Here is a 110795-nt window from a genome sequence, read left to right as displayed (position 1 = left end):
CCATTCGTTGACCCTCCCTCCAAGACTGGTATTTTATCCCGGACCCCTGGTGACGCGAGGCTGAGACCTGGGATCCCATGAGTTCAGGCTGGTGGCTCTTAAGGGCACAGGGGGTTGTGTCATCAAACCTGAGTCTCTGGGCCCTCGGGTGCTGGTGATCCCCCTGGAGACCCGCAGGAGGACCAGGATGAGGGCTGTGTTCTAGTGGGGGAAGCCCCTCTCCCGCACAACGCACTACGGTTTCTCAGATGGAGGTCAGCCTTGACCCTGGAAAGGTTAGGCTGGGTGTCTGGGGGCGGCTGAAGGTGGCAGCTCTGCTGGGCCTGTTATTTATATCCCAGTGGAAGCTTTTCTGTCAACCTTATGAATTCTTCATTCATTCAAAATCTATTCAACAAGCATCTGCTGTTTGCTGGCAAAATCTCTAACCTTGGTTTCTCTCTAGGGACATAGCAAGTAAAGAGACCTAGATCACTGGATCAGTAGGGGTGTGGAGTGTGGGGTGAGTGACAAGGAGGCCTGACCATGCCCATCTCAGAGCGCAGTGCCCCTTCCCCTCTCCTACTCCGCAGGGTCTGACTTAGGCGTGGGCAGAATGGAGTAGAGCCTCTGTACACCACAGCCCCCTGGTAAAGCAGCAGAAAGGCCACGTGCCTCAGAGAGGGATGATCAAATGCTGAACTGGTACTTCTCTGCTCTGAACCTTTCTGGGTCTCTTCTCTCCTCTGTGAAATGGGCATCATAATTGTGCCCGCCTCACCGAGTTTACGCCTGGCTTCCGTGAGACTCTCTGTGGTGCAGGGCCTGGCATGTACTGCGTGCTCAGTAAGCATTGCCTGTTGTTGGACAGCCTCCCCGGGCTCTCCTCCAGCCACTACTGTGTAACGAGCCCCTCATCCTGCCTTCTACCAGGGGGCAGAGACCCTCTCAGGCGCAGAGGTCAGATGTGCGAGGAAGGTAGGGAAGACGGTCCAGGAACTCTCAGAGGATATCCTGCTGGTCTCAGCTGCCTGAAACCGACCCAGGAGGAGGCTCCGACCCAGACGGGGAGCGAGGGCCCGTCTTTCCCATGCAGACCAACAGCTCTGGGCAACACCAGTCCTGCCAGACTCATGCTTCATTCCCAGTAGGAATAAGCAGCTGCAGGGCCTTGGCAGGCACTCAGCGAACTCTGTGGTCTTCTGCACCTTTCCCTGCAGCCCTGGAGGGCGGAGTGTCAGGCTGGGGCAGCTGGAGCTCCAGCTGGCCAACGGGACTGTCAGTGGGAGCCACCGTTCTCCACCAAATCAGCGTCCTGCCTCGTCTCCCCCAGCCCGATGGCGGTGAGTGAGGGCCACGAGCCAGCACACACCAGACACCTGCCCCACCTCCGCTCATTTGCCCTTGACAGTGGGCTAACAGTCAGTACTGTGGTTACCATCACTTTATCGTCAAGGAAACTGAGGCACAGGGAAATAAAGGAACTTGCCTGGGTCCCAGAGCCATTAAGTGGGGAAGACAAGGTTTGGGCCCAGACAGGTGACCTCCAGAGCCTGGGTTCTCACGCAGCCACTGTCGTGGCTCTCACCCCACCTGCTCTTGAGAGTCACCCTGGAGGCTGGAAACCAGCAAGGCATAGTCTCCATGCTTTGAGGGTCTGTCTGGACATTGGGGTGTTGCATGGGGCTGCTGGGGGATTCAGACATGCAGCCAGGGTCGAGCATCCGAGACCCGAGCCATATGGCCTTCCTGAGCCTCTCTGCGCCCCCCCAACCTGGCATTCTGCTCTGCCTCGAGAATCCACAAGTTTGGGGCCCCTGGGATCCCATGCCACCCGGGTGGCGGGGTCATTTCCAACAGACAGTTGCGGCTATGTGCGAGTTTTCTTGTAAGGCCAGTGGTTCTTAGGGTGCACACAAGATTCCCTGGGAAGGTCACTGAAAATACCCAATGTCTGGGCACCCCCGCCCGTCCCACCAGGCCTCCTGAGCCAACTCCCTGGGCCCAGCTGTCTGGATGCTGTAAAGCTTCCCTGATGGTTCTCACGGTTCTCCTGGATCTGAGTTAAAATTCTGACTGTTTCCTGTTCATCATGGCAACACCTAGACCCAGCGTGAACGTTTACCAAGAGGCTGTCTTTGAATTCTGGCGTGGTTCACACCTTGGACCATTATACTGCCGTTGAACAAAAATAAATGGCAACGATCCCAAACGGACTCGGAGGGATTTCCACAGGCACTCGAGTGCGAGCTGGCTGTGTGTGTTCTAGAACCCGGCCCAAGGCCTCCAGGTGGGAATGGAGGGAGCGAGCTACCGTCGGAGGGGGTGCTGGGAGAGATGGCAGGGCCCCACCTCTGCCACAGGGATGAGCTTGGCTGTGGCTCTGAGGTGGGGTGGGGGGAGCTCTTGCAGCTGGGTGTGACGTGATTTGGTCTACATTCTTGGAGAGAATGTTCTAGATGGGGAATGGGTTTTGGGGTAAGAAACGTGGTGGGGAGCAAAGACACAGGTCGGAAGGCTGCACGTTCTCAGCTAGAGAGAGCAAGGCCTGCTCTGGGTTCACCATTTGTGTGGCAACCAGAAGAACAAGATTGTTGATGGGAACAGCGCTGGGAATGGAGTGAGGCAGGTCACGAGTGACTGCAGATTTCCAGGCTTCCTGCTTACTGATCTACGATGCAGCAGAGCTCAGGTACAACAGAGTCTTTAAATCTCTGTAGGATTTAAAGCATGGGCTACGAAGTGAAAACCTGTGTAGTCAGCACCATTTTCTAAAAGGAGGGCATTCCAAACCCCCTGGCGTCCTGTGGGGTGACCCTTCCCACCGCTCTTCCGCACCCAGGACGTCTCACCAACCTGAAACTTGGGTTTATCATCACTTTCCCCTCCTTGTAATCATGCCTCGTACAGCAGCATCTCTGGATGGCCTCCTGGTTAGTGCCGCCTGTTTCTAGAGTTGATAGCACACGACCCTATCCCCGGCATTATTCTGTGACGTGCTCTTTTCTTCCAACACCGTGTTGGCGAGATGGGCTCTGGCTGTGTGTCCCCGGCGTGCATTCCTTTCCGCAGCTGTGTAGGATTCCACTTCGTGGACGGAATTGACGTTTTTCTGTGGGTGGGTGTCGGATGCTTCCCAGGCTCTGCTGTCATAAACAGTGGTGCTTCCACCATTCCTGCAGGTGTCTCCTGGGGTGTGCATTCATGTGTCTCTCTAGAATATATATCTAGAAGATTTCTAGCCTCATTTACTGGGGGAATGGTGATGCCATGGAGGAGAAAGGGAAAGGACCAGTCTGCGGGGGAAGCATTTGCTCAGGGAGGCTCGCTGTCCCAGTGAATGGGATCCTGCACACAGGCACTCAGGGACCCAGGCTGCCGGAGGCTCTGCCCTCTTGCACCTGTGGTTTCCAAGGTCACCCTGGACACTGGCCTTGAGCAAGCAGAAAAGAGGAGAGAGAGGCAGGAGAAATGACATCAGGGACCCCTATCACCGTGGAAACGTAGCGCCTGCATGTGAGTGCTACGGACTCTGGGGACACGGTCCTTGGCTGGGGCAGCTGCCTGCCAAGTCATGACTGCATGACGGAAGGAATTCCTTGCTGTTTGCTAGCCTCCTCAGAGCCAGAGGAGGAAGGGAGTAGGCGGGGAGAAAAATCTTTCCCCGAAGAGACCTCCTCGGTCCCAGCAGTGAGCTTCAAGCCCCTTCCTCCCACCCCCCGGGGCCAGCTGTGCTATGGCTCCGGATCTCACCCACTGAGGGAGAGAACAGTCAGCAGCTTCCCAGACAGAGATTAGTGAGTCAAAGTTTCCTTTGGTGCAAGCAGATAAAAGCCCCGCACCGAGGACCTGGTGACAGATGAAGATGTGTGGGACAGTGCCTCTTTCTGTCCTTCCTGGTTCCCTCTTTGTTGAAGTAACTGGTGTGCCAAAACAGAAGTGGGCGAGGTGTCCCTACCAACCTCTCCCTGCCCGTCGCTCAGGGGTGAGAGTTCCGTGGATGGACACTTTCCTTGAACCTGTTAGGTGTTTATTGAGCACATACTATGTCCCCAGGCAATAAGCAGCAGTGGTGGTCATACAGCTAAGAGTGGGGACTGGGGAGGCAGACTGCCAGGGTGTGCTTCCTGTGACCTTGGGCAGGTGTCTTAACCTCTCTGAACCTGACTTTCCTCATTGGTAAGAGAGGGACAGTCCTTCTCCCTCAGGCTGGTGGTGTGGGTGACATAAGAGATTGTCTAAAGTACTTGGCAACGTGCCTAGCCCTCAGTAAACAGCAGCTCTGTGATGGGGACCCATAACTTGGAAGAACTTAAAACACAGATGGATTTTGGCTCTAAAGCCTAGAATTTTCTGCGCTGCCCCTAAGGAGTCCCTTTGCCAACCTTTTTCTAATAATCATGTTTTTTTTTTTTTTTAAGATTAAAGATGGGCATGTAAGAATTCTGGCTACAGCAAAGCTTTGATGAACACGGCAGATCCTAGCACCCTCCGCCCACTGGGGGCGGCAGGTGGGCTGTGGTGTCTCCTCTTTGCCCCCTACGATATGCCAGCAGCCACCCCCCGAATGACTTGAGGCTGAATAAGCAGTGGGCAAGTTTTCATGAGGTCGGGGCGGGGGCTGGGGGGCTGGCTCCCTGTTCTTCCAAGTGTACCGCCCCCGCTTGGGCACGGAACCAGGGCCTCCTGCTTCTCAGCATTTTCTTGCTATGTTGGTGGGAAGGATTTGAGATGGTTTTTGATGGCCTATCAGGGGGTAGGAGTCACCCTTGGAGTTCCTAGAAAGGAATGCAGACTTGAAAAATCCAGGGTGAGTGGTGTTGGTATGAGGGCTCAACAGACGTGTGTGTGTGTGTGTGTGTGTGTGTGTGTGTGTGTGATCATTTCCAGCAGATGAAAAGAAACCACCGTTACGCCGGCTCTCTGAAGCAATGCTGTCTTTGAAGAGTTTAAGACCAGCTTTAAAGTTCACTCCGTAATTTCGTTTTTGAACTCTCCTTGGGTCTGTCCGTGTCTCAGCCTCCTGAGAAACTGCATCTCAGTGTTAATTATCTTAACCTGAAACATCTCAATCGCACAAATTACAGCCGCCCCAGGGACTTCCCAGGGCTCCGGCAAGCAGGAACCTGAGCGGCGCTGGGCGGGGCGTGATTCACAAATGAGTTTTTATGTGAGTGACACTACCCAAGAGGGTACTGGACAGCTCATTTGTGATTGTTACTTCTTTTCCTTTTTGGATTTTATTCCCTTGATGGGAATTATTCCTCAAGGGATTTGAGGCCGTTTATTATAAGGAAGGAGTCAGCAAACTGATGGTTAAAAAATAGAGAAAAATGGAGACACCAAAGCAGGAAGATTTTAAGAAATAAAGGCCATGGAAAGGACAAACACACATATGACAATGGGGACCAAGCTTGTGTGCATGGTTAAGCTCAGAGTTGGGATCTGAGCTTCCCAGCAGCCTATGCAAGAAGGGAAGCAGAGCCAGCCAGGTCCTTCTCAAGGTAGGCAGCATGCCAAGTGATTCCCCCCTCATGCGGGCCTTTATGAGAGGATGTGGAGTGGCCAAAGCCCTCAAGCCCCTGCAGCAGTGAACCTGATGAGAGCTCTCCTAAATCCGAGCCTCCATTTCCCATCAGTAAAATGCCAACATAATGCTTATCTTCCCAGACCGTCTGAGGACTAGCGCCGCGCCTGGCAAACCAGGAGCACCCTGCAAATGTTCATTTCTTTGCTTTCCATTCTCCACCCCCTGCACGATTCATGCCTTATTCATCCTCCCAACAGCGGCTACTTGATCCTTGCCCCTGTTTTATAGGGACAGGATCATCCCGGCTGCGTGTCCAGCTCGGTGGCAGACTCTGAAGGAGCTGGTGAGGACCCCACCTTCTTGAAGCTTGAGGATTAGTAGTGAAGCGAGGCAGACGGACAAGGCACCGTGGCATAAATACGATGATCCGGGCAGAATAATAACGTCCGCATTTTCGCCCTTAATCTGAGCACGATACCGCACTTGACGAGGACGGCAGGAGAAAGGACACCTGTAGACAGAGCCACGCGTTCATAGATACAAAGATTATAAGCAAAACCTTAGCAAGCAAAATTCAAAAGGAATACCCTATTGGATCAAATGAAATGGATCCCAGGAATGCCAAGTTTCACCTTAGAAAATCAATTCAACAGGGGCATCTGGGTGGCTCCGTCAGTTAGGCGGCTGCCTTCGGCTCAGGTCATGATCCCAGGGTCCTGGGATTGAGCCCCGTGTCAGTCTCTCTGCTCCCTGGGGAACCTGCTTCTCCTTCTCTCTCTGCCTGCTGTTCTGCTTACTGGTACTCTCTATCTCTCTGTCAAAAAAATAAATAAAATTTTCTGGGGCGCCTGGGTGGCTCAGTGGGTTAAAGCCTCTGCCTCCGGCTCAGGTCATGATCCCAGTATCCTGCGATCGAGCCCCGCATCGGGCTCTCTACTCAGGGGGGAGCCTGCTTCCTCCTCTCTCTCTGCCTGCCTCTCTGCCTACTTGTGATCTTTGTCAAATAAATAAATAAAATCTTTAAAAATAAATAAATAAAATCTTTTTTAAAAAGAAAATTAATTCAATAGATTAATAAATCAGGAACAATTTATACAATGATCTCAATAAATCAGGCAAAAATGGTTGACAAAATTTCCATCCATGACTTTAAAATAAAATTAAAGCATCAGAAGGAACTCCTTTAACCTGATAAACATCTACAACAGCGCGTCTCACAGCGTCGTCCCCAGAGCATCAGCAGCCAGGAAACTGGTCCAAAATGAAGGCCTCAGGCCTCTCCCAGACCTGCTGAATCTGGAACTCTGGGGTCAGGGCGTGGAGGGGGGCAGCAGGCTGCACTTTAATGAGCCCTCTGGGTAACCCCAGTGCAGCTGGACTTCGAGAACCACTGTTCCGCAGGAAACCCACATCAACAATTACACTTAATGAGGGAGTGTTGAAACTACCCTCGTAGGATCAGAGGACCAGGGCAAGACAAGAACACTATTGTCATCACTTCTATTCAGCCTGGAACCAAAAGCTCATGCAGTACAGTAGGCAAGAGAAAAACGCAAGTTTAAAAAGGGGGGGGGGCGCCTGGGTGGCTCAGTGGGTTAAAGGCTCTGCCTTCCGCTCAGGTCATGATCCCAGGGTCCTGGGATCGAGCCCCGTATTGGGCGCTCTGCTCGGTGGGGAGCCTGCCTGCCCACCCCCGCCTGCCTCTCTGCCTACGTGAGATCTCTGTCAAATAAATAAATAGATAAATATCTTTAAAAAGAAAGAAAGAAAGAAAGAAATGCAAGTTTTAAGGACTGGAAAGGAATGATTATATGCACAGAAAATCCAATAGAATCTATAGACTATAAAAACTGATAAGAGGTTTAGACAGACTATTGCTATAAAACAAATACACAGAGATAAATTGTATTTCTGTATACCAATGGCAAATAGAAAATTTAAAAGTTAAAGTTGCCAGTTATAATAGCAATAAAAAAGTAAAAAATAAAACCCCCAAAACCAGATCTAACCAAAGATGTGCAAAAACCTCTATGGGGTATGCTACAGGACTGAACTACAAACATTGGAGAAGATCTGAATGAATGCAGAGATATGCCATGCTCATGGATGGAAGGCTCCATATTGAAAAGACAGTACATGGGGTGCCTGGGTGGCTCAGTGGGTTAAGCACCTGCCTTCAGCTCAGGTCATGATCCCAGGGTCCTGGGATCGAGCCCTGCTTCAGTCTCCTTGGTAAGCGGGGAGCCTGCTTCTCCCTGTCCCTCTGCCGTTCCTCCTGCTTGTGCATTCACACTCTCTCTCAAATAAATGAATAAAATCTTAAAAAAAAAAAGTTACTCCTCCCCAGATCTATAAGTTAATGCAAACCCAATCAAAACCATTGCAGGGTGTGTGTGTGTGTGTGTGTAGAACTTAAAGGCTGATTCTAAAATTTATGTAGAAGTGCAAAGAGCCAAGAATAGCTAAGTGAGTCATTAAGATGACAAGAGGAGAGAATGAACTCTCCCAGGTATTCAGACTCGTTAAAAAGCTATAGTCATGAGGGCGATGTGTAATTCATGTGCAACTGGACAGATAGTCCAGCTACCCAGATCAGAGGGTCAGACGTCTTATTATCACATGGCAGCGATTGCGTATAAACTCCGTATTCTGGTCTGTCACCATTTGCCTGTATTACAGATCTACTTTCTCCCAGTTTGTGGTTTATTTTTTTATTCACTTAATCTGTCTTTCACAAATAGAAGTTCTCCATTTTAATATAGTTAATCATTCCTTTCCTTTATTATTTTGTTCTTTGCGGACCATTATTCTAGAATATATAAAGAAGTCCTACCATTCAACAAAAATAAGAAAAAGAGAAACAAGCCCACAGAAAAAAAGGATAAAGCGGCGGATAGGCCCTTCACAAAACAGAAAGCACAGGTCTCCAATGAAGAGATGGAAAGGTATTCAGCTTTGTTCTTAGTCGGGGAAACTCAGAAGCAAACCCCGATGACAGACTACCACATGCTCACCAGATAGACCAAAATAAATAAGCATATAAAGGAGAACTGTTAGGGGTTCCTGGGGGGCTCAGTTGGTTGAGCGTCTGCCTTCGGTTCAGGTCATGATCCCTGGGTCCTGAGATTGAGCCCTGAATCAGGCTCCCTGCTCTGCGGGAAGCCTGCTTCTCTCTCTCCCTCTTATCCTGCTTGTGTTCCCTCTCTCGCTGTGTCTCTCTCTGTCCAATCAATAAAAAATATCTTTTAAAAAAGGGGAGGGGCTGTGAGCAAGGATGTGGAACAATTGGAGCACTCACAAATTGCTGATGGGAATGAAACTGGCACAACCACTTGGAAAACAACAGTTGGTCACTACCCAGTGAATTAAAAATGCCGCCCTCTGCCAGAAATTCAACTCCGAAGTACATGCCTGCAGAGTAATGGTCCGCAAAGAACATGTACTCTCGCACTGCGCCCCGAGAGACACAAATATTCATGGCAGTCATGGTCGGATTATCCCCAGACTGGAAAGGATGCCCGTCACCGGTGCGATGGCTAGCTAAATGGTCGGACATCCATATGACGGAACACTGGAAAGCAATGAGGAAGAGCCCTTTAGGGCTCACACGGCCACGTGGATGCATTTCACCCAAGGTCATTTACTCAAGGTCATGTTGAGTGAAGGGAGCAAGTCGCAGAGGAATGGCAGGCACGTGCTTCCGTTGACACCAAGGCCAACCAGACAGAACTAACCAATCCAGTAAAAACTGTAAAGAAAAGCAAAGGGATGATGACCAAAAAGTTCGTCTAATTGTTAGTTCAGGGTTGGAAGGGGGCTGTAGTGAGGAGGGGTCCGCAAGTAGCTCCCAAGGTATGGAGGAGTTTCTATTTCTTAAACTAAGTGGTGTTTCCACGGTGTTCACTTTATTATTCCTTAAAATGATTGAGTGTTTGCCCTCCTCCATATGCACGGTATGTTACACAGTTTGAAGAAATGCACACAGACGGAAAGGCAGCCTCAGAACGCCTGCGTGAGTGAGTCCAGCTCAACAATGCAGCTCCCACTGGCTGGAAAGAGAGCAGATCCTGGCCTCCAGCAGGCAGCTAGCAGAGGATTTGCCGTCCCTGGAAGAGGGGCCCCCGGGGGCGCCTGCCAGGGAGCCAGCTGCCCTGACGTCCCAAAGGTCAGAGAAGCAGAGGGCGCCTGCACCCTGGTGACCGGAACCACAGTGCCGTCACTGAGCCGCCTCCCTCCGGAAGAGTCCCTGAGTGGACGTGGGAGGGGGGCAGCTGTGTCTGGAAAGCCTTGACCATCTCCTGCTGGGGGCACGTAAGTGGGCGTGGGGGAAAGAGAAAGGATGAGTCACAGGAGGTAGAGGTCTTAAATCGCATCTCCACGTGGGGGCTCCAGGGGTCCAAGAACCCATCCAACTATATGCAACATGTTCCATGTGCATTTTTCAGGGAGGATGTGTCCCCAGGTGTCTCCTGCTCCTTGAAGGGATTGCAATGCCCCTGCCTTCCTGTGGCAGAGGCTATCAGTGCCCTCCCCACCCACGCCATCCCCTCCCTCTTCAATTCACAGAACCTGGCCTCCAAACACCTGCGCTAGCACCCTGTCTGAGCCTTCTCTGCCCGTCAGAGCCTGCTGACCAGAGGCTGGGGCACTGACGCCCCCAGGAGCAGCCCCCACCCAGCAAGTGATGGGATGCGTGTATGTGTGCCCCAGCTGCCTGCTGCGGGGGCGGGCTAACTGTGGGGCATGGGCTCCACACTTCCCAGCACTCCCCAGTGGCTTAAGCTCCACCACCCTCAGGTGGTAAGCAGCTCGCTAACACACCTTCCCTGGCTCGCCTTCCCTGTCCGCTTTACCATTTCCATCCCAGTGTATCCTGCTCCTCCAAGATCAACAACTTGCTCTCAGATCCTTGTCCCGGAATACACATATTCTGAGAAAGAGAGAAAGCGCGCGAGCTCTTCTTTGTTCATGTTCCTTGAAGGCAAGGACCCTTCTACCTTAAGGTCCCTAATACCAGGCCCAACACCTGGCACAGAGGGGTGTTTAGCAGATGTCTGTGAATAAACGTAGATTGGAAGACGGCAGAGGCTGGGAGTTTTGTTCCTCCCACCACTGACCGGTAAACCTGGTGGTTAAGGCTTTGCAATCCTCTCGATCTGGATTCAAATCCTGACTTCTCTTACTACCGGGTATGTGATGTTGTTCTAGCCATTCACGTTCTTTGAGCCTCAATTTCCTTGCCTGCAAATTCCCTTCCTCCTGGGCCTGCTCTGAGGATCCCATGAGGTGCTGCATGTCAGGGACTTTTAGCCCGGAGTCTGCCCAGAGCTCAGTCCCCTGTCATCTATGTTGGTGGCTGGAGACACGGTGAGCAGGACAGTAAGATTCTTTGCGCTGAGATACTTAAGGAGGCTCTGTGTTGGGATAGCATCCTGGCAATCAGAACATCCCAGAATAATCCAGGCCAGGATTCCTTAAGACCTGGGAAAAGAGCCTGGTACACAGTGAGTGTGCAAGAAACTGAGTGGAGAGATGGCGTACAAATAGTATGCTGCAGCCTTCCGAGGCCCCAAGCAACGAGAAACAGGCGGAGAGCTCTAAAATATGGGGACGAGGGCATGTGACAACCGCCTGCCTCACCCTGTTCCATGATGGCTGCTGGGCTCTGGACGCAATAGGACGAGAGGCATGCCACAGAGCCCTTGAGTGACAGCTGAGGACACCTGGGCAGCCCTCCTTAGGGAGAGGGACGCCTCAGAGGTCAGGAACACCAGGAAGAAGAGCACCAGAAGGGTCGGCCACCAAGCAGTCAGGCCCTGCAGAACCCTCTGAGGCAGAGCCACCCAGCCCCGCCTTTTGGCTTCCTGGTTGGGTGTGAATCCACTGAGCAAACAAATTCCGTCGTCACCCAGGCCTGGCTGAGAAGAATGTGAGGTGTCAGTGTTATTTTATACCAGTGCTAGGTTCAAGTTTATACAGCAATGTTATTTTAATGTAGCTCCAGGTTCAACCTCCAAGTCTCCACTGGAGGAGACGCAATCATGGTCCAACCGGAAAAAAGCAAAGCGACAAATCTGTGGGGACACACGCTGCCCGCAGGGCTCCGGCGCCAAGCTCTGGCTCATTCCTTCCCTAACATCTCTCTCGATCAGAATTGCTCAGCACCATCAGCTACTGGTCGGCAAAATTCTGGAATGTGTATCGACCCCACAAGGAGCTAAATAAACCCAAAACACCACCATCAGAACAGCAGGAAAAAAAATCCCCCTAAAAGATTGTTGGGAAGGTGAGTGAGGTGAGGAATTAAATCCATGCAGATTGTGTGAGTGCTCATACAGGTGGGATGTGATCACACAATCCCCTAGAAAGCAGTTTCAAGTATTGGGAATTCTTTTTTAAAAAAATATTTTATTTATTTACTTGACAGAATAATAACAGCCTGGATAGTGATTTGCAGAGGACTGACACCCCGCTACACTGTGTTTGCCAACCCATGAACACAGCACCCCCAACGTATCTTGAGTTTCCAGCATACATTCCAACCCTTGTACACGTTTTGTTAGATTTCTACCTAAGTGTTTCATTTTAGCGGAGGGACTGTAGATGGTCTTGTATTTTTATTTATTTTTCAGTTTTATTTATTTACTTTAGAGAGACAGAGAGAGAGAGTGCACCCATGTGGTGGGGAGGGGCAGAGGGAGAGGGAGAGAGAGAATCTTAAGCAGGCCCCCCCTCCCCTGTGCTGAGGACGGAGCCCAGCACAGGGCTCAGTCTGATCACCTGAGATCACGACCTGAGCCAAAGGCAAGAGTTGGACTCTTAACCAACGGGAGCCACCCAGTTGCCTCAGTCTTGTTTTTGTTTGTTTGTTTGTTTCTTTGTTTTTGAGATTTTATTTATTTATTTGACAGACAGAGATCCCAAGTAGGCAGAGAGGCAGGCAGAGAGAGAGGGGGAAACAGGTTCCCCGCTGAGCAGAAACCCCGATGCGGGGCTCAATCCCAGGACCCTGAGATCATGACCTGAGCTGAAGGCAGAGGCTTAACCCACTGAACCACCCAGGTGCCCCTGGTCTTGTATTTTTAATTTCAGTATCCACATTTTCATTGCTAGTATATTAAAATATGAGTCATTTTTATGTATTGGTCTTCTATTCTGTGACCTTGCTGAACTCAATTACTAGTACTAGGAAGGTTTTTTTGGTAGATTCCTTGGGATTTTCTACATAGATAATTATGGCATCTGCTGTTAGAGGCCGTTTCATTCCCTCCTTCCTTGTTTGTACATCTTTTATTTCTTTTCTTGCTTTATCACACAGGCAGAACTTCTGGCGCTAGGTTGGATAACAGTGGTGAGAATGGTCATTCTTGTCTTGTTCTCAATCTTGTGAGTCTTTCACAATTAAGTATGTTGTTAGCTGTAGATTTCTTCTGTAGATGCTCTTATTGGGCTGGAAAAGTGCCTCCCTATTTCTAATTTGCATATTTAAAAAAAGATTTTATTTATTTATTCAGCAGACAGAGATTACAAGCAGGCAGAGAGAGATGGGGAAGCAGACTCCCCACTGAGCAGAAAGCCCAGTTCAGGGCTCAATCCCAGGACCTTGGGAGCATGACCTGAGCCGAAGGCAGAGGCTTAACCCACTGAGCCACCCAAGCACCCCTTAAAACTGAGACACCCAGGGGCCCTTTCATTTGCAGAGAGTTTTAATCATGAATGACTGTTGGAATTTATTTTCAAATTCTCTTTTGGCTTCCACTGATATGAGGGTATGATTTTTCTTCTTTAGTCTATTACATGGTGGATTACATTGGTTTTGGTTGAGCAGCACACCTGACACCAATAATCAATGCTGGAGGACGATGTCCCCTACACAGAGGAGAGAACAAGATCATCAACACCAGCCTCCAAGAATAGAAGTCTGAACCCTTCCGCCCATGCATCTTGGGATGGGAATTACGAAGGGAAACACATACAGTCAAGCACCTTTTTTCACGTTCGAGGTCTCAGACAACTTTCTCTCCTGTATGTATATATCTGATTTTCTTCTTCCGTTCATACACTTAAATTGTAAGAGACATATGCAAAGCAAATCATGCTTCATTTAACTCCTTTCCATGGGCAATGATCACCTTGACCACCCGCATTTATTAATTTTGCCATTTCACAGATCACGTCCTTTGGTAGCAGATTTTTTTTTCTTTGCTTAATACAAGAGGTATTTGTCACATGATCATAAAATCCTTTGACATGGCATCAAATGGAGGTATCTTCATTTTCCTATCCGTTCCCAAATGCTTTCACATTTTGATCAACCACGACTCTCATTTTTGGCTAGTATGAATCCCGAGTAAGCATTTGTCTTTGAGTAAGACTACTTTCTCATTTATTTTCCTAGAGGTAGAATTCCTAATACTTCGGCGCCAGGGCGGCTCAGTGGGTTAAGCCTCTGCCTTCGGCTCAGGTCATGATCCCAGGGTCCTGGGATCAAGCCCCATATTGGGCTCTCTGTTCAGCAGGAATCCTGCTTCCCCATGCCCCTCTGCCTGTCTCTCTGCCTACTTGTGATATCTGTCTGTCAAATAAATAAATAAAATCTTTTTAAAAAATAAATAAAAATAAAATTATGTGGGAAGACAAAAAAACTGTCACAGACAAAATGCTTTTGAAAAAAATAAAGTGGGAGCAATTAGCTCACCCAATTTCAAGATGCGACCACGATAATCAAGACTGTGCTTGGTTGGGGGATAGACACCTAGATCAAGAGCGCAGAAGTGAGAACCCAGAAACAGCTCACCCAAGTATGGCCGACTGATGTTTTGACGAAGCTGCAAAGGCAATCAAAGCAGGAAGGAAAGTCCTTTCAACAAATGGTTGATGGACCAAAGGACGTATCTTAAAATAAACAGTTTTCAATTCAATATAGTATTTCCTATGCCTGTTCTCTGCCCCAGACATTAGTTCTAGTACTAGGGGCATAGCAGGGAACACAAAGGAAAGTCCCTGCTTTGGGGGTGCTGACATTTTCATGGTCCCCAAGAGAAATTCTGTGTGCTGGAGAAGCAATGTGGGCACCTGGGATCAAAGACGGGGTAGAAGCCAGCTCCAGAAAAGGAATTAGGATGCCCTGACCTTCATCTGGCTGGATCCCCTTCCTTTCCTGAAAGATGGCATCGTGGACGTTTGCAGGTGATCTATGTGGACAAACCTGTGTCCCACCTCCCGTCTCTGTCCCCTGGCATAGCGCTCAACCATCCACGACTAGCAGGTGTCTTCCCTTCATCAAGCTGCTGTGGGGTCCGCCTGAATGGGCACAGTAACAATGGTACAGGGTGGGGCCTGGCACACGCCAGTCATGACGTTGCCTTGTGTGTCCATGAATCTTTCCAGAGCCTACTAGGGTTCTATGAAGGAAAGCAGAGAAGTACTGGGCCAGACAGAGCTGGGGGAGCAAAGAGAGAGGGAGCAAGGACCCACCCCACCCCACCACTACCTGCACGGTGTACTTAGACAAACCTTAGTAGGAGGGGAAGATTTGCCAGTTTCTCCCAATCTGGATGATCTAGACACATGCCCACTTTTCTGCTTAAAGTTATGGAGAAGTTGGGGGGGGGGCAGTTTTGTGCTGGAAGGGGTTTCAGAACTCATCAGCCAAGGGACCTGACCAGGAGGCAGCTGTGTGGCAGGCAGAGTGGGACAAGGGCCAAAGTTAGACCCAAGTGTCGCCACTTCTGGTCTGCGTAACCTTGGGCAAGTTATGTAATCCTTTAAGACTCGATTTCCTCACCTGGAAAGTGGGGAGAGCATAATTCAGACATCCACGTTGCTGCAAGGATCAGAGCAGGTTAGGGAAAGCTGGGTTTGAAACCTGTTCAGGAGCCCGGTGACCTTGAACATGGTGCCTTACTCCTCTTTAGAAACGAGATCATAAGTCCTGCCCACTGGGTTATCTTGATAACTGGAAATAATATCGCCAAGGACCTGGTGACAAGTCTGGCACGTACTAATAGACTATGGTCTCTGTTATCATCCTGGGTCCTTGTGAATCTATTTTAAATAAAGCCCAACCTAGCTTCTAAGAGAGTGCCTGGCACTTAGGAGGCTCTGGTAAGTATTTCTTGAGTGAAGAGCTACGTAAATGATCTGAACGCTGTCCGTGGAAGAACAGCTCAGCCATCCACTCCAAACACCGTGCAGCCCTACACCCAGTCTCGGGGGCTCAGGGAGAGTCCCCGATGCCAGTGTCTCTTCCCAAAATGATGTCATCACAATCTCCTGGAGGAAGGGCATACATCCAGGCCAGTGGCTGGGGCATCCGCTCAGGTGCTGGAGGGCAGTTGGGCAACCCCAACACAGCCTCGCTTCCTCCACTGAGCAGCCCCACCAGTGCTTCTGCCTTTCCGGGGGGGAGAGGGGCCCCTTCCTGCAGTGTTTCTGGCCTGGGCCTTGGGCCAGCTGCTCTTGTACCAGACAGTTTGCTTCCCAAATTACCCAAGTTCAATGCCTTCCAACAAGTAACAACCAGGCTGGGTTCTGAGGGATCCTTGTGGGGAGCTGTCCTCAGGGAACCCGCCCTGGGGTTCAGGGCCCGGCTGGGTGCCAGAGAACACTCTGGTCTTCAGTCATAGTGTTTAGTGAGCACCTATTAGGAGTCAGGAGCTATTCTAAGGCACCGGAAACACAGCTGAAACCTGTGGAAGTCCTGCCATTATGGGTGTTAAACACGCACACACACACCTAATGATAAGCTGTAACAAATTTCAGGAAAAAACCCAAAATGCCCTATAAGGGAATAAAGAGCAAAGATCAACCAGTGAAGTTCCTGCAAAATAGCCACAGTCATGGACAATTTGTTGTCGTTGTTGTTGTTGTTGTTGTTTTTCAAAAATATTCATTTATTTATTTAAGGGAGAGAGAGAGAGAGAGAGAGAGAGAGCAGGGGGAGGGGCAGAGGGAGGCGGAGAAAGAATCCCAGGCAGACACTGTGCTGAGCATGGAGCCCAACACGGGGTTCGATCCCACGACCCTGAGATCATGACCTGAGCTGAAACCAAGAGTCAGACGCCCAACAGACTGAGCCACCAGGGGGCCCGGACTTGGATGCAATTTGTGCATCACAATGTGGTTTCTATCTCAGAACCATGCAAACAGCTTTTGCATCCAACAGTGCTGCATACTGAATCATGCTCCCCCCAAATTCCCAAGTTGATGCCCTGACCCCTCCCATGTGGTTTTTGGAGAGGGGGCCATAGGCATTCTGTCGTGATGGTGGACTCCCCTAAAGAAAAACCAGAGAACTAACTCTGTTTCTCTCTCTCCTCTCCGCCCCACGCCCACCATGCAAGGCATAGACGGCCATCTGCAAGCCAGGGGGACGGTCCCCCCAGAATTCCACTGTACCGGCACCATGATCTAGGACTCCCAGCCTGCAGAACTGTGAGAAAATACATTTCTGATGTTGAAGGCCACAGCCTAGGCTGTTTTATTATGCAGCCGATCCAAGACAGGGAGCGGGGCCAGTGATGCAGCTGGAGATGCTGGTGCAGGTACCCAGGCTCCCCACAGGTCTGTCTGCCCTCGGCTCCCTGCCCACCGCAGAGCCTTTCTTCTCTGCCCTGCCACGCCAAAGCATGTGAGTCTGCAAAAAGGCTTTGCTTCCTGTGTGTGGGCGTAGACACGACCCTATGAAATGTTCCCTTCCTGCCGGTGGCTCTTCTCAGTCTCTGGTCGAAGGCCCCGGGGCTTCTCCATCCGCCCAGGGGAGCTCTAGATGTTGACAGCCCACAGACTTATCATTCCCAGCCTGATCCTCTCCAACTCCAGAACCATGTGTCCAACCAATGGCCTATAGGGTGTCCCCAACAGACTCTCATAGACAGCCACACCGCTGCCTGCAGCCATTCCCTCCTCAACTCTCCCCCACACCTGTAGCCAGCTCCATCCCTCCTCAGGCTCAGACCTTGGAGAACTTGATTCCTCACTTTTGCTGATGCCCCCCCCCCCGCCCCAGTCAGGTCCCTCTGCAAATCCTATTGGCTATATTGTCAGGGAATGTCCAGAATCTGACTGCTTCTCACCTCCTCCACACTAGCACTGTGTGCCTGGCCCCATCACCTACCACCCGCCAGAGAGCAGCAACCTCCTCACTGGTTTCCCTGTGGCTGATTCTCCCACAGCGGCCAAAGAGATCAGACCGTGGTCCTCCTCTGCCCAAAATGTCCCTGTGTCTCTCCTTCTCACTTGGGGTAGATGCCAAAGTCCTCATTGTGGGAGGCCACGTTAAGGCTTGAGACGAGGACCAAAGCAGGCCCTGACTTATGTCTCCTTTAAAGGCTAAATAGCCGAACAAAAGGCTAAGGTCAATAAAGCTGAGTAGCACTGAGAAAGGGTCTGTGCTACGTGTTGTGCGCGCGCCTACGTGACTTCCCACAGGTTTGCTAGTCAGATAGAGACGATTTGGTCGGGGTCAGAAATTCTTGGCTGGTCCTTGCTGTCCTTGCGCGGGCTCTAGACGGCACCACTGTAAGACTGTGCTGTGCTTACACAAACTATGTCTTGAGTGGCCTTGAAGTCAGTACATCTGGCGCTAGAAGGTCTGCTATTGGTGCTTGGGAAACAGATAATGGGAAAGCTTGAAGGATTTTTCTGTGCATGTTGCAAACTCTTTAGTAATCAGCTAAAAATAGATACTTTCTTATGATTGTTTGTGTTAGCCATATAATGCCTCACAGCCTTGAATAAAATTGGCACTATTGGACATCCTCCCTGGTGCTCCTCCTGCCCCCATCTCTTTGTCTCTCAATTTCTTTTCACCATCCTCTTACCCTCTCGACCTTGTCGCACCGGCCGCAACATCTCATAACACCTGCAAGGCCCTTTGTGACTGGCTCCGCACCCTCTAGCTTTGCCCTCCCTCCCCACTCCCTCCTGTATGGATTCCAGTCATGCTCCAGGCATGTCTCTGCCTCAGGGCCTTTGCATAAGTTGTGCTCTTTCCTCAACCTGGAATATTGTCTCCCCAAAATCCACATTGTCACCTCCCTCAAGTCTGCTCAGATGTCCTCTTTTCTGACCACCCTATTTGAAATGGCAATCTACCCCACATCCTCTTGTTTCGTTTTTCCGCAATGCTAATATACTATGTAATTCACTTATTATATTTATCGCCCATTTGTTGTCTCTTTCTATTAAAGGAAAAAACATTCCACGAAGACAGAATTATTTGTCTGCTTTATTCGCTTTGCATCCTCAGTGCCCCAAACAGGGCCTGGCAAACAGTAGGCAATCAAGAAATATTTGTTGAATTAATAAAACTGCTTTGGGCTTGTTCTCTCTGTGGCTTATTCATAGACAGTGTAAACCCCAAAATGCTGAAGAAAAATGGGGGGAAAAGGAAAAACAGAAAATCACACCAGGAGACCTCAGGCTTGAGGTAGAGCCCGGCCCTGCAGCTGATTTGCCGTGTGACAGCGGGCACACCACTGCCCCCTGGGCCTCACCCTCCCATCCCCAGGATGACTGGATCTGGTGGTGAGGGTCTTCTCAAGTCTGGCAGTGGACAGCCCCCTCCCCAGCTTCCATCCGAAGCTCAGAGGAGTCCTAACCCTGGGCCCAGCTGGAGAAAGTGGGCTTATTAAGGCCAGCTGTGTGGACACACCAGAGGGTCACGTGGCCACATCACCTGCCGGCACAGCAGATGGACTTTGAGCCTTGAGAAGGCGGTCTGGGGCCCGGACGCCCACTCTACGCATTGTGGAATCTTGGAAGTATTACTTGGCTTCTCTGTGCCTCAGTTTCTTCTGTACTATGGGAATCATGGTGATTCCGACCTCCAAGAGCTGCCTCGAGGACCAGGTAGGGAAGAGTGATAGTGTTTACCCCACAGGCCTGCTTCGGTGGGTGAGTCCACGTGAGGGGCAGAGAGAGCTGCCTGGTGCACAGAACAGACCCAAGAAGGTGCGCTGTCACGTGGGTGGGCCAGCCTGTGGAGACTGGTCCCAAGCCAGCTCGGTCCTCGAGTGCATAGCCTAGGGGTGACCTCCTTGCCACGATCCCCTGAGCTCCTTGCTTTTCTCGCCTCTTCCTCTCTGACACCCATGTTGGATGGACCCCGGTGTTCAGGGCCCCAGGCATGCAGGGGGCTGTGACGTGAGGACCCAGACCTGCACTCGAGGCTTCCTGAGCCCCTGATCCTTCCCAGGAGACTAAGAGAGCCAGCTTGGCGTGATTCTGACATTGACATTCATGCGAGTCGGAGGGGCAGCTCCTGGGCAGGAAGAGCAGCGGGAGTACACGCCCTGGGATCTGAGTGGGGAGGGGCTAAGGAGCCTGTAAACCACAGGTGCTGACTCATGGCTCTGCTGGGCCCTATAAAGGAACCAGCCAAGGGGCTTCCTGCAGCTGGAGGGACGGGCTGGCGGGATTATGGCTCAGGGTGCGGTGATCCACGTGACCCCGGAGCAGCCCACCCATGCCGTGTGTGTGCTGGGCACCGAGACTCAGCTGGATGTCTACGGGTGAGCAGGGACATTCTGGGGGCGGGGGACAGGCCCACTGATGCGGATGAGCAGGTTCTGCAGACGTAGGACGTGGGGTTGGCTCAGGCTTTAGGCTGCAGCCTTTGTAGCTGCTGCCAGGGGAGATGCTGGAGGGGTGAGGCTCGCATGGTCCTAGGATGTGCTGGATTCCAGGCGAGGGCTCCCCAAGGCCTCACCACAGGTGAATTATCACAGGGCAAGCAGGACCTTTGCCTTTCACCATCGAGGCAGGGGAGCTCAGAGAGGGTGTGTGACTTGCCAAAGGTCACACAGCAGGTGTGCCCTGGAAGGAAGGCAGGGCCCTGGACTTCGTGACCCACACCTGGTTCATGGTGCAGTTCGTTACCCGCCCCCACACACACACCTCTCAGCCAAGCCTCCCTCCACGGGTGCGGAATAACCTATGTGTGGTGGGAGAGGCTGGGGCGGGAAACCTGTCCCTGCTGTTGGCCAGCTGGCTGGCCTTGGCCAACTGAGCCTCAGGTCCCTCATCTGTGAAATGGGGACGATACCGACTCCGTAGGGCGGTCAGAGGGATTGAATGGGAAAGGCCGTGGGCGTGCGGAAGTACTTAGCGCAGAGCCGGACGTATTGCTGGTGGATTTTCATCCACCCATGCATCCATTTACCCAACAAATACCAGCTGCACACCTACTATGCACCCGGCCTGCGCCAGGCTCCAGTGATGCAAAATAGTCTATGGACGCTCAGCAAGTGTGCGTGGTCAGTGTCGTTAACGATCATCGTAGTGGCCGCCCCGGGCTTCCTCCCACCCCAGGCTGGACGTCTGTGGTCCTAATATGTGGCCACAGGAGTGTGTGGGACATTTCCTCCAAGTGTCACTGAGTGCCTGACCCCCGGGCCATGGTGGAGCAGCAGTAAAGTTCTGGGGTGCTGTCTGGAGCTGTGGCGAGGAGGCAGGAGACAGAGAGGTCAAGTGGTGAAGGATAAAGAGAGACCCATGTCACCTGAGGCCACTGAGTCTTCCAGGAGTGAGCTCCTACCTCCGGGAGACGGTCCACGCCCTGCCCATCCCCTACGACAATGGCTGCCGGCTCCACCCCACTGCCTACACAGGACTCCATCATCAGCCTTAGGAGGCAGGCAGTGCTGTTATTCCCATTTTACAGAAGGGGAAGCTGAGGCTCTGAGAGGTCCAGTAACCATGTAAAGCCACACGGTTCGTAGGTGAGGGAGCCAGGATTCAAACCGGGCTCTGGGGCCCCACCCCCTCACTTCCCGTCCACTCTTAACAGCAGCCCGGGGCCAGCCACCACCCTGACTGTGGCCTGAATTCCCTTCTGGAAACACAGATGGGGTTGGTACTGCCTCCTCTCCAGCTCTGTTCCCCTGACCTCCTCCCAGCACACGCGTGCTCCACGCCCCTGCCGGAGCCCTGTCCTCTACCGCTGGGCTCAGAGCCCCCGGGGTGTAGAAAGACAGCGCTGCAGAGGCAGGAGAAGACCCAGGGGTGTAGGAATCTCTTCCAGAGCTGCCGCTTGTGATTTTCATTCTGCATTTGGGAAGTACTTTTCCTATAATGAGAAGCATGTTGATTATACTTGGACAAAATCCCACCGGCCTGAGACAAATATTGAAACCCGTCGAGGGCTTTCTGTGATGCTCGTGGCTGGAGTCAGGGAGGTAGCGTGACCCTGGCTACTATGTGCCAGGTCCTTCGGTCGGTGATGTCTAATGAGCCTGTTTTAGAGATGAGTAAACTGAGGTTTCAAGGTCATGCAAATTCAAGGTGACCAAGCCAGGAAATTCAAATCCAGGACTGCCTGACCCCAAATTCACTTGCTTCCCTAGCACACTTGGCCTCTAAGTGCTGTGGCACTGGCCTTGTTGGGCCCTGCTGCCTGGTTGGTGGAGCTCACGCAGCTTCCAGAGGGCTTGGAAGGCCCAGAATGTTGTGGGTGGGGAGGGTCTGGAGTCGCCAACCATGGAAGATGGTGGGCGTCCTGATGCTGCTGTCAGGGGGCTTGTCCTCTTCCTCCCAGTGTCTCCTTCTCAGCAAATAGTGTGACAGTGGGGAGCCCGGATGTCTCTAAGCCTCAGTTTACCCACCTGTAAAATGGGAACATTAACATCCGTGCTCTTGGGTTGTGGTGAGGATGAAACCACATAAGGCATGCTGAGTGTCCTCAGAGCAGTCCCCCTTCCTGTAAGGATTGTGTGAGCCACTGAATGCGAGCGTCTCAGATGCTAAGTGCTGTCCAGCCTGGGGTCATAGGGAAGGAGATGCTGGATTCATGAGTTGGAGGGATGATGTCACTTGTCTGGGGCTCAAGCTCTCAGTGCTGGCTCTGCAGAGACTAGTAGAAATCACTGGAAGACCAGCTCTGGATTGTCTCACAACAGCACACATGGCTGCTCCCCACCACTCACAGTGAAAACCCCCTTATGTTTTTGAAAGTCCCTTGTTTGGAGACCTGAGAGGGTCTAGAAAACAGCCAAAGGAAAGAACAGACATTCCAGGTCCAATCCCAGTGGCAGGGACACCCACTAGTGGAGTTCAGTAGATGTAGCATGGTGACCTTGTCAAGGAAGACTTGGGGGAGCCCACAACGGGACAGCAGATCCTCTGGCTGAGGAAATCGCCCTTCTCCTAGCCAGGACCCCTTGGGACCACAGAGCTTGCCCCCACCCCATCTTCTGTTCCCCCAGCTCAAGGTCTGGCACACAGCACGGACACGTACATCTGGGGAGGTGACGGGTGGCACGAGGAGCTCAGTGTGACTGCAGTATGGAGAGAAGGTAGAGGTGGGACGCGTGAAGGAAGGGCACTGGCACCATCCCGACCCATTGCGCAGAGACGCACAATGCCTAAAGCTGACCTTGGCGAGGTGTCTGCAGCCCTCTGCCTCAGTCCGGCACCTGTGAGATGGAGAGAAGGTTGGTGGTGAAAAGTCAACGAGCTGATGTGTGGAAAGAACATGTGCGGGGCCTGGAGCAGAGTGAATGCTCTGTAAATGCTCGCTGTCCTTGAAGGCTAAGAACCTGAGCTTGACTTTGTGTGGATGGCGCCAGGGCCAGGGGTGGGGGCAGGGGACTGGGTAACACATGAAAGGAAATCTGGGAGCAGAGACTCGGAGAGTGTTAGGGGAAATATGTTTCTTTTTTCATCTACTTCTTGATCCTTCAAAACAGACTTAAAAAATTTGTCCCCTGAAAGAAAATAATCAAAATGTCCATCAATGATGGTCCCTAAGTGGGAATATTCCATTTTCTTCTAGGCAGTTCTTCCCTCCTCCTCATTCCCTCCCTCTCTCCCTCTCTCCATTTCCTCTTTTCCTTCCTTCCTCCCTGTCTGCCTCTCTCCTCCTGTCTTCCTTGTTAGACCTCTATTAGCTAAAGATCACCACGGGACAAATAGTCCACAAACCCAGTGGCTTGAAACAGTAGTGGCTATTATCTTACTGTTTCTGTGGGGCAGGACTCCTCCGTGGCTTAGCTGGGTCCTCTGCCTCGGGCCTCAGCGGTCAGGGTCAAGGTGCCCTTGTGGTTATAACCATGTTGAGGCTTGGCTGAGGCAGGGTCTGCTTCGAGGCCCCCCTCTTACGGTTGTTGGTGGCTTGCTCCATCAAAGTGAGGAAGCCAAGGTTGGGGGGAGAGGAAGAGAAATGGGGGGACAGAGAAAGGGTCTTTTGTAACCTTATCACAGACATGACAACCCATCCCTTTGGTTTTTCCCTTTGGCCAGTAGGCCCTCGAGAGGCCCTTTCCACCCTCCCTGAGGAGGGATTTACACAAGGGTATGAGCACCAGAGGTGGGTATTACTGGAGACCATCTTTGAGGTCTCCTTCTCACAGACTTTTCCTGTGTTTTCCTAATTCTCTAGAAGGAATACATGTAGCTTTTGATACAGAGATTAAGAACTTTATGGCAAGAATAAAAACAGAAAACACAATCCTAACACACATCTTTGCGTCCTTGGGGAGTGAGCTCTGCCTTTCCGGGGAGCCTCCATCATGGTCTAAATCTGCTACGATGCTCTAGTCCTTCCACTGTCTGTGGGTCACTCACTGTTACAGAAAGTGCTGCTCCGAACGATCCCGGACATGTCTCCTGGTGGACACGTGCCAGGGATGCTTGGGGTGTCTGCCTTGCGGTGGATTGCTGGGTTTGGGGCGGGCCGATGTTTGACTTCAAACAGAACACCAAGTTGTTTTACAGAGTGATAAAGTTCACATTCCTCTGAGAAGTGTGTTAGGGTTGCCTTTGAACTGTCCACAGTGTTATTTTTCACCAGTCCAGTAAGGATAGTATCCCTGTCCCGCTATGGCCTGGATATTTTTGTTTCCTTACTCATGAGTGGGACGGAGTGACTCTTCACATGTTTGTCATCCTTTTCTGTTGCAGCCTCTCTGAATACCTGTTCATATTGTTAGCTATTTTTTTTTCTATCGAGTTATCTTTTTCATATCGATTCCCCCATGTTCTTCACATATTCTAGGTGCTAAACCTTTTTGGTTTGATGTCAAGAATATCTTCTCTGTAGATGATGCTAAGTCTTTTCTCTTTATAGTGTCTTTTGATGAACAGAAGTTATTTATTCTCCTCTAGTTGAACTTAAAATCTTTTCTTTAATGTTTATTGGTTTTATGTCTTGTTTAAGAAAGGACATAAAGATGCTTGTGTCATCTTCTTTTAAAAGATGCAAACACCTGTTTATGATAAAACTCTCAGTAAATTTAGAGGGGAATTTCCTTGACCTGATAGTCTACCAACAAAAAACCCTACAGATAACATCAACCTAATGGTGAGAAACTTGCAGCTTTCCCGCTAAAATGAGGAGAAAGGCAAAGATGTCTCCACTCACTACTGCTTTTCAACATCATACTAAAATTTCTAGCAAATGCAATGAGACTAGAAAAGGAAATAAGAGAGATACTAATTTTGGAAAGAAAGAAATAAACCTATCTTTCTTCGCAGATGACAAGGTCATCTATGTAGAAACTCCAAATGAATTAATAACAACAACAACAACAAAAACCCTAACCCTCCCTCCAAAAAACACTAAAAAGCAATTATGGCAAAGCTATAGAATACAGTGTTAATGTAGAAAAGTCCATCATTTTCCTACCTACCAGCAACAAACAAGTGGAGTTTGAAAATTAAAAACACAGTACCATTTACATTTGTACTCCCCAAATTAAATACTTAGGTATTTAGGTATTAGGTATACATACTTAGGTATGTATAATATCTATATGAGGAAATGGCAAGACCCTGATGAAAGAAATCAAAGAAGTAAATAATTGAAGAGATATTCCATGTTCATGGATAGGAAGATTCAACATTGCCAGGATGTTCTTCCCAGCTTGATCTATAGATTCAGTGCAATCCCATTTTCTGGATGTCGACAAACTGATTCTAAAGTTTCTATGGAGAGGGAAAAAATTCAGAATAGCTAACAGTTTTGAAGGAGAAGAATAAAGTTGGAGGGCTGAAACTATATTATAAAGACTTATTATAAATCTATAATCAAGAGAGTGTGGTATTGGCAAAGGAATAGAGAAGTAAATAAATAGAACAGAATAGAGAACCAAAAATGGATCCATGTAAATATAATCAACTGACCCTTGTCAAAAAGCAAAGACAATACAATGGGAAAAAAGTTTTTTCAACAAATGGTGCTGGAACAACTGGACATTTACATTCAAAAAAGGAATCTAGACACAGATCTTACATCCTTCACAGAAATTAACTCAGAATAGGCCATAGACCTAAATGTAAAACAGAAAACTATAAAATTCTCAAGGTAGTATAGGAGAAACTCTAGATGACCTTGACAATGACTCTTTAGGTAAAATACAAAAGGCATAATCCAGAAAAGAATAGAAAGAATTGATAAGTTGGACTTCATTAAAATTTTAAAGTTCTGCTCTAAAAAAGTCTGTCAAGTGAATAAGGAAGACAAACCACAGACTGGGAGAAAAAAATATATATATTTTTAAAGATTTTATTTATTTATTTGACAGAGAGAGATCACAAGTAGGCAGAGAGGCAGGCAGAGAGAGAGGAGGAAGCAGGCTCCCTGCTGAGCAGAGAGCCCAATGTGGGACTCGATTCCAGGACCCTGAGATCATGGCCTGAGCCGAAGGCAGCGGCTTAACCCACTGAGCCACCCAGGCGCCCCAGACTGGGAGAAAATATTAACAAAAGATATATCTAATAAAGGATCGTTTTCAAAAACTTACAAAGAACTTTAAAACAACAATAACAAACCACCTGGTTGAAAAATGGGCTAAAGATCTTAACAGACACCTCACCAAAGAAGATACACAGATGGAAGGTAGGCATGTGGGAAAGATGCTCCCCATGATATGTCATCCAGGAAATGCAAATTAAGACAACCATAAGATGCCACTTCACACCTATTAGAATGGCCAAGATCCAGAACACTGAGAGCACCAAATGCTGGAGAGGATGTGGAAGAATACGAATTCTCATTTCACCATTGGTGATCATGCAAGATGGTACAGCCACTTTGGAAGACGATTTGGTGGCTTCCTACAAAATTAAACATACTCTTACCATACAGTCCAGTAATTGCACTCCTTGGTATTTACCCAAAGAGGTTGAAAACCTATGTCCACACAAAATTTGCACACTGATATTTATAGCAGCTTTGTTCATAATTGCCAAAACTTGGAAGCAACCAAGAAGTCTCTCAGTAGGTGAATGGATAAAGAAACTGCAGTCCATTCAGACAATGGAATGTTATTCAGTGCTAAAAAGAAATGAGCTATCAAGCCATAAAAAGGCATGGAGGAAACTTAAAATGGATATTAGTAAGAAAGAAGCCAATCTGAAAAGACTACATAGCTACCCTATGACCCAACGATTGGCACTACTGGGTATTTATCCCAAAGATACAGATGTAGTAAAAGGAAGGGCCATATGCACCCCAATGTTCATAGCAGCAATGTCCACAATAACCAAACTGTGGAAAGAGCTGAGATGCCCTTCAACAGATGGGTGGATAAAGAAGTTGCGGTCCATATATACAATGGAATATTACTCAGTCATCAGAAAGGATGAACAACTTTTACATCAACGTGGATGGGACTGGAGGAGATTATGCTGAGTGAAATAAGTCAAGCAGAGAAAGTCAATTATCATATGGTTTCACTTATTTGTGGAACATAAGGAATAACATGGAGGACATTAGGAGAAGGAAGGGAAAATGAAAGAGGGGAAATCAGAGGGGGATATGAACCATAAGAGACTATGGACTCTGGGAAACAACTGGGAGTTTTAGAAGGGAGCAGTGGGGGTGAGCCCAGTGACGGGTGTTAAGGAAGACACAGATTGCATGGAGCACTGGGTTTATATGCAAAAAAATGAATCATGGGGGTGCCTGAGTGGCTCTGTGGGTTAAAGCCTCTGCCTTCAGTTTGGGTCATGATCTCAGGGTCCTGGGATCGAGCCCCACATTGGGCTCTCTGCTCAGCGGGGAGCCTGCTTCCTCCTCTCTCTCTGCCTGCCTCTCTGCCTACTTGTGATCTCTGTCTGTCAAATAAATAAAATCTTTAAAAAAAAATGAATCATGGAACACTACATAAAAAACTAATGATGTACTGTGTGGTGACTAACATAACATAATAATAATTTTTAAAAAGATTACATACCATGTGATCCTGACTATATGACATTCTGGAAAAGACAAAACTATGGCAACAGTAAAAGATCAGCAGTTGCCAGGGGTTGGGGAAACGAGGGATAAATAGACAGAACGCAGAGGATTTTTTTTTTTTTGGTATAACTTAAAATTATGTTAGTCACCATAGAGTACATTATTAGTTTTTGATGTAGTGTTCCATGATTCATTGTTTGCATATAACACCAAGTGCTCCAAGTAGTACATGCCCTCCTTAATACCCATCACCAGACTCACCCATCCTGTACAACCCCCTCCCCTCTAAAACCCTCAGTTTGATTCCCCCTCTGATTCTACCCCCTTCATTTTCCACTTACTTCTCCTAATGTCCTCCATGTTTTTCTTTATGTGCCACCAAATAAGTGAAACCATGCGATAACTGACTTTCTCTGCTTGATTTATTTCACTCAACATAATTTCCTCCAGTCCCATCCATGTTGATGCAAATGTTGGGTATTCATCTTTTCTGATGACTAAGTAATATTCCATTGTATATATGGACCACACCATCTTTATCCATTCACCTGTTGAAGGGCATCTCAGCTCTTTCCACAGTTTGGCTATTATGGACATTGCTGCTATAAACATTGGGGTGCATATGACATTTCTTTTCACTACATCTGTATCTTTGGGGTAAATACCCAGTAGCGCAATTGCCCTATTTTTAACTTTTTTTTTAAAAGATTAAAAAAAAATTTTTTTGACACACAAAGAGAGAGAGAACAAGCAGGCAAAGAAGGAGGCCAGGGCAGGGGATTGGGGTCGTGGAAAGCAGGCTCCCTGCTGAGCAGAGAGCCTGGCCCTATTTTTAATGTCCACATGGTTTTCTAAAGTGACTGCACCAACTTGCATTCCCACCAACAGTGTAAGAGGGTTCCCCTTTCTCCACAACCTCTCCAACAATTGTTTTTTCTTGTCTTCTCAATATTTTGCCATTCTAACTAGTGTAAGGTGTTATCTTAATGTGGGTTTGATTTGAATCGCCCTGATTGTTAATGATGATGAACATTTTTTCATATGTCTGCTAGCCATTTATGCATCTTCTTTGGAAAAGTGTCTGTTCATGTCTTCTGCCCATTATTTGACTTGATTATTTGTTTTTTGGGTGTTTGGTTTGGGAAGTACTTTATAGATCTTGGATACCAGCCCTTTATCTGTAGTGTCATTTGCAAATATCTTCTCCCATTCCGTGGGTTGTCTCTTCTTTTTGTTGACTGTTTCCTTTGCTGTGCAGAACCTTTTTATATTGATGAAGTCCCAAAAGTTCATTTTCACTTTTGTTTCCCTTGCCTTTGGAGACCTATTTTGAAAGAAGTTGCTGTGACCTATGTCAAAAGGTTACTGCCTATGTTCTCCTCTAGGATTTTGAAGGATACTTTATCCAGCAAGGCTGTCATTCAGATGGACAGAGAGACCAGGAGCTTCCAAGACCAGCAGAAACTGAAAGAATATGTGACCACAAAGCCAGCCCTGCAAGAAATATTAAGGGGGTTTCTATAAAGGAGAAAGATCCCCAAGAGTGACATAGAGCAGAAATTTACAGAGACTACCTATAGAAACAAAGACTTCACAGGAAACACGATGACAATAAAATCCTATCTATCAATAATCACTCTCAACGTGAATGGCCTAAATGCTCCCATGAAACGGCACAGGGTTGCAGATTGGATAAAAAGACAGGACCCATCCATATGCTGTCTACAAGAGACTCGTTTTGAACCTAAAGATACATCCAGACTGAAAGTGAAGGGATGGAGAACCATTTTTCATGCCAATGGACCTCAAAAGAAAGCTGGGGTAGCAGTTCTCATATCAGACAAATTAGATTTTAAGCTAAAGACTGTAGTTAGAGATACAGAAGGACACTATATCATGCTAAAAGGGGCTATCGAACAAGAGGATCTAATGATTGTAAATATCTATGCCCCCAACAAGGGAGCAGCCAACTACATATGCCAACTATTAACCAAAATAAAGAGACATATTGATAGTAATATGCTAAGAGTAGGAGACCTCAACACCCCACTCTCAGCAATGGACAGATCCTCTAAGCAGGAAATCAACAAAGAAACAAGAGCTTTGAATGATGCATTGGACCAGATGGAGTACGTAGATATATACAGAACATTCCACCCTAAAACAACAGAATACTCATTCTTTTCGAACATACATGGAACTTTCTCTAGAATAGACCACATACTGGGTCACAAGTCAGGTCTCAACCGATACCAAAAGATTGAGATTATTCCCTGCATATTCTTGGACCATAATGCTTTGAAACTGGAACTCAATCACAAGTACAGAGGATTTTCAGGGCAATGATACTATTCTGTATGATACCATAATGGTGGATACATGTCATCATGCATACATTTGTTTAAATTCATAGACTGTACAACACCGAAAGCAAAACATAATGTAAACTGCAGACTTTGGATGATTATGATAGACCTATCAATTTTAATGAGTGTACCACTCCAGTGGATGATGCTGATAATGAGAGAGGCTGTGCATGGGGGTGGAGGGCAGGAGATATATGGAAAATCTTTGTACCTTCCACTCAATTTTGCTATGATCCTAAAGCTTCTCTAAAAAATAAAATCTATTTTTTAAAAAATTCAAATTTTTACTTTTCATTTTTAAGCCTTAAATCCACCTGGAGCTTGTTTTGGTATATGGTGTGAGGATGGGATCGATTTAATTATTTATCCAATTTAACTATTTTCCCTATGAGCGAGCAATTGTTCTGCCACCATTTGTTACACAATCTTCCCTTTGCCTGCTTATTTACAAGATCACTTCAGCCACAGGTCAAGGAGAATCTCTCTCTCTCTCTCTCTCTCTCTCTCTCTCTCTTTTTAATTAACATATAATGTATTATTTGTTTCAGGGGTATAGGTCTTACACAATTCACAGTGCTCACCATAACACATACCCTCCCCAATGTCCATCACCTAGCCACCCCATCTCTCCCACCCTCCTCCACTCTAGCAACCCTCAGTTTGTTTCCTGAGATTAAGAATCTCTTACGGTTTGTCTCCCTCTCTGGTTTCATCTTGTTTCATTTTTCCCTCCCTTCCTCTATGATCCTCTCTTGTTTCTCAAATTCCTCATATCAGTGAGGTCATATGAAACTTGTCTTTCTCTGGTTGACTTATTTCACTTAGCACAATACCCTCTAGTTCTATCTGTGTCATTGCAAATGGCAAGATTTTATTTTTGATGGCTGCATAATATTCCAGTGTGTGTGTGTGTGTGTGTGTGTGTGTGTGTGTGTGTGTGTGTATACTACATCTATCCATTCATCTGTTGATGGACATCTAGGCTCTTTCCATAGTTTGGTTACTGTGGCTATTGCTGCTATAAACATTGGAGTGCAGGTGCCCCTTCAGATCACTACATTTGTATCTTTGGGGTATATACCCAGTAGCACAATTGTTCGGTCATAGGGTAGCTCTATTTTCAACTTTTTGAGGAACCTCCATACTGTTTTCCAGAGCAACTGCCCCAGCTTGCATTCCCACCAACAGTGTAGGAGGTTTCACCTTTCAGGGAGAATCTCTCTTAAGTTACATCTGTCATTTGTCCCTGCCTGAGCCATTATAGCACCATCCATAGCTTCCTGGTAACTCGTACCTGGTATAGCAAGTCCCTTACCTTTTGCTTCTTTTCCTTAAGGAGTACTTTGATTGTGTTAGTCCCTTGGTTTGTCATGTCACTCCTGGAGTCAACTTGTCAAGTTCCATGAAATGTCCTGGAATTCCACGTTATTTCCTTCTATTAATTTGGGTCTTCTCTAATGTTTTCAATAGGTTTGGTTTTCTCCATAAAATCCTTTCATATCTTTTGTTAGATTTATCCTAGGTACTGTACAGTGTTTTTTCCTAATGTAAATTATATATCTATTTATAAAAATTATTTTTCTAACTATTTACTGCTGCTGTACAGAAATGCAACTGATTTTTGCCTCTCCACCTTACTATCTGCCTTATTGAATTCTTAGTATTTTTTTTAAATTTAGGGTTTAAAATTTGGAGGGGATGTTACAGATAATCATGCTGTTGGGTTCTGTTACCTTTTATCAACTATCTACAAAATAATCTGCCTTTCCTGTAAGGACTTTTTTTTCATTTTTCTTATTTTTTCCCTTGATCAATCTTGCCAGAAGTTTACCAGTTATATTAGTCTATTTTTGCTTTGTTGATTTACTTGTTTTATATTTCACAGATTTCTACCATCTTTATTTTCTGTGTTTTGGGAGATTACATTCTATTCGGTTTTTCTGTTTTGTCCTATATACTTATTTTTTAACTTTTCTCTTCTTTTTGAAGATCTAAGCATTTAAGGCACAAAGCAACACCTTTAGCTCCCCCAAAAGTTTTGAAATGTAGTATTTTAAATATTTCTCAATCCTAAGTATTATTATTTAATTTCCATTAATTGTCCGTTGACTTGTAAATTACCTATCAGTCTGGTTTTTAAATTTCCAAATGTATGGGGCTTAAAAATGGACTTTATATTAGTGACTCCTAACTTAGTCACATTCTGATCAAAGATTGTACTACCTATGCTGTATATGACCTATCCTTTAACATTTGCTGCAACTTGCTTTGATGGTTAACTTTGAAATCAATGTTTTTTTGTTGATCCATGTGCGCTATATATTTACCAGTTGTGGAGCAAGGAATTCCATATATGCGTAACAAATCAAGCTTGTTGATTTTGTTACTAATTTTTTCATCTGCTTAATGTATTGTTGATTGAGAAAGAAGACTTGCAGTCTTCAACTGTGATGATGGGTTTGTCAACTTCTCCCTGCATTTCTATCAGTTTTGCCTTATATGTATATGGAGCTATGTTATTAGGTGCATACAAGTTTAGAAATATCTTCTGGGTGAATTGAACCTTAAATTATTAGGTTGTGTTCCTCTCTATTGCTAATAGTGTTTTTTTAATCTAAAAATTAACTTTATCTGATATTAATATACCCACCACAACCCTCTTTTGGTCAGTATTGGCCTAATGTATGTTTTTCCTTTCCTTTAAATTTCATCTTTTCTGGATCTTTATATTTTAGGTATGCCTCTTACAAATTTCATATAGCTGAGTTTTGTTTCTTTATAGTCAAAACTCTCTTTTAACTGGTAACATTGATACATTGACACTTATTTTGATTATACATATATTTGGACTTGTTTTTACCTTTTTGGTATTTTTATTTTTACAGTTTTTTATTGGGGGACCTGGATGGTTCAGTCAGTTAAGCATCTGTCATCAGCTCAGGTCAGGATCTTGGGGTTCTGGGATTAAGCCCCACATTAGGCTCCCTGCTCAGCAAGGAGTCTGCTTCTCCCTCTCCATCTACCCCTCCCCATCACTCATGTTCTCTCTCTCACTCTTTCAAATAAATTTTAAAAATCTTTATTTATATTTATTTATATATATATACATATATTTATGTATATGTATAAAATTTTGTGGGGTACACAATTCAAAGTAAAATACTTTTTCCAAAATACTTTGCAGATGTTATTCAGTTGTCTTCTGGATTTTGTTGTTGCTATTGGGAAACCTGCTTTTAATCTAATAGTAATTCCTTCATAGGTGACCTGACTCTTCTTTCTGGATATCTTTAATATCTCCTCTTTGTTTTCAGTGTTCCTCAATATAACCTCCATGGTGTGTATGTGTGTGGATGTGTGTGGATGCACACAGAGAAGGGATTCCTTGGAGATCTCTCTTATGTCATGATTTCAGCATGCTCTAAAAAGTATATTTTAATCACGATCTAGTTGTTTTGCAAGGGGAAGGTCCTTCAGAGTACCGGTGTGCCATATGCCAGAAGCAGCAGTTTGTGCTGCTCTGTGTGTCCATCCCTCTGCAATTCTCCTAGCCCAAGTGTAACCTCTTCAGGTCAGGAAAATTTCTTTTTTGTTTCTCGCTACCTACCAACAACCTCACAGTACTTCATTTCCATGGTCAGAGTCGACTGGCTACCATGTGGGGTTTACTGTTGCTGGGGGGAAAGGGAAGAATGTTGGGAGAGCAGTGGAGGGCCACGCCCCCCTCACTGAGTCCCTCTTTCCTCCCTATTGTCTCTTCCACAGCTCTGCCCCCACAGGCTACACATCCTTCAGCATCAGTGCATCCCCAGGAGTGGTCGTGAATGTTGCCCACAGCCCTCCAGCCAAGAAGAATACCACAGGTTCCTCCAAGTGGTCCCTGGACCCTGGCCTGGAAGTGAGCTTGAGGATGAAAGCTGCCAGCAGTAGCACAGGTGACCAGAAGGTGAGTGTGGTAGCCGTGGGGTGGGATGTGTGGGAGGAGGTCAGCAGGTGGCAGCAGGTCAGCTGCTCAGGGTCCACCCCGTACTGACCCACAGCCCCAACCCTGGCAGAGCGTCCCCTTTTCTGGATACTATGGAGACCGTTCCAGCCATAGAATCCTGGCAGACAATACAGGGATGTTGGAGGGTTATGGAAGCTGGGTTTTTACTAAATTCCTCCATTCAGCAAATGTTTAGTATTCACCTCCTACATGCCAGGCACTGCCAGGCACTGGGGATAGAGAAGGGAACAGGACAGGTGAGGTTGCCGCCTGCATGGGGCTTACAACCTATGGGTAAAATACAGGTAAGTCGTTATAAGAGGTGGTGAGTGCTAAGGAAGCCCTGGGAAGCTCTGGTCCATGCCCACTTCCTGTGGCTGCTGGACAAATGACCAGAAGCTACTGGCTTAAATCAGCAGAAATGTATTCTCTCTGGAGAACAGAATTTCAAAATTAAAGTGTCTTCAGAGCATCACTCCTTCTGGAGGCTCTGGAAGAACCAGTTCTTGTCCTCCTTCAGCTTCCTAAACTCTAGTCTCTGCTTCTATGGTCTTGTTCCCCCTCCCCACGCTGTCAAATCTCCCTCTGCTTCACTCTTATAAGGACCCTAGTCACTGGATTTAAGGTCTCCCTGGATAATCCGTGATGATCTCATCTCAAGACACTTAACTACATCTGCAAAGACCTTTTTTCCAAATAAGGTCACATTCACAGGTTTCAGGAATTTGGACGTGGACATATGTTTTTGGGGACCACCACTCAACCCACTCCACCCCTCTGACTATAGATAAGCTCAACAAGATCCTCTGGGGTTCCCACAGAGATCTGGGCCAATGAGCAGTTGTTTCCAGCAGGACAGTCCATTCAGTCTTCCCTTGGGACAGAGAATACTCGCCTACTATAGGAGCATAGAACTTGAGCTTCAAAGTATTATGTAACATAAATACATATGTTAATATTTTCTCAACATAAGTGGTGGTATATGCAACCAAAGAAGACTTCCTGGAAGAAGTGGCAAGCTGAAGGAGGTAGGAATGATCTGCCTAAGAGAGGGAAAGCAGAGTGAGAACTCTATATGGGATATGTGGCCTGTATGCACACTCTAGAGGAGGAGATGGTCAGGCATGTGCTGGGGAAACTGAGGAAGAGATGTATGGCAAGAAAAGAGGGTGAAGATGGAATTGGGGGACAGAGGTAGCCAGTATTAGAGAGTTTGGCATCAGGGACCTCACTTTCTGAGGGCAACAGGAAGCCAGTGAAAACCTACTATCCAGGGAATAACAAGTTTGCATTTGTCTTAGAAAGACCCTGCTGGCCGCAGTGTCCTGAGTAGACTGGATCCAGGCAGTCGACTAGAGGCTGGTGCCATGGTCTAGACATGAGGTGATGGTGGCTGTGACATTTCCCTGGATCCCCACTCCCCGCAGGACAGACCCAAACCCCTCAGTCTATCCCCTCAGGAGAGCCTCTTCTTCTGGCTCTTTGGTTTTACATTGGGGAAACTCCCCTTTGCCATTTTCACTTCAAAGTGTCCATCCTGGTGCTCTGCCCTCCCCTGGTCAGGGTGGGTCAGTCAGATCCACTCTTCCTGGATTTTGAACCCTGGGCAGTAAGGGTTGGTGTTTTTTGATCTTCACCAGCACTGAAGAGACCAGCTCCCCAAAGCTCCCACTGTCCAGATCCCCAGAAGGCTCGGGCTCCAGCCTTTCCAAGATCTGGTTCTGCAGGTCCTCTCCACCCCTTCTGCTTGCTGGAGCCAGTTTCTATGGCTTACAGCCAGTGCCCTCCCACTGATGCCCCCTCCACCATGTCTCTGGCTGCTGAGCTCCTACTCGTCCCTCAGAGTGTATCTCCCTGATACTACCCAGGTTGGCTCAGCCCTTCCATTTCTGGGCTCCCACAGGACCCTCATCTTAAGTTTCATAAGTATTTGAGTTATTTGCCCCCCCATGCACATCAGTTGGGTGTTTCTATAGGTTGGTACCACCTTGCTCATCCTTGTCTCCTCAGCATCTCACCCTGGACTGGCACAGAGCAGGAGTCCAGTTAGTGTTTGTTGAATGACTAAGAAAAGACCTCTGTCTTTTAGGTTCAGATTTCATATTATGGACCCAAGATCAACCCCGTCCAAGCCCTGCTCTATGTCACCGGTGTTGGTAAGTGATGACCGGGTTCTTGGGATGCCACTGCCCCTCTCCACATACACACACCCTTGCAAGGTGTCTCTCCAGGAGAAACTACATTCAGGAGCTTATGGGACAATTTCTTGCTAGTTATACATCTTGTGGTTCATAAATATTCCCTCCCTAGTTGGTGAACCATAAAGTAATTCAACTGGGGGGAGAGAGAGAGCATTTCCAGGGAGTTCCATCATATTTTAATATTTTCTCAACATAAGTGGTGGTATATGGATTTTCCACATATGAGTCTCTATACCTTTTTGACACTTCAAATATTTATAAGAAAAGTAGATGATGACACTGTCTTATACAATAATATATAGACTGATGTTCCCCAAATGCCATGACTTGCATCCTGTCTTCACCATTTTGCCATATCAACGATCTGACTACACTCAGATTTATTTAACATTCTTCTTTAAATAAAGTAATTTTCTAGCTTGAACTCATCTTGAACAATAATATTATATGATTATCATTACCATTTAAATGTGCATTAAGGGGGCGCCTGGGTGGCTCAGTGGGTTAAAGCCTCTGCCTTCGGCTCAGGTCATGATCCCAGCGTCCTGGGATCGAGCCCCGCATCGGGCTCTCTGCTCAGCAGGGAGCCTGCTTTCCCCTTTCTCTCTGCCTGCCTCTCTGCCTACTTGTGATCTCTGTCTGTGAAATAAATAAATAAAATCTTTTAAAATTTTTTTAATTAATTAAAAAAAATGTGCATTAAGTATCAGAATAGCATGTGAAAATGTCAGCTTTCATTTCATTAATGAGTTTCATTCGTAAATACACATTCATTTCATTAGTGCACATTTAAATAATACAAATAATATAGCACTAATTCTATACCAGGCACTCTGCTAAGACTTTACCTTTGAACCTTACAACAATCCTGGGATCCCTGGGTGGCTCAATGGTTAAGCATCTGCCTTCGGCTCAGGTCATGATCCCAGTGTCCCCGGACAGAGCCCCATATCCAGCCCCTCACTCACTGAGGAGTCAGCTTCTCCCTCTGCCCCTGGCCCTGCCTGTGCTCTTTCTCTCTCCCTATCTCTCAAATAAATAAATAAAATCTTAAAAAAAAAAAACAACCTTACAACAATCCCATGAAGTTGGTACTATTATATCTCATTTTACAGATGAGGAAACTGAGGCACAAGAGGTAGACAGATCTCCCTAAGTTCATGCTGCTGGCTAGTGAAGGAGCCAGTAATCCAGAGCACTAAACTCTATGTTGCTCTGGCCTGATGCTAAAAGATGGCTGTGGGTGTGTTTAAAAGTTCATTCAGGTCAGTCTCACACGGTGAGCTCACAAAGTCACTACCTACGATATGGGCACACAGATCTATGTCACTGGGAAGACTGTGATCACGTGTTCTGATGACGGTGGGAAGGACTTAGAAACAGATGTATGCTTTCTTAGCCTTGACATCTGGACAGAGGGGGGTAGGTTTGGGGCCATGGTTTGTCCCCACTGCAGCCATAATGCACATCAGGAAAAGCCAGGTGGGGCTGGAGTGACCACTCTATCCCCAGCTCCAAGGTCTCTGGGGACTAACATTGGGGCCAGAGGACTTTGAGAACCTGGTTAGGTGTCCTTCCAGGAGTTTGGCTCCAAGCATCCCATTGGGGTGGCCAGGAAATCTTTCTGAATTCTTTCTGAGCCCCTGAAAGTTGCCAGATGTGTAGGATCTGGTTGGCATCACAGCTGTGGCGAGGCCCCCCAAACCCCTGCCAAGGAGAATGGGTGTGGTCAGAAGCTCCAGCTCTGCTCTTTGGGTTGCCATTAAACATCTTCTTTGGAGACATGGGGGTGTCTTTGAATTCGTGTCTCCTTGGAAGGGGAGGGAGAGAAGCCATGGGGCAGACAATCTCCCGGGGACCACACTGAGTGCCTTGACCTTGTACATTCACCAACCCTCTCCTCTTACTCGGTGGGACTGCAGAAATCTCCTTGAGCACGGACATCACCCGCACTGGCAAAGTGAAGCCCATCGGTGCCAAGAAGGGCCAGGTACGCTCAAGCCTCCCGACACTGGGGTCTCCTCTTGCGCCCTCTGGTGGTGATGGCATGAATGGCCGTCTGTCCCTCCAGGAAGAACAAGGCAAAGGAGAAAACAAAAAAACACCCTTTCCATTTTGATTTACGTATTTCCCATCTCTTTTGCAAAACTAGATTTTCACCGGTTGTGAGTTCCGAGAACGTGTTGTGCAAATTAGAAACTATAGAGTCATCAGGTTAATGCCCAGCAGAGAAAAAATTTGCTGGCAGTTCTTAACTCTGGGGGAAAAAAAAATCCCCCCATGCCAGGGTTTCCCTAGCTAGGGGGAGAGGTCCCCACGGTGCTGCCCACAGGGAGTGAAGAGCAGAGAAAGGGAGAACTGGCAGGGGGCAGAAGACGGAAGGAGCTGCACTGGGACAGCCAAAGTCTGTTGCTGAAAGACAACGGAGGGTTAAGAGGTGCGGCATAAAGGTAGCCTTACCTGGGTCTGAGGACAAAGCCCAGGGTGTTCCTGAAATCCCCAGGCTGCCTGTACAGCTTAATGCTGGTGTGCCCTTTAGGAGGATATGTCCTGTCAAAAGACGAAGATCCCTCCGTGGGGTCAACTAACAGCGGAGGGAGGGATTACGGCTCTAGGAGTGGAATCTGTCTTTCTGTCCCTCCTAGAATGCGGTCATTCCCCAGGGGCCAGCGCAGTCCTGCAAATAGAAGACGTCATCCCTATTAGATCCCTGCTGGGAGGGGCTGCTGAATTTGCTTTAATCTTTGGACGGACAGCAACTGGCTGCTAAGAATAGTACCCACACTTTGGCGAATGAGTAATGAAGAGTTCACATAAGAGTAACGATTTAGATTAGGATCTTGGCATGAATATTTAGCTTAGTCCAGTTTGCCAATCTGACAGTTGTTTTTTTTTAAGCTGTTAAAATAAATTTTACTATCTTGGGGGTCGTTTTTTGAAGTGGTTCAATTGCGTTTTTGGTGACCATGTTTAGGATTTTTGGAGCAGGCGAACATTCCCCTCTTGGGGCTAAAGAATTCGCTGATGTGGGAGCGAGATCTGTAAACCACACAAGGCTCGTGAGGGGCTGCAGAGAGCGGTTATGCTTCCCCCAAGAGCTGGAGGGACATATGCAGGTTTCTAGATGTGGCCCGTCTGTGCTGGGTGTCCACAGAGGACCTGGACCTGGGGCCCACGCGGGCAAGGCGCCATCCTGCTGGTGAACTGTGACAGAGACAATCCCAAATCTTCCACCATGGACTGCAAGGACAATGATGTGCTGGACAGCCAAGGTGAGGACCCCCGGCCCTCAGCGTCCCCCTGCCCAGAGAGCTCATGGAAATAGAGCTTGGTTGGTCTTTTTGTAAAGTCCTTTTTTCTATGCAGCCTGAGCTTGGTAACAGCCCTCAGAGATGGGGTTTAAAGAAAGCATGTTCTTGTTAGCTTGTCCATTGCATAAGAAGAAGAATGGACAAGGTCCCGAAGAGGGTAAGTGACTCACCCAAGGTCACACAGTAACCAGAGAAGAGCCAGGACCAGGACTGAGTCTCCTAATGCCTCCTCCAGGACCCATGCTCCGGTCCATGGCCCAACCTAAATTTCTGCTCTTGGGTCAAAGCTGGGACCCGAAATCATTCAAAATGAAAGCCAAACTCCGCCCCAAAGTCCTGTCAGAGCAGCCCCCAGCCCATGCCCCATGCTGGACACTGCTCTGACCTCTTCAGAATTAACCCATCTGATCCTTTAGTACAAGGCTTGGAAGCACATACTGTCCTCAGCCCTATTTTACAGATGGGGAAACTGAGGTATGGGGAAGTGAAGCGATTTGCTTAAGGCCACATAGCCAGTAAGTCACAGGCTCAGGATGTGGAATCAGGCACCCTGACACCACGGAGAGACACAAGGATGGTGGTGGGTGCAGGGTCTCCGCCGGCAGCACCCCTCTGAAGTGTGGCTGGGATGCAGGAGGGCTCTGGGGGAGGGACGTCGGCCAGCCACGGCTGCAGCGCTGGCCTTCCCGGGAAGCTGCACACGCAGCATAGAAATGGATGCATTTGGAAGTTGCACGCAACTGTCTCTGCCTGATGCCAAGGAGCAGCCCCTATGAAGTGCCCGGCCCTAATCAAAAGAGCCAGTACCCTTCATGGGCGCTCCCGGGACTCTGGCTGCCGCAGTAAGCCCTTCATACACATGACCTCACCCTCCCCTGTGCATGGGCACGACCCTTAGCTCTGTTTACTGGTGAGGAAGCAGAGACACGGAGAGATGAAATACCTCCCAGGATCCCACAGATCCAGGGCTCGAACCCACCACCTCTGATTCCCTTCACCCGGGAGCTAATGCCCAGAGGAGACCCCTGTCCAGCTTCCCTCTCCCCACACCTGTGTTGCCTATCATTCGGGCTGGTTCACTTCCCACTCCGGCCCAGAGGAAAAACGCATCCACTCAAATAGTTACCCAGCACACTGTCATGCCCTAGTCCTTGTTCTCGGTGCTTCTAGATGCTTCTAGGCTCCGGGGGCTGGGGACAGAGCAATCAACAAGCCAGCCGTGGCCCTTGCTTCACTGAGCTTTCCTCCTAAGCTCATTCCAAAATGAAAATCATTATTTAAATCCTGGCAAGGGCGTGATGAAGATCAAACCAGGCGACAGGGTTGAGGGGGGTGGGTCTGAGGGGAGCCATGAGAGAGGAGAGGGTCTTCTCATTCCAGACCTGCAGGACATGTCCCCGGTGACTCTGAACACCAGCACCCCCAGGGACTTCTTCACCAAGCACCGGCTGCTCCTCCATGTGTCCAAGTCAGAGATGGACAAAGTCAGGGTGTTTCAAGCCAGCCGTGAGTTGCCCTCGACGTTCACTTGGGGTCCCCTTCCTGCCCTGGCACAGCCCCCTCTCACCCCCCTTCAGCCAATAATTCCTGAGCCCCTGTTCAGTAGCACGTTCTAAGAACCAGAGATACAGCAGTGAGCAAGGTGGACATCCCTGCCTCTCTCCCTTCTAGAAAGGGCAGGCAGACGAAATGCAAAGAAACAAGAAGCTGGTGTCTGGTGCTGGTGAGGCCAGAGGAGCTCCCTCCCCAGGACTGCTGTAACGGTGTCTGTCTCTTCCTCTCTGCCACACACACACACACACACACACACACACACACACACAGGACTCTTGTGTACAGAGAGTGTTGCATCTGAGCCGAGCTGACCGCGGTGTTAGGTAATAGTGTGATCGCCAGCGTCCTGCTCATCAAAGACACCATGAACTTCTCAGCAGCTCAGGAGCCCCCGCTGCTGAGTGCCAGGCTTGTTCGAGGCTCAGGGCATGGAACAAAGAACAGGACAAAGCTCCTGTTCACGTGTCATTTTCCTCTTGCTGGGTTGAGAGAGACCATGTACAGAATAACTAAGTAAAGCATCTAGTGTGTCTGATGGGGTTAAATCCTGCGCTGAAGAATGTAGCATGGAAGGGGGTGCGGTTGAGGGGTGGAGCCTGGGGACCCGCAGGAGAGGGGGCTGGGGAAAGCTTTCCCCCTAAGGTGTCATTTGAGCAGAAGGAGATATGGGAACAGTCACGCAGACACCCAGGGGAAGGGCATTCCAGGCTGTGGGAAGCTCAAGTGCAAAGGCCCTGAGGTGCGATCATTCCTATGGGGTTGAGGAAGGCAGGCAGGGAGGCCGGTGTGGCTGGAGAGCAGGATGAGGCATTCAGGTGGTTGATGAGGGTGGAGAAGAAAGGGGCGGGGCCAGCTCCGGTAGGCAGGGGTGACTCTGCCTTCTAGTCTGAGCCCCGTGCGGAGGCCAGCTGAGGGCTTTGTGTAAAGGCACAACTAGATCTGACTTACTTCCATCCCGGATCAACTTGATTAGACTGACATTGACTTAGTGGCAAACCAACTCTTTGCCTCCACTGAGGCATCCCCTCCTCCAGGAAGCCTTCCGTGGGCACGCCTTCGGGGTTCTCTCCATCACAGCACGCATTACCGTCTGTGATTTGACTGTCTCTGGTCCTCCTTCCTTTCCCAGGAGGCTGTGTACTCCTTGGGGACTAGGACAGGGACTACCTCCCTAGTCTCCACAGGTGTCCGCTGAGAGCAGGTGCTCAGGAATGAATGAATGCCTGGTGAATGATGAATGAATGAATGAACTGTAATGTGCATTGGACTGGTTGGTGTGTGTATGGTTGGGAATGGCTCAGACTCCCCCTCCCCCATCACTCCACCCCTGGAGCCCCAGCCAGGGGACGATGTCCCACCTGATGCTTTTAGTTTCTTTGTCCTACGGTGGGCCCATTTAGCTGTGACATGTCATCCGGAGTGTGGTGGCCTCACGAAGGCGTCACAGCCCCCGGGGGAAACGAAGACCTGAGCCTCCTTTCTCCACCAGGCGGCAAACACATCTCCAGGTACAGGGTGGTCCTGGGGCCCCAGCAGCCCAGTCACCCCCTGGAGCTCCCGGGCGGCCAACACAGCGTGGACTTCTACGTGGAGGGCCTCGCCTTCCCAGACGTCAGCTTCCCGGGGCTCATTTCCCTCACCGTCTCCCTGCTGGACACGTCCAACCCGGTAGGCCAAGATGGCAGCCTGAGAGAAGACCCGAGCTCCCGGGCCTTGGCCCACCTCGTGGGTGGTGGGGGGGCGCGGGGTACAGAGCCTTGCCAGGAAGCGGTAGGTTTCGGAGCCCGGCCGTGGTGACAGCCCTGACCTCACCCACACCTTCAGGATCTTCCCGCCGCCCTGCTTTTCCAAGACAGCGTGGTCTTCCGTGTGGCCCCCTGGATTATGACCCCGAACACTCAGCCCCCAGAGGAGGTGTACGTGTGCAGGTGAGGGTCCCCGGTGGGGCACAGATGCACCAGCAGGTGCCCTGGCTTCTGGCCACAGCCCCCACCCCCGCCCCGGAAATATCTGCTGTTTAAATGGGGGAAAATGACTCCCACAGCAACATGCAGAAGGCTTCTGGCCAATTTGGAATAAAAAGGCAGGGTAGTGCCTGTTGCTGCTGTTTTGTCCTTGCTCTCCTACCCTAATGCAGAAGGCGGGGGGGCAGCTTTCTCTCCCAAAGGCCCAGAAAGTTTTCTAGACCTGGCAGATGAAAGCCCTCAGTCTCTGAGCCGGCCTGCCCAGGCTTAGTGGGTGGCCTGTGGACCTCCCGCACCAGAGACCATTTCAAATGCATGTTCCCGGCCAACCCCAGAACTGTGGGGTCTGGGGTCTGGGGATAGGGCCCAGCTGCCCTTTAACAAGCTGCTGTGGGGAGCCTTGGCATCCATCTCACCATCTGAGAACACCTGTTGAGTACGCTGGGGTCTCAGAGGGCCCCTCCGCTCTTCTCTTGCAGCTGCTTCCAGGCAGAAGGGGTGAGGGGTGAGCTGGTGGCTGCCGGGAGGTCAGGACACAGGCTGGAAGCCAGCAAGGCCTGGGTTCAAAGCCTGGTGCTGTCTAGCCATGTGGCATGACCCTTCGTGGCAAACCAACTCTTTGCCTCGGCTGAGGCATCCCCTCCTCCAGGGGGGCCTTGAGCGTTGACCTCCTCATTGTGGCTTCTCCCAGATGGAAGGGGAGCCTGCTGGTCCCCTCAGGGATTGCTGTAAGAGTTCAGTGAGATGTTTGCCGAGAGCAGAGAGAAAGGATGAGCCGGCATTGCCATCCAGGCCACGAGCATCTCCTGAGCATCTCCTGAGTGACCACTGTGCCCCTCCCCCCATCCATCCAGGCCTGAGCTCCTGCTCCACCCCTAGGGACCCTGCAGGGGTGCAACTTGCCCCCTCAGAGCCTGGCCAAGGCCACCGTCTGCTGAATCCAGAGCCCTGAGAAGCTTTTTTCTTGCCCTTTCTAGGGTGCTTGAAAATGAGAACTTCCTGAAGTCAGTGATAGCTCTAGCCAAGGAAGCCAAGTGCAAGGTCACTGTCCCCTCCGAGGAGCAGAGCAACGATGACCGGTGGATGCAGGTCTGTGCCCCGTGGGGCGGGGGGGTGGGGTGGCTGAGACACACAGGGTGGATCTTCCTGAAGGTCAGGGGACATGGGAGGCCCAGGCTCCTGGGGCTGGGGGCCACCCTTCCTCAGATGGGCAGGAAATGAGGCGCTTCTGAGGGCCCAGGCATGTGGGGGCTCAGGCTGGTGAGTAAAGCGACCTTTACGGCCAACCACAGCCTGTCTGGCAGGGTCACCAAGGTACAGGCCACCTTCCTGCCTGGAAACTCTCAGATGCCCCGGAAATGACATGAAGCTCAGAGGGTTGGAGCTCAACCCATCCCTCCAGGGGTGGATCCCAGCCAGCTTCCCCAGGCTCAGCCACCACACCAGGCCACACCCCTGCTCCAGCACTTTCCATCTCCTCCCTCTCAGCCTGCCTCCAGCCCCACCCCACCCCAACCTGGCTATCCCTCACCTTTGGCCAGCCTGCCTGGTGGCCACACTATCCCCTTGTTCTGTGCCAGGCTGCCCATCAGGCCATGAACTCCCCAAGGGCAGAGACTGAGTCTCACGCAGCTCAGCACCCCAGCACCCGGCACGGGGCAGTGGCTGCAGGCGGCGGGCAGACCCACCCGAGCCTTCTTGGCACTCTCTTGCTTTCTCGGGCTCTCTGCCCTCCCGCGGCATCCCCTGCTCCCACCTCCTCCATGCCTCTGCGCCTGCTCTTGCCTCTCTCCGCTGTCCTCCAGGTCCCATTCTTAAAATCCCAGCTAGAAAGCCTCCCCCGCAAAAATCTCCCATCCGTCTCCCAAGCCCACAGAGAACACCCCTTCCTTTCTAGAAGTCCTGTCTGGGCTAAGTTGGACAGAACAGTATAAAAGTGCTGGTAGCTCCGTCTTTGACCTACAAGAGTGGCCGTTGGGGGGGGGGGGGGGGGAAGGGGGGGTCCCGTCCAACATCACCTCTATCAGAATACAGGCAGAATTTGCACCAGGTGCACTTCGGAGCCCTCCCCACTTCTGCCCTGTGGGCAAGGCTGGGTCTGAACTGCCCCCCCTTCTCTGCCTGTCTCAACCCCATCAGGAGCCCCTCCTTCCTGACCCATCACATCCTTACACCGGGTGCTCGGTTACCAGCTCCCTGAGGACAGAGCCTGAGGCTCGCTTACCAGGTCCCCAGCACCTACAGCACTCAGCCCCTGCACTCACCAGCAGTGGGGGTGAGCCCTCTTGTGCACACACGGGAAGACAAGCTCTGTTCCCTCCTCGAACACTGCATGGGAATTTGCCCTTGACCACAGAGGGAGAGTAGATGGGTCCATGCCCCCTCCTTGACTGGGTGTCACGCCCATCAGCGCTCCTTCCCCTCCCCCTGCACAGGACGAGATAGAAATCGGCTACATCCAAGCCCCACACAAGACCCTGCCTGTGGTCTTTGACTCTCCGAGGAACAGGGGCCTGAAGGAGTTCCCCATCAAATGCCTGCTGGTACGTGCTGGTGGGGCTGCGGCTGCTGAGATCCCCCCGCCCAAGGCCCCCTTCCTCACCGCCTGTGGCTGAGCACCCGGGCTCCATAGCAGGAGCCCTTCCTGCTGGGGCATCCATCACACAGGTGGGCCATGACCTTTTTGTCGCCGCTGAGATAAGATCTGGCTCCCCCTTTCCCAAAGCTCTTTCCAGCCGTGAGTTCGGCCTGTCCTCAAAATAGCCCTGCCAAGGACATCAGGTCTGGCTGTGGCTTCCTTGTCCCATTGAAGATGCTCTTGCTGCAAGGTGTGGTGGGTTGGGCCAGGACTGGAACCTTCTTCGGTGTCTGGCTGGAGGCTCTGCCTTTTGGGGAAGGGGAGTCTGGCCTTTGGGGGGGATATGGGGTGGGTTTGGGGATCAGAGTGGTCATTTCCCAGGTGTGACTCTGCAGGTGTTTGGGGGTGGGGTGACATGTCGGTGAATCAAGCTGGACTAGCCCGGCAGGATCGCGTAAGCTCAGCGCAGAATGCTAACGAGGGGAATAGTTACGTGCATCGAGCGTGGGTCCTGGGTCAGACAGGACGCCAAATTCTTTACATGCACTGACTCATTTAATTTGTCCGGCAACCTTTAATCTAGATATTATCACGAGGCCCATTTTATAGATTAAGAAACCGAGGCTCAGAGAGGGGCAACCGCTTTTCCAAGGTCACACGATGAGAGGAGAAGCTGGCACCGAAACTGGGCGGGCCTGGCCCCGGGGAGCTCTGTACCCCGTGTGCCGCCAGGCGCACACCCCGGGTGCTGAGAGCCCCTGACTCCAGGCGCCGGGGAAGCACGGAGGAAGGGGTGTGGTGTGGGGGTGCAAGGTTTGCTTCCCCGGGAGCACCCTGAGCCCCAGGGAAGAGGAGGCAGCCCTGCCCACACAGGAGGCTTTGAAAGGAAATCTGAGTTCAACTCAGCGACTCGTCTGAGTCTCGCTCACTCCCCTGCCCTGGGTGGTGATGATGGAGAGACTTCATTGGGTCCATGGCGTCTCTTCGACTGGAACCAGGTTACTCCTGTTTCAGGACCACCACTGGGATAAATAATCCCGCTGGCCCGTGGGGACCCTAGCCCATCCCCCTGCTCTCAGCCCTGCTCTGCTCAGCGACCGGTCTCCCACTGCCATGCTCCCAGGGTGACAGAGGCCAGATGTTCTGACATCACTAGCCACATCTCCCGAGTCCTTCCAGGCAGATGGACACTTCAGCACAGGGGTCCCCGCCTCTCCCACACCCAGGCTTGGATGAGAGGCTGCGACGCGTTCTTAGGCAAGCATGGCTGTGGTTTTCTGACGCCCATCATTCAGGAAGAGAATTGGGCTCAAAGTCAAACTCGTCACCAGACAGCGTCCCCATCGGCTTTTCCAAACTCATTGCGGGCCACTCTCCCCATCCCTCACCCAGCTCCAAATCCCACAGGCCTCCTGCCCGTTCTTCAAATGTGCCCAACTGCTCCTCACCTTTGCATATGCCGTTCCCTCTGCTCACAATGCTCTTCCTGCTTCCCATGCCTGACAGTGTCCCTGCCTCCAGGTCTCGGCTGCAGTGCTCCCCACTGTGAAACCATCCCTGGCGTTGAAGGACGCCCCGCCGTGGTCCCTGGCATTCTGGGCTGCGGTACCTCGTTGGTTTCTTCGGGACTGTTTTGTTATAAATCACTGCCTCGTCATCTCCCTTTTCACCCCTCAGGGGCCGCTTAGCGCACAGCTTGACGCACGGTGGGTATTCTTCCATTAGACCATGTCGGTAAATGTTACACCACCTATAAGCGGAAAACCAGCGGTGCTTACTGTAAATAGAAAGCAAGCTGGGAAGGTAAACAGTTAAAACACAATAACGCTATTAAAGCCAGCTCAGTGCGAGTGAGTGTGAGAGGTGAGCCCGGGTGTGCTCTCTGGTTGTGAAAACAGATCAGCAGGTTTCAAGAATGGATTTGCACACTCTGGGGCTTCAGTGAACAGAGACTCGAGGAGAGCAGACAGGGTGACAGGTGTCTAAGTCTGAGCCAGAAACAGTATCAGGTAGCATGTGGGGGTGTCCCCTGCCCCTCCCACTCCTGGGGGCAGGGGGCAGTTCTGCAAAGGGCGCACCTTCATTCACCTTCAGAAATCCAAGCCTGCAGCCTGTGGAACTGAGCCCCTCTCATGGCAACGGCCAAGGTAGTGACTCATATGAACTTATTGTTCATTCATCATACATCCCTGGAGCCCGTGCTCTGTGCCCAGCCTTGCCCCAGGCACTTGGAATCTATCAGCGAGCAGTGCCAAAGATCCTGCCCTCATGGAGGTGACATCCTAGCCCAGAAAGACAGACGATAAACAAGCAGTATGTTGAATAAACAAATTATATTGCGTGTTGGAAAGTGGAATCTAGTGCTGTAGGAAGAAAAAAACAGAATCAAGGGGCTCCCAGGTGCCAAAGTGGTGGGGTGGGGGAATTACATTGCAATTCTAAATAGGATGGTCAGGGTAGGGCCCCTTTGGGAAGCTGACACTGGAGCAAAAACTCCAAAGAGGTGAAGGATTTGGCTGTATGGATGTCTGGGTGGAGAGTATACTAGACAGAAGAAACAGCCAGTGCAAAGGTTCTGAGACAGCAGCAAGACTCGCATGTTGAATGAAGAGCCAGGAGGCCAGAAGGGGCAGAGCAGAGTGAGCAGGAGGAAGGGTGAGGTCTCTGTGCTGCATCTACTGAGGACAAAGACCGTTCTTAGCCTTGGACCATGGATGTTCCAGAAAATGTTGACATCACTCAGGAAGGGACTCACTGTTATTGTGAAGGGACCCAGGGGAGCCCTGCAGAAGGACATCAATCACATCAGTGTAGGAGTCAGTCTCCTTGCAAAGAAGAAGAGGCTCTACGTGGACAAATGGTGAGCACTAGACCAGAACTGGCTACCGTTTGCCCTGTCTGTACTATCTGTAGTTGTGTACAGAGCACGGTCAAGGGCGTGGCCCCTGGGCTCCCTTTCCTGAACGAGGTCTGGGTACAGTCACTTCCCCATCGACATCGTTGTTCAGGAGAATGGTTCTCTTGTTGAAATCCAAAATTTCTTGGGTGAAAAATACATCTGCAGGGTTCGGATGAGGCCGGGTGTTGAGCCCAGAAAGATGAGTTAATTCTTGAAGGAAACGACATTGAACTTGCATCAAACTCAGCAGCTTTGATCCAGCAAGCCACAGGCATTAAAAATAAGGATATTGGGAAATTGGGGGACGGTGTCTACGTTTCTGAAAAAGGAACGGTTCAGTGGACCAACGAGTCAGATCTAAGCTCTCCAGCTAGAGAAATAGCAAGATGCCGGGTGATTTTCCAGGCTCATTTGCGATGTTTGAAAGATACAATAAAAGCTGGATTGATGTGGAGGAAAAAAGGGAGGGAAAGGTGGAAGGAGAGACTGTCAGAGAGACGGAGGGGACTGAGCGGGGGTGGGGGGCAGGTCCTGTGGGCAGGCGGTGCAGGGAGGGAGCAGGCACCGTAACCCGGGGAGAGGCGATGGGCCTGCAGGTTTGGGCATGAAAAGGGGCCACATTCTGGACATGCTTTGAAGGGGCCCAGCCGACAGGATTCCCTGACCCCTGTGAGAGAGAGGGAAGCTCAAGCTGACGGCAGGCTTTAACAGCAGCCATCCCGCCCTGAGGTGGGGAAGACTGTGGGAGGACGGCGGATGAGGGCAGAGGGGCCGACTGGTCCGTCGGGGGCGAGTGGGAGATTTTTGGTGCACGCCCAAGTGGGAAGTCAAGCAAGCAGCGGATGGCCGTCTGGGGTTAGCGGGGATGTGCAGACAGGAGGGAGACACGTGGGGTTGTCAGCACATGGTCGGTGTTCTGTGAGACTGGGTGGCAGCACCAAGAGGAAGAGAATTGTAGGGAATCAAAGACTAGGGACTAGGCTGGGGACTCCCTGTCCCATACACAGGAGACTGAGAGGACCCAAGAGCGTGCAGTGTCGCGAAGGCCAAGCACAGGACATGGGTGTGACCAACTGACTCCCCGATGCTGGTGGGCACTGCCTTTTGGGCTCAGCTTTAGGGTCATGAAGTTTCTAGGGCACAGTGGGCATGGGAGTCAGGCTGGTATCGCTGTTAAGAGACAAAGGGAGGGGGTGCCTGGGTGGCTTGGAGGGTTAAGCCTCTGCCTTCGGCTCGGGTCATGATCTCAGGCTCTTGGGATCGAGCCCCACGTGGGGCTCTCTGCTCAGTAGGGAGCCTGCTTCCTCCTCCTCTCTCTCTGCCTGCCTCTCTGCCTACTTGTGATCTCTGTCTATCAAATAAATAAATAAAATCTTAAAAAAAAAAAAAAAAGAGAGAGAGAGAGACAGAGGGAGAAGAGGGATTGGGAATGATTCCCCTTTCGTAGAAAGCTAGGGCTAGTGCAGTAGACAGAGTGGTGTCCTCAAACACGGCCTTGCCCTAATCCCCAGGACCTGATGCTTTCTTGCGGCAAAAGGACTTGGCAGGTGTGATTAAGTCAGGGACTCCAAGATGAGGAGGTGCCCCTGAGTTATCTGGTGGGCTCTGTACCATCATGGTGCTCCTTGGAAGAGGGAAGACAGAGTGGGAGAAGGCATGTGATGGTGGAAACACAGGACATGAAGTTGAGGAAAGAGGCCACCAGCCACTAGAAGCTAAAAGAGCAAGGGAAACAGACTCAGAGCCTCCAGAGGGAGCTGGCCCCTGGGGTTAGTCCAGTGAGAGTGCTTTCAGACTTCTGAGCTCCGTAGACGAAAGAGAATCCATGTGTGTCATTCTAAGCTACTAGCTGCATTCCCCCAGCCACAGGAAACGCACAGAGTGGGTGAGATGTGTCACCAACCCATTCTTCCCTTGAAGATCCACGCAGGGACATCACAGCCCCTTGGTGAAGCCGGTTCCAGCCCAGTCAGGACGGAGCACCGTGTGGTCCTAGAGGGCTTGCTGGAGACACAGCTCAGATCCCTCCACCAGCTGGCTGTGGGGCCCGAAGAAGTCACCCACCACTCTGACCTTCATTCTTCTCTGCAGAATGAGGACAAAAATGATATTTCATAGATTTGTTATAATGCCGGAGTTAAGGTTTACAAAGCAGCAGGCACGCATGGGGCACCCCATAAGTGCCCATCCCTTTTCTTACCACCTGAGTCAGCGCTCCTGTGGCGTCCTGCAGATCATAGCGGTGCCCGCTCGGTGCCAGCTCTGACTACTACCGGATCCTGCCTGTGACCTGGCCCCCACCCTGCCCTCATGCAGGGATCGCGCTCTCTAACGCTTGGCCATTGCTTCTCCCATCTCAGGGTCCGGATTTTGGCTACGTGACTCGCGAAACCAAGACCGGAGAGGCTTCTACCTTCGACTCCTTTGGAAACCTGGAAGTGAGCCCGCCAGTCACAGTTGGGAAGAAGAAATACCCTCTGGGCAGGATCCTCTTTGGGGGCAGCAGCTACCCCAGGTGAGAAGGGAAGGGGCAGGGGGTGCCTGGGAGGCTCAGTCGTTGGGTGTCGGCCTTTGGCTCAGGTCATGATCCCAGGATCCTGGGATCGAGCCCCGCATCGGGCTCCCTGCTCCACAGGAGGCCTGTTTTCTTCTTTCCCCTTCCCCCTGCTTGTGTTTCCTCTCTTGCTGTGCCTCTCTCTGTCAAATAAATAAATAAAATATTTTTAAAGGGGGGGAGGGTCAGGGAGGGGGAGACCCAGGCATGTCATGGAAAAGCAGAGGCTACAACAGAAGCTTTCCCTACATGCTCCCAACCCAAGAGCTTCGACAAACTTTAGGGACTTAGACAGGAATAAAACACAGAGCAAAGAATAAAGCTTAGGAGCCCGGCAGGCCCAAGCTCAAATGCAAGCGCTGCCACTTACACTCTCTCCATCAGTGAACACTTATCGAGCACCTACTGTGTGCCAGGCACTAGGCAGGTGCTAGGAAGGAAGGCAGCCATGAGCCTAACAGACAAGGCCTTGCTGCTATTCTAGTAGGAAAGACACAAAGGTAAACAAGTAAGATAATTTCAAAGAGCAAAGAATACAAAAAAGACAGGACAGAGGAGGAATGGGAACTGATAGGGAGACTAGGGAGGGCCTCGCTCATGAGGTAAGGCCCGATGACAATAAGGACATGGCCATGAGGAGAGCTGTGGTAGAGGGTTCCTGGAATATCAAAGAGCATGTGCAAAGGCCCTGTGACGGGACTGAACCTGGTGTGTTCAAGAAGGCCAGAGTGGCTGGAAGAGACTGAGTGAGAAAGAGCAAAGGACTAGATCAGGAAGGCCCTTGGAGGTCGGAGCAGGAAGAAAACTGCAGGCCACAGAGGTAAAGGAACGTCCCCAGGGCTACATGGCTAACAAGGGATTACCCACTGAGGTCGGATTAGCTCTCCCGATCGCTGTGGATAATACGGGTTAGCCTCATGTTTACCCACAACCCCAGCATCTGGACTGAGCCAGTGGGCAGTGCTCTCGGAGGCCGGGCTCTGGTCTTACTCACTGGACTGACTTGGTGTCTCAGTTTCCCTCAAAAAAACTGGAATGGCAAATTGTAAACTCCTCTGATGTTTGAGGATAGAATAAAGTTATCCAGGCTTCTGAGTCCCTTCCCTAGCTGAAGGAGAACCTCGACCCCCTTGGCAAGCCTCCATGCCCACAGAGGCCCCCTGTTGCCCCTCGCACCCTGCAACGCTCCCCTCATCCTGTGTCGGCAGCACGGAGAACCACGAGATGAACCAGGCAGTGCAGGACTTCCTCAGCGCCCAGCAGGTGCAGGCTCCGGTGAGGCTGTACTCCGACTGGCTGTACGTGGGCCACGTGGATGAGTTCCTGAGCTTCGTCCCAGCACACAAGAAGGTGCGCAGTCTGGGGGGGCTGCCTGAAGGAAGCCACACGCCTGCTCCCTGGGCTCCCAAGCATTGGTCTGCACTCTGCTTGGGAGGCCTGGCCTTATAAGCGTGACCAGCTCCCCGTCAATCCCAGGAGGGGCCACAAAGGAGACCGGCAGCCTAGGTCTGCGCCGGCACTTCTGGGAGCCCCAGGGGCAAAGCTGACCTCTGAGCCCAGTGTTTCTGCCCCCAGGGCTTCAGGCTGCTCCTGGCCAGCCCCAGGTCCTGTTACAGACTGTTCGAGGAACAGCTGAAGAAGGGCCACGGGGAAGCTGCGCTGTTTGAAGGCGTCAAAAGTAAGTTGGCTCTGCCTTGTTCTTCTATCCAAGGTCCTTTCTCTGCCTTCATGCGGTCGCCCATTGCCAGATGGGGGCCTTTGGGCAACGGCTCTCCTCTGAGCATCTCCTATGCCCTGGGCACGACGCTGAGCTCCAGGGATGCTGTGTGCGCAGGACGGAGTAGCGCCCACTGTCACGGGGGTGGGGGGGGGCGGGTGCTCATTCACGGTCCTGGGAAAGTAGTCAAGGAAACAATGGTGGCACAGGCGCTTTAGGAGTATCTGGGAAGAGCTCAAGGGAGGCTTCCTAGAGGAGGCAAAGACCAAGCAGGAACACGAGGAAGGAGCAGGAGTTCGCCCAGTGGGGCAGGCAGTGGGAGGAGAGGAAGAGAGAGATCTCAGACAGAGGGAACAGTGAATGCAAAGGCACAGAGGCAGGAGAAAACGAAATGCGTTTGGGGACTTGAGGAAAGTTCAGTCTGGCTCAAAAGATGATTGACTAGAAGGAAGGAGGGAGGAAAAGAAAGAGCCTTCTCGTTGGAGCACAGAAGGGGATCCTAAAGTTCGCAGACATGCGCTGGGTCAGTGTTGGTAACTCCCCGCGGATGGGAGTTTTTATCTAATATCTACAGCATGTTGCGTGGCATCGGACCATGGTTAGATCTCCGTTTGCCTCTTGGGAGCTGGGATCCCTCTGGAAATACTTTGAAGGAGAACTTACACTGATAAAATACTTTATTAAAGGCCGTTGCCTCCTCGATGCTCGCCACAAACCTGTGCCTTAGAAATTATAACTGCCCCCATTTTCTAGATGGGAAAACTGAGTCCCCACTGTGCCTACTGGGAAGAGGGACATCGACCTCTGAATTCATCTTCATTCTTTTTCCTTTTCCTTCATGACAGGAAAAAACCAGAAAATAAAGGACCTTCTGAAAGACAAGAAACTGAAAGAACATAATTCATATGTGGAGGTACTGGCCTGGGTGCCCAGCCCAAGGGGACGCCTCAGCCCAGGGGGACTGAGCCACCCACCCCACCGCCTTCCCCTCCCTGGGAGCCGTAAGGCAGAGCCTCCCACTGGCTGCGGGTCGGCCTGGTGAATGGCTTTGGGATTTGGGTCAATGTGTGTGGGACAGACAGACGTCAGTCACCACTGTGGGAACCCACAGTGGTGATGCGTGGAAAAGAGAGGAAGAGCAGTCGGGAAAGCTGGAGCCACAGCAAGACAGGGGACACTCTCAGAGACAGAGGGACTGGCAGGAGAGAGGCCAAGTGCTAGAAAGACACAGAGTGACCATAAAGATGGGGACACCCAGGCAGAAGCCAGAGGCAGAAGGACTGAGCAGAACAGAGGGAGGGAAGGAGGAAAGAGAAGGAAGGGCCCATCACTGTCTTCCTGGCCCTGTCCTTGGTCCTTCCCTTGGCCAGGCCTCAGCTCCAGACCGCCCTCCCCCACAGCTGTCCCCACCCCTTCCCCGTGGCGGCTCTGTCATGCCCCCTCACCCCCACCCAGGCCCTCCAGCTTCTCACCGTCCCCGCCACCCCACCCCCATGCCAGTTGGCTCCACCATGCCCACCGCGCCCCCCCCACCACGCCCCTAGAGCTGCATCGACTGGAACCGGGAGGTGCTGAAGCGGGAGCTGGGCCTGACCGAGCGGGACATCATCGACATCCCCCAGCTCTTCAAGCTCCAGGAGGAGGTTAAAGGGACCTTCAAGGCCGAAGCCTATTTTCCAAACATGGTGAGGAAGGTGGTCTTCAGGGTCAGCCCACCTTTGCCAATGGCCTGAAGTCAGGGACCCTGGGCACAGATCCGGGCGGGGGGCGGCCTGGCTGTCGGCTTGGGGGTCTGCGTGGCTGCGGGCAGTTCCCAGGGTGGCTCTGGGCATCTCACAACCACCCTGGGAACCCAAGCCTCTCAACGCTCCCACCTCAAAGATGAGGCACAGAGAAGTCGGGTCTCTGCTGGCATGGGATTCGGGGCTGGGTCTCAAAGCTGGGGGTCTGGCTGCAGAGCCCATGCCCTCACCACATGGCACTGCCCGCTGTGGACTTCCCTGTGCGGGGTGCCGTGGGTGGGCAGTGGGCAGAACAAGCGTATGAGCTTGGCTCTCAGGTCGCATTTGGAAGGGATAAAGGGCGGGGGGACACCATTTCAGACAGTCCGGGAAGGCCTCTCTGAGGCCACGAGGCTAGCATGGCCCAGGCTGGGTGGATTCTGTCCCGAGAAGGGGGGACTTGAGGGAGGTCCCACCTTTGGCGAGAACTCTTAGCTGTTTCTGCCCCACTCCCTGCCAAGCACCATCTCAAAGCCACATCTATTGTATTGTTACAGTCCCTGTGCCCTGACTCTGTCTCTCCAAAGGATACATGAGGGCCAGGCAGAAACCTCACCCAGTTCTGCTGGGGCCCTGCAGCCGCCCTCTCCTGCTGGGGCTGGAGGTCACGTTCAGGGAGGAGCCAGGAGCCCCCCCGCACAGGGACGTCAAACTGGTTTCCCTAGGTCACTGGGGTTCCAAGATGGTGTCTTAAAGCTGGTATTTTGGATTTGTTCTGTTTTAGGCATCAAGGGACCACACAGGATTTTATTTGGAAGAGGTTCTGTGGCTAAAACAAGGCAGGAGGGGGCATCTTGACTACAATTCCTTGGCCCCAGGCATTTTGTTTCTCGGTGTTAGCCCCGCCGGGTTTCCCAGGCAGGAAAGAAGGCTGATGCCTAGCAGGGGATGAGGCATGGGGAATGAAGTCATCGGCGCCGCTCTGTGCCTGGGCTGCTGGAGGCTCTGGAAGGAGCCTGAGCACGAGCTGTGACTCACCCCAGGAGCCCACAGTGAGAGGTCGGGTCGTGGGTGTGGCCGAGAAATTCAGGGTACAAGACGCACAGCAGGGGCTGGGTCTGGACCATAACAGAGAATGAGAGGCCCGTCCCCGACTCCTGAGCCCCAGAGACAGACCCCACACCTGTTCCGTGAGCCTGACGTCTGAGCGTCACAGCAACGGAAACCCCCTTGGGCTCATCTGGCTGATGAGGCTCAGAGAGGTGAAGCGACTTGCCTGAGGTCACACAGCGGTTGAGGAGACGGGCTAGGATGCAAACCCATGTGGGCCTAGAGCCAGAATCCTCCTCCGCTCACCTCCAGCATAAGGGAGGAAACAGTCATTACCTTAAACGATAATACATGGAGAGTGACACCAAAAAGGTAGTCCTTTATTCATTCAGTCAACGGATACTTACTGAGAGCCTGCGATGGGCCAGGCGTCAGGCTGGCAGCCGCGGGAGGACCCCAGAGGAGGAGCACTGACTCGGAACTCACGGGAGGCTTCACAGAGGCCGTACAACTTGAGCTGGGCCTGGAGTGACGGAGAATTTGCCAGAAGGTGGCAGAGGGGGAAGGAGAGGGTAGCGGTGAGATCATGGGCGCTGAAGTCCGACAGAATTGGGTATAAGACCCAGACCAGCAGGGCGGCTGGAGGTGGCCCACTTGACCTGTCTGGGCCTCTGTTTCCCCATCTGTGAAGTGGGCTGCTAGTGCGGAAGGTCAGAAGGCAAAGGGGACCCATGGGCGGGGGATGCGGGCTGCATGCCGTTGGCCCCGCGCTGGGACCCCGCTCCTTTGCAGGTGAACATGCTGGTGCTGGGCAAGCACCTGGGCATCCCCAAGCCCTTCGGACCCATCATCAACGGCCGCTGCTGCCTGGAGGAGAAGGTGCGCGCCCTGCTCGAGCCGCTGGGCCTGCACTGCACCTTCATCGACGACTTCTACGCCTACCACGTGCGGCACGGGGAGGTCCACTGCGGCACCAACGTGCGCCGGCAGCCCTTCTCCTTCAAGTGGTGGCACATGGTGCCCTGAGCCTATCCCCTGCGTACCCTCCCCCCCAGGTTCAGCCAGACGTGCTGGGACCCTGCAGTGTGGCATTGCAAGAGCTCTGGGGGACAGGTCAGCTCCCTGGGCGTGGCTACCCTCCCGCGGCGGCTTGCTCCCTTCCGCTGTGCCCTGGAGCCCCTGGGCATCTCCTCTGAAGATCCCAAGATAGACCCGTCCTTGCAAACTCATTTCTGCTGTGAGATGCTGCAATAAAGTTGTATAATCTCTTTGTCAGGGAGGTCACGCTATCATTGCTATCATTCGTATGTTCCCTCATTGTCATGGTCAGATTGAATGTTACCAACGGGAAGATGCTACAGGATGTGTTGAACGTCAGTGTTACGACGTGTGGCTTTTCCTCCCAGGTCAATACTTGGTCTGTGAAATCTTCTGTGATCTGAGCCTAGCTCATTCTAAGTTTCCACGGAGACTTTGGGGGTGGGAGGGCAGGAGGAGGGCTGAGCCCCGAGGATATGGCCCATCTCTCCTCTAAGCTGCATTGAAGTCGGTTCCCCTGCAGCCAGCCGAGAGAGCATCCCGGGACATACAGTCGCCTGTCTGATGATTCACGCTCACATGTATGTGTGAAAGACACACCTCAGCTGTGTGTTTCATGATAAAGAAATATACAGGAAGCATACCAGATTCCGAGCGCCTCAGCAGGCAGTACGACAGGGACAGTCACGTCAGCCTGGGACGTCTCGGGAGACCCCAAAGGGATGCATACAAAGTTCCAAGGGGAAAGGTGGGGCCGGGAATTGCATTCCTGTTCATGCTGTCCTTTGAGGAAAAGGCAACAGACGGCCAGTGCTAGAACACGACGGGGCATGAGTGTGAGGATTTGACTGCCCTGTGAGATCCATCCAGACACCAGCGAATTCTCTGTGTCCCTCCCATGTGTGGTTCCCATTCCAAGCCCCGTGAAGGGGCTTGTTTGATGCTGTCCCCAGGCTACCTAGAGCTGGGTGTGGCCCATAGCAGGAGCCAGGGGGTTTTATGGGATGAAGTCACTTGTCTCCCTCTGTGTGCCTTGTGTCTGGTTTCTTTTATGGCCGTGACACAGAGACTTAGGTTCCTCTATAGATAATGAAATCTGATGCCTTCAGCTTTTATTTTATTTTTTTTTATATTTTATTTATTTATTTATTTGACAGAGAGAGATCACAAGTAGGCAGAGACGCAGGCAGAGAGAGAGGAGGAAGCAGGCCCCCTGCCGAGCAGAGAGCCCGATGTGGGCCTGGATCCCAAGACCCTGAGATCATGACCTGAGCCGAAGGCAGAGGCTTAACCCACTGAGCCACCCAGGTGCCCTTGCCTTCAGATTTTAAAAATGAAGAGCAGACCTTGGCCCCATAGAGTCTGTGATGCTCAGAAAACACCCAGAGATACTGTTTCCATGTGGTCGTGGACGGCATGTGGAAAGAGTGGACTTCCAAAGCCTCTGTCCTCAGACCACAGAGAAAAGGATCCAAAAAACCTGGGTCAAACCGTGCTTCTCCGAAGACAGTCAGCAGCTTCCCCTTCATGATTGCTGCAGCAAAAGATGCAGGAGCCGTTTTTGTGGACCAGAAAGTGGACTGTGCCCAGAGGGGCGTTGGTGTGAGGTTGTCCCTGAATGTGACCGACAGGACAGCTACCCGGCTCAGCATGCAGAAGCCAGAGGTTTTGCTAGATTACAGGAGCTGCAGATGGACCGAGGGACAAGCTGGTGACTGAAGCAGCCTTGGCATCAAGACAGATGCAGGGGAGCCTGCCCCGGGCCCCTCATGGACCCACTCCCCACACACAGGGCAGGAGCCTCTGTGAAGGACTGGGGAAGCCCAAGTGCGAGGAAGCACCTTCTAGAAGTGCTGCCAGCCCCGCAGAGCAGACAGAACCGTCCTAGGACAGCGCCCCGGGAAACAAGAACTTTCCAGCTGCCTCCCCTCCCCTCCCTGGCAGTCACAAGTTACTTGCCTATAGCTGCCGTACATAACAAGTTACCACAAACCGGGTGTCTTGAAACAACCAAAATTTGTTCTCTCCCTTCTGGAGGGCAGAAGTCCAAAATCAGTTTCAAGGGGGCTGAAATCAAGGGGCAGGCAGGGCTGTGTCCCCTCCGGGGGCTCCGGGAGGAGTCCACTCCTCACCTTTCCCAGCTCCTGGTGACCGCCGGCAACCTCCAGGACCTGCTGGGGTCACCTTGCTTTCTTTTCTGTGTGTGGCAAAGCTCCCTCGGCTTCTCTTATAAAGACACTTGTCACTGCTTTTAGGGTCCACTCAGAAAAGCTGGGATGATCTCCCCATCTCAAAGACTCGTGGTCCCCTGTGCAAAGACTTCCTGTGTGAGATGTCACAGGTTCCAGGGGTTGGAACCTGACGTCTTTTAGGGGCTGTTCGTCCACCTCCCACAGGTCAGGAACCACCGTGTCCAGCTGCGGCAGAAAGAAGAGGCAGAGAGAAGCAGAGCATCCCTTTGCCACAGCTTGAAGCGCTGCACCTGCACTAAACCCTAGCAGGAAAGGGACAAGACTTAACTTTTTACAAAATTGAGATAAAGGGACCCCTGGGTGGTGCAGTCGGTTGAGTACCAGTTCTTAGTTTCGGCTCAGGTCGTGGTCTTGGGGTCATGAGATCGGGCCCCGGGTCAGGCTCCTCGCTCAGGACGGAGTCAGCTTGTGACTCTCTCTCCCTATCCCTCTGCCCCTCCCCCTGCTCTCTCTTTAAAACAAATCATCTTTATTTTTAAAAAATATTTTACTCTTTTATTTGCCAGAGAGAGAGCACAAGCAGAGGGAGGAGCAGACTCCCCGCTGAGCAGGGAGCCCGATGTGGGGCTCGATCCCAGGACCCTGGGATCATGACCTGAGCCGAAAGCAGAGGCTTTAACCCACTGAGCCACCCAGGCACCCCCATAAAATAATCTTTAAATAAATCTTCAAATCAATCCATCAGTAAAGACTGAGATGTAGGGACAGATAACATTGCACAGGGCTAAGGTACACAGAGCTGATTGTGCAAAAACTGAGGAAAATTTACTGAATTACAGTCCTCGGCTGAGGGGCACCGTCTACAATGAAAGCATGCGGGGCCTGTGGGAGTCTAAGTAAACTTGCCTCATGGTCACAAAGCTCTTAGTTTGGTTGGAGAGCCCAATGGAAGCCCACAGAGGCATTTTTTTGAGGGTCATGGGGTCATGTCATCATGGGCACCCCAAGAATTTATTGAGCATGTATTATGTTCAGGATCCTTTTATGGGTGCTGGGGGTTCAGTGGTGAACAGGAAACCCCCTGGAGAGGGAACAAGACCCACTCTAGATCCCTCCAGATCCCATCCATGCCCAGAGGGGTCTCCATCCCCCAGGTTGAGAGTGTCCTCCCCACGTGCGCTCAGAACACTGCACAAGGCAGGGCTGTCCGAGCTCAAGGGGGACAGAGCTCCCAGACTGTTTGGCTCCAGAAGCCAGAACCCAGCCCTCAGCAACCCCTTCCCAGCCCGACCACCCCCTCCCTCCAGCCCACCTCCGGCTGGCGTGTGTGTGAGCCATGTGCTGAGCACCGCCCACCTGTTCAATATTTGCCACTTTCAGCCCAAACAGAAGAGCTTTTCGGGTCTTCCCGGCTGACCCATAATCTCCAAGAGCCTCCTAAGTAAAGCCACCCCGACAGGTATGTTGCATGCTTAACGCTTCCAGGGAGGGATACTTCTACTTTTTGTCCTGAATTTAACAAGTCTGGCTGACCGAGCAGACTTCACGCAGGACCAGCTTATGCCCCCTGTGCCGTTACATACTGGTTACACACCACCTCGTCGTGTGTCAGTGTCAAAGACTGAAAATGAATATTTCTACCCATCGCAGTGTGGCTCTGCTGGGAGGCTCCAGCAGCCATAAAAAAGGATAAGGATGCTTTTCACATGCTGCCAGGATGAACTTCTCTCCAAGTTGTACTATGAAATGCAAACAGCAAGATATAGATACTGTGTAGCATTTGCTGCCACTTACATAAAAATAAGGAGGGAGGCTAAGCATGGTGTTTGCTTGCTCAAGCATCACATTTATTTGGAAAGACGCTGAAGAAACCCATGCCCCTGACTGCCTCCAGAAGGAACTGGGTGGGTGAGAGATAGAGCAGGAGAGACACTGTTGCAAGCCCCCCTTTGAACTCGGGACCCTGTGAACGTGGTACCTGTTCAAGAACAGATAGACTTAACCACAGACCCTCATTTAAACCATGTCATGAACCCTGCTTTAGAGTTAGCTGGCGGGTCCCTGGTGCGGGAGCCATCCTCCGTCCTTTGCTCCGTGAGCTCAGGGACGATGGGAGGCAGCTGCTGAACCGGGCTCAGCAGGGACTCCTCAGCTCATTCATTCCAGCAACACGTGCCCCACCCCCTCTGGGAGTTGTTGCCACCCCTGAGGACAAGAAGCACCCCACCACCTGGACCACACCCCAGACCGGCCAGGCCCAGGAGTCTATAATGTTAACAAGCCTCCTGATCCTTTCTGCAACCACCATGCATCGAGGACCACTGATCCAGCTACTTTGCCCGGCTCACTGTGGGAATTTTCTGGAAGGGCTGAGGTCTCGGTGCCTGGCGATGCTGCTGCGCGCTGCCCTCCTGCGTGAAACCCCATGTACCCTCTGTAGATATGTGCTCCTGACAGCAGCTTGCAGCCGAGTCAGTCCTGCGGTGTCATGGCCAGGTTGCCCAGCCCCCTACCCCTACCCTCACCCCTGCCCCCGGCCCTAGCTCCCCAGAGCCCCTCTTGCTCCTAGTTCAAGGCCAGAGACCTAAGCAGCCGGCCTCAGAGGCCCTGGATCTGTAGGAACTAGCTGCCTGATTGATTAGGAGCCACGGGGCTTGGACCCCACCTGCTCCTCCATGCCACCCCCCGACCCCAGCAAGTCTCAATGGAGAAAATCAGCCACACCTGGGCAGCTGTTGAAGCCTCCTTAACAAGGGAGTGGCCTGGGGAGGCCCTGAGCCCATAAGAGGGGAGGACGCAGGTGAGCCTTGGGGTTTATGTGAGGCTGCTGTGTTGAGTCAGGGTCGTCTTGCAGGTCTGAGGGTTGACGGCTTAGAAGGCCGCGCCATGTCTTTCCAGAGCATCATCCGCTTGTCTCTGGACAGCCCGGTGCATGCCCTGTGTGTCCTGGGCACGGAAATCTGCTTGGATATCAATGGGTGAGGAGCTGGGGGCTCTGGCTGGGGGGGGGCAGGTGCCTGCCTCATGTACGGGGGTACCCCTAGGCTAGGCGGGGGCCACTGCCCTTCTCTGCACCTTTGGCTCCTGCCTCATCTCCAGGAGCCTGGTTGGGGTCTCTACGGGCCTTGTGATCCTGACGCTGCAGGATTCTGACCTAAATCCTGCCTCAGCCCCGAATGGGCTGTGGGACCTTAGAGAAACAATGCCTTGCCGATCCTGTGCCCTTACTGGGGAAGCAGGAGTGAGGTTGGCTCTCCAGGAGGCCATGAGGATTAATTAAGGTGGGGGGGAGCTCCTGTAAATTGGAGCCTTAGTGGAGGGGGAGGGGTGGAACTTGTTCTGGAGGCTGAGTCTTCCCCAGAGCCACCACGTGGACCTCCCGAGGCTCGGGTCCTGTTTCTCCCCCTATGGGGATCCCTTCTGGCTCATACAAACGGCTCCTCCCTCCACGGGCTTACAGATAAGATGTAGCTTTGGTAATTTCTGGAGACTCACTGGGGGGCGGGGTCTGGGCTAGAGCTGGTGGGTGAAGGACACGGGCTCCTTGGAGTGGGTGAAGGCAGGAACAGGCTGAAGATGGAGGTCCACAAACCTGTCCTGGCCAGCTGGCCTCTGGCTCAACACCCCAAGGGGAGCCATGGTCCGGGCCCATGCCCCACCCAGCCACCTGCCCTGCGGTCTAAGGATGGAGACCCCTGTGCCCTGAGATCTGTCTCCTTGCTGGACCAACCAGGTGTGCGCCGGAGAAGTGCAAGTCGTTCACGGTCAGTGGCTCTCCGGGGGTCTTGGTGGATGTCCCCAACACAGTCCAGGCAGGGAGTGGAGAGGAGGCTGCCCCGACCCGGTGGCCTCTGTCACATCCCATAGACGTGCTGGTGAAGATGACCGCCCCCAGCTCTGCCATCGACGGTGACAAGGTAAGCCTGGGCGTGGGGGTGAGGGAGAACCCCCTAGCTGGGGGAGGGGTCAACCCAACCCCTAGGGGCTCCCTCCTGGGAGCTGGTGTTTCCCTGGGGCCCCAAGTCTGTGAACCATGCAGGTGTTTTGCCTGTCATTCAATGCTTGCATCAGAATTGTGAGGGGGGCGCTCGGTGACCCCAGGATGCAGACAAGCGGGGAGGGAGGGCGTGATCGGCTCTAGCTCCAGCGCGTCTGTCTCTCCCCATGCTGCTGACCACGATCCTGGGCCAGCTTCCCAACAAGCTGCTTTGCAAATCTGGCTCAAAGGTTTTAGCAGCAAAACTCAGATGGCCTTGTTTGGCTAAAGCTGGTCTTCGGGGTGTGGAGAGCTTAAGGAAACTGAGGAGCTACCATGTAGTAAATGCATATGCTGTGTCCTGGGTATCTGGGGTTCTATTCCAAGAGGTCAGCCCTACCCCCATCTTCCATACGTGGAAACTGAGGCACAGGATGACTTTTCTCAACCTGAAAAACATGACTCTAGTGGGGGCAGACCTAGGGTTTGAGCCCAAGGCCGTGTTCTTTCTCCTGGGCAAGCTGTCCCCCTAATGGGGCACCACTGGTGGCAGGAGGGTGACCTCCTTGCAAAGCCAGCTCCCGGGTTTGCTGTTAGGGGGGTTCTAGGGCCGCCGCTGATGGCTCCTACAGGGTCATTGGGACCACCTGGGACTCTAACACTCACCTCCCAGACCACACCCTCTGCCAATTAAGTCAGCCCCCGGGGGAGCCCCAGCTTCTGCAGCTCAGCTGTCCAGCTGACTCCACTGTGAAGTGGAAGTGAGAACATGAAGGCCCGTTCAGGACCAGGGCACTCGGCGGGCAAAACTTACTGGAACGGTCTGCTGGTGACTGGTAAGAGACCGATGGGCAGTACACGTCCGCTGCTGCCCTCTGCCCAGAGCGGCCCCTCCCTAGGAGGCACAGGGCACCCTGAAGCACGACGCAGCTCCCAGGGAAAACTCACAGCTGTGACGCACTCTGGCTGAACCCAGAGGACCCGAGAAGTGCTCTCTGCCCCGGAGACAGCCAGCACGTGGAGGATCCTGCCCCCCAGCCCCCTGGCTGACAGCAGAAGCTCAGAAGCTGTAACGGAGGCTGAAGTCCAATGGCTGACTGTGGGTGCTTAGCCCAGGGTCCCGTTCCTGCTCCCCCCGCCATTCCCCCCATGGGTGCTGGGTGCTGTCTCCACAGGTTTCCGTCTCATACTATCTGTCTGATGAGGATGTCCCTGTGGCCACGGCTGTCCTCTGTCTTACTGGCATCGGTGAGTACCCTGGGGGGTGGGGAGGGGCTCTCCTGGCAATAAGACCCCTCCTGTGGGTCCTGGATGGACCCATTCCCATGGGCCATCCCAACGTGCCCATTCACACAGTCCCTTCCAGCCACGCTCACTCACCGCTGACCTCATTCCCTGAGCACAGGCATGGGAAATTCCCTGAGCTTCTACTGTCTGGCCTGCCTACCGTCGGCCGAACCAGCATTCTGCCTCCCGTGTTACCATGGTGGGTCTGGTGCAAAGTTCACTTTCTCACATCCGGTCCTCTCCCCACTGATTAGAACCTTCCTTCCTCAACTTAATGATGGAGGAAGCCTCTACTCCTCTCCTCACTCCTTTTCTGGATCATTCCAGAACAAGCCAGAACCTCTATTCCTTTAGTAAGAGCAAACTATGCTGTCTACTTGTCTTAAGGAACAAGAAAGAGCCTCTGTTCTCTTAAACCTGATTCTGGATCATCTTCAAACTTTTTGAAGGAGATCCCCCAAACTTTTCCAGCCAGACATCTCCCACAAACTTGATGCAGGTATCCGCTGACCCAGCATAACTTTTTGGATGTCTAACCAACGTCTCCGTCTTTACTATATCCTGAATGGAACTGGTTCTACTTCTGGGAAGATGGTGGCAGAGTAGGAGGACCCAGATCGGTTTCCTTTTCCTCCAGCACCTACCTTCCCGGTGGTCTTCCCATCGCCGTAGACTGTGGTCCTCCCTTCTAGCCAGTCAGGCCTAAACCCTGGGGGTTCCTCTTCCCTCTCCCTCCACCCCTGTCGGTCCTTATGTCTTGTTGCTGATTCCTCAGAGTTCGCTGGAATCCAGCCACGAGCCACCTTGGCTGCTCTTGGCTGATCTGAGCCACCATCCTCTCCTACCTGGGTCACTGCACAGGTTCCCCGGGTGGGAACCCTGGCCTTCCTGTTCTACTGTCCACTCCTGACCTGGCTCCCAGAGCAGCGTGTCTTCAGAAGGCTATCTGATAATGTCTCCTCAGATCAGAGCCTTCTGGTGCTTCTGCATAGTCGGACGAAAGCTGGCGTCCCTTTTATTCACAGAAGCTGCACGAGCTGGGTGTCTACCTCTGCCCCGTGGCCTGTTTCTCTTCTCCATGCTCATTCTGCCCTGGGCCCTTGACCTTACCACTTCACACTTCCTGTTCTAATTGCTTTTGCCAAAAATAACACCAATTTTTTTTCCCCCTCTTTCTGGCCTCTGTTTATATTTCAACTCTTTAGAAGACTTCGGATTGTCTAAAACTAAAACGACCCCCCCAAGCCCCTCCTTGTTTCCTCAACACTTTGCCATCAGATATAATGTGCATTTTACTCATTTCTTGACCCCTTACCACTGGTGTGTGTGTGTGTGTGTGTGTGTGTACACACGTGTGTGCACTCACACTCCCATCCCCAAGATTGCAGAAGACCGAGCCTGTCTCGCACGCTGCCATGTCCCTAGGACCCAGAACTGTACCTGGCTCCTAGCAGGGATCTGGTCCCTGAGCATCCCTGTACCTGGGGCTAAGCACGTGCGGCGACTGTGGTCTGTTCTCCTGGCCCTGGCATCCCAGCTGGGGTAGAGCAAGCACATCAGGCGATCCGCTCTGTGAACGAAAATAAAGCCAGGGCAAAGCCGCACGGTGGTCAGCGTGCCGTGGGGAGGAGTGGAGGTGGAGTGTGGAGACTGTAGGAGGAGCCTCGGTGATGATCCTCGAGCCCCGCCTGGATCCCTCTGCTCTCGGAGGCTTGGAGATGCTGTGGATCGGCCCTTCCTAAGTCTTAGAGCACCAGGAGGTTTCCAGAGCGCTAGGAACAGCGTTCATTCTGGGGGGCGTCACCTGGGTAGTCCAAGAGGCACGAGATGGATCAGAACCACCTTGGCTGGTTTTGTGACTTCCCAGGGGGCTGGGGGAGACACGCGGGTACTTGGTCCTCTCCAGGCTCGCTCAGAGAAGCAGTCGGCCTCGGAGGACCTTTCTTGTAAGCTGACAGCACGCCTGAAAGGCTGGGCATCCCTGATCCCAGCTTTGGGCACTGCTGGGATTACCTGGCGCTCCGAGGCTCTGTGCAGCAGATCTGGGTGGTGCAAACTTTCTCTCTTGTTTCAGTGGTCTCCCTGGACGTGGACATCTACCGTACTGGGCAGGTCCAGATGACCAGTGATAAGCAGGCTAAGGTGAGGCGGCCCGGGGAAGGGCGCGGGCCCACAGACTGTCTACACAGTGTCTTCGAAGTCCAATGGCTCCAACACAATCCAAGTTGGTAAAGTCCAGGACACCTGCAGGGCTCAGTCAGTTAAGTGTCTGCCTTCGGCGCAGGTCACGATCCCAGGGTCCCGGGATCAAGCCCCGCGGGCATGGGACTCCTTGCGCAGCAGGGAACCTGCTTCTCCCTCTCACTCTGCCTGCCACTCCTTCTGCTTGTGCTCGAGCCCTCTCTGTCAAATAAAATCTTTAAAAACAAAACAGAAGTCCATGTCTAGCTCTTTCAGAAAAAAAAAAAAAAATGCTAGAATGTCTGGTGACGCTAAGTCCCCATCCTAGCGTGGTTGTACGGTCAACCAGAACAGGCCCCCTGTGTGGGACCGGGCGGCTCAGCACTGAAATCAGCCGGGGAGCCGTGACCCGACCCAGCTTCCTCTCTGCCTCTCCACCCACTCCGCTGATGCTGCCTGCTTCTAAGTGCCTGAGTTCCCCAAGGGGTCCCAGTCCCCCTGTAAAGCCTCAGGTCCACTCCTGCTGTGGGGTAGCATCTGGAAAGCAGGATTTCCCTGGTTTCTTCCTGAGTCAACATTTCCTGTCGTCTTTGCAGAAAAACTGGGTCTGGGGTCCCAGCGGCTGGGGTGCCATCCTGCTTGTGAACTGCAGCCCTGCCGACAAGGGCCAGATTGTAGACAAGAAGACCACGAAGGTGTTCCTTCCAGAAGGTGAGGACTGGCTGCTGTCCTGGGACTGCTGCCGCTTTTCTCCTGGGACCCACCTCTCCCTGGGGCTTTGCTGCCACAGCCCCAGCAAACATGGATGCCAGGCAAAGGTGTCCCCACTCTGAGCCTAAAATCTCTTGTCAGAGGCTTGAAGCTTATAACTAGGAAGAAAGAGTCCACATGGCTCTGGCTTGGGGGCAGCATGGGTCCTGGTGTGGGATAACAACCTTATTTCCTGGCTATGGACTTGAGCATGTTAACTTCCCTGGTCTCGCTTTCCCACCTGTAAAATGGGGATGATCTAGCTGGCTTCACAAATTAGATGAGAAGGCCAAACCGAGGGTTGCAAGCATCTTCCTAAAAACCCTCCTGTGACCTGGGCCAGGAGCCCCGACTGTCTTAGGCAAGAGCAGTCTTGGATCTGGTCCTCCCTTGTGGTTGGCACCAAGGTTCTGGGTCTTAGCAGTATAAAGGGATGCCCTGGTTCACACCCAGGCTGGCGGGGGACCCTCCTTGAGCGGACCGTGCCAGGCCCTGTTCTCAGTTTGTAGGGGCTGTGTACTGGCCCCAGCTGGGGTCATGGCCATCCTAACTCCCGGCAGACCCCAGGATGACAAGTTGCCCGCGGCCATGTGGGGAAGCAGGGAGCAGAGACCTGTTGCAGGGCTGGGCCAGAGCGGAAGGCAGAGGGTCCCCAGGACCCTGATCTAGGAGCCCCAGCCCTGGCCCGACAGCCCCTTCCCCTCCTCCCTCCACCCCTGAAGCACTGGCTTTATCTTGCCTTTTGCCTAGAAATACAGAGTCTGTCCCAGATGACCCTGAATGTTCAAGGGCCCAGCTGTGCTTTAAAGAAATACCGACTGCTTCTCCACACCTCCGAGGAAGAGGCAGAGAAGGCCAGAGTCTACCGGCCCCAAAGTGAGTTTCTTGATTGTACCACATCCAGCTCTGGCTTCTCTTCCAACGCACCAGGGGGGAGCCGAGGCCAGGTCGTTCCCAGCAGGGACCTTGTTGGAGGCGTGCAGGGACCGGGGGCTGCAGGTCGGGGCCTGGTAGGGCCACGCTTGTGTCCCTGAGACCCTCCGGCTGCCATCTCCCTCTCCTCGGGTTATACGTGTGGGCGAGTCAGTGTCCCTTCAAGCCACTTCCCCAGCAGGGATGACAGCAGTGCCTGTCCAGCAAGGTTTCACGGCTGGGAGACAAGAAATGCATACTGGCTGGAAGCTATTGCCTTATACAGACCCGCTAAGCTCTTCTCCCAATCACTCCTGCCGGGATGGGCCGTCTTCACTCCTCTACAAGGCCCCACTAGATTGAGTTTCCAGAACTCGGAGGCCAAGGAGCTGCGTGGCAGCTGTGCCCGCATGTCTGTCCCTGGCATCACACCGCACCCTGCCCGTCTGTAGCCCTACCAACCTGGAAGGCAGGTGCACGTTCCTATCCTATAGATAAAGGCCCAAGGGCTGTTGGTTCAGAAAGCAGAACTGGGCGTGTCCAGCAAAATGTCCTCGAACGAACAAGTTTTTGATGTAACTAAACTGACTTAGCATTCAGTGCCTCTGTATTCATCAAACTGACATTAACGTTGCTTCTGGAGGCATGGGCCAGTAGGCTCCCTTCTCTGAGAAGCCAAGTTCAGCTTCCGCTGGGTGACTAGGGAAGGTTCTGCTCTAGAACGACCATCCCTGGTCTCCAGTCCTGGAGAGCACGCCTCGGTTGCTTCCTGACCTGTGCTCAGGGGCTTCCACTTGTATGCTGGGTCTAAGCCAGCTTCAGGCCATGCGGCCCCTTGTGGACGGATAACCGAGACCATGACTTGTGTACCTTGCTGAAGGTGTACTTCATCACCCGCGTCCAACTGTCAGGGCTTTTTTACTCAAAAAAACTTAAAGGTTCCTGGCTGGCTCTGTCTCTTGATCTCGGGGTCATGAATTTGAGCCCCACACTGGGTGTAGAGATTACTTAAAAATTGAAAAACTTAGGAATCCAGGGCAACCAGGTGTCCTGGCTCCATCAGTGAATCATGTGACCCCGGATTGCGGGGTTGTGGGTTCGAGTCCCACATCGGGGGTAGAGTTTAAACTTAAAAAAATTTTTTAAGTTCTACAAATACAGGGCGGGGACACACAGCACGCGGTGTTTTCACGAGCCCTCCGGGTGATTGTGAAGCAGGCTAAAGTTTGAGAACGCTGCTTTGTAAGATCTAGCAAAGGAGTCTGAGGGGAGATTTGCAGAGAAATAGAAAGCCAGAGAAAGTTCTAGAAAGCAAGGAAAGGAAGCCTTTCATGAGTGCCGCGATGGGCCGGGGCTGATGCTGTTGTTAGGGTAATCAAATCCGCGGTAATGTCGCAGTTCTCAACATGCCCGTCGTTCATGAATTTGGTAAGAATGTGGGGCTGGAAGTGAAACGGACAGACCGTGGACGGGCACGTGGGCCGACTGTGCTGTGAAGGGAACCGTGGGGAGGTGGTGACTAGGGGCTGGGAGGGAGCAGGGAGTGACTGGAGATGAACATAGCACATCTATGTGGGGGGTGTGGTCCAGCAGGGGTGGGGGTGAGGGAGCAACTCAGAGGAGGAAACTAGAGAGGAGAACATCCCCCTCGGAGGACCCTGGAAACGGGATCACTAACAGACAGGAGTGTGACAATCGTGTTCCTGAGCCGCGGTGACGGCAGCTCTGAGGCTTGGTCCCCTCCTAAGTGTGGTCTCTCAGCGTTGTGGTTCCTCTGGCTGCTCGGGTACGAGAGTGCTCCGCAGACTTGGCTTACTCGGAGTTGAGGTCTCGGGGTGGGAAGGGACCGGGCGTGTGTGCAAGAGAGCAGGCGTAGTTCTTGGAATGGGAAGGGAGGGGAGGGGCAGGAAGAGGGAAGAGTTGGCAGGGTGGGGGCTGGGGTGAAGAATCATGGAGGTGGGCGTGTAGGTGACCTAAAAAGGCAGGAACATGCAGATGGTCTGTGTGGAGGGGACGTCCGGGCCGTGAGCACGGGGAGGCACGTCTGAGGTGGTGCAGGGCTGTGTCATGGCAATGAGGTCAAGGAACAGCGCGGACTGGATGGGCTGGGCTGGGCTATGGTGTGACCAGCCATGACCACAATCGTGAGGAAGACGGACCAGGGCTAGAACAGTCTATGGAGGACGGCACGGCGAGGACGGGGGCAGGTGGCGTGATCTGCTAGCGTGACCTTCAAGGGGATTAGGATTCTTGAAGGATGAAGACATGAGCTAGAAGTATGGAGGACAGACCCTCATGGTCCTAGAAGGTAGGGAGAAAGCACAACTCACGTCCATATTGACTGCGTTCTGGGGTCCCAGCTCTAGAAGGGGAAGTTCACTCCCTGTTCTCCAAGTCTGCTAGGGATGGACAGCCAGGGACCGCGCAGGGGCTGGGGAGTGGCTTGAGTTCAAGGGTAGGGGAGCTAAGAGCTGAGTGCGAACGGGAATGCAGGCAGGAAGAGCCTGTCTGGGAGCTCAGGTACTGTTCTCTCTCCTTACCCAGAAAATGGGGCTGACAGTCACAGCACCTGCATCAAAGGTGGGGAGGGTGCATAGTCCGCGGGCCTCCGCCACGCTTCCTGGCCTATAGGACAGCCACAACCAAATATCAGCTATGCTTAAAGACCAACAGCTAGAAGAGAGACCCCCCACCCCGCAGCCAGCCACAGAAGGACTGAAGTGGCTGGGAAGGGCCCGCAGCAGGCAGACCTGGGCCCCTCTTGAGCCCCACCATGCCATGGAGCATCACCTTCATATGCAGGGGCCATGGGGAGCCCAGGGCCCTGCGCAGTTGAAGCTGCTGGACGTCCTTGGGGCGCCAAGCGGTGTCCAGTACAGTCTAGTCGTGGCGGCTGGGAACCTGGCGATGCTCCAGGCAGCTGTGAACCTGCACAGCCTGCTGGAAGGGCTGTGTCCCTGTGCTGGGCCACTTTGGGGGTCCTGGTGGCAGGCTCCACCTTGTCCGGGTGTGCCCCTTTGAGGCCTGGCTCCGGGCCAGCAAGGGCAGCCTTCAGGCCGACTAGAGGCAGGAGTCCCCAGGGGCAGTCCTAGCTGAAGACGTCCCAAACGTGGCCAGCAGAAGCTGGGGTCCCCCGCAGCTGGCACCCCAGGCCTGTAAGGCTTTCTTGCTGAGTGCCCCATAGCTAGTATCTGGGGCACAGCCACCACGCAGGCCACCGCAGTGCCATCACCCAGAGTAAGAGGTCAGTGAACCAGAGCCGTGCCTCTGTCCTGGGGACGGCAGTGACCTCGGCAGCCATCTGTGGCGTGGTGGAGTCCGAGGCCAAGGCAGCTGGCCCCCGCTGTGCAAAGGCATGTGGTGCCCGGCTGGTTCTTGGTGACCCAGGGAAACCGAGACTGGGATTTCCTGGAGTTGGAGTCTAGAGGCCATCAGGGCAGCGTGGCCCTGGGAATGGGTCGGAAGGTCAAGGAGAGTGGGAGGAAGGTCAGGTGGGGAAGTTTGGTGGCTTCGGGTCAGGACGATCTCTGCAAATGGACAGTGAACAGAGTTCAGTAGAGATAACCGCAGGGTGTGGTCAACTTCTCTGTTCTGTGTGTGGTTTTCTGTTTCACACCCCCAAGAAGCCGGAGGGTACTGGGACCCGCACAGCGGATAGGAGCTTTCCTGAGCTTCTCTGGAAACGATCCGAGGCCTGCCCTGTCCGACAGGCTGTTCCCACGGAAGCCTCCCTGCCGCTTACTCGAGGAGGGTCTGCTGTTTCAGACGAGGCTGCCAAGCCCACCTTGGCTGCTTCTCCCCTTCGAGGCTCTTTAGGATTTCCTCCCCAAAGCTGGTCCGAGAATGGGGCCAGCCGCCTCTGGCCTTCACCCCGGACCCGGAGCCTCGAAGGCCGGCATCTTCATCCGAGCCCCGACCTTGTGATACGTGTGCTAGGTCTTTGAACAGCGCTGCTGAGCTCTGGCCCTTGTTTGTGAACAAACACTTGATTGTCCCCTAAGCCCCACACACCAGAAATGCGGGGACAGAAAAGCCAGCTTCGTTCCTCCTCGGCCAAAGCTCCCGGCCTGGCTTCTGCCCGGAGGTACGAGCCGGCACCCCGACCGTCCGAGGGGGAGATGGGCACCGGGCTATGTCAGCAGCTGGCCCGTCCCTTCTGTCCTCAGGAGACAGCTCGAGCACCTTTGAGTTACTGCTGGGGCCTGGCCGGTCCACCTACACCCTCACTCCCCTCGAGAGCCCCCTGAAGGAAACCTTCTATGTTGAGGCTGTGGAGTTCCCGTCTGCCAGCTTCTCGGGCCTCGTCTCCTACTCTGTCTCCCTGCTGGAAGAGTCGCAAGACCCGGTATGTTCCCAGGGGCCGCGTGGGGAGGAAGCCTTTCTCATGTGGCGCAGCAATGGGGGGAGACCAGGCTTGGTGCAGACAGAGCTACGGTCTCGGTCTTGTGCCTCCTGTGGGAGAATAGTTGGCAGAGGACAGGGGAGGGTCCGGAGGTGGGCAGGGGTGCACAGCCTGGGGCTGGGGGAAGGGGCGACGTGGAACCAACTCACCAACGGGACCCGGTGTGACTTTCCAGTCAATTCCAGAGACCCTAGCGTACAAAGACATGGTGGTGTTCCGGGTGGCCCCTTGTGTCTTTACTCCCAGCACCCAGATGCCTCTAGAGGTCTACCTGTGCAGGTAAGAGACCCTCGGGTACCTGTGCCAGGTCCTTCCTGGTATTCTGTCGGTCTGCAGGGTGGGAGGTGGGGGTCAAGATCACTAGACTCCTCCCCATGTCTAGTGAGCTCCTCCTGCCTGAGCTGTCTAGTCCTATCCCCAAGGTAGTCCTTGGCGGGAGTCCTTTTTAAACACGAACACTGCCGGGGACTGAGCCGTGACTGTGAGCCTCCCTCCCCCGCTCTCGTGGGGAGGCGGACAACACCATGGCTTCAAGTATCGGCCAGTGCTAGAAAGCGGGGTGGAGGATGGAAAGGTAAGGACTGGCCCATGCTCCTGGGAGGCCCAGAGAGCCAGGAAAGGGCAGGCAGGAGTGGGAGCCAGGAGGAGGAGGGCAGGACCCACGCAGAAGGGCCTCAGGAGCTGGAACAGACCCCGTTTCCCGCCTAGATGCCCACAGGTAGGAGGGCTGCACTGTTCAGTCACAGAGCGGCCCTGGCTCCTTTCAGTCTTATGCTGATGCCTTCCCATCTTTGTGACGGATGCTGGGCCCAGGCATGTCCGTGTCCATGTCCCAGGCCCTAGGAAGGCAGGAGAGTCAAAGTCGGGAAGAGTTGTCCTGTGCCGCCACTGAGGTCTGGAAGTCTCTGAACTACTTCTCATGTGCTCATGGCCTGCAGAGGGCCACCCCAGCTGCAGGGAAGCCAGGCATGGCGTCCTAGCTAGGTGGGCAAATACCTATGGAGGAGAAGACAAAGGACCCTGGCTGGTAAAACCCGTCACTCTGGCCACTTGGAAAATCAGGGGCACAAGCAGAAGGCAGGACCCACTTCAGCTGTTGCAATGGCGCAAGCTGGAGGTAGCAGCGGCACAGGACGGGGTGGGAGCCCAGTTAGGTTCAGGGGTGCGTTGAAGGCAGACCTCCTCTCCCTGGGCCAGGGGAGCTGATGCATGGGCTATAAGGAGATAAGACTGTCCCCTGGGTCTGGGGTCCGCAGCAAGGTGAATGGGGGCGCCGTTGCTGACTTGGGATAGAGTCATTGCTTTGGTCCCAGAGACTTAGAGCTGGGGGGACCCACTGGGTCTCTTAACTTCTGGAGCTCCATGGACAGTCGGGAAGCTCAAGATGAGGCTGGGTGCCCCTGGCCGGTGGAGCATGTTCAAAGCCCAGGCCTAGCCATGCTCCTCTGAGGAGTGATGAACCCAGGAAAGGTAACTGAGCGGTGAGCTCTGGGTTGATCCAATACTCCGCTCTGGACAAGATCATAGCGAGGCAAATGGGAAGGGAGAGGTTTGATTAATAAACCAGGAGAGTAGAGACCCAGAGGTTAAGGGTAGGGGGAGAACAGGTGAGGGGCCAGCTGTGTGAAACCAAGAGGAGAAAGAAATGCCCTTTGGGTTTAGCAAGATGGAGGCCACTCACTGTGCAGCGAGAAATCCTGCCTGGTAGGTTCGGAAGCACAGAGGGACGAACAGGAAGGGGAGAACTTTGCAAAACTCTACAGAGATGGGAAGCAAGACGGGGGTGTGTGGCCAAGGGCAGGCTGTTTTTTAAAGTGGGACGCTGTGAATGAGGCTGACTTAATGATCCAGCAGAGCAGGTCAAATCCGAGGAGGGGAAAGGCCATTCCAGGAGCCAAGCTGGTAGGCTGCGTGCACAGGTCCTGTTGATAAGCGGGAGGACTGCTCAACCACAGCTCCAGCAGGGAGAGCAGAGCAAGCGGGTGAGCGACGGGTGAGAAGGACGGCTGTCTGGTGCTAAGGACAAGTTCAGCTCGTCCCCAGGGGCTTTTCTCTCCAACTATTTCTGGTAACTTGAGTTCAAGGGAAGAGGGCATGTAGAAGTGGGCTAACCAGGGTTGGGGTTCTGTCAAGCAAAGGGGCAAGGGGAAAATTATGAAGCCAAATGAGAAAGGCCAAGAACTGGAAAGATGGGGTTGACCAGGGGTCCCAGCAAGGGGGAGTTGGAGCCAGAGCTGGAGGTTTTGGAACTGGCTGCCAGTGGGGGATCTTGGAGGTAGTGCAAGAAGGGGAACTCTACTCTCTTCCAGGTCCACTGGGGGAAGAAAGATAGAAGAAAGAAAGAAAGATAGAAGAAAGATAGCCTTTCCATGGGAGGGCTTCCAGGGAGAAGGGTCCCCAGAGGAACACCGGGTTTCAGTATAAGAAGGGAAAGAGCTTGAGGGACTGCCAAGAACAGATAATCCATACACCAGATCCGTCTACCTTGTCTTTTTTTTTTTTTTAAGATTTTATTTATACATTTGACAGAGAGATCACAAGTAGGCAGAGAGGCAGGCAGAGACAGAGAGAGAGAGAGGAGGAAGCAGGATCCCTGCTGAGCAGAGAGCCCGATGCGGGACTCGATCTCCGGACCCTGAGATCATGAGCTGAGCCAAAGGCAGCGGCTTAACCCACTGAGCCACCCAGGCGCCCCTACTACCTTGTCTTTTATATCTAAAGATTCCTCTTCACTCAGCCATCTGTTGAATGCCTGGTCTCCTAGGACTCCCCCATAGAGGTGGTATGCAGGCATAGCTTGACCCAGCTTCACCTTCCACCAGCACACATCCTTGGACTGTTCCAGACTTTGTCAGGCTGGTTGGCTAGCTGCAGCCTTCTCTGTGTTGACTGGAGAAATAAGGTTCTTTAGGGGCCCAGAATAACAAAGGGAGTCTTGGACCTGGAAGACTTGAGTCTTAACTTTGACACCTGGAAGACTCGAGTCTTAACTTGAACACTTTCCAGTAGTGTGACCTTGCTTGCATTCGACTCCTGAGGATCTGTGTATAAAATGAGTGGTCTTAGTACCTGCCTCGAACACATCTGTTCATCTCCAACATGGAACAGACATCCATCGTGGTCCTATAAGCCTGCTATTATGCCCAACAACACGAGGATCCCCAGGGTCAGAGACCTGCCCCTGTCCCCTGCCAACCACACCAATATGGCAACCTTGTTGGCCATCCCAAGGGTTGGTGGGGGGCACTTGGCTGCTTGGCTTCTTAGGAGAAAAAGAGCCCCTCTGGGTAGGCTGAGGTGGGAGAGCCTGGGGCGGGGTGGAAGGCACCCATGGGGTGTGACCGCAGGCTGTGGACAAAGCAGGGTCCTAGGGAAGCAGAGCAGGGGCTGACCCTGGCAGTTCTCGACTCTGCTGTATGCTGAGTGCTGCTGAGCGAGACCCACTCTAAGTACAAGCTTGTGCTCCGAGAAACGGGGCACAACAGCTCTGCCTACCCTGGGGCTAGGGGCGTGAGCTCTCCTGACTGGAAGGAGGTACCCCCCGGCCCTGGAAGGGTGAGGCCATGACTGGGGTGGAGGGAGCCCCGTTGGCCTCCCCAGGGCTGGCTTTTGTCCCGCGGCAGAGAGCTGCAGGTCGAAGGCTTTGCGAACACGGTGATGGAGCTGAGCGAGAAGAGCAACATCCAGGTGGCATCTGTCTACGAGGACCCCAACCGCCTGGGCAGGTGGCTCCAGGTAACACCCCCCCTGGGGAAATCCACCTGTTGGGGCAGGGGCAAGGAGCCTTGCAGGTGGTGCACGTGCCCAGCATCACATGTCCCAGCAAAGCTCAGACAAACTAGAGGTGTCTGTTTCTAGAACTTCAGTAGAGGCTCAGATGGAAGGGCTTGCCCAAGTCCTAGCCATTAAGAGAGAGCTTAGTGTCCAGCTTCCCCTCCTGTTCCAGAATGCACGGGTTCGAGACCACAGAGCGCCCAGGTGCGAACGGTCCGGCACCTTCTCCTCCTGGCTGCTGGGGCAGGGCTCCTCCTACAGCATCCAGGTCAACCCGGCAGGGCCCTGCTGTCTGGGGCTTTCGTCTCCCCAAAGACCACGCACTGGCCACCAGTCTACATGCTACAGCCACAGGACAATGGGACGGGTCGTGCTCCTGTGCTAGCTAGCAGGACATGGGGCTCTAAGTGCTGGGACAGAGAGATGCTGTAGTGAGTCTCTTGCCCAAACGAGGCCGTTTTGGGTGGTGAAGAAAAGCTTCAAATTCAGGAAACCGAGCTGGCCATACAAAGATCTGGAGATGGGGGGTTGGTGCTATATTAGACATTAAAGCTCTCTGGGGGGAGGCACAGCTGATGTGAAGCGCCTAATGGGGGGTGTCCTTGGAGCATAGGAAGAGCAGAAGGGCCAGAGGGAGGAAAGAGCCAGACTGTAGACTCAGGATCTTTTAAGCCAAGGTAAGGGGGAGAAACGAGTTCACAACAAGGTGGGATGATGTCGAAAGGTGCGAAGTGAGACGTAACTGTTCTGATTTAGGTTTCTCTGGCTGAGAACCAGAGAACCGTCCTAGGCAAGGGCGAGGATGAAAGTGCACTGGCCGCGGGGGGCTGCGGTCACGGCAAGCACGGTGGCTTCCTCCAAACGGTGAGGGAGAGCACCGCCTGCACTGTGAACCACCAAGGCTCCTTCACAGACAGGGTACGGGAGGGAAGAGAAGGAAGGATCTCGGTGACGCAGCTTTTAAGCAGGACACATAGGAGAACGGCTCTGGAAAACCCCAAAGAAGGGGATGCCTGAGCAGAGGATTTCCAAGGGCTGGGCAGGAGTTGACAGAAGGGGGTTCCTGTTGCCTAGCCCCCCGCTGCCTCTTGGAGGTGGCCTGTGTGCAAGGTGTGACCGGCAAGCCAGACGCAGGAGAGCAGGTGATGGTGCCAGGTGACTCGACTCCTTTTCCTATCCCCTCCAGGACGAGATGGCCTTCTGTTATACCCAGGCTCCCCACAAGACGGTTTCCTTGGTCCTCGACACCCCTCGGGTCCTCACGCTGGACGACTTCCCCATGAAATACTCCCTGGTGTGGGGCTCGGTTTGGCTGATCTGAACTCCATCCAACCTGTCAGGCCCCGCGGCTGCCCAGGAGGGATGGGGTGCCAAGGGGGAGAGGGCCCCAGTGGCCTCTGGGGGCAGGGGGTGTGGGGATCTACTGGGCGGTCTGGATCAGGGCTAAGACTGGGGCTTAAAGCCCATCCTTCCTAACAGCCCTGCCCCACTGGGTCTCCTTCCAGAGCCCAGGGGTTGGCTACGTGATCCAACGCACCAAGGACCACAGGGTGGCCAGCATGGACTCCATTGGGAACCTGATGGTGTCCCCCCCTGTGAAGGCGGAAGGCAAAGGGTACCCCCTAGGCAGGATCCTCATCGGCAGCTCCTTTTACCCCAGGTGAGGCAAGAGGCCAGGCGGGGCCCAGCAGGGCCCAGCTGCCTTCAAACTGAAGGGACCGCCCCCCTCCCCAACTCCTGCATAATTCCGCAGGTCACCTGCACTAGACTATTTTTTTTTTTTTTTAAGATTTTGTTTGTTTATTTGACAGATGGAGATCACAAGTAGTCAGAGAGGCAGGTGGGGGGCAGGCTCCCCGCTGAGCAGAGAACCCGATGCGGGGCTCGATCCCAGGACCCTGGGATCATGACCTGAGCTGAAAGCAGAGGCTTTAACCCACGGAGCCACCCAGGCGCCCCTGCTCTGGACTATTTAAGTTGGCAAGACGGGACTTTTGAGTCTTGGACTGTCACAGAAGACTACAGGTAGAAAAAGCAGATGAACTGTTCATCCTTTCAAGTGGTGACTCCTGGCTTCAGATTTGGAAGGCTGCTCAATTAGTTCACCTAAATCCAAGGGCTACTTGTGCCCCAGGGTTCAGAGCCGATCTATCTGGAATCCCCTGGCTCTGTCCAGAGTTGGGCCAGAGGAAGTGGTTCTTAGCCAGTCCGTCTTTCATGGACCAGTCCCTTGAGCCCAGCGGTTAGAATAGCCAGTTAGCTCAAGGGAGACTGATCTTGAGCTGGCCAACCCACACCGTGCTGGCTCAAGGGCTGGTCATTCCGTGTCTCCCTTAGCAAAGAGGGCCGAGACATGGGGAAGGCTCTGCGGGACTTTCTCTACGCCCAGCGAGTCCAGGCCCCGGTGGAGCTCTTCTCAGACTGGCTGATGGCTGGCCACGTGGATGAGTTCCTCTGCTTTATCCCCACGCAGGACAAGAGTGAGGGAGACAAGGTTGGTGGCGGACGGCGGGGGGGGGGGGTCTCCCCTCCCTTTTAAAGCCCCTTAGAAGCTTCTGGAAGGAAAGCGAGCATCTGACCCTAGTTGTTTCTCAGGGCTTCCGGCTGCTCCTGGCCAGCCCCAGCTCCTGCTACAGACTGTTCGAGGAGAAAAAGAAGGAGGGATACGGAGACGTGACTCTGTTAGAAGAGGTCCGGGAGGACCAGCTCCTTTCTAACGGTGAGCGAAGCCCCCAGCACCAGAGCAGACACCAGCTCCTCCTCCCCGATGTCCCTTCTAGAGCGCCGGTTGGCCATTGTTCCTCCTGGTGCAGGGTCCCAGGGCAGCACAGAAGCCTCATGTGTAGCACCCGAGACCATCTTGTTCCAGGGCTGTTCTGGAGATGCTAGGGGTTCCGGAGGGGGGAGATGGCCAAGTGTATGAGAAGGGGACTTTGGGGAGATGAGGCGGCAAAGCCAGGTGTCACCAACCCTCACATCTACCTACTTGGGGAACATGGAGTCAAGTACCTGAGCTTTGGGACTTCCTGGGTGCCCTGGGCATGTTGTGGAAAACCTACAAGGACAGGCGGAGATGGTGTGTCTGAGGCACACTTGTCCTGTTTGAAAGTCTGTGGGAAGCCAGGGAGGGGTTGCTGGGAAGCTCTCTAGCCCCCTTGCTTCTCCAAGTGCGGCTTCATGGTCACCGGGAAGCCTGTGACCCATGCTGGATCTCGTGAGTCACAGGGTTCCAGGAGCTCTTCTAGAAGGTGATACTTAGCACAAGCCACATTTCACACCCCACATGCCAAAGACCGTTACCTTAGCTGGGGCCCGAGCGGGCCATCCCTGTCCTAAAGACAAAGCAACTGAGGCACACAGTTAAATAATCTAGTCAAGGCCCCAGGTAGGAGGGGCCAGGTGGTCTGGGTCACGTGGTTTACAGAGCCACCCAGGGGAGAGGGGAGTGCCGGCTGGAGTTGCCCGCTCACCTGTTCCAAGGTGTCTTCCTTCCTACCAGGGCCAGAGAGGCTGGGGGGCAGCAAAGGTCCTCCCTGGGCTTGAAGGACCCTGACCTCAGTTCCCGGAGGTGACAGGTGACCTAGGTAGTCTCTGGAGACTGGCCAGGTCACCTGTCAGGGTCACCAGGGGCAACAATACACGGGCCAGGAGGCCCGGTGTTGGGAGGAACCGCTCCCCGGCCTCAAGTCCTGCCCCGTGCCTGCCTTCTGCCTACAGGGCGGGAGGCCAGCACCATCAACCAACTTCTAACGGATGGAAACCTGAGGAAGCAGAACAACTATGTAGAGGTAGGGGCCAACAGCATGAGGGACCATCTCCAAAAAGTGGGGGGAGGCATGGACAATTCAGAAGGTCCTACATGAGCAGCTACTTAGCCCAAGCATCATTAAAGGGACTATGATCCTTGATCACCCCCTGAAGCATAGCGGGGTACCAAGCCTTCAAGCCCAGGTATGAACCTAAGCCTAGGAGTAGGGGGAAGCAGGTCTGGTTCCAAGTCTGACTCCCAAAGACAGGCTCTGGGCCACTCAAGTCGCCTGGCATCTGACCAGAAAATAGAGGATGCCCCCTCCCGCCAACTCCCCTAGGAAGCTCTGAGTTCCAGAGACTTGGACAAGGGTCCTCTCCATGCTTCCGGGAGTGGCCCATGGGCTGTGTTCTAGGCCACTCAGCACCTCAGGCCTCGGCGTGAATCACTGGCTAGGAGTTCCCAGAAAGAGCTTATCCAGATTCCAGCGGGGAGCACAAGTCTGGAAAAGGGCAAGGACCTGTCCAAGGTCACATGGCACAAAGCACTTCACCCCCTGGGGCCTGGTGGCTCCCAGCGTATGCCCACCCAGGGGCATTCTGGGCAGTGGTGCTGACCTTCGCTGAACAGGGTATGTCTCCGGGGACAACAGGGTGGTACTGGCCAGGTATGGGTCAAACACCAACTTGGCTCCAGTGACTCCTGTCCTGGGGTGGAGGTCATGAGCCTTATTATCAAGACCCAGGAAACAGGTGGTCAGGGCAAGAACGTGCTGTAAGTGTGGGAGCAGCTGCTCAGGTCCCTTCCTAAGGCAGGAAGTAGTGTGCCCACAGCGGATTTCCTCTGGCCTTGGCCTGGTCCAGCCCGGCTCCTCCACTCTGGCCAGGACTGAGGGCCACATGAACGCCCCGTGCTACAGTAGCATCAGGCCAGCTGTGGGATCCTGGCCATTTCTCCAAGCCCTCCCCTCCCTGCTTCCCCAACCCCAAAGGGACCTGTGTGCCCTCTGAGAGGGCGTGCCTGCCAGCAGAATGAAGACGGGGGGGGGGGGGGGGGGGTTCAGGCCATGACCCTGGGCTTCTCCACTCCCCACCAACTCCCGTCTCCTTCCTGCCCCACAGAAGTGCATTAACCTGAACCGTGACATCCTAAAGAAGGAGCTGGGCCTGGTGGAGAAGGACATCATCGACATCCCGCAGCTCTTCTGCTTGGAGCAGCTGACCAACGTCCCCTCCAACGAGCAGACCGCGAAATTGTTCGCAAGGCCCTACTTCCCTAACCTGGTGAGGCGCGCAGGGGCTGGGCTGGGTGGGGGGCTGCCCTGCTCACTCTGGCTGCTCTCCTGACCTCCCTGATGCTGGACTGGAGCCTCAGGCACAGCAGCCAGCAGTGGCTGCAGAAGGGGGGTGAAGTCCTCCCCTCCCCGCTCAGGGAACACGGCCTCGGGGAGCAGACCCGGCCAGCAGGTCCCAGGCCAAGCAATGGCCATGGACGAGCCTCTGGGTTCAGCCTCAACCCTGAGGGAGCGATGCTACATGCCCACCTCACAAATGGGGTCATTGCTTACCCTCTTTTGAGTCCCAGGGACACAGACCCTGCATTCATTAGTCACACAGGGGTAGCTCTTAATTCTAGAAGACCCAGGAGCCCTCGGTCTCGACGTGGCCCTGGGAGCAGGGGTGGGGAGCAGTGGGGGGGGGGGGGGGGGATAGTGTGTTTGAGGAAAAGAGGCTGGAATTAAGAGATGAGAAATGGGGGCGCCTGGGTGGCTCAGTGGGTTAAAGCCTCTGCCTTCGGCTCAGGTCATGATCCCAGGGTTCTGGGATCGAGTCCTATTATCGGGCTCTCTGCTCAGCAGGGAGCCTGCTTCCTCCTCTCTTTCTGCCTGCTTCTCTGCCTACTTGTGATCTCTGTCAAATAAATAAATAAAATCTTTTTTTAAAAAATGAGAAATGGACACAAGTCAACTGCCAGAGCTGGAGGGAAATGCGTTCCAGGAGAGGTGCCTGGATTAGTGTGAAGTTAACTTCCTGTCCAGAGCAAGAGGAACGCAGTAGGGCAAGGAACCAGGGAGGTCTGCGGAGCCAGACGGTGGCCTGACGGGATTTCGGTTTTGCTGAAACACGTCAGGGACGCGGGAAGGTTGAGGAAAAGTGAGTTGGATTTTGCTGAGGTCGGCTGGTGTCCACAAGGGCCAGAGCTCGAGAAGATGCCCTGTGTTTGCTGAGTGTGGTCGACCCTGGCCACCGAGGGGCTTTCTTCCACGGCTCTGACCCCACCCCGGCCTGGCCTGGCCCGTCCTCTCTCTGACAGCTGCAGATGATCGTGATGGACAAGAATCTGGGCATCCCCAAGCCTTTTGGTCCCCAGATCAAGGGCATCTGCTGCCTGGAAGAGAAGATCCGACAGCTGCTAGAGCCCCTGGGCTTCCAGTGCACCTTCATCGAGGACTTCGACTGCTACCTGACTGAAATCGGGGACTTCTGCGCCTGTGCCAACATACGCCGGGTGCCCTTTGCCTTCAAATGGTGGAACATGGTGCCCGAGCCCCAAGCCTAGCCCCGCCAGCGCTGGCCCAGCGCGAACAGCCCAGTCATCACATTCTGCAGCACTCCGATGGCCTGCCCGTCCCTCAAGGTATTCTGAGGCGGCGGCAGACGGGGCTCAAATGTGCTCGAACCCCCTTGGAAAATGGTCCTCAGCTGAGAAGTGATTACTAAGTATCCATTAAAGTCCTAGGTGTTCCCAGTGCATTTTGGTCGCAGCTGCCTTGTTTTGAGGACCGGGAGGACAGCTGAGAATGGAAAATGGAGGCCCTGGGACTCCTGGGGTCGGGCTGCCCCACCTGAGCAGGGATGAGGGAAGGGACAAGGCTGGACTCAAGATTCCTTCAATTCGTTTCTAGTTTAAGCCCCTCTGACATGCTGGGTCTACACGCCTGAGCACAGGGACAGCCTCCAGGCTTGGGGAAGGCGAGCAAGAAATCACCCCCTATAGGCAACCAGCCTCTCTGGGGTCAGAGGGACAAGATACAGTAGGCGCGGGGCGGGCCGGGGTGGGGAGGGGTACCTTTGTTGACCTCAAGTGTCCGGGAGAGAAGAAACGCCCACCCTGGGACCCAAAGCTGCCTCTTTCCACCTGTCTGCCAGCCCCCGAGCGGATGGCACAAAGATGCTCTTAAGGTAAGTGCTTCTGAAGGGCCGCTCCCACTCTGCCCTCCTGCTGGGGGTTGGGGGGTTGGGGGGGCAGGGGCAAAGACTGGGAGGTGGGGAGGGGAGGCCAGTCTGAGGCCTGAGAGCAGCCAGCATCTCAGAGGTTCTGCAGTGATGGGTGTTGGGAGACTGGGGAGTGCAGGTGGCCACTGGCCGCAGGGTTAGAGCTCAGTGGGGGAGCAGCCTGGGAGCAAAGGCTGTCAAGGCGGACACTGCAAAAGTGCCTGGGGCTTCTGAGCACCCGACTGGCTCCTTGGTGCCACCTAGTGGGCAGTGCGCTGCACAACAGGCAGGGGGTGGCCCTGACCTGGAACACCTTTGTGACCAGTGCTTAAGTGACAGGAGGGCTCCGGGATCCCCTTGGAAGTGGTGGGTAATGAGGACAGACCTTTCTGGGCACACGAGACCTACCACTGTTCCCGTACTTTTCCGTGCCTGAACGTGTGCCCTCAGAGCCCCAGTGGGCAAACCCCAACCCCCCTTTTTAGTTGGGCCAGTGAAGGGGGACACCTCCCTGAGGGTCACAGGTTTCCAGGGAGAGCTGGGAGCTCCACTCACCTTCAACCCCAGGTTTAAGCCTAGAAACTGAACCGAGCTCCCCCGAAAGCCTTTCTCAGGGGAGCCTCGGCGTGGACAGCAGGCAGGGGCCCCTGCGGGGAGCAGAGGGAAACCCAGTTGCCCTGTGTTCTTAAGGTCTTATGCTGGTTCTACTGAAAAAGAAGCACAAAAGCCAAAACAGAGTAAACAATGATGTCGTTTATTTAAAATGTTTACTCCAAGAAATATATATATAAAAAAAAAAATAAGACAAATACAGCACTAAACCAGGCACCTTCGACCAAATCACAACCTCTTCAGGTGTTCTCTCCCCTTAGCCCTGAACCCCCTCTTCCAGAGATGCTCTCCAGAGCTGGAAGGCGGGTCAGAGGCCCAGGGGGGTCGGCGCAAGGCCACTCTTTCTCTTGGAGTGCAGGACAACCCCCTAATTCCTTGTCAAGAAGGATTTCCCCCCCTTAGGAAGTTCATCTTAAAATTCTAAGCCAAAAGGAGTGATTGTGGCAAACAGGGCCGTCTTCACCTGGAAGTTCCGAGCCTATGCTGCTCTGGTCCCTGGCAAGGAGCCCTCAAATAGGCTGGTGGCAGGTTTCAGACTGGTTCCCCGGAAGATCAGAGCCCTGCCTGTCCCAGGGCAGCTCCCGCAGAGGGGACCTTGGGGCTGCTGTGTGGGTCCAAGGGGCACATGTGCCGAAGCCCCGTTCCAGGAAAGAGACTCGTGTCCAGGAAAAAGGGTGGGTGCCCCGCGCATAAGTGAGAGCCCGAGATGGTGGCTCTAAGGGTGATTTGGACAAATTAGGTTAGTTTAGCAGAAGCTTCTCCCCTGGACTATGGACTGACACAGGACAGCAAAGATGAGCATGAAGTCAGACTAAACCTTAGGAAGACGCAGGCCCGCTCTCCTCGCGCAAGGCCTTGGGACTGGCGGGGCAGATCCTGTCCTGTCACACGCCCTGGAAAGGCAGACGCCGTGAGGCGCCACGGGGGACGGGCAGGCAAGAAAGCAACGACGACTCGATCATTTTTGGCATTTTAACATCGAGACAATGACAAGTGGTAACAACAGCAAAGCAAAGAATGAAAAGACCCACATTCAACTCTCCCGTCCACCCATGTGTCCCACCAAGTCCTAACCCCTCTCCCCCAGAAGCACCACGGAACTAAAAAATCTATTTTAAAGCACCCAAACCCGTCCAGACCCTCTCGAAACCAAGAGCCCCAGCCAGAGCTGTCGCCTCTCCTGGGTCCAAGTGAGCGGAGGGGTCCGGGAAAGGCACCTCGTAACTCACGCAGAGCAGCGCACCGCCGGTGACGAGCTCGGGCAGAGGGCGCGTGGCGGGAAGCGGGGTGGCAGTCACAGATCGGCGCTGACACGCGGGGAAGGGGGACTTTTCAGGAATCCCAACTATTTGGTACCACAGCCAAGCAAGGCGACCAGAGAGCTGGGGTAGCAGAACAGGACCCCGCGTCTCAGAGACTGGGCCCGTTCCAGCAGAATCCGGCGGAGGAGAGACACAGAAGCACAGAGGTGATCAAGGCTGGTACGAAAGAGCTGATCCTTCCTTGCAAGGACTCCAGAATGCACTTTTTTTTTTTTTTAAACTGCTGGCTGATCAATCTCTAATGGCGAGTGCTGGCCAGACGGCTCCAGCTCGTCCTGAGAAACCTCAGAGCCGCCCGTGAACTAGACATGCTGTCCCTTCGTCTGCCCACCCCCCAAGTCCCCACTGGGTCCACAATCACCTGATTTTCATTTGGACTTCTTTTACAGCTAAAGTAGATAAAAAATGGCTAAACACAGACCCCAGAGCCCCCACCAGGGGGGAAATGGCAGATTCTAGTAATGTTGCAGCCAAAAGGCGCCGGGGCTTACAAGCAGCCAAGGAGAGAAACAGAAGGCCAGCCTCGGCTGGTCTACAGGAAAAAGCGGGAAAGAAAGTGACCCAGATGCTTCCGAAGCAGGCGGGCGTGATTTTTGGATGGAGATCCACCACCAGCACTGTCTCTGTCCAGCCGCTGCTGGCTCGCGGAAGGGACCTTTCTTTCTGCGCCAACGGGGACTCCTCTCCCAGGAAGCACCCGCTCGGATCACATGCTAGTTACGACTGGAAAGGGGTGTTCTGAGAAGTGTGTTTAGGAGCAGGAAGAAAAAGAAAAACCACTTGGAGAAAAAGAAAAAATAAAAAACCTAGGTTGCTCAGAGTTTCTGCCTCTTTTGTAGGAATGGTAAGTCAACTGTGAGCAAATATTTTAATTAAACATTAAAAGAAAAAAAAACACTTTGGAAAGCATACAGAAAAGGTAGTTGACGTTGAAATCACTTATAAAACGGAACCTCAGGGAGTCTAACAAAAATGCACCTTCGGTCAACTCTTGCTTTCTTTAAATTCCTCGTTCGACGTCCGGTCCCAGTGCACGTGGAACTGACAGCTGCCGCGGGAGGTGTGGGGCTGCGGGGGCTCCGGGAGAATCAGAGGGTCCGGGGGTTGTACTCTGGCAGTTTTTTGATCTTCTCTTTCTCAGTCTCGCTTTCATCTCGAGCGATCACCAGGGAGTGTGCGTAGCCCATGGCCACCTGGGGGAACAAATCGGGGTTGGATATGCACGGGCTCGTCGTGGAGAGCAGAGCAGACAACGGGCCACTGCTCAGCTGGCCTGGCAGCCTGGGCCAGGACCACCTCCATGCCCCTGGCTCCACGTCACCAGCGTCCACATGGGCTGACCCGTTACCAATGCCCCGTTCCAGGCTGCCAGCAAGAAGGGCTTTGATGCCGTCAGCACACACCCAGGTGCTGCCCCCTGTTCCCTCTGCCTCCCTGGACCACAATCCCACCCTGTGTGGGGGTCACACGCCCTGCCTGTGGGTTGACAGACAAGGGCGGGCAGGGCAGCCTGGTGGACAAAAAAGGAACCCACCCCTTGCCACCACAGGCCCCATGGCCAAATAAGTGTATAGTCTCAGCTGAAGATACAAAGCAGATGTGAGCGGTACCCTTGTCCCCAGAACAAATCCACCGTGGCTGGACTGTGGCTGGTGTGACTGGGGTAAGAACGCCTACTGAGCCTGGCCGGCCTGTCCCTGTGCCGCATCCTATGGATGCCCGTTACCCACCAAATCCTCTAGCACGATGCAGCCAAGAAGCTGCTCAGGGAGACAAGACCAGCCTCGAACAGGCGCACAAGCCCAGGAGCAGCCCAAGTGAGGCCTCGTGTGGCATGGCCTTGCTTCGCCCGGCTGCCGGCGCCCTCCGCTTCTCGCCGGTCTGGAGGCCCCCGCTCACCTGCTCGGTGAAAATGCCGTCCAGCGTCTTCACCTCCTGAGCCGCGGTGGAGGACTTGGGCTTGTGGTCCCCGTAGCCCTGGCAAAGCAAACAGAGATGCAGAACGGGGGTCCTGCAGTACGGTCCAGGGAAGGGAACCACGGCAACGTGTGGCGACCCCGCTGTCCGGGGGCCTGAGCCAACGACGGCTGGCCTGGTGACAGAGGCCCGCCGTGCCGGACACGACGGCTGGCCTGGTGAACGACATCGGCCCACACAAGTGCTGCCAACGGGGACTGATTCTCAACCCAAGAAAGGGCCTGATGCTGAGCTGTCACCTGTGGGGATCTGTGTGGTCCAGGCACCTTCTGGCGGGGGGACTGGGGAGACACCATCATCACGAAGAACACTGGCGGTTCCCACACTCACTGGCAGGCCAGACTCCGAAGAGGCCCCCTCCAGGCCCCAACCCCCAGACTCCAGGACACCAGAGGCAGCAGGCTCGGCTCGAAGACCGCTCCCAGAGCGTGGCACAGACAGGGCGGGGATGGGGGCTTCTCCAGCCCGCAGACCCCACCCCTCCCAGCTCCATCTGCCACCAGATGCTTCCTCACCCCTTTCCGTGCAGGGTGTGCTTCCTCCCAGACGCCCTGCCGTCTCCTCCTCGCCCCTGGGACGCTGCCCCGAAGTCCCTCTCCCTCCCCTCTGGTTTCTAAATTGGTCCTCGGAATCTCTCTCTGACAGGCCCTAGAAACACCTTCCTCTCTCTGAGAAGGAGCCATAAAAACCGGGCCAGGTTCTGTCTCCTGATTTCAAGGCTGCAGCCAGGGCCACCTCCGGGGGCTGGAATGTCTGCTGCCCGGGGGCCCCCCGTGGACCCCCAAAGTCGGCACAGAACACCGAGGACAAGGCCACCAAGTCCCGGAGATGGCTCAAGGGACCAAGACGCCCTCCCTTCCCTCCTCTCCATCACCCCTCAGCTCCCACCCACAAGCGAGGCGGGAAGGGAAACAGACCGCCTTCCCCACAGGAAATAACAAAGGGGCTGAGGATCATCGCAGCTAGAACGGGCAGAGCGCCAGCGGGCTCCACAGCCAAGCTGTTCCCGACCAAGAAATTGAAAGTTAAAAAGACTCATCAGGCACCAGAACTGAAGAATCAGACAGTTGGTTGGGGAAGGCCAAGTATGGGTGAGAAATCGAGGGCCATGGGCTCTCATCAGTCAGGCAACGCAGAGGAAAGGCAGGCAATGCACACTATCACTTACTTAGAAGGGTGAGGGCACCGTGTCCCCAGGTGACCCAAAAGGCTGGCCCCGTGGCGCTCCGCTCTGGGCAGCAGCAGACGCTACTACTCGGTGCCCACCACCCTGACGGACATGACCCCTCCCGGAGGGGAGCTAGGAAAGCGCCCCCTTCCGCGCCCCCGCACACCTCAGCGGTGCTGACAAGACCACGGGAACAGAGATCGTCAACCTCCCTGTCCCCGTGAATGCACAGACTCAGACCCCCGAAAGCCAACGAGACCCGAAGACGAGGGAGCGTCTCGCCTCCCGCAGACACCCATTTGCCTCCTGCCCGTTTTCCGGAGGCGGCCCCAGAGAGCCCGGACTGGGTCCCACCCTGGCCACACCGGCCTCCCGCTTACCAGCTCCCCAAAGGTGGGCGATGGGCCCCAGCTGATGGTGCTCTCGTCCGCGGCCACGATGATGCTGCTCTTCCTACAAATGGGGGGTGGGGGGGGTGTCACCAGCGCAGCCACAACCCGGACCCCGCCGACATCTTCCGCAGGCTGGGACATGCAGCACCAAGATCAAGTCCATCCCATTCTGAACCCTGCGCGGCTCGCACTTGCCACAACATGTGCCCGGCCAACAGGCTTCTCTGAACCCCTCACCGGTATCCCGTGCAGGCCCCTGACCCCCAGACCGTCCCACCAAGAAAAGAGGTCATTAAGTCCGGACGGAGCGCTCATGACAGAGGGTGGAATGCAACCAAAAATAACATGTTCGGCGCTGGGTGTTTGGGAGTTTAAAGCCACAGCTCCCTCCCCCAGCGACACCGTCCTGCTCCACGCCCCCCCCCAACCTGGCAGCTGATTAACATTAACAAACTCCTCACCAAGATGTGCTAGAAAGCTCAACAGGTATCTTTAGAATTAACTGAAAAGCACTGGCTTCAGGACAATCTCTCCTTCCCAGCGAATAAGAGTCACTAAAATCCTACATTATGTGGAGCTAAAATCATTTTAACCTGCTAGATGAGCAGAGCCCACCAAGCCTCTGGAGAACGGAAACTGTCAAGACGCCCTTCTTTCTGCAAAGGCGGGAAGACAAGACACCACCTGTCCCAGGACCTACCAACCCCCTTTTTTTTTTTTTTTTAAGATTTTATGTATTTATTTGACAGAGAGATCACAAGTAGGCAGAGAGGCAGGCAGAGAGAGAGAGGGAAGCAGGCTTCCCTGCTGAGCAGAAAGCCCGATGCGGGACTCGATCCCAGGACCCTGAGATCATGACCTGAGCCGAAGGCAATGGCTTAACCCACTGAGCCACCCAGGTGCCCCCCTACCAACCTCTCTTGCCCCGAACAGTACCTCCCCTCCTGAATCCTACTGTGTCTGATGCCCTGAAGGAGGGAGTGGGGGCAGGGGGGGCCGGGGGGGACGACACAGAAGAGCCTCTCAAGGGAAGAGGCGCCCTCTCTGGGGTGTCCACCAGGCCCAGGAAGGGGACAGATGTCCCGCTCCCCAGCAGCCTTGGCCACATACCCACAAGCCAGGCTCCGGATTCGCCAGCCACAGAGGTCCTGCACGGCCTTTGGGTACATGGTGGATTCGCGGGACGTGTTGGTGGCCCCCCAGAAGAACAGCCCACCTGGGGGAAAGACAGACACATTCCCACTGTGACCACATGTGCCAAGATCCGAATTCTCCTCAACAAGAAAGGCAAGATGCCGCACGCTGGGGACAGCAGAGGAACATTCTGTCCGAAAGAACGCCGGGGTTTCGGTCTGGGAACACGGAAGGACTCCGTGGCTCCCCACCCACGGAGTACTCATCTGCCGGGGAGGCTCACCACCCCCGCCCCCCGCCTGAGGCTCCGATGGGGAAGCACTAACCCACTTCACTGACGGCAAAGGAGCAGGTGTAGCCAGCGTAGATCTGGGACGCCCCGCGCCCGGGGAAGTCGAACAGCTTCACGAGGCGAGGGACCATCTCATCCTTCTGCTCGGCGTGGCCCAGGCGGCCGTAGCCACCAAAGCCCCAGGAGAAGACACGCTTCTGAGAGTCCAGGACCAGCTGCAGGCAGAGAGAACACAAAGTGTGGGACGGAACCCCACAGGAGGGGACAGGAGGCGCCATTGCGTTGCTGCAGAGGACAGCAGAGCACAATGTAAAAGGCAGAAATGCTGCAGCTAAGCTGAGCCTCCCCCCAAGGCAGGGGATGCAAGGGCACTTCTTCTTTCCCTCCGCTGCAGGCCCTACTTTCTGTCCTCGAGTACTCCCTCAAGTCACAAGTGTCCCCTGGTTCCGCATCAGAAGCAAGAGCCTGAGTCCCCAGCGGGCAGGTCAGTGCTCTGGTCTCCCCATCACAGCGCAGACGGTGCCGCAGGAGGAACGGACGGAAGGCCTGCGGGGGTCTTCTCCGTGCACGGGGGACCTCCATGTGGTCACAAGGACCAAAAACAATTTCAAACTGATCTTCAGGGCACCCGCGTGGCTCAGGTAAGCATCAGACTCTAGATCTCAGGACTCTTAAGTTCAAGCCCCACGCTGGGTGTGGAGCCCTATTTAAATAGAACAAAACAAAAATCGTCCATCGCAGCCTCTTCACTGTCCAACATTTGAACGGTGTGAACGTATAACCTAGTACAACCACGTGACATGAGGAGGCCCATACAAGACCGACCTTTGCTTCCCCAGACCACACTGGACGGAAGAGAACCACAGAGTTCAGACTCCAGAGGACCGACATCTCCTAGTCCACATCACTGAGGACTACACAGGGAGGATTCTAGGGATGAAGCCATGCCTGAGGTTACACGCCAGTCAGCTGCACACCAGCAGACAAGCGTGGTCTCTGGACTCCCAGCCCAGTGCTCTTTGAAGAGAAGAAAGCCAACTTTGACTCACAGGCATGCTCGGGCAGAATAACTGTAAAAAGGCAACAAAGATAAACAGACACAAATACGGGGGCGCCCAGCTGGGTCAGTCTGTGGAGCGTGCGACTCTTGATCTCAGGGTGGCGAGTTCAAGCCCCAGGTTGGCTGTGGAGACAACTTCAAAATAAAATCTTATAAAAACAAAATCAGGGGCGCCTGGGTGGCTCAGTCATTGAGCATCTGCCTTCGGCTCGGGTCATGATCCCAGGATTCTGAGATCGAGCCCCGCACCGGGCTCCCTGCTCAGCGGGAAGCCTGCTTCTCCCTCATCTACTCCGCCTGCCTATGTTCTCTCTCTCACTGTCTCTGTCAAATAAATAAAATCTTATAAAAACAAAACAAAACTAGGCAGTACGCAGACAGAAAACAGTACGGCCATCTATCCAAAGTGACCTTTAAGGGAACAGCCCTCACAGCTAAAAACCATTCAACACCCTCCACCTGGGGGACCGACTACAGACCCAGAAGAGGTCCTGTGGTACTCTGGTAGACAAAAGCCATCCCAGAGAGACACTTGCAGTTAAGATTCTGACCCAAACGTCTGTCCTTCAGCTGCGTCTCCAGAAACTGTTACAAAAACTATGAACAGAAGTACTACACCCTGTGGTCAAGCACGCGGCACAAAGCTGTGGGAAGAGGACAGGCCGTCGAGGGCCTCTGGGATCAGTTCCCGGCTACAGCGGAGTGTTGGGACACTGGAACATACCATACACACCACCTTCTCCGCAGAGGTGACAGTCGGGAAGCAGAGGAAAAGCCAGAAACCCTCAAGCCTTACCGTGTGGTTAGCGCCGCAGGCCACATCCCGTACGACCACATTGGGGACTGGCAAAATCTGCCCGTCTTTCGTCTTCTCGATGAAGATGGCCACTCGCCGGGGCACCAGCTCGCAGTCGTACTCTATCCGCTGCGCCCTGGCGATGAACTTGCCGTCCGAGTTGTGTCCTGGGGCGACAGAGCCAGCAGTCAGCGGCGACCGACAGCACGGGCCCCAGCCTGGCCCATCAGGGCCTCACGGGACATTTCTGTCAACCAACATGATGCCTTCCCACCTGGGGCACAACCCAGTCAGTACCATGAAATCGAATGTGGGCAATGAAGCCAATTACTTTTAAGAAATGAACAGGACAGAACAGCAAACACCCAAGGTTACTCTCCCCCAAAAAGGATGTTGCTTTGTAAGACATCATCAAACGCGCCTCTAGTGTTTGCATCAGTCTGTAACACCGACCACATGTCTACTAACGAGCCGTGATCACAGAAGCCAAAGACCACAGATTCAAAGGAATGGCCCACCAAGTGTGGTCTCACTCAGCCCCTGCATGCTCCAAGAACGAACAGAGAAAGTTCAACACACAATCCCTAGACTTGAGCTTTTAGGACTTCCTAATAACCTAAATATACCATTACGGCAGTTAAAATACAGTTAATGGCACACGCCCATCTCTGCCTTGCCTGACCCAGTAAAATGCGTCATGGTGGGGGGAGGGGGGAGACAGGCACGTGTGCTGGGGACACACTTCTCCAAGGTTACATTTGTATGTTCTAATTCTAAAAGGAAAGGAACCTTTCTGGATTTGGACAAAGAGATTCAAAGTGGGTTTCAGAGAAAGCTGACAAGTAGGGCTGATTCCACAGACACCCGTAAAGCCTGTATCTCAAACTATCGTTAAGAAAGCACAGACCGGGCACCCCAAAGTCTGGATTCAGCACTTGGGAGTGCGTGGCACACGGTCTCTGCTCCAGAACCAGCCACGGTCATCACTGCCAAGGTCACGGTCATCACTGCCAAGGTCACGGAGTTCTCCCCCTAGGAAAATCCACCTGCCGGTCTGCAAATCCGGGGCAGCCAGAGGCCACAGGGGAGCCACACACACTTCCAGAAGGAGATCGGAAACACACTTCCGGTGTTCTGCCCGGGCTTGGGGATGGCACCAGGGCCTGTGGCCATGGAAACGGTTTCTCCAACAGTCTCTGGCAGCTCCCTGGCAACCAACACTGCATGTGCGTAAGGGGCTGTTCGTTCTTATTCACTTCTGACTCGAGGTATATTTAGTTTCACAAAGTCACTGTTCCCTGAAGTCTAAGGCCAGCGCGATGCTCCTTGTTCTATTTATACCGTCTTCCATCTGCCTGCTCTTAATGACGTGGGGACCCAGCAACCCAGATACGGGGGCCGTGGGGATCCGGAGTGGCATGCAGCTGAGGCGCCAGCAGAGGGCGCCCACTCCTCACCTCCTACTCGCCAGGGGCTGGGCTGTGGGAAGACGCCAGAAGGGGGGGAAAAAAAAACAACAAAAAAAACACACTTTGGTGTCAGATGGGAAAGAAAATGGAGACCTTGTAAAATCAGGATCGAGAGACGTTTTCCACTTACTAGGAACTGCTTTCTGAGCTTTCCCTATCTACCCAATCAGACAGACATGAATGTTTTTCTGAAGGCGTACGCTCCGTTCAGGGACAGAAACAGGGAAGGGGACGGACTCCGGTGGGTGGGGGGTAGTCGCCCAGCCCCAGGTCTGCAGGACAACCTTCACCTCGTGTAACATTCTCGCTTCCAATAAAGGCGAACTCAAACATGAAACCAATGACAGTGGTTTGATTTTTCTTTCTTAAAAACTCTGAGATCCTTTTACATATAAATGAATTCCCCCTCCCAGAAAAAAGAATCCTTTGTCAGAATCCCGGCCTGACTTGCTCATTAAGGCCAACCCGTTGTGGATGCTCCACCACCCTGTGTCTTAGGACGGGCCGTCCCAGTAAACGGGAGACCCACTTAACGGATCAAAGCTATTATCTGCGATCAATTACCCACATTTCCAACATGCGTGTGCAGACCCACACTGACTTCTGGTTCCAGATAGGCAGTTAGATTACAGAGCTTTTAAAAAACGTTTCCATACCCAGCTGACCATATTCAGGGCACCCAAAGGAATAGAGGTTCCCTTTGCAGTCCATTATCATACTGAATTCTGCCCCACAGGCCATTTTGGTAATTGGCTGACCGTTGTACATGATCTGAAAAGACAAGACAGTAGACTCTCAGACTTTGTTTTAAAAGACAGAAAAAAAGCCTCCCCCTCTCTGCAGGTCAGTGTGAAACAATTAGATTGCCAAGGAAACTGAAAGGACCCAGGAATTCTGAAGGCTAAAACCCAGAGTGTCCATGAAGAAACACTCTTGGGACGCCCACCTTCCCGGCAGAGTCGAATCCCAAGGTAGGGCACATGGTGGGCCCAGCCCTGCGTTCCCCAAAATGCCCGACGCTGCGCCCAGGCAGCATGGACCTCGGCCAAGCAGCCCAAGGTCGAGGGGGGCAGGAGGGGGGCAGAGACTAGCCCACACATAACCCACAAAACTTACCTAGTCACTAGCAAGCAGTTCAGCCTCAACCTGGAAGAGGGCAGCTTTCTCCCATGCTCCTTGCCCTCTAGAAACACTAGCCCAACTAGCCCTTACAGAAGGTGTGGACAAGAGATAAAACCGTTCAAAGCTAGGAAGTAAGCCAGCCAAGGCCCCGAGGAACTCGGCATGGGCTCTGGGGACACGAGTCAGACAGGACGTGGAAGCCGTGCTCTTATCACACCCAACAAGCCCTGAGCCCTGGGCCCAGCCCGTGGTTCCCACCTTCCTCTAGAAACCGTCACTTCCTCCTCAGTGCAAATGACAGATACAGCAGGGACATTTCCAAAATCCTTCAAACCACAGGTAGCCTTGCCCACGGTCTCATTCTCAGACCAGGCAATGGGACCCCCCGCCGTCCCCCTCCAGCCACTCATCACTCACTAGCACGTGATCTTGCCGGACATCAGCAGTCGCTGTTAGGTGGGATCCCCACCTCTCTGACGGGAGCACATGCTCCTCAGGAACAAAAGACCGCCCAACTTCCGGCTGGGTGCTGTAAGCCCCCGGCGGGTAGCCGCACATAAGGTCAGAACTCAGTATTTACAGAGAAAGACAAATCGCATGCATCCAACTATTCTCACTTTCTCTGGAACAGAAAAGGCTTAAAACAAGGCCTCTGGAGCTAATTCGTTCAAGGAGAGAGAACAGTTTTCAGGAGGCTTTCCGACCACAGGCACCTAAAAGGTGCGCTTTAAAGACTACAACATGCGAATTCCACTCCGAGAATCTAGACCATCTCTGCAAGGCGTTGACTGAACTACAGGGAGCAGTGCTTGTCCTCAGCTTGGACAGTCAAGCACAAAAGCAAAGAGAAACAGAGGCCGGGCGCCAGGAGAGGGCGCAGCACCTGTGCGGGGCTCGGGACAGCGTCTGTCTGGTTGCCGAGGCCGAGCTGGCCCATCTTGTTCTCTCCAAACGCAAGCACGGAGCCCGTCTCTGGAAGGAAAGAACAGTATCACAAAAGGGAAAAGAACATTGAGGGTTCTAAACCCGATTTGGGATCCAAGGCTCCGAAACCATCACAGACAGCTCCTCTGGCAGAGTGCGAGGGAGACCAGGCGGCGGATGTGGGGCGGGCAGCTCGGAGCAGAAGGCCCTCGAGGCCCTGGCCTCTGGGCCCGCCATCTGATGCCCACAGGTGGGAGAGGCCATCAGCGGCTCCGAGAAGCACCCTCCGGGGCTCTCCAGGCCCCGTTCCCATCCTGGCCGACAGCTAGAGGTGACTTCACCCCCGTGCCCAGGGTGGACTGTGTGGCCGCCTGCCCGGATGCCGAAGAAACCAGCCGTTCCTCACCCGTCAATGCCAAGGTGTGGTTCCGTCCACATGCCGCAGACACAATCACTTCATGGCTCAGACCCTCAATGAGTTTGGGGGCTTCTACCCTCTTGGTGTCACCGTGTCCCAGCTGCCCCTTCTCGTTGCGACCTGCAGATCAAGAGCAAGATACAGTAGGAAGCAGAGAGTGTGGCCGGGCCGGAGAGTAGTGTTCTGGGAAAGGCAGACACACCTGGGTCCCCCTGAAGGCGCCCTCCACAAACAACAGCCGAGGAGGCAGCAGAGAGCACCCCACTCCCTGTCCACAGCCAACCTCCCAAGCACCTCGAGAGGCGCCGGGTGAACAGGGCAAAGTACACAGTATCGTCCCGAGACGGTTCCACAGGCCACCGCCACCTTCTTCACTTGCTCTGACCTGCTTTTCTGGGACAGCAGCTGGAATCCAGCCGGGAACACGTCCGTGGCTCTACCCCCAAGGGAGAGACCCCCAAGGCCTGGGCGTCCTGCACGAGCTGGGGAGCACGGGGAACTCCCAGGTCTCACTCCCCCTGCCAGACAACAATTCCCTTGCTCCCTTCCTGAGATGGACTTTTAAGAGAGGAACCATTTTCGACACCTGCCCCACACAGGTCAGTCACCTCAGTGCCCTGGGTGTCTTCCATCGACCACATGGTTCATTCCTCCTTGTCATTTCTTTCCTTTTACCTGCCCTGGAAACAACACCCACAGAGCACAGCCAAGCCCACCACCTGTGGACAGCCCTCCACAGGACCTGCACAGGCCGTGTGCCTCGAGACACAGACCTTCTGGCAAGATCCTTGGGCCCCACAGCAGACAGGGTAAGCAGGGAGGAGCCCCTTCACCCCCTGGTTTTCAACACCAGCTACCACAGTCCTCAAACCAAAGAGCTCAAAGGGCCCCACACAGGTCCCCCCAGCCAAGAGAAACACCACACAGCAGGAAGCAAACCTACCTGGGAGCTTTCACAGGGCCAAAAAGTCAGGGCATCTGGGGGCAGGGGGAGGAAGCAGTTCCCACCCCTCCCTGACAATGGCCTTCTAACCTTCCACCATGAGAAACACGGAGGGCAGAGCCACAAGGACAAGGACCAAGCATCCTGATGGCTGCAGAGGCAGACATCAGCTTCTACCGGGAGCTGTCCAAATTCACCGGCAAAGGCATGGTTTCTTGGGCCCTCAAGAGGCCTGAGTGGCTGACACGTGTGGACCCCTTGAGAGTGACATGTTGTAGCACTGAAGCTTCCGAACACCAGCCCGGGCTGTTTCAAGCAGCTAACCATGGCACCAGGACGTGTCCTCTCCCTGCCGCACCCCCAGATCTGCTCATGGGGCACAGGTCTTTGCTCAGGCACTGGGCCAAGTGCACAACCCCTGCACCACTCCTTGCCCACAGGGCCAGCACAAGGCCCATTTTTAGAAGCACCACGTAAGTGCAATTCAGTAACGAGATCAGAAAGAAGGTGTTTCAAGTTCGGAGCTCTGACAGACTGCTGTGTTCAGCGCTGGAACACTAGGCAGGACGGGTGTGCTTTGGGGGAAGGACACACCTCCGCGCCAGTCGGGGAGAATGAAAACCGTGGCAATGTCAGCATGTCATCAAGAGACTATAAAGTTTAAATTTGGGCCAGACACACTTGTTAGTTTTTTTTTTTTTTTTTTTTCCAACAGCATTACAAAATTAGCAGAGTGCAGCGAAGACAACAGATGTTAATATATTTGGACTTTGGTACAGCAGCTCATGAAATTGCAAAAAACAGTTCAAACAGACGGAAATAAAAAAGCAGTCATATGGACTAAAAACTAGCCAAAGGACCAGAAACAAAGGGCGGGGACAAGTGCCAACCTAGCCAGCTGCAGGAAGAGACCAGGGGCTACCAAAGGGCGTACGGCTAAACGGAGCCTTACGCAGGACCTGCATCAACAATGTGGAAGGAAAAAAACGGGCAGCAGTGCATGGGCGCCCCGTGGAGGGGATGCTGGAGCAGGAGGTGACCAAGGGCAAGGACACCGCCTCCCAGGGACCTGGGCCAGGGGGTCCAACAGCAGGAGACCAACTCCACTCAGAAAAAAGTAAACTCAATTGACGAGAAATCTAAAAAGAAACAGGAACCAAGCAACCAAACCTGCAGACGGGCGAGATCCCCAGAATCAGAGGGACAGGACTGCAGTGACACGGCGGCCATGACGTGGCCGGTGGCATTTAAAGTGGCAAGAACAGAGGTCTTACGTCAACACTGTGCCACGAAGCAAGAAGGGGGGCCTGTCTGCCCTGGGGACAGCGTGTCTAAAATAGGAATTCAGTTCTAGGTGCCTCGGGATCACAAAGATCCAGATTCCGTCAGAACATTCAGGAAAAAGGAGGATCAAGAGAGAGAGAGGACTTGGGGCGCCTGGGTGGCTCTGTTAGTTGAATGTTTGCCTTCAGCTCAGGTCATGATCCCGGGATCCTGGGATCGAGTCCCGCTTTGGGGGGTGAGGTGGGGGGGGGGGTGGTCCCTGCTCAATGGGAAGCCAGCCAGGTTCTCCCCCTCCCCCACTTGTGTGCTAATAAATAAAATCTTCCCCCCCTAAAAAAAGATTCAAAAAGGGGCGCCTGGGTGGCTCAGTGGGTTAAGCCGCTGCCTTCGGCTCAGGTCATGATCTCAGGGTCCTGGGATCGAGTCCCGCATCGGGCTCTCTGCTCAGCAGGGAGCCTGCTTCCTCCTCTCTCTCTCTCTCTCTCTGCCTGCCTCGCTGCCTACTTGTGATCTCTCTCTGTCAAATAAATAAATAAAATCTTTAAAAAAAAAAAAAAAAAGGATTCAAAAAGTTCAGTAGCTATGTATAAGCAAACGGTGGCTGAAGGGTGCAGGAAGGGGCACACTTTCAGGGAACGGGCAAGACCAGCTGGAAATTAGGGAGAAGAAATACCACTGCAAAAAAGCTGCCCTTCCAGGCAGACAGAGAAGGAAGTCAGCCCCATGAGGAAGCCCACCCCACCCGACCCCAGACTTACCCCAGCTCCACAGCTTCCCTTCCGTGGTGATGAGGAGGCTGTGGGCAGCGCACGAACCCGAGACCACGGTCCGCACCCGGACCCCCGACAGGCAGCCGTATCTATGGGGCCCCCACAAATTCTGACCGAGATTGCGGTAGGCAGCTGAAAGGGAAGAATGCAAATCAAACACCCACAGTGACCAGGGGGCGGAAAGCACCCCAAGAAAGGGTACTAGCCACAAAGTGTCCGCTCTCCTACCACACAGGACCCCCCCCCGGGTGCTGCAATAGCCTGGCCTCGGCGGGGGTGGGGGGGTGGGGGGGGGTGTTGGGCTGCCCAAGGAGAAAGTCTGCAACTGCAACAGAATGACTGCCTTTACCACCCGCGCCACCCCACCCCCACCCCCGCTCTATCCCCAACCAGCAGGGACTGCAGACCCTTGGGCATAGGCTGCTGAGCACACCCACGTGCAAGCAGTGGAAAAGGCGGCCCCTCCCTCCTGCTAGGGGCCCAACCCAGGAAAGCTGGCGGTGGGCTCAGTATCTCCTTCCCCACACCCCTTTTCTCACCTTCCCTGGCCTGCCCTTCCCCCACCTTGGCCTTGCCCTTACAGCCAGAGGCTCCTTTCCAAGTGGAGTCTGAAGGTCCCCATCCTCCTCAGAATCACCTGCCCTGCCTGGCACATCTACCAGGTCCTGTGCGGGGGGCCTAGCTGACACCCCTCCCCTGCCACACAGTTTCCTCCTTTGCCAGGGGTCCCACTGCAGTGGCCAAGTCATGGCCCCATACTTCGTCGTGCAGTACCCCACCCCCCCAGAGTGCCCTTCCCTGTCCCTGCTTGTTCTTCGAACGTGACAAACACCCCCTCCTTTGGGAAGCCTTCCACGCCCCCATCCTCCTCTTCCAGCTCACGGCTCCCTGCTCACCATGAGGCCGATCCCAGCACTCAAGCCTACTGAACTCACGACCTTCCAGGCCCTACCAAGCCCAGGGCCTCACTAAAGCCCGGCCCCCAAAGAAGCACTCAACAATGGAGGGTTTGTGGGCAGGAAAAACAAAGCTGCCTCCTTCAAAACTTGCCCTCCGCCCCATCCACAGACAGGGCATGGCCAGTGTTTTGTGTAGTATTTTCAACTGGGGCTCTTGAGGACAGAGACACGAGCCACATGTGTAGGCCTGTAGTGACCATTATGAAATGCTAGTGGCTGCCACAACAACCGTGTCACATTAATCTGGATGTCAGAGCTGATGAAGAGGATGATTAATCGGACTCCACGGGAAAAGCATCAGTGAGACTCTTTGAGGCCTGCCCTGCCCGCGCCCCACCAGCAGAGGGCGCCAGGCGCGTCCTCCTTCAGTTACAGACCAGGGAACGCTGCGTGCACTTGGCACCCCAGACACACTGCAAGGGGCCCTCCGCCCGAGCTCTCCCCAAAGGTGGAAGACGACCCGACAATTTCCTGGGAAAGAGCACACCAAACATGACAGCCTTCGCAGGATCTGCGGTAGTCTGTTTATCACGAAGGTGAAAAAGGACAGTGGCAGGACTGACACGTGTCATCTCTGGGAACAACACACTGCACACAGGGACACGGTGGAGGGAACAGCTGTACCACGGAGGACCCAGCTTGGAGTGGACCCGTCTCACAGGTGGCTGGATGCCCTGGTTTGCCGAAGCCTCTTCCCTATGGCACCTCCAGGAAGATCAATGCCCAAGATGCTGAGGGCCCGAGGGGTAGGATTTGTCCCCACCTCCGAGGACCCCCGTTCAAGTGATCCAAGTCAAATCCAGTGCCCAGCAGCAGTGGCGGCTCCTCGGGCAGCCTGGCGGTCTGGGGACGGAGCACAAGCCACCGTGTCACGCTGTCAACGACGTGGCCATCATGCCAACACCAGAGGCTTCGCCACAGTGGGCACTGGGGGGCTGGTCGACTCCCTGGCCAGGGTATGAGGAGACTGGAAAGGGCCAGCGCGGGAGGACTCCTCCTCCTCTTTGGCTTGCACCAGTGGGACAATAAATACCCCCCCTTTCCCTAGAGTCTCCCGGCAAGGTCAGGAAGACCCAAAGATACTTTAAAGTACTTAGAAGAATGTTTGTTAATTACATAAAACTTCACTTGAAGAGAGACCAACCAGAGAAGCAAAGGTTGGAACGCGAGAAGACAAAAAGGCACTCTTGAAATGCACCCAGAACGCCTGTAACTAGGGCATGAGAGTGGATTTTAAACCACAGGGCAGTTTCCCTTCTTCTGGACCTCCCTAGGGTGTGGGGAGCCTGGCCTGGCCTCAGCGCACCCCACCCTCTGTCCACAGGAGATGGCCCGTACTCTGCCGATTGCCTTCCTCTGCAATTTACTTCCCCACTTGGGGCCCGAGTGTGTAACCGTGAGTGGGCCACTCACTGGAAAAGCAGCTCAGAGACCCAATGCAGCGCCCACCGGGGCTGGCAGGGAGACGGCAGCCGTCACACCCCCGGAGGGGCTTCCCGGACACCAGCCCCAGCGCAGACTCGGTCGTCTCCAGACAGACCCCTGGTGCTTCTGGAAGTCCTGCTGCCTCCATGGAATACGATGATGTTCTCTGCCCGGCTTGAGGCACCAGGGAGTGTCCATGTGCAAATATTTGCTCACTGGGCAATGTCGGAAAGTACTTTGGGAATCTTTCCAAATGAAATCAAGAAGCCATAAAACGTGGCAATGGGCCAGCTTCACTTCTCTCGGTTGGCCCATATCCTCATGAGGAGAGATACCGGTTTTCTAAATGCTACTGGGCACCAAAAGCTACTTCTTGGGGCTGTTCTGCTCTCTCCACTGCACACACTGCCACCCGCTCTGTCTGAGCAGTTCCTGCAACTGGCAGCGTGCGAAGGACCGTGGACTCTTCCATGACGTCTAACAAGCTGGACGTGTGACATGTGACAAACGTCTTGGACATTCTGACATCCCACGGGACCAGCCTCTTCAAGATCATCAAAGTAACTGACGTGAGGAGGAGGATGGGAAGGCGGCGTCCATGTTCTTTTTGATGGTTTATACTTTTCCTGTTTAATCCTAAATGGAACTGGGTTTTTAAAACACAGTGTTGTGAGAGGCGCCTGGGTGGCTCAGTCGGTTCAGTGTCAGATCCTTGGTTTCCGCTCACGTCATGACCTCACAGTCATGGGATTGAAACCCGTGTCCAGCTCTGTGCTCAGCATGGAGTCTGCTTTGAAGTCTCCCCCTCTCCCTCCTGCATGCCCGCGCGCTCTCTCTCTCAAAATACATAAATAAAATCTTAAAACAACACCACCACAGAACAGTGAAATGAGACACTGGCACAAGACCTGGGTTCAAGTCCTGCCCTCTCCCTGGAGAGGCTGTGTGACCTTAAGCAAGTTGCTTGGCCTCTCTGAACAGTCTGCTGATGCAGAGCGCACCTACCTGGCGAGGACTCACAGGAACCACACGGGACACCTAGCACACAGGGAAGCACTCGACAAACAGCTTCGCACAGTTTTGGAAACGGGTCTCATACCTTGCTGTTTAGGCACTTCTTTTCGACCAATCAAGTCCCAGTTGGTTGCCCCAAAAATCAAAAGCTGGCCTTTGCACTTAGACCCTTCTAGTTTCTACAAAGAAAAGACAGGGAGAAGGGAAAAAAAAAAAAAAGATTAGCTTGCAATGCTGCTTTCAGCTGGGCAGTCTGTCGAACAACAGCCAGAAACAAAAGAAAAATCGTCATTCATTACTCACGCCTCCCCCTGCTGTGTCCCGCAGGGTGGATGGAGGCCCAAGGCGGTCACCACCTCATCAGGGTGTGGAATCCCAAACCTGCCCGCGGCAGCTCATTTTTGAGGCCCAGACTGATCTCTATCTGTTGATTTCTCTTGGAAGTACCTTTTGCAAAACACTAAAAAAAATCAGCTACAGGTATGTTTCCCTCCACCCTGCGAACTACCTATAGCGGTATTTCCAAGAGGCCTGGCGGGGCACACTGGGGGTCTTAAAGCAGCTGACCTTGGGGCCAGCAGGGCGCCGCACATGAACTACAAGCCTCAGGAGCCCTGCGTCACCCGACTTCAGACCATCCTTCCTCTACATGGGGCCTACTGTGCCTGGCACCTTTCTGGTTGGGGGGGGGCGGGGAAGGAATGCCAACACATCATCAGAGCACCATGTGACAGGAGAGACCCCAGCCGGGCCTGTCCTCAGGCCGTCCTGGCTGTGGCCTGGGAGCCGGGGGAGCAGCGGTGAGTGGGGACAGGGAGACTCCGGGGAAGAGGCCATGTTCACAGCCCCTGGACACTGGAGTCCAGCCCCTCAGCCTCCCCCCCCACACACAGAGCAGTGCTAGGACCACACACCACAGGCCAGTCCAGGGAGGACACGCCACTGTCCCATTTGGGGTGGCCCTCATGAGGATATTCTCAGCAGTGTGCTGCGTTTCTGAAATGTCCAAACACACTTTCTAAAGCTGATCAGCAGGCAGAGACTCGCTTCTGAGCCACGCACCCACCTCCTCTCTGCCGTGAGCCTTGACCTCGCCACCCCAGGACACCGAAAAGAATGGTTTCCTCCTGCTTGCAGAACTGCTCTCAATGAAAGAAAGCCACCCGGCCCCCGTCTATGTCTAGACAGTGCCTGCCCCAGCGGGATGCTCGGTGACACAGTGCATGCGTTCTGAAGAGGAACACATCCCCAGGGGGACGCTTCATGGCCCAGACCCGAAGTCACCAGCACCCCACGGAACAGGTCCTGCCATGCGCATCCACGTTTACGTGGCTGAAGGAAGACGGTCCCTGTACAGGGCATGTCCCGCAGACAGTCCGTGAAGGGGAAGCCGACAGCCAGGAACAGAGGAGGACCTCACCACATGTAAATTATTTAGAGAAAGACCTTAATGGGAGGACAGTTCCCACCCCACGCACCCACCGACTCAGATTACTTGAATGGGAGCCTAGTTTCCTTCGGTTATCTCCCCTTCTTTGTTTAGCTGGCGGCCCTGGCTGGAACATTCTACAGATCTACCACAGAGGACAAACAGCAGCCAGTGGGTTCTGTCAAGTTCCCCAAGGAAGCAGCAGCCCCGGGTCTCTGCCCAGGCCCCCAGTCGGCCTTCCATGGCTCCTCAGGTCTGCCCGGAGAGGGCAGGAGACGACTGGGGGCCCGATGTGACCATGAAACCAGGACGTAGAGAGGCACCGGCCAGAGCAGCAGCTCGCAGGCCTGCAGGTCCCTTGGACTTCGAGAGCTCCTGCAATGGCCCCGGGGAAGGAGCGGGTGTCCCCTGTGACCTGAGGCAGCAAGGGCCTGTGGGTACTGGCTCCCAAGCCAGCTGCGCGCTTCTCCAAGACTCCTCGACCCTCCTGATACAAGGCTTGTGGCGAGCTTCGGACATGGAGTCCATCCAGGCACCGCGGTCCGATTCCTCCAAAGAGAGACTGTTCTCTTTCTCAGGTTTTCATGTCCTGGGCCTTCTGTCCTCACCCATCAGATGAAACTAATGAACTAAACTTCATGCCATGATCCGCACAGCTGTTTGCCATAGGTCACCTACTTTATTTCTCCCTAATGGGATTCTTACCTTTACCTTCTAGGAAAAAAAAAATTCAAGGAACAGAACTCCCAACACCCTTAAATCACAGCCTGTGCTCCTCTTGCTCACAGACCTGAGCTGGCCCGCCAAGTGCGGAGATCCCGATGTCTGCTGGCTCCACCCAGAGGAACTCCCAAAGATGCCTGTCGGGGGCTGAGGGCTGGAGGCCCTGTGGTGGTGAAGCAAGGCCTAAAGTCTCCCCAAGAGGAGGAGGAATTTCATTCTACCTGCTGCTCCCAACACCCCAGGCACAAAAGCTGGTCCGAGATGAATGGCCACGGCAGAAAAACGCACGGGGGCACTTCTTCAATCAACAAAACAGGCTTTCTGGTCAAAGCGATTTCTGAATTACTGCCCAAGTGCAAAGAGCACGTTAATGAGGCTGAGAGCCCACCTTTTAATGTATACCCTTTTAAAAAACCGCTACTCTCCGCAGCGGGAAGGCCGCTCAGAGAAATGCCAGCAACAAATCCCCTAACAGGCTATCATCAGCTAGAACAGACTTCAAGCTCGCTTTCTGGCCCTATGTGTTTGGCCCTTGCAGATGGGACAGACATGTCTGGAGCCCACACGACCTCGGCACCCCAACACTGAAGAAACCACCAAGACCCGCACAGGTGGTGACACTCCCGTTTTCCAGAACTCTGCCAAGGCAGCCTGTGTCACCTCCAGGGTCACGGAGCTCACACGTCACCCACCCCAGACCACTGCAAAACGCTCATCTGACAACACTACACAGAAGTCCGGGAGAGAGCATTTCCCAAGACTGAAATCCTAAGAATGTTCTACAAAAATACACATTTACTCAAGGCAACCCTGCTCCTCAACGCTAGCTATCTACGTGGGTTCACCTTTAACAAGCCCCGACTTCAGCTCAGAGTCCAGACTGCTCCCGGCAGCCGTTGTCGCACACACACCTCCTTCAAGTGGCCCTCCACAGTGGGGAGGCTTGCAAAATTCTCCCTTAAAAGCCTCTCCAGAAACAAGCTAGGGACAGCGGACAGCCTGGGGCGGGCCTGCTTGGCAGGAGCAGGGCTGATGCTGCCCTCGGAAGCCAGGAACCTGGGGTCAGGCAGGGGACCCACCCGGGACCCAGGCATGTGGGAAAGCAGCGGGGCAGCACAGGCCTGGTCTGGACTCTGGACCAAACTCAAAAGATGCTAAGGAAGAACTGAAAACGTCCGCTGTGCACTGTGCACAAGGCATCTGGACGCTCAGGCTCCTGGATGTGCTCGCTAGTCCAAAGAAAACCACGCTACTGCTTGTTTTTTAAGGAAGGTTCATACAGATTTGTCTACACATAACCAAAATGGACAAAGTACACGAATCGTAGATACAAGGCAAATGCGAACTGCAAAGCAAGGCTGGGTCAGTCTACTCCTGGGAAACAGAGAAATCTCTAGGAAAGACTAAGAAAGTGCCTTCCCATCAGACAAGCCAGCCACGGGCAGTGCTGCTGGAGAGCCGGGTGTCCCTCTCTCTCTCTGGGACTGCATGCCTGGGTGAGCCTCAGCACTGGGGTAAGTAAGATCTCTTCCCTCACTTCGGGGAAAGAAAACTTGCTGCTCCAAAACGCTGATTTAGAGAGAGTCCTGCCGCTGACAGGCGCTTACGCACAGAACACAGCAGAGTTAGAGCCCCACTGGCCATTCTGCTCGCTTCCCTCCTAACATACAAGGACTGGCAGGGCGACCAGCTGGTGTCCCAAACGGAGAATTACATCTGTCGAAGGATAACCGTTGCTGTGCTCCAGTTTCTCCACTCCAGCCAGTTCCTGGCACTGTCCTGCTCCCAGACCCTAGGTGAAGCCCTTTCAGTGACACCGGCTCTCCTCCACCATCTGACACTCTGACCCTTTCAACGGGAGGGCAATTATGAAGCATCATCACATGAATGCTTTGCACAGGGATTACCGACATCATCAGAAGACACCTGAACCCATGTGGAAGTCATGCGGAGGCAGGACCTTAAGCTCCGTGCCTCAGTTTCCTCATCCGTAGAGCAGGTGAAGAAATGCGTTCTTTCTAACCATTTAAACACTGAACACCTCTGGGGGAAAGCACTCTGGTACTGCTGAGCCTCAAACCCTTTGGGGACAGAAAAGGGCCTCTCCCGAATGCCTACACCTTAAATGGATGTTCTTACTCGTCTGGGGCCATCTGAAATCTCTCCTCAACACACGTCCCACACAAAGCCGGTGGGTTTGGAGGATCGCGGACCTCAGCCTAAATGCCCGGCTCTACGCAAGGTTCCGCAGGCACCAGGAGTTGAGCTGGTCACGACCTCAATTCTGCAGGCCCAACTCTAACGAGCGAAGTGAGGCCCGCACAGAGGATGGGAGATGCTTCTTCCCCGGTGGGGGATGCGGAGGGGGGTACACGGAGCCGGCACGGAGCACCCGCGCCCTCGCACTGCGAGCCGCGAACAAAGCCCCAACACCTCGCCGCCCCGGGGGCTTCCCGACCTCAGGGGGAGGGCTCTCCGGAGCATGCGCCCTCGCACCCCGCCCCGGCGCCGGCCGCCCCCGCCTCCCCGGCGGCGCGAGACGGCGCAGGGCCGCTTGGGGCATGCGCGGCGGCCGCCAAGCCCCGCCCCCCCGGAGCGCCGGAGCCGAGGCGGCGGGAACCTCAAAGCCCCGGTGCAAACCGCCGCTCCCCGCAGCGTCCTGGCGGCCCCCTCCCCCGACGGCGCCCCGGCGGCGCAACGGCCGCTGGGAGGGAGAAAAGGCCCGGGGGCGGCGAGGGCACCGGGCGCCGCGGCCCGCAGCCAGCGCGCGCGCGCGCGCGTCCCCTCCTCCGGCCCGAGACAACTTGCAAAAGTCTCCCTTCCCGGGGCGGGAGGGGGAGGGGAGGCGGAGGGAGTCGGCTCGCGCGGCGCCGGGGGCGGGGCCATGACCCCCTCGCGCGGGCGGGCGGGCGCGGGCTCCGGCCGCCCCTCCCCCGGCGGGGGGCCCGGGGCGCGCGCCCCAACGGCCAACGGCCGCGCGGGCGGGGGCGACGGGGTCGGCTAGGCCGCGGCCCGCCCCCGCCCCGGCCCGCGCCCTTTTGTTGTGCGGCGGCGGCGGCGGCGATGATTCAGCCCGCGGCCTGCGCCGGCCCTGCCGCCCCCGGCCAGGACGCGCAGTGACGCGCCGCGGCCCCGGCACCCCCCCCCCCGACCCCCAGGCCCCGCACTCACGACGCGCTCCTTGGTGTGCTCGGGCTCGGTGATGATCACGGCTGCGCCGCCCGCCTTGGTCGCCGCCGGCCGCGCCGCGCGCTTGCCCCCACCGGGGGCCCCGTCGAGCTCCAGGCCGTCCTCATCGCCGCTGCTGCCGCCGCCGCTGCTGCTACTGCAGCGCTCGGGCCGCTCGCGCTTCCTGCCGGCCGGGCCGCCGCGCTTCCTGGGCCCGGCGCGGGCCGTGCCGTTGCCCGAGCTCGGCTCCTCCCAGGCCGCCGCCGCCGCCTTCTTCCTGGGCATGGTCGCGCTGGAGGAGACACGGGGCAGCGGCGCACAATGGACGGGTTATAAACTGCGCGGGGGGAGGGGAGCGCAGCCGAGCCACCGGCCTCCACTTCCTCCCCTGCCCTCCCCAAAGTGGCGGCCGCGGGGTGGGCGGAGAGGGGGCGAGTCGGGAGGAAATCGCGCCCCTCCCGGGCCTCGGCGCGCCTTCTCCGGGGAATCCCGCACGGGAGCCCAGGTCTCCGACTGCAATCCGTTTAGGGAAATAAAAAAATGGAGACCCCCCCCCGGCCCATCCTCAAGTTAGGTTTGCCTACAACGCATCACTATTGCAGCCTGATCCCCAAAAAAGTAAAGGGAAAGAAAAAGGAGCCTCTGATCCCCTAGCTTCTAATTAGAGAAGGCTCCGGGACACTTAAAAGATCGCCCTCTGAAAGGGCTCCCCCCTCCCTGTCCGCCCCACCTGCTGCTTTTGTCTCCGCGCCCCCCTCCCCGAGCCCCCTCAATTAAATGCAATTCTCTCTGCCGCCCCCCTCCCCTCCCCGAGCCCCGAATTCCGCGCCAGCCTGGGGGTTCCGACCTCTGGCTCTAATTAGCCTAATCCCTCGGGGTGGGCAGCCCCAGTCGAAAGGGGGGCAAATGAAGCCGGCCCCCAGCCCCAAACACCTGCTCGCACAGACACGAAAAATAAAAACTTTAATGGTGCCCAACTCTACCCGCCCCTCCCCGAACGTGTGGCCCAGCCGGTCCCTCGAATCCCGGCTGCGAAGTGCCCCGCTCCGCCGCTACTTTCCCCTAGCGTCCCTGCGCTTTTCGCCCTTCTTTTTTTTTTTTTTTTTTTTATTGATTTTGAACAATGGGATCTCTGTCTGTCTCCGATTAAACCACGTGGATCCGCCTTCCTTCCCCTTTTTATTCATTCAATTCCCCCAACCCCCCTTCCTTAGGGTTGTTGTTTTTGGGTTTTGGTTGTTTTTTTTTTTTACCTTTTCTCCTTTAAAAAAAAAAAAAAAAGAGGGGGGGTTAAAAAAAAAAAAAAAACTTTCTCAGATCCCGCAAACTGAACATTGTCGATTTTGATTTTCAGTCCCTACCTGGTTGGAGTGATGAGAAACCGGAGAGAAAACGGAAGAGGAGCAGCTAAGAGATGAACCACAGGGCTTTTTTTCCCCCCGCACCCCCGGCCCAGACCAGGGCTCCAGCCCACTCACCAGATACACTTAAAATGTAAATACGAGCTTCCAGAACAAATGCTACAACACAAAACAGAAACACATGTGCTGCCGGGCGGCAAGCGAGCGCGCGACGGAGCGGGCGGCTGGGAGCCCGGGGAGCGCGCGCCCCCTGCCGGCCGGCGGACCCCGCGGCGGCCCGGCCCCGCCCCCGCCCGCGCAAGAGCCCGCGGGACCGCGGGCCCACCCGAGCTTGCGCCGGGCGCCACGCGGCCAGACTCCACGCGCCCGGGTCCTGCGCGGTCCCCCCGCTGCGCCACGCGCCCCGGGCACTATGCGCAGCGCGCCCCGCGCCAGGGATTTCTTTGGGGTTTAGGAGAATGTTGGATTGTTTTTCCCCGGGCACGTCTAGACAGGTCACCTGAGGACACTCGCCGGAAAATAGTTACTTTGCTCACGCATCCGCCAACAAGGGACGTGCCCTAATTGAGTGATTGGAATGAAAGATGAATACAGTTTGAATAAAATTTTTTCTTGTGCCGAGGGAGGCTGCATTTTTATTTGTCTCTGTGTCCCCAGAATGTAGCAAGGTACTGTTACATGGTAGAGTTACATAAAGATTTGCTCGGTTAGCGAACTGCCTACTGATGGATATGCAGGCCTAGGATGCACTAGAAGCTAGTTTTGATGGAAACTTTTCATACTGAGCGCCCAGAACCTGCGAGATACTCGTGGCTATAGGCTCAGCATCCAAAGCTAGAGGATGAGACTCCTGTCCTAGTGAAACACACTAACAGGAGACATAGATCATTAAGCAAGTAAGTAATCAAAAGTGCCATAAGTGATGGGGTTCAGGACATGCTACCCGAAAACATGGCACCTTGGTATACTGAATTTTATAAACTGAAGGAGTTTCCAGAAAACCTACAGAAACGGGTTTAAGGTCACTCATCACCACCACCCCACCCCCCTACCCCGCCATCTCCTAACCATCCCCAACACCACCTACCTACACCCCTTCCCTCCCAATCCTTCTTCCCTAAAACAGGTCATAAAACCCTCAAGTGAGAGGAGCCCGCCTAATCTCAGGAGGTAAGGATCATCCTTTTCTCGGAAGACAAAGGAACACCAAGAAGAATCCTAATAAATGAACTTTGCTACCTGCCCCCAGTGTGCCACACCTACCTCCTGCTCTTTCACCTATGTTAGTACTCAAGCACCCTCCACTCTCCAACAAACATAACCAAAAAAGACACGGGAATGTTCCTTTTGGTCTTCATTCCCTTATGAGGGCTCCCATGTCGCATAAAACTTACATTAAAATAAACTCATATGTTTTTCTCCTGTTACTCTTTGTTGGCATGATTTTCAGACTCAGCCAGGGACCCTAAAGAGGGTTGAGGAGGAAAGCTTTCTCCTGTCCTGCGAAAACGTTGCCAAATAATACCTGTGTGGGACCTTTACGGCAATGGCACTCATCCTGTTTTGGGTTCAGGAAAGGCCTCCTTTGGACAGTTAAACTCAGTGAATTTCAGGATGGATAAGACCCACCAGGTAAAGAGTGATAAAACTAAGGGCGCCTGGGTGGCTCAGTGGGTTAAAGCCTCTGCCTTCATCTCAGGTCATGATCCCAGGGTCCTGGGATTGAGTCCTGGGATCAAGTCCCAGGTCCTTGAGAGACATACCATGTTGAGGATAAGTGTCCATGGGGCTGAGGGAGAAGCGCAAGAGCGAGATCACGTAGTGCCTAGTGAACCACATTAAAGATGGATTTTTCTTAGAAAATCTGTTTGCTCATCCTGGGAGGTAGATGAATTACTGGTCTCCTACCAAAGATTTTTACCTGCTTCCTTTTGTCTTAGACTACCAGAGGGCGTTCCTTCTTTAG

General features: G+C 53.6%; 3 protein-coding genes and 1 long non-coding RNA gene across 7 annotated transcripts; 3 read left to right on the top strand and 1 right to left on the bottom strand.

Annotated features, from left to right (window-relative positions):
- The first annotated feature begins 19891 nt into the window (after positions 1–19891).
- PADI4 (peptidyl arginine deiminase 4) lies at positions 19892–56867 on the top strand. 2 transcript variants are annotated; one of them, XM_032302852.1, is made up of 16 exons: positions 19892–20025; positions 33824–34004; positions 36133–36199; positions 38167–38234; positions 39399–39516; positions 40936–41061; positions 42599–42777; positions 42934–43037; positions 44051–44162; positions 45509–45616; positions 50911–51065; positions 52313–52454; positions 52680–52782; positions 53667–53734; positions 54366–54506; positions 56385–56867. In XM_032302852.1, exons 1-16 carry the CDS (start codon positions 19934–19936, stop codon positions 56616–56618), a joined length of 1998 nt encoding a protein of 665 aa, XP_032158743.1. In that variant the 5' UTR covers positions 19892–19933; the 3' UTR covers positions 56619–56867. The 2 variants fall into 2 exon arrangements, with proteins under 2 accessions (XP_032158743.1, XP_032158744.1); XM_032302853.1 differs by lacking the exon at positions 56385–56867 and adding an exon at positions 55327–56378.
- Positions 56868–61690: 4823 nt separating this feature from the next.
- Positions 61691–82480, top strand: PADI6 (peptidyl arginine deiminase 6). The gene is made up of 16 exons (XM_032361416.1): positions 61691–61800; positions 62556–62739; positions 63974–64046; positions 66160–66227; positions 66863–66977; positions 67767–67892; positions 72095–72273; positions 72506–72609; positions 75954–76065; positions 77291–77398; positions 77610–77764; positions 78442–78598; positions 78700–78823; positions 79822–79892; positions 80974–81135; positions 82166–82480. The coding sequence occupies exons 1-16, from the start codon at positions 61709–61711 to the stop codon at positions 82409–82411; spliced, it is 2076 nt and encodes a 691-aa protein (XP_032217307.1). The 5' UTR covers positions 61691–61708; the 3' UTR covers positions 82412–82480.
- Positions 82481–83800: 1320 nt separating this feature from the next.
- On the bottom strand, positions 83801–109053 carry RCC2 (regulator of chromosome condensation 2). 3 transcript variants are annotated; one of them, XM_032361414.1, is made up of 13 exons: positions 108947–109053; positions 107472–107760; positions 102234–102327; positions 98739–98882; positions 95742–95873; positions 95295–95383; positions 93946–94060; positions 91821–91987; positions 89999–90179; positions 89649–89754; positions 88527–88599; positions 86901–86978; positions 86084–86194 (listed from the first exon to the last, which is right to left on the bottom strand). In XM_032361414.1, exons 2-13 carry the CDS (start codon positions 107751–107753, stop codon positions 86090–86092), a joined length of 1566 nt encoding a protein of 521 aa, XP_032217305.1. In that variant the 5' UTR covers positions 107754–107760; positions 108947–109053; the 3' UTR covers positions 86084–86089. The 3 variants fall into 3 exon arrangements, with proteins under 3 accessions (XP_032217306.1, XP_032217305.1, XP_032217304.1); XM_032361413.1 differs by having other exon boundaries at positions 108830–109001; XM_032361415.1 differs by lacking the exon at positions 108947–109053 and having other exon boundaries at positions 83801–86194; positions 107472–107753.
- Positions 107768–109185, top strand: LOC116600920. Its single transcript, XR_004289859.1, has 2 exons — positions 107768–107973; positions 108823–109185. It is a non-coding gene; the product is annotated as an uncharacterized LOC116600920 (long non-coding RNA).
- Positions 109186–110795: the final 1610 nt, after the last annotated feature.

The sequence above is a fragment of the Mustela erminea genome, chromosome 10 (assembly GCF_009829155.1).
Source record: "Mustela erminea isolate mMusErm1 chromosome 10, mMusErm1.Pri, whole genome shotgun sequence".
Lineage (NCBI taxonomy): Eukaryota > Metazoa > Chordata > Mammalia > Carnivora > Mustelidae > Mustela > Mustela erminea.
This window is presented reverse-complemented; position numbering and strand designations above follow the sequence as displayed.

Excerpts from the sequence above, each read along its gene's own strand:
- PADI4 (XM_032302852.1), top strand. The coding sequence starts at position 19,934 with ATGGCTCAGGGTGCGGTGATCCACGTGACCCCGGAGCAGCCCACCCAT. Across the intron at positions 43,038-44,050 it reads GAGGAGGTGTACGTGTGCAG|GGTGCTTGAAAATGAGAACT; the intron begins GTGAGGGTCCCC and ends TGCCCTTTCTAG. Across the intron at positions 44,163-45,508 it reads ACGATGACCGGTGGATGCAG|GACGAGATAGAAATCGGCTA; the intron begins GTCTGTGCCCCG and ends CCCCCTGCACAG.
- PADI6 (XM_032361416.1), top strand. The coding sequence starts at position 61,709 with ATGTCTTTCCAGAGCATCATCCGCTTGTCTCTGGACAGCCCGGTGCAT. Across the intron at positions 66,978-67,766 it reads GAAGGTGTTCCTTCCAGAAG|AAATACAGAGTCTGTCCCAG; the intron begins GTGAGGACTGGC and ends CCTTTTGCCTAG. Across the intron at positions 79,893-80,973 it reads AGCAGAACAACTATGTAGAG|AAGTGCATTAACCTGAACCG; the intron begins GTAGGGGCCAAC and ends CCTGCCCCACAG.
- RCC2 (XM_032361414.1), bottom strand. The coding sequence starts at position 107,753 with ATGCCCAGGAAGAAGGCGGCGGCGGCGGCCTGGGAGGAGCCGAGCTCG. Across the intron at positions 90,180-91,820 it reads CCTGCGGCGCTAACCACACG|CTGGTCCTGGACTCTCAGAA; the intron begins GTAAGGCTTGAG and ends CTCTGCCTGCAG. Across the intron at positions 89,755-89,998 it reads CTTTGCCGTCAGTGAAGTGG|GTGGGCTGTTCTTCTGGGGG; the intron begins GTTAGTGCTTCC and ends TCTTTCCCCCAG.